Source organism: Sminthopsis crassicaudata, chromosome 2 (assembly GCF_048593235.1).
Source record: "Sminthopsis crassicaudata isolate SCR6 chromosome 2, ASM4859323v1, whole genome shotgun sequence".
NCBI classification, from domain to species: Eukaryota; Metazoa; Chordata; class Mammalia; order Dasyuromorphia; family Dasyuridae; genus Sminthopsis; species Sminthopsis crassicaudata.
The window spans coordinates 632,639,472-632,783,650 of NC_133618.1; the positions used below are offsets into that span (position 1 = coordinate 632,639,472).

Genomic DNA, 144,179 nt, shown 5'->3' on the forward strand with positions numbered 1-144,179 from the left:
TAGATGGTCTCCTGCTTAGCAGGCCTGCTTTTTTAGCTGAACAAGCCAATAATTAAGCTTATTTGGTGAACAAAAGAGCAACAGATGGACCCAGTGGCCCAGAAATGGCATTCTCCTCCCTGTATACCCCATAATATTGTATTGAAGCTGGGGACTGGAGGTACTTGGTTCCAGATTCTTAGAAATATGGTGAATTGAATGATTGTTCTAGATCTATAAAGGAAGTTGGAGGCCTTCTAGTGTGAATTCTTTCATTTTATAGATAAACTGATGCTCAGGGAGATTAAGCAGCTGGCCGTCAGTACCATGGATAGTAAAATGAAAAATCACTGGATTTGGAAGCCTGGGATCATAGACTTTTGGATTTGGAAGGCACATTATGGACAATTTAGTCCAATTTTCTTATTTTACAAATGAGGAAAATGGGTCCATAAATGTTCCATAAGTAACAAACAGCAGAGCCAAGATTTAAATTTAGGTCATATGGCTTCAAGTTTAGAGAACTTTCTATTGCATCATGGGTTTTTCTTGGGTTTTCTTATACACAATCTCACATACATCAGACTAGATAAACAGGGCAGTTGGAGAGCTGGACTTTGAGGAAGGACTGCTGTGGACTAATAAATTTCAAGGTCCCATCTCTGATATTTATTTATCTTGTACCACTGGAAACTACAGCCAATGGAAATGATGCCCAAAGACTATCTGGTATAGAGGGGTTGCCATATAGGTCATTCCTACAACCATAAGGACACAGGAATTTCACCTATTGACCAACTGTAATATAAACTGTGTGATCCCTTCCAAATTTAAATTCTGTGATCCTTCAGCCTTAGGAGACCCTTTGCTTCAATTGCCATCCCAGAGACACAAGGGCCAGCCTTAGCCATAGGATTTAAGGCATCACCATCATTAGAAATTGAGTTATCCTAGAATGGAAGAATGAGACACATTTGCTGCTCCTCTGTAACTTGAAGTCTGAGACATTTGCCTAGAAGGACATTGAGAGGGCAAGTAACTCATTCTTGGTCACACAACTAATATATATCAGAGGCAGAATCAAATCCTTTTTTTTCTGACTCTGAGGTCAGCCCTCTATCCATCACAGCAGGTTGCCTCTATTTCTGATGATAACAGCTCATATCTCCGTCATAGAATCATAGACCCAAAGTCGTAAGGCAGGGATGGGGAACCTTTGCTCTGCCCAGGGCCATTTGGATATTTATAACATCATTCATGGATCACACAAAATTATCAGCTTAAAAACTCAAGCAGTGGGAGGTCTGTATACCTAGCTTTCAGCTCGTTGTTGCCTGCAGTTGCCTTGGCAAGGCCAGACCAAATGATTTCATGGATCTTATGTGGCCTGTGGGCCAGATATTCCCCACCTGTGCTGTAAGAGAACTTAGAAGGCATGTAGTCCAAAATTCTCATTTTATAGATGAGGAAACTGAATCAGAACTCAAATCCAGGTCTCTTAGCCAAGATGTTGTTGATGATGATGATGGAAGGTAGCTTTATATATAGTGCTTACTCTGTGCCAGATACTGTGCTAAAAACTTAATATCTTAGTTGATGCTAGGAGGTAGGTAGTATTATTATCCCCATTTTGGAGATGGGAAAATTGAATCAAATAGAAGTTAAATTACTTGCCCAGGATCATACAATATCCGTGACTGAGGCTAGATTTGAATCCAGATCTTCTCAACTTCAGGTCCAGCCCTTTCTGTACTACCCTACCTAGCTGTTCCTTTTTATCTCACCATACCGTAGTCTTTAAGAGAGGAGGATTACAGGAATTAAACCAACATATGGCTTGAGAGACTTTTATGATATATATATATATTTTTTTTAATTTTTTTTTCTGATGCAAAATGGCAGCTGGATATATGGTAGATTAAGACCTAGATATGAGAAGCATTGAAGTAAGACATCTATTTTTTTATTATCCATTTTTATAATGCTTATGTGTAGGGGGAGAGGAGTTTGCCTCTGACCAATTGATTGCCTCACCCAACTGATTAAATCACAGAAAAAAGAGACAGATAATGAAGTATGAGGTTTTTAAAAAAAGATATTTTATTGTATGTATAAAATTTTTTTCTATCTGTGCCAATGAATTGAACAAAAAGAAAAGAAAGGGAAAAAAAGGAAAAGGAGAAAATCTTCCTCTTAAACATGCATAGAAAAACAATTCCCCATATTTCCATGCCTGAGAATGCATCTCTCTTTGCATTCTAACTTGTCTCTTCTTTAGCAGGAGATAAATGGCACCGCTTCATCTTCCATCTCCTATACTTGTCATTTATATCATCCTTGCCTGGATCAGAATTCTAAAGCTGTTCAAAGTTGTTTTCTTTATAATGTTATCATCCTTGTATTAATTGTTCTAGTTCTAGTCATTTCACTTTGGATCAGTTCAAAGAGATTTTTCCAGTTTTCTCTGAAACTGTTCATTTTATCACTTAAATGAACTGTTTAACCTCCATCCCTCTATAAAGTATGAACAAAACATCATAGAATCTGTGTATTAAGTATATGAGTCATTTTCTTGATTTTTAAACATTTTTCTTATTATAAATTAAATTATCAAGATACAGAAATATTTTAGTACATAAAAACCTCAAAAAAGGGAGAATTATATATGAAGCCATGGATTTCTTTTATGCTAAAACTTTTTTTAAAAGTGTATCTGGGGGCAGCTAGGTGGCACAGTGGTTAGAACACCAGCCCTGAAGTCAGGAGCACCTGAGTTCAAATCTTCTCTTAGACCCTTAACACTATCTAGCTGTGTGACCCTGGGCAAGTCACTTAATCCCAATTTCCTCAGGGAAAAAAGTGTGTCTGGCAACCTTAGTATGACCTTTGGCTCTTCACCTACATTCAACCTACATATTAAATCTATTGCTAACTCTTGGTAGACATAACATCTCCCATACCCAGACCTTCTCTCTATTTATGCTCTACCTCAGGCTCTCCCTACCTCTTACTTGGACTCACTCAGTAGCCTCCTAATTAGACTCTTGACTTCTAGTACCTCCCAACTTCAAGGCCTCTCTGGCTTAGTTACCCAAGAGAGTTTTCTAAAGCACAGATCTGCCCAGATCACTTCCCTCCTCAAGAATCTTCAGAGGTTCCCTATTGCCTCTAGGAAAAATTACTAACTACTCAGCTTGCCATTTAAAATCCTCTGAGTCTGCCTCAATTTACTTTTTCAGTTTATTGAACATTCTTCCCCTTTAGGCACATGTGCTTCCAGTCCAAATAATCTGTGTTCTGCTCCCCCAGTCTCCATATTCTATCTTCTACTTCTATAACTTTGTATAGACTGTATCTCCTGATTCTAAAACGCTTCCCCTCTTCATTTTTGTGTCTTAAAGTTCCTAATTTCCTTCAAGGATCAGAGCATGTAGCATCTTCTCTAGGAAGCCCTTAATGTTTTCTCCCTCTTCAAATTATTGCTACATAGATATGGATATGTTTATATTTACACTTATGTATATATACATATAGAACGCATATGCACTAATATATACATATATATACACACATATATACAAATGATCACACACATATATGTAAATAATATATATAATATAGATTCAGAGGACTTTAAATGGCAAGTTGTTAGTAAGGGAAGTGACCTGGGAAGATCTCTCTATATATATTTTAGCCAAAGTGGAATTTGTTTTGCTTGACTATGTATATATTATTACAAGAATTTTGTTTTTATTTTCCTTTTCATTTTAATTTGGAGAGGTGGGAGGTAGAGAAAAAGGATTTTTGATCAATAAAATTTAATTTAATTTTTTAAATTTATATATACATACATATGTGTGTATATGTATGAACACCCACATTATATAGTGTGTATATAATATAACATATATATATGTGTAATATAATATATACATATTATAGGACACACACACACACACACACACACACACACACTTAAGCTTGCAAGCTATATTCTCTCAAATAGATTGTAAATTCCTTGAGATAAGAAATGGCTTTGCATCCCTAACCTTCTAGCACATAGTAAGTTCTCAGTCATTTCTTTTTGCTTTGCATTAAATGGATTCATTAGCCAGGAACGTGACTCCCAGGCTCAGTTCTATTTTCTATCAGTCTGTTTTGGTTTTCCTTCCTTCTGTTGATACAAAGACCTCCCGGAGACCCCTATGTCTGTCTCTGGGGGAAGGGGCCAACCAGGATGCCCAGGTGAACACTGGTGGCAGTAGCGGAGAGCTGACATGGGGGCCAGCCTCACCCCCAACCCTACAAGGAGGAGAAGGGGCGGCAAATGCTGAGCTGGAAGGATCTGGCTGCTTGCTCCCCCCTCCCCCCCCTGTCTGGGCTCTTCTTTCCTCCCAGTTGGTTACAGCTTGCAAGACAGGCCTGAAGTTGTCTCCTCCTGCTTAGAAAGGTTCAGAAAGAGCAGGGGCTGTACTGGGGGGAGAGATAAGGAGCTGGTCCAGAAATCATCACAGGCTCCTACCGACAGATGTTCGAGTCCATGAAAACACCCAGCCTTCTACCCCAGCTCACAGGGCCCTCTGAAATGTGGCAAGAAGAGATTTGCAGCTTCCCTGCTCTTCCCCCGCCTCCTTCCTTCCCCTACTCTTCCCTTCCTCCTCTCTTTATGATTTATTAAAATGGATCGAAATTGTGTGGCTTTAATTAAAAGAAGGAAAAATACATACAACAAAATGATTTGGAGACTGGCAAGGGCTGGGGTGGACGGGCCTGGTGGGACTGGATTGAGGCTGCTTCAGTACTCGGGCTAACAGGCTTCTGGGGAGAGAGGATGTTTGGGAAACAGGGTGGGGGAGGAGAGGGGAGACTGTGAGTCACTCAGTGATGAGTCTTGGAAACCTTATCCACCGAAAAACCACCTGTGGGATCACCAGAGAGCTGACTCTGAGTCGGAGGATCTGGATTCAAATTTTGCCTTGGATATTACCTGTTGTAGGTGGGATTAGTTGCCTCTGGTCCTTGTGATCTGAATTGGGGAGGTGGGTGTGGGGTGGGGTGGGCAAGAGAGCAGAGATACAAACTAGAATCATTAAATCATGCAATATTAGACAAAATGACTTCCAAAATTATCTCCAGACCCTTCATCTTTCACATGAGCAGAAGATCTAGCCCTAGAAGGGACCTCAAAGATCAGTTCAACCCTCTCCTTTCACAGAGAAGGAAACTGAGTCCCATCAAGGAAGAAGTTTGTATGTGGGGGGGAGGGAGGTTTCACAGCTAATTTTTAACCAAAGAGGCAGAATTTGAATTCAGCTCTTCCTTACTTCCAGTTCAGGGCGCCATGTACTGGACTTTACTGATTATTTAGAGCCATGATTTTCAGGTTCTTTGACAAATTGAAATATGAGCCATTGGATTCTTTCTGCTTGGCCCCATCCAGCAATGAGAGGGAGGGATGGAGGGGTTCAGATAAAGATGGAATTCTTGAAAACTAGAATTGTCATGGGATGGATTGTGGGTAGTGATCTCTCTGTCGCCTTTCAAGCAGTATCTGGATGGTCTTCAGTCAGGGATGGTAGAGTGGGCATTCCTTCATGGGCTAGCACTGTGGATAGAGGACCTCTCCCTCTCTATGTTTCTAGAGCCATCTCTGGAAATTGCCAAGGCTGGATGCCCTAGAAGAGGAACATCAAATGTCCGACACGCTTTCCTGGTTCAGCCCCATGAAGCTTCTTGGAATATAGACTGTTGAACAGACAGGGACATAGGAGATCCTGTCCTGGGTTCTGGTTTTAATGGAATGCTGCAGTGATGGTCTGGGGAAACTGTGGCCATTCTCCATAATTGTATTCACTGGGCAGGAATGAATTCCCTATCCCATCCTTGGGAATCCAATCGTGGAATCTGGGAGTCTATTTCTCTTTCGGCTCAGTATCAGCTCCATGGGAGTCAATCCCATGTTTACTTGTAGCTGGGCCCCCTGGAGAATCCCACTGCTCTTCCCCACAAAGTTTTTAGGCTTCCAGATCCAAAGTTGGATGAACCTCCTCATGACAGACAGGTTCCAAGGCTTTTTCTGAGGGGCCCCTCCAGCCCCCGACCCCCATTGCAGGACTGGGGCTGGGTGTGGGGGAGGACTGGTCCAGAAGGTAGCAAGGGTCAGTTTTAGTTCAGAAGCCAGGAGGGGCTCCCCAAACCAGCTGCTTTCTTCCAGACTCCTACTACCTTCCTGGCTCCACAGAGCCAGTTGGAAGGAGGCCAGGGAGAGGAGGCCATCCCTTTGGCCTCGGGCTGGGAGGAGGGGCAAGGCACTTTCCCAGCTGGGCAGCCTCTGAATCCAAGTCCCCCAGACAAGGCCTGTTGGGGACTGTGGGGCTGTCTCACCACTAGGAGAGCCGAGGGAAAAGGGGCTCAGGCTGCAGAGCTGCTCCTGGGATGGGGTAAGTCAGGGGCAGGAGCAGAGACAGGGGTGGGGGTTGGGGGAAAGGAGGGTAGAGCGGGCTCTGTGCCCAGGCCTGACAAGCCAGCAGGCCAATGCCTGGGTCTGTCTGAAATGCCGCTTCAGCTGGGGCTATAATAAGAACACTACATGCATATGCATGAAAGTCTGATGAATATGCATGACTGAGGCCCTGTTAGAGCAAGGGGAGGCCCAGGAGTCTCTCTGAGCCAGGGCAGCCCAAGGAACCTCTGAAAGGCCCGATCAGCATTGATATTACTCCCATTTCTAGAACATCTCAAAGTTTGAAGAGCATTTTTCTCATAATAGCCCTCAGAGGTCAATCAAACAAGATCATTACTCCCATTTTACAGATGAGAAACTGAGGCTCAGAAAGGCAGTTATGGGGTGCGTTACACTGCTAGGAAGGGGGCAGAATCTATTGGGATCACAGATTTAGGATGGGAAGGGATATTTGAGGTCATCTAATTCATTTTGCAGAAGAGGACACTAAAATAGAGAGAGAGGGACGGACTTGTCCAAAGTCACCCAAGAGAGGAGCGGCTGAGACCAAGTTTTAACTCATTAATAGTTACCCAACTCCATTTGATTGTTCTCCCATATACCCGGCCATGCTTTCCCTGGTCTCGATGAGCTCTGTTCTCCCAGAAGGAGCGCGCTCGGTGACATGACCTTGTGTCACAAAGATATGGCTGCTCGGCAGCTCCCGGATGGAGTGGTCCCGCCCTGACCATGCCTCTAGCTTTCCCACTCAAACACAAGGAAAGGAAGTAAAACAAGTCACAGTCACTCACCCTGTCCCCAGAGCCTTCTTCCGTTCCAGGGACATCTGGGAGGCAGGGGAGGAGGAAGGTTGTCTCCGGGGCAACGGGCTTCTTCCTCCTAGTGGAGTCTCCCTTCCAAGTTCTATTATCTGTCACTTAAAAGGGAGTTTCAGGCCCACTTGGGCTCCTGTCTTTACATGGGAGCTAGCGCTGGCCTGAGCGTCTGAAACTGACAAGACATGTTGGCGGGAGTGTGGAACCTGTCAGCGGGGCAGCCGCCTGTGAAATTAACATGATATCGAAAGCGTCAATGTTTATTTACTGGAAATATCTGGACAGGATGCTGAGCTCGGGAGGGCTGCTGCTGTGCATTGTGGGGGGGGATGGGGAGGGGGCGGGGCTTTCTTCTCCCTCCCTCCCCCCCCCCAGCCTCCTCTGGTAGATCACATGGACATCATCCACGAACCCCAAGACGGTCTCTCGGTCTTGATCCCCGAGCAGCATTTGGAGGTCGCCATTCTCAAAAAGGCAATCAACATTTATATTAAGTGCATGCTTTTAATCTCCATCCATGAATGATAATATGGGAGACATACAAAGTTTAGATAAAACATGATTCGATTCAACTATATTCAATTCCAATCAAGCATTTATTAAGCACTGCGGCAGGCGAGGGGGATACAAAGGTAAAATAAAATGGCGTAGTGGAAACAGAGTTACTGTCAAAGCCAAAAAGAGTTGGGTGAAAGTCTTACCTCTACTTAGAAGGAATAGTGGATACAAAGTTACCGTCATTTGGATGAAAGTCTCACCTCAGCCGTGGGGATACAATGTTAAAATAGAAAGGCCTAGTGGATACAAAGTTACCGTCAAAGCCAGAAAGACTTGGGTGAAAGCTAATTCTGGGACCACCATTTAACCTCAATTAAAGAATTAGGCAATTTTGTAAGACTTGCCCAGAAGATGACAACTTGAAATGATAGGAATTTCCTCACCAGGGTACTCCCTGTAGTGATATCATAGGTCTTCTCTCTATTCCTGTCCTTATCCCCTCCCTGAAGAAGCTCATGTTCTCCATAAGGATTACAAGTACACCGATAAATAAATATATACAAAGTATTAGTTTTTGGAAGCAGGGGATGAGAACACCCATAAATGGGAAGAGCAAGAAAGGTTTTGTGGCTCTTGAACTTTGAAGGAAGTAAGTCCAGGCCTTGGGAAGATGCCCAGTACTTGAACCCAAAGTGGAGAAAACACTTTTCAAGGTAAACACCACCTGGACTGTACCAAATTGAACCAAGTTCCCTTCAGAACACAATCCTCTGTCTAGAATTCCTGTGTAACCCACAGAAGGTCGGTTCCTTAGGTGTTAGAACAGTTCCTGGAAGGAAGGTTTCAGAACATTCTTGGGGACAATGGAACCTGCTGAGACTGGTTAGCACCAGCTAACTTTTATCTCTACCTATCCTTCCCTAAAGTCTATGGCACCAAACTAACTATGAATCTGTTCAATTAGTCCATCAATAAGCATTTATTAAGCACTTCCCATTGCCAGATATTATATTAAGCACTGTATACATAAAAATAAAAATACAAACCCTGTTTTCAGGGAGCTCATTTTATCAGGAGAGAGACAAGAAGTAAATGACCAGGTACATATAATATATAGGGAGAATTAGATGAAAGGTAACCTTAGAGATGAAAATTCTGAAGCATTTGACCTGAGTCTTGAAGGTCTTTTAAGCTCATCACTTCTAAGACAATGAGCTCATGGGAGGAAGTCATGGAAATGCATAAAGGAAGAAGAGAGTTATGGGTGACTAACTCATAGTATATATAAAGAGGAGTAAAGCAGAAGAAGATTGAAAAGAAAAAGGGTCTGGGTTGTGAAGTATTTCCTTAACAGAAGATTATATATTTGATCCCAGAAATAATAGGGACCTGTTGGAATTTATTGAATGAGGATGGTCACACAAAGTTGTGCTTGAGGAACATGACTTTGGCAGCTGAGTGGAGGATGGAATGAGACAGGAAAACATAAGGCAGGTAGACCAAATTAGAAGGTTATTGCTATAGCTCAGATAAGGGATGATGACTTAGGGTATGAATGAAAAGAAGGGATGGCAAAAATGTCAAAATGTGACAAAGAATTGGTTAGAGGGGGTACATGAGAGTAAGGAGCTGAGGATGACCCTGAGATTTGAATCCCCGATGCCCCCGGAGAAGACAATGAATTCTATTCTGGATGTGTTAAAGACATCTTTAGGATATCCAGGTTGAAATGTTCAATAGTGATTCAGAGCTAGAATTTGGGAAAGATTCAAGAGCTGGAAATAGACATCTGGAAAACTTTTGCAGAGAGATGCTAGATGAACCATTTTGTCAGACAATTAGGAACTCTTTGAAACCAAGGCATTGCAATAGGGATTATAAAAATGATACCTGAGGAGGGAGCCAATTCTGAGTTTGTAGTCTGGTAATGGGATAAAACAAAAGTATATATAACAAATAAGGTCATAGAATGAAGTCACAGAGTAACAGTTCAACAGCCACTTCCTTAGGCAGTTTACAAATATTTGTTGATTGGTTGATGAATTGAAAGAAAGTGTTATATAAAGTCTAAATTCTATGCAAGCAGGTGTGGATTGGAGATTGGGATGGAGGTCAAGGAAGGTTTTCAGGAGCAGGAAGGGAAAAGACATTTATATAGCATTTACTATGTGCTAGACACTGCACTAAGTACTTTCCGAATATTATCTCATTTAAGGAAAAGAAGGCATCTGAGAAGGACTTTAAAGGAGACTTTAAAGGGAGTCCTATAGCTGAGTGGAATAACTAATAGTTGGGGCAAAAGTAGCTATAGTAGTGGGAGAGGAAAGGACATGTTTGGCGGACAAACAGCAGCTTGATTTGATTGTAACAACATGAGGTGTAGCCAGGTGAAGGGAGAGGCATTCTAGCTGTGAGGATAGTTCATGTAGGATGTAGAATTAAGGTAGAATTTAAACCTGAGTTCTCTGATTCCAGCCACTGCTCTTTCTACTTTATCATACTGCCTTGGTCAGAGGTGCGTTTCCCAAAAGTAGGGAACAATCTCCCCATTTAGGCAGTGGATTAGCCTGGAGACAGTCACTCATCAATAGAGACAGCTAGGTGGCGCAGTGGATAAAGTACTGAAACTGGAGTCAACAAGATCTGAATTAAAATCCAGCCTCAGACATTTACTAATTGTGTGATCCTGGGCAAGTCATTCATCCCTATTTTCCTCATCTGTCAAATGAGCTGGAGGAGAAAATGGCAAACTATTCTAGTATCTTTACTGAGAAAATCCTAATATTAAAATAAAGATTCAAACATGATTGAAAAATAATTATGTAAACAAAGAACAAAGGCACACATAGAGTGATAGGAAATAACTTTATATAGGATCCAAGGACATAGCATGGCTGCTCTCTGGACTCTGTGCTCTGTACCTTCTTTTGAGAATACCCCAAGTTCCATGCTGAGTCTGGCAGTGGTGCTTGGAAAACCCCAGAAGTGATGGCAAGCTCTGACAGAAGATGGTCCCTACCTTTAATCTCACTGTCTTCCTGGAAATCACATCTTAGGCAGTTCCAGCCTTTGGAAAGATTGACAGGTGAGCAGGTCAAGAGGTGAAGATCATAGGACCATTAGAATCTTTAAGGGAGACGTGAAATAGATGGATTCATGGGTAATATGGTCTGGGAAGACTAGCCAACAGCCGAAGCTGTGATGTTAAAATATGTTTATAAATAAGTTTATAGGACATTTACTTTCTAGTTTATAGGAATTCACATCCATTATCAGGATCAAAAGTGAATCAGGCAATAATAGTCCTGTTCTCCTGTCTTGTGAATTCATCAATCAATAGGCATTTATTAGGCACCTATTAGATGCTAGGCAGTGTGGTAATTGAAGCAATCTCTGCTCACAAGGATCTTACATTCTAGTAGAGGAGACAATATATGCTTCTATAAGCATATATATATATATATATATATATATTATACATAAAATAAGTGGAAGGTAGTTTTGTGAAGGAGGATGATAGCAACTGGTGGGGGACAGGATCAGAAAAGACATCACATCTGACATGTTGGAAAGACACTGTCCCTCAATTCATCAACGAATGAGCATTTACTAATCACCCACGGACCAGGCACTGTGCTGAGTGCCAGACCACCAAGGGGTCATGATGACGTACAAACATAAAAATGAAACAGTTCCTGCCTTCAAAGAATTATATTGGAGGATGCCCCCAAGGGGGACAATCAAGGCTGTGAAGGGATTGGCCAATGTCATACCAGGTCTGGTTAAAAGGAACTGGGGCTATTTTGCCTGGAGAAGAAAAGGCTCAGGAAGACATGATTATTCTGTTAAATATTCCAGGAGCTGTCATGTGTTATAAAGATTAGAATTCTTCTGCTAAGCCCTAGAGGACTGAACTAAGTGCAATGGCTAGAAAGTGCAGGGAAGCAGATCAGGCCCTTGATAGGAGGGAACATTCCTACCAATTAGCTTTGTCTAAAAGTAGAATGGGGGATTTTGAGGGGAGGGAGATCCCAGTTTCTGGACATGTTCAGGTGGAAATGGAGGAGCCACTGGTCCAGATTGGTGAAGATATCTGCTTATGTACACCTTGGGCAAGATGAGCTTTGAGTCCCTTCTAGCTCTGGATTTCTGCAATTCTCATTCAATGTTTAGGAGAGTCATAGGAATTCATAAAGCTATTGCTTATGCTTCCCTTTTGTCTAATGGGGAAACTGAGATCCTCCACCCCAAAGGAATGGGATATGCCCCATTCATGCAATAAATTAGTTCTGGAAGCTGGATTGGGTTCTTCTCCAGTGACCTCATCCCTGGCACCCATCCTCATGAGGGCATGTGGCTCAGCACTTTGGAGAGTTCCTAAATAGCCTACCAGGCTTCCTACTTCAAAAAAGCTTAATGGAACTACTACCCAAAGGATGTGTATGCAGAAACTCCCAGTGCTCCCCCTCCCTGGCCAAGGGATTCTCTGCCTTGCCTTCTGGGAACATGGCTTAACAATTCAAAGAGAAATGGACTTATTTAGAGTTAATTTTTTGGGCTATTTCCTGTCTTCTTTTCTCTAACTCCTTTTCCCCAACCCCCATTTTCCCTCCTCTTTCCTTCAGGTTTGCAGAAGCTGGTCCCCAGTAGCTCCGTACTGGTCGCCTAGGAAACACAGTTCAGGGAGAGGACCTCCATTGGCCAAGCTGCCAGCCGGCTCTGCTCCACACATATGGGAACAGAGCTGTACTGTGGGGCTGTTCAGCTAGCTATGTGCTGTGTGTGTGTGTGTGTGTGTGTATGTGTGTATGTGTGTGTGTGTGTGCATGTACGTGCAACTATACAGATGTGAAAAGACTGATGTCTTCAGAGACAGCAGCTTGAGGGTCAAGGAAGGGATACTTAGTAAGGGGGCTTCTCTGACGTCTTATACCTAGCAGGCTTTTGTGTGTGTGTGTGTGTGTGTGTGTGTGTGTGTGTGTGTGTGTGTGTAGGAGTACTGGAGTGGAAGGAGAGAAGACTAATACCTCTGACTAAATTCAGTTTCAAAGGAAATCTAAATGGCAAATATTATACCTATAGTACATGACATGAATTTTTCAGCTTGTGGATTTCCATATAGTAACCTATAGTACAGTGGAGTTAGAGGAACTTGGTTCGGATCTTGCTATCTACGTATCTTTAGACCACCTTGAACCTCAGTCTTCTCATCTATAGAATGGGAGTGGCAGTGGTGGGCTAGTAGCCTCCAAGGCCCTTTTTAACTGTAGATGTAACTCTAATCTACAAATTGCATGTGAGCAAGTTCCAACATAGAATAAACAAGGAACTTCAAAGAACTGTAGTAAAGGGTGTCATCAAAGAAATGTCTGAGCAAAAATTATGGTCTGTTTATATGCCAAGAGGGAAGAAAAACAGATGGATTGTCAAATTTTCTTCTCAATGTGAAAAGAAACTGAGGAAGACCTCAAGCATATTGGGTGGGCTTCCTTTGTGAGCTTATGGAAGGACGTGGATGAGGGTTGCCTAGAATGGACAAGCATGGATGGAAGATGGTGTGCATTGGTGGAGAGAATATTCACATCTGTGAAGGTCCATTTTAGTGTCAGGTGATATCACAATGTCTGGAGAACAGAGGAACTTCTTGGAGGAATTAGGACAGAAATGAATTTATGCTTGAAAGGATTCTGCCCTATGAGCCTTTGGGGGCTTGGGAGGAGGGTGAGCTCTTGGATTGGAGCACTAGGATTGGCTGCTAGGTAAAGGATCCGGCTCACTTGGCTATGTTTCTATGTCCCCATCACACTCCTGGATCATAGAATCGGAATCAAAGAATTCAGTGTGGAAACTATTTCATCAAGTCTAATTCTCTCATTTTCCAGGATGGGGGAAACTGAAGTCCAGAAACAGAGATAGGGTGATCTTGATCAATGTCATAGATTAAGAGAGCTGGGGATGGTGGCCAAGTCTGGTGCTCTGTCCACTTCCTCAGGGTGTCTGGAACGGGTGTTCTTCTGAAGTGGGGCAGGACAAGGAGTAAGTCTCACCCTCACCGTTCCCCCTGGAGACTCTGACATGAATTTTTCAGCTTGTGGATTTCCACATCTTAGTCTGAAGCAGCAGCAAGCAGATATAGGGAGCTTTTCCTGAGGACCTTGGGTCCTAGATTGAAAGCCAAGGACCTGGCTTTGATCCCTTGTCCTTCCCTAGGGCAGGCCCTTTCCTCAGTTCCCTGGTCTCTGTCCAGTGAGGCTGGAGCTGGGAGAGGTCCTAGAAAGTCAAGAATCTGACCTTCCTGTTGGGTAATGTTCCTCTAGGTCCCCTTTCCCAAGGGATCTCTTTTCTCCTTAAATGCCCCCTTGTACTCCTCCTTAATCACATTCTCCAGAAGAGCTCCCTAGGAAATAATCTTTAGGTAATCTTTTTGAAGAAGCTGGATTAAAAGATCTTGAGAGTTCCTTTAAGCTATTAACATCATGATCTTGTGCTTATTCACTGCTCCTTGGTGGTGACTCAGGCCCTGGGTTTTCCCTCCTGTAGAGAGGGCTAAGGTGGTGCTGTGATGGAGACTTCTCTTTCTCAGTAGCGGAGGGAAAGGCTGCCTTTTCCAGGCCCAGATCACTTTATATGGTTTTAATAATAGGATCATAGAACATCAGAGTAGGGAAGGACCTGAGACATCAAATCTCTCATTTTGCAGATGGAAAAAGTTCAGCCCACAAAGGAAAAGTACCTTGCAACAAAAGCAGGTCAGGACTTGAATCCAGAGCTAATCCTTGGTCTAATCTAACCATAGGCAACCTGTCCTAGGCACAATTTCAGCTCTGCTATTTTATCTTTCATCGAAGTCCTGTCTCTGGTACTGTTGGACTGCCAGTGGGTGTATCCCAGCATCCCAGATCTAATCCAAGGCTTTCTCCACTATTTTAGGGGTGGGAAATGATCACATTGAGTTTAGCCCAAGGAAGGACTTTGGGGCAGAGATCATTCCCTGCATGAGTCTGCCAGCTCTGACATTTATTATCTCTGTAGATTTGGATAAGACACTATCTCCTACTTTCTCCTCTCTACAATGAGAGAATTTGCCATTCTCTTTTGAGGGTCCCTTCCATCTCTGTATGACCTCTTTCTTGACTCTTCCAAGCCAAGGGTGCTTCTCTTTCCTAGGTAGGAACCCATTATCTTCAGGATACTGAGGAGGAAGGAGTACATTCAGTACATTTTTATTTTAATTAACCACTCTCATAACCACTCAGTATAATCACCCTAATCTCTGTTGTTCTTACAAACATCAGCTGCCCTCTCTAAATCTGGTGTCCTGAGACAAAACCCTAGGCACCCTTCCCTAGTTGTTGCACAGTTTTAGCCCTGTTCTTTAAACATCACACTGTCTCTCGGGCAGCTGGGCTGGGAACAGAGGTCTTCAGACATCCTATCAGTTACCATTCCCCTCATTTTACAGATGCAAAATGGAGTCCCAGTTTGGTTAAGTGACTTATTCATTGACACGGTAGCTGTGGAGTCTTGTACTCCATTTTATCTCCTTCTATAGCCCTTATTTACACACCTATTTTCTACGCTGCTCTCCTTGCACACTTTCAAGCAGGTGGAACACTCTCTGGTTGTCTCCAGGGGCCTAGGCTGAAAATCTCAGGAGTCAGAGGCTCAGATTTTGCTCTTCAAGGGCATGCAGGGCAAGAGTGAAAGCTAAGGGGTTGCTCCTAGATTGGGGGTGGCAGATTGGTGTGAACCCAAGCTCCTCCCCTTCTCTCCACCAATCACCTTCCTTTCTGTCCCCTCTACTATGCTTCTGATCACAGCTGGCTCAGACAACCTTCAGCAGCTTCCAGGACTTTTTCTTTCTCATTGTATCCTTATCGATTGACCTAGAACTGGTTGGGAAAGTTCCATCCTTCTGCCAATCATGAGATGGAGCAGGGGGGATTGGCAGGTAGCCAATCAAAACTGCCTACTAGTGAAGAGTCCTGCTATGAAATGTTCCCATTGGCTAAGTGAGAAAAAATTGGGCATCCATTCAAGACTCTTTCTTTTCAAAAGGAAGTGGAAAGTACAATATCTCTTGTACCCCTGTTCTCCTCACTAGATATACTTTAAATCTTCTCTTTCAGAGGAAGAGGTAATAGACTTTGAAGTCAAAGGTTGTATTAAGAATCTCACCTCAGAAGCTCCCAGAATATTTCACATTCATCCCCTGTCTCAATTTCCTCATCTGTAAAAAGAGGGGGATGGCCTCTGAGATCTCTTCCAGCTTCAGATTTAGGATTTTATAATTAAGATCATATAAACATCTGTTTCCTTATCTACAAAATAAAAGGATTGCCCTTGTTCCTTAAATTGGACCCAGCAGGGATCTTAGGGAATTCTGGGTCCACACCCCTCATTTTATAGAGTTCCAGAGAAATTTAGCGACTTGTATTCCTATTGACTGACACAGTACTAGCATCTAGTAGATACTAAATAAATGCTTGTTGAAGATTATATGATGATCAGTTCTGATGGGCATGGCTCTCTTCAACAATGAGATGAATTCAAACCAGTTACAATTGTTCAGTGGTGAAGAGAGTCATCTACCCCTAGAGAGAGGATCATGGGAATTGAATGAGGTTCACAACATAGCATTTTCACATTTTTCATTGTTGCTTGCTTACATTTTCTCCTCCTCCTCCTCCTCCTTCTTCAGTTTCTCCTTTTCCTTCTTCTCCTCCTTCTTTTCTTTACTGATTTGATTTGATTTTTCTTGTGTAGCACAATAATTGTATAACTATGTATGCATGTATTGGATTTAACATATATTTCTACCATGTTTAATATTAAATAAACAAATAAGTAAATAAATAAATACTTGTTGATCGATGATTAGCAATAAGTGACAGAATTCCGAGTTCTTTGATTTCTTTGACTCTATCTAAACTCTATGATGTCTCCTTCCTGCTGTCCAACTCCTCTCTCCTCTTCCTGTAATTTCATTGGGAACAAGCAGCATGAAGTCAGTCAAGGGGATTCCCTTCCCCATGGTAGGAGCCCATTATCCTGAAGGCCTTGAGGGGGAAAAAAGAGCATCCAGTAGATTCTTATTTTAACTAACCACCCTAAACTCTGTTATTCTTACAAACATGAGCCTGTCCCCTCTAAATCTAGTGTCCTGAGGGAAAACTGCAGACACCCTTGTTGTTGCCTTAGTTGTTGCACAGTTCTGGCGCTGTTCTTTCAGCACCATACTGTCTCCCGGGCAGCTGGGCTGGGAACAGAGGTCTCCAGACATCCCAGACCTATACAGCCCATGTGGGCAATAGCCACAATAACAATGATGATGATGATGTGCAGATCACCATAACCATTAAGAAGACTTCCAATGTGTCCCTTGGCCTCTCTAATGAAGGGGCTCCAGGTGCTGCCCACACATGCTCTGAGTCCCTTTGTTTTTTTCTTTTTTTGAGTGTGTGTGAAGGACAATGGAAAGAATAATAGATTGGGAGTGGGGAGATTTGGGCTTAAATTTTGGCTTACCACCTGCCACCTCTGTGACCTTGGACAAATACCTTGACCTCTTAGCCTTGAGTTCTTTAGCTCTATAAGGATGGTCTCAGCTCAAATTTCTGTGATCTTCCTTTCTTTTGATCTGAGTTTTAGCATCTATAAAATGAGTGTGAGAGTCCCTCAGGTTCTTTCTAGTCCTAAATCTCCATGTTTTTTATGTTTTTTCTTCCCTCTTTCTCTTGATTCCAAGGAATCTTGGGGGTCTGAAACAAAGGTTTTTTTTTGGGGAAAAATAGACCCATCTTGGGTCTCTGCCAGTACCAGGACTCTTTCTGTTATCTCTACTGCTGTGGAAGCATTCTGACACAGCTCAGCCTCTTCGTTTGTTCTGTCTTCCCATCCTGCCCAATCCTGGTCTGCATTCTCCTGGAGTGACCCCAGCCCATAGGAGCAGATGAGCTGCCCTGTGCCAGTGGGCTGGGGGCACATCTGCCAGGGTTGGGGAATGTGCAAAGAGACCTAGAGCATCTGCCGGGAAAGCCCAACCATCCTCCACCCCCTAAACAAAGCAATTAGACAGAGTGTAGAATGCAGACAGGAGCTCAGAGTTTCCCCCAAACAAGACTTTACTCAGCCAAATTCCAGGCCCCATGCCTGCCAACCAAGCCCCCATTCCTCACCTTAGAGGGATTTGGCCCTGCATCCCAATGAGATGCTTAAATGTCTCATTCATCATTTCTCCCTCCCCTTCCTCCTCCACTCAGCCCAGCTTGGGGGCCGATCAACCTTGCAGTGTCCCCTTCAAGCAGCCTCCCGGGGAAAGAGGGAACAGCTGCTCTCATCCTCTCTTAACGAAGGGCCCAGGTATCCCTGCTCAGCCTGTCTGTGCCATCAGCGAGGCACCTCCTTCTCCCCCCTCAGTGCCCCAGCAAAAGCCTGAGTCAAAAGATTCTTTCCTGTCGTAGGTCTAGAAGAAAAGTCTGGTAGCTTCCCACTTCTAGAGCAATAAGCAAATGGAATGTGAATGAAATGGGGTAGATTGAGGGAAAGGACAATTAATTATATTCATTTACTGTATGCTAAATACTGAGAGGTCTAAGGAAATAAAACATGTCACAATGCATCCAGTGCTGGTGGGTTTCCCTCTTCCCAGCATCCAGTGCTGGGAGAAGCCGTGACCTTCCAGGGAAGGGCACCCTAGGGAAGGGAGCTGCTGCCAAACCATGTTTGAGATGACAACACGAATGGCAGGTGGAGATGCAGGGAAGAAATGTGTCTGGAATCTTGGAGCTAAACAGGGTGCTCATCAGTCAATTAGCCAATCACCAAGGACTTTATTAAGGACCATGTGCCAAATACTGGGCTAGACCCTGAGGGCTTCCTCCTCCATGTCTTCACTGTAGCTGGTGATCTGACCTGCTCACTAGAGGCAAGGCCCTGTTGAGAAAAGGTGGAGGCTTCTGTCGAGGCGCACCTGCAGGACCATACAAAGCCACACTGGGCATCTGGCCCCTATTGTCCTCCAGTGTGAGTCATGGCAGATCCCTTAGAGCATGCTCACTGAGATCTTGGAAGAGGGGAAGAGACATCGGGCCAGGGCTCTATTTGTCTGTGACTCCTCATGGATAATGGGAGAACACTAGGCAGTTAGCCACAGTCGGGCAGATGGGGAGGGGAGGTTGTTACTAATGAGAGGTGACCATGCAGGATTTGTGACAGATCTTGCAAAGTCCAGGTTCCATGCTCCAGCTCCCGTGGCATCTTTCTTGACCCAGGATCACAGATGTCCATCTGGAAAGGACCACCTTGCAGTCAGCCTGTCTAGGAGGAGGAGCATAGCTCCCTAGCATTGTGCAAGTAGCAAGTGTAGGACCCAGGATTGCAACTCTGCCCTGCGACTCTAGGTTCTGCATTCTTACTATGACACCACAATTGTGACTGAGCACCAGAATGAATCTAATAGGATCATCAATTCAGAGCTGATACTTAAGATCCAGCTTTATCCTTTTGCAGACAAGAAAACAGTCCTGGAGAGGTTGTGGCTTGCTTTCCATTGTTAGCTTATATTTATTATATATGTATCCAAATTAAGAAGATATTGGAAACTTGGGCCCGGTGGTGGATAAAAATTATGCTCCTGAGACTGTTTCTTTTGTTTGTTTGTATACTAAACCTTGATATATCAATTATACAGCAAGTGTTTAATAAATGTTGATTGATTGACTGCTACACTGCCTCTAACATAGTTGGTAAACCTTTATTTACTTCCTTTGGTTTAAACCCAGAAAGATTCAAAATCTAGCTATTTCTTGTTTTTGCTATTTCACCTCACAAAGCAACTTTTCTATTGGGTAAAGGGGTAATTGGGAGTCCTGGGTTAGGCACTACAAGAAGCAGAGAGGGAAGAAATGACAGCATCCCTTGTCCTTGGGGATTCTGCAATCTGACGGAAGAACATGGTGGTCCATGTATTATTATCTTCATTTTACAGGAAATTGAAGTGCCCAGAGATTGAGGAAGTTGGTCAAAGTCAGAGGCCTACTAAGTGCTTTGGAGTCCCAGTGTTCTTTTCATTCTATGATGCTGTTTCTCAGGAACTTACCTCCTGGGCTGATGGAAAATTTATGGCCTCCTGCAGGGAGCCTCCTAACCTGATAAGAGACATAGTCCTTAACTCCCACTTCACCCCTATATTTTAGCTCATTTTGTGTGCTGTGTCTTTATCAGACTGTAAGCACCTTAGGAGGCAGGGACTTTTTTGGTAGTTTCATCACCATGTGCCTGGCACATAGTAGATATTTAATATATATTTATTGACTGCTAGCCTCAGGGAGCCCCAATTCTGCTGGGAGTGACACTGTTGACCAACTTGGAGACTTCTTGCCACAATGATAGAGATATAGGGTCCACCCTCAGAAAATCTTCACTCTGATGGGCAGCCTGTGCCTTCAGGGAATTCCTGGTCAGAAACATTGCACCCCTGAGAGAGTCCCTGGCATGTTAACCCAAAATATAGACCTTGGCCTCAAGGACGCCTAGTCTGAAGTCATGCCCATTGCTCTCAGGGAGCCGCTGAGCTGATACAAGCCAGGTCAAGACCACAGACTTTGGGGAGAGTCACCCTCCAAACTCCCCCAATGTGAAGACCAAGTCACCACCTTAGAATCAGCCGGAGTCAGGATAAGCAAAAGTCCTTGGTCTTTATTCTTGGTCTTTAGGGGTAGAAGTGAATTGGATGGACATAGGATCTCCACGACCTCCCTTTTCCTCCTCTACCAGTGATTCTGGTTTGTCTTACTCCACCCCCAATCCCTCCTACAATTCTCCGTATACACCAAAAGATCTGAGCCAGCACAGAATAGTGGGAAGGGCCATTTTCTAAGCATAAGCTAATAGAATATTGTCCAATGGGTAATTAGTCTTAAGGGCTCAGTTGTCTGACCCCAGTGCATCAACTCAGAGTTTCAGCATTTTACCCCCCAAGATTTGACTCCAGAGTCTCAGGACTCTAGGAGGTTGTCTATTTTCAGTAAAGAAGAAGCTGATTGCCTTCCCTTTCCTTCTCCCTTTGCCTTCCTGTCTCCCTTGACTTCCCTTCCCTTCTCCCTTCCCCTTCCTTATCTCTTGCCTTTCCTTCCTTCTCCCTTGCATTCCCTAGTTCCAAGCTCAGGGGATCTCTCTGCTCCAGGGGAGCTCACCACTAGCTGCTCTCACGTTCATTCAGTGCTAAGTGAATGTGTTTTCTCTGCCTCACACCCAATTTTCCTCTCTTTTCCCTGCCACGGAGAACAGACACCACTTAGATAACTCCCAGCTGAGGGACAGGCACGTGTGTGGGAGATGTGCCAAAGTGTTCCCACGTCTGAACTCAGATTGCCTTTTGAACTCCTGGGCCCCGGGGGCAGGGGCTGCTCTAGGCTCTGGGTGGCTCCCGGGGAGGTGGAGGGGTCCGAAAGAATGCCATCCCGGACACAAGAAGAACAGTGAGCAGGAGAACTCGGGCAAGGGAAAGGGTGGGAAAGCTTTGCTTTGGGCCATCTGGTCTGAGTCCCTTGTTTCACAGAGAGGGAACCTGAGGTCCAGAGTGCTGCCAGTCACACAGTTCTGATTAGATATCCATATACTTTTCCTGCCCTTTATTGTGTGTGTGAGTGTGTGTGTGTGTGTGTGTGTGTGTGTGTGTGTGTGTGTGTGTTTGTGTACAGTTTTCACAATGAATCGATGCCTTGGCTGACGCCTGGACTCCATGTCCTGACCTCTTCAGCCCTGGCAGGTGGCAGTGGGCATCAGCCAGCAGACCCCCTCTGACACTGCTGGCCCTTGCGGGAGGAGGGCTTTTCTCTCTTCTGCCGCTCACCCACGGGGGTCAGATTCCATTGTGTCTAGGACCACAGGGCCTGCTCAGTCCATCTCCTCCCTGTTCCTATGTGTGAGGCTCAGACTCCCCGCCAGGGCCTGAGGGAGGCAGCAGCGGTGGCATGGATGCCCTGTCTGCCACCCACTCAGACAGAGGGGATGCCACTTGGGGGTGGGGATCAGGGAAGGCAGTCTCTCTGGTAAATAGGATGGAGAATGGCATCGGGTCACAGGGAGGGCACCGGCTAGGCAGCTGGCCCTTTATTGAAGAGGAGATGGCCTACTTTTCCCATTGAATGGCTGCCTTAATCATCCCCACTCTGTATGTTTTGTGGTTGGCTAATTGGTTTTGTGGTTGTCAGGGGAGCCAGGCAGGGGTGGGGGAGGGAGAAAGGGGGAGCCCAGCAAGAGTTGGGATACAGGAGAAAGGAGTGAAGGGGAGGAGCAATGGCAGAGATTTAAGGAAGTGGGACACAGAGAGTGTTGCGGGGGTAGAGGGAAAAGAAATGGGGTGGGGACAGACAGAGGGACTTATAGCTAATAGGGGACAGATGGGGCTTTGCTCCAAGGCACTGACATGGATAGGAGCTTTCCCTCAGAGTGGGAGGCTCACCCCTAAAATGACCACCATTCTTCAATTTTGCCTTTTGTTTCTTCTGTTGGCCCAGGTCCTAACATTGGGAATCCTATCTGGTCCGTTTTACCCCCTCAAGGATGAGGGTTGACTCACACCCTGTCCCCGGCCTGACTAAACTTGTGGTTGAACCATCCTTTGGACTCTTCTTCTCCCCCCAAAGTTTTCGCCCCAGGTGAAAAAGCTTCTAGTTGTAAGGAAGAATGAGCAGTGATGATGTAGGATGGAGGAGGCAGTCTCTTAATGTTGAGAGCTGGAAGACACTGGGAATAAGTCCTGGGACTAGTTCCATCATCCTGAGTGGATGGGGATGCTGAGAGCAGGATGCTGGGCTTCCCCATCCCTCAGGCCACTTGAGCTTGGAGCTGATCAGGAGCTAGGAGGAAGCGTGAGAGAAAGCTATGGGTTCGCCTTTCTGCCATGACCCTGGACTGTCCTTCAATGCCATCAGAGCAATGCTGTCACTAAAAGAAGGTCTGCCTTCTGCTTGAATATTTTCTCCTTTCCTTCCTCAGGTACACAGACACATATGAACGCACATACACACACAGCAATTAGATTTGGGGAAAATTTAGGGCAAAAATACCTTTGGTGACATAATATTTCTTTAGTGGCCCAGGTAATGGTGATGGATGGCTCACTGCCTCAGGCTCATTACCTGGGACACTAAAAACACATCTCACACTTTCTGCTGAGGGTTTCACAGCTCCTGATTTCCAATGTAAAGGAAATCAGAAAATGTCCCTGAGAAATTTATAGGTTTTAATCATGAAACTATGGAATCACAGTAAATCGACCATAACTACCCAGATGACTCCCCCCACCTCATAGCCTCTGGGAGACGGACATCACAGGGCCAAGGGTGGGACTGGGGGGACTTCCTTCCTGGGGTGGGAGCAGGGAAAAGAACCTTGTGATTGTCTGGTTTCAGTTTTGCCGAACTTCTCATGAGCCCAGTTGGGGTTTTCTTGGCCGAGATACTGGAGAGGTTCGCCATTTCCTTCTTTGTCTCATTTTACAGGTGAGGAAATCGAGGCAAACTGAGTAAAGTGACTTGCCCAGGATCCCACTAGTAGTGTAGAGTCAGCCTTAGAGGATTTATAATGATATACAATTATGGAAATATTTTAAAAGACCTTAATGACGAATTCGTTTGACTCCCTGATCTTACACAAGAGGAAACAGACCCAGCAAGGGAAGTGACAAGTAGCAGATTGAGGATTTGGACCCCAAATTGTGATTACAGATATTGTGTTCTTTCCTTAAAAACTGACTTTAATGGAAAACTTTGTGTGAACATACTTAAGAGGCAACTAGGTGGTTCAGTGGATAGAGAATCAGATTTTGGGGATAGAAAAACCTGAGTTCAAATCCAGCCTCAGACACTCATTAATTGTGTGATCCTGGCCAAGTCACTTAACCCTGTTTACCTTATTCTACTGGAAAAGGAAATGGCAAACCACTCCAGTATCTTTGCCAAGCAAACCCCATGGACAGTATTGATGATGATCCATAAGGTCATGAAGAGTCAAACACAATGTAAAAATGAAAACCAATGTGTGAATTAAGTGCTAAATAAATCGTGTTTTGAGGAGTTAGAAAAGGGAGAGCAGACAACAATAATCAGGGAAGGCTTCCCGGGAATGGCTGGGTTGGAGATTTGAATGGGGCTTTGAAGGATAGTTAGGGTTTGGAGAAACAATTCAATGGGTCAAGAAGATGGGGTTAAGGAAGACAGAAACAAGAGGCCTCATTAAATAAGAAACCGCCTGACAATCGGAGGTACCACAAGTGGACTAGGGTGGTTTGTGTCCAGAAATGGTGGGACCTCCTCTACAGCAGGGGCTAGATGACTTCTTGTTGGGGTCTCAGAGTGGGTTAGGGTTCAGCTATAGGTGATTGGGGGAAACATGAAGCATAAAGATGAGGAGACATGGCTGGAGAGGAGAATATATTGGGGAAGCAGATTAACAAGATGGAGGTGCTTAGATAGATACGGAAAGGGAGGAGGGGGTTAAAGCCTGGACTGAGACATTAGTCCTGTGTTCTGGCTCCATCACTGACTTCTGCATGACTGAGGAGAGGCCATCTCCCTCCCCCAAGCTTCAGTTTCCTTCTCTGTTTGGGCTAGATCAGAGATTCTTAACCTTATGTGTGTCATGGTGCCCTCTGGCAGTCTGCAGAAGTCCATAGACTTTCATTTTAAGATGCATAAAATAAAATACAAAGGAAACTTATTCTTAATGATATACAATTATGGAAATATTTTAAAAGTAAATTCACAGATATTAGGTTAAGAACCTCTGCTCTAAAATCCCTCTTAACTTTGATATCCTGTGGCTCTATGCAAATAAATTTAAGTGGAAGGCAGAGAAAGCAATGGTAGACAGAGAGAAAAGGATGAGAGAGGAAGGGAAGAAGAAATAAAGGGAGGGGGATGGAAAGGCAAAGAAGCAAAAGGAGGAGGAGATGGGGAAAGAGGGAAATGGGAGAAGGAAAACAGGAAGCAGAGAGGAGAGAGGGAGGTATCATCTCATGGGAATTATAGAGGATGAGGCAGAGAATTTCAGAAGAGGAGCAGAGATGAGAGAATAGATGGAGAAAAAGCCAAGCAGTGGAGTGGAGAGAAGGATGATGGAGGAGGAGCGAGAGGAATGTGAGCCCAAAGTCCTGGAGCTCTCTTTACCAGCCCCTTGTGGAGTTGGGATGCAGGTTAAGGAACTCTGAGCTGGAGCAAGGAGGGACTGTGTTAGGGGTCAGTAGACCCGGATTTTGCCTAGCGAGGCCGATAGCTTAGTGGCTAAAGTGCTGGTGTTGAAGTCAGGAAGCCCCGATTTTGACTCTTTCTATAGAAACCAGCTTCCCCCACAACCCCAAGCTAATCACTTCACCTCTTTCAATCTCACTAGTATTTTTTAATCTCTTAAAATGGGAATAATCATTGGCCCTACCTCCCAGGATTGTTGTGAGGCTAAAATGAGATATTCTTTGGAAAATGCTGCCATGACTTCTTGTATTATAGGAGCCCAAGTCTGGACCAGAGGCCCGTGGCATCCAACCATCTCATTTTACAGAAGAGGAAAATGCACCCAGAAAGATTTGCCCAATTTCACCCAACTAATAAAGCAGAAGAGTCAGTTCTCACTGTGCTTTGCTGCCTCCTTGATGCCTCCAGGTAAGAACTTTCCTAGTCATGGAACCCACTTGCCTTCTGGTTTCCAAAACCTGCAGCATCCCCACCCAACCATTCGTCTCCCTTCCTCTGCCCCCATCTCTTGCCATTTTCTTCTGTCTCCTGGAGTCCATTTCCAGCATCTGCTTCAGCTATCTTGGGTTTCAGGAACATATTTATTTTATAAGAGGAAAGAAAATATTCAGAAAGAATCCACCATGGGAAGGGGATGGGGAAATACTTTGAAAAGATTCCATCCAGCCCAGCTGACCATTCTCATTAAGTCCTCTATCTGCCTGTAGCTCATCAGTCCTGAAATGGCCCTTATAATCCTTTCTATCTCTGGGTCCCTCACCAGCTGCTGAGAAAGAAAGGTAACTTTTCACAGATCACCATGTGTGAAGTTCCTGCACCTGAGCATTTTGGCCCCAGATTTCCCTGCAGCCATCCATCCTACACAAACTACCAAAATGATTTTTCTACACTGAGGATCTATTTCAATTCTTTACTGCCTGTAGGACCATTTATAAGCTTCTTTCCAACTGGATTCCAACTTATCTTTTTGACTTGCTTATACATAATTTCCCAATCAGAATGGGCCCCATGATTTCTCCCCCAACCCCAGCAGATCACTCCAAGTCCCATAAGGGACACCTGGAGGGTCCTGCAAACACCCAACAGGAGAATTTGGTTTGCAGAGCCTGGATAGACAAAGGGGCTTCCTTATTTCTCTCCTCCTACCAGTGAGTGAGTGTCCCAAACAGTCCATGCTCTACCCTTTTACTGCCCTTTTCCCTCCTCTCCACCTAGGCCATTTCTAAGCCACTCTTCCTGGTCTAGATAAAGTCTTATCTCCTTCAAGAAGCCTTCCCACACTGCCTCCTAACAGATCTGTCCCATCATAGATAGATATCACAAATATTTTTTGTTGTTCACTCATTTTTCAGTTGTGCCTGTTTCTTCATGTCCCCATTTGGGTTTTTTTTTTTCAGGAGATGCTGGAATAATTTGTTATTTCCTTCCCCAGCTCACTTTACAGATAAGGAAACTGAGACAAACAGGGTAAAGTGACTCATTCACGGTCAAATAGCTAAGAAGTACTTGAGAGGAGATTTGAATCCAGGAAGATGAGCCTTCTTGACCCTAAGTCCAGTGCTCTATCCATTGTACCATCTAACTGCCTCATCACAGAATAGATAATATCAGAAATTTATAGAAAATTATATAAGGAGAGTAGTAAAGGCTAATCCCAATTCAGAGCACTAAACAAACACCAGCCAGAGGGGGGGAAAATCACTGTGCAAGTATGTATAAAAAAGACAGGGCTAAGGAGATGGCCACAGGCCCTTTTAATTGTGCCTCTTTAATTGTGTGTGTTGAATAACAACCCAGAGTATTATGGGAGCCTGAGAGGAGCCTTATCACCCCAGCATCACACAAGGTGATGCTTTTGTTGGATGGGATTCCCAAAATCTTCTGAGGGATTGTAGAATGGCAATCAGGGATTTGACAGAAGTCAAAAGGAATCTTCCAACACTAAGTTGGCTAGTTGGCCAGGATCGGTGGTTGGGAGTGAGGAAAAAGGACCAAAAGAAGAGATTTGATCCCGGCCTGAGGGCTTCTAATGGCCTCCGCTGCCAGCCCAGCTGGGCACAGCTGTTATGGCCTTGGGCCATCCATACTGAAAGAACTCTAGCCCTCCCTGCTAAAAGAGAGTGTATCCCCAGCAGATAGCTTCAGAGAAGAAGAGATGTAGTCTATGGAACAGAACACCAGCGTATGGTAGCGGAAAACAACTAATGCAAATAGGAGCAGCAGAGATATGATGGGGGGAGAACAGAGCAGAGGAAATGATAATGTAGTGATGTCACTGAGAACATTGGCAGCTGGCAGTTTCAAAGGTGTGAACTGTATGGGCCATGCATTGGCCCAGGAGGCAGATGTCTCCTGCACATGTGCTGCTTCCCTTGTGTTTCCTGGTTCCATGTGTTTTCATGCATGTGTTGACTATCTCCACTCCTGATGTGGTAATCTGTTATGGGAGCCACCTGCTAGTGGCTGCTGGGAATCTAATTCTGTCCAGCAGAATAGATTTCTTCCTGGGAGAGATTGATATCGATATAAGGAGACTGAGAGGCCGTAGCATTCTGTGGCCTCCCTCCTCTTCCCTCTTGTCTCCAAAGTATTTCATTCCCAATTCACAAGCAACATCTAGGTCAGTAAAGGCTGATTTTTAATTCCTTCAAGTATGTTATAATTCCCAGATGCAGAGGCTGTTGTAGAACCGACTCACCCCTTACTGGTACAGAACCCTTTAACCCTTTACAGGCTGTTGCACTTAGGCATGGTCCTTAACAGTAATCTGTGGGAGAATGCTGAATGCTTGTTGAATGAAGGAAAGACTGTCCTTTCAGGGAGAAGAATCTGTCACTTAATTCATTAGCTTAGAAGAAACATCTTTTGTTTAGAATTCAAGTGAATTCTGTATGTAGGTAAACCATAGATGGGGTTTTTATGTGCTAGTTTTTTTTTTTAAGTGGCAGGAGGTCTTTGTGAAGAATGTAGCCAAAGTTCAGTGTGTGTGTGTGTGTGTGTGTGTGTGTGTGTGTGTGTGTGTGCCCCAGAGTGCCAACATGAAAGACTGGGCTTCCTCCCAAAGCAGCCCTCCTCTAGTAATCTGCTTTATTACACAATGGAACCTCTCCTTAACGCCCTTCTTCTGGGCTGGGGTTTACATTGTGTCTTCATGACCCCACACCCCCATCTCTCACCACCCCCCTACTCTCACAGTCACTTAGCTGACTTTGCCCCAGAGAGGAGAAATCCTGGTTTGGGCTCTGTAGACAATGCCTGGCATCTAAAGTCCTTTCCTTGAGAAAAAGTCTTGTCTACTTTCCCTTCCTTTCAAAGCCAAGCACAGCAGAGAACCCACAAAGATGGGGAGCTCTGGAACGCTTTATTGAATAACTGAGGGAGGGGAAGAAAAGCTTGTGTTACATCTGTACTCCTGTGTCTGGCCCTTGGTAAGTGATTGATAAATGCTTTGTGACTTGACTTTAGGATTGCTGAGGGAGCGTGGGAAAGAAGATGGCAAGGGGAGGGGAAGGGATTGATGCTTGATTTTGGAGATCCTTTCTGACAACATTCAAGGATCCCAGCATTCCCATGGGAATACCTCCTTATTGGGTAGAGGTGATCCCAGGCTCTTAAAAGTTCTAGCCCCAAAGCCCTAACTCTGACTGGTCCTAACAAGCTAGAAAATCTAGAAGGAGCTCAGAGATAGACTGTGGGTTAGTTGTCTGAGGACTAGACTAAGTTAGCTTGGAAAGGCTCCCAACCAGGAGGTAGGGGATGGATATTTTTGACTAAAGTTACTCATAAAGATATTGGCTTAAGGCATGGAGGGGCTGTGATCAGCATTGGGAAAGGGAGCACCCAACCAAATGAGAGCCTGACTCTTCTGGGGCATCACAGTACCATGGGCAGAGGCCTGGACTTCATTTCAAACCCACTTCTGACACTTACTAACCGATCAGGACCAAACTCCTGAGCGTCTCTGAGCGTTGGCCGCCTCATCTCTAAAATGGGAGTAACGAAGCATCTCCTGCACAGCAGAGTGCCAGACACATTTGGTAAATGTGCTCTAGAAATGTCAATTACTATTATTTTGAAAGATTATCTCTGCGGCTAGTTGCTCAAGGTCACACCAGGAGGCAGTGTGGACACAGGGGCCTGTTTCTAATCACACTCTCCTTGGGTGAACTTGGGCAAGTCACAAGCTCCCTGGAGCTCAGTTTCCTCATCTGTAAAATGAAACATTTGGCCTCTACCTAGGCCTGATAACAAAGAGCACAGTCCGATGGAATGAGCCCTGGATCCTGAAATCAACCAGGTGGCAGTGGTTTCCATCTGTGTGGTGTTGGGAATTCACAGTATCTGCATCTGTGAAATGGGTGCCCCAAAAGTCGCATTGCTTTCTTCGTAGGCCAGGGTCACTGGATTGGAGTGTTCGTATTGGGGAGTAAAGTGTAAGAAGATTAGAAAAACAGGCCAAGGTGAGGTCATGAAGGGCTTTGAACGCCAAACAGAGCATTTACTGTTTGATCCTGGAGACAACAGGGAGCCACTGGAGTGTATTGTGTAGGGGGCCTGACATGATCAGACCCACAATTTAGGAAGATCACTTAGGTGGCTGATTGGAGGATGGACTGGAGTTTGGATAGCCCTGAGACTGGCAGACCCCCCCACAGTCCAGGCATGGGGTAACAAGGGCTTGCACTGGGGAGAAGGGGGTGCATTAGGGGCAGAGGAGCTAGTGTTCTTTCCACTGGATCAGCTGCCTCCTTTCCATACATAAGGGGTAGGGGAGGGACATGGGGAATGCGTGCGGCTGCAGGATTGGGGGTTCTCCTTTGACTTGTCCTCCCCAGAGTGCACGGGGATGATTTTTCTGCCTTCCTGGGGCAGCCCTGGGGGTTCCTGTGACCTTGGAGTGGAACAGTCCTGACTGAGGCTCCTGGAGACAATGTGCCTGGAGGTGACAAGCTTTATAGCTCTTTCCTATTTACGATCCTATTTTTTTTAACGAGGTATGTAAATGTCTCCTCCATGGAGAGCAAAGTCAGATCTCCCTTTAGATAGATCTTTCCCAGCAGTATTAGGAAGGAGAGAGAGAGAGAAAGAGAGGGAGAGAGAGAAAGAGACAGAGACACACAGACACACAGAGACAGAGACATAGAAAGCCAGAGATATCCAGAGACAGAGATTCAGAAAGACAGAGAGACAGAGACAGAGATACAGAAAGGCATGCAGAGAGACAGAGTCACAGACAGAGACAGAGACACAGAAAGCTGGAGATATCCAGAGACAGACAGAGATTCAGAAAGACAAAGACAGACAAAGACAGAGACACAGAAAGAGACAGAGAGAAACAGAAACAAAGACCTACACACAGACAAAAACACATACACACAGACAGGAGACAGAGACATACAAAGAGACAGAAAGAGAAGAGATACAGAAAAAGGACAGAGGCAGAGCCGTGCAGAGAGAGAGACACATACAGAAAGACATACAAAATGAGAGAGAAGGAGACAGAGAGAGATAAAAGGAGACAGAAAGAGAAACAAATACAGAGAATGACAGAGAGATAGACACACACACAGACAGAAGAAGACAGAAACAGAGATAGAAAGACACACAGAGACAAACAGAGACACAAAGACTGACAGAGACAGAAAGACAAATACAGAGACATAGAGTTAGAGAGAGAGGCAGAGACAGAGACAGAGAGACAGAGAGACAGACAGAGATACACATGGAGACAGAGAGACCCAGAGAGACAGTGTGTGTGTGTGTGTGTGTCTGTGTGTGTGTGTGTGTGTGTGTGTCTGTGTGTGTATGCTCATGAAGAGACTGGACCAGGGCCAAGGTAGAGCCTTCAGGCAGGGCCTGGGCTTCTAAATGCTGACTGTGCATTAACCAATCCCCATTGGGGATCTGCTTTCCCTGTACTAGAGAGTGACCAGCTGGTCCTTAGAAGGTAACCAGAGCAGGACACTGGGTGTGGTGGCCAGGGGCTGAGGGCTCATTTCTTGTACCTTATTATAGCCTCTGAGGGCAGAGATGTAGCCCCAGCCCCTATGCAACATCCATAGGCTCAGGAAAGTTCACATGGTAAAACAGGAGGGACAAGGGCCTTGGAGCCACAGAAACTGACTTGGAATTCTGGGTGCAACGTTTGCTTGCTGTGTGACCTTCTTCCTCTGTCTGGGCCTCACTGTAATCAGGATAATAATACAGCACTGCCTCCTCGAGAGGCACATGTTATGCCCTAACAGAGAAATGATCTATGGACTGGAAAGGATCTGGATTCAAGTTCTGACTCTGGCATGTGCTGGCTATGTGTGTGAGATCCTGGACTAATCCTTTACCTCACTTGCAAGCTGGAGATAAGAATAGCAGCGACCTCAGAGGAGTGTTGTGAAGATCAAATGAGATAATATGGGTAAAGCTTTTCAGAGTTGAAACTGTTTTATAAATGCTAGCTATTATTATATTTAACATTTCGCTGCTCTAGGCAGCCCTCGAAGACTGTTCATGTTCTAGAATGTGCCAGACTTCTGTGGCAGAGGGAGTTTCTTCTTCATTCAGGTATGGTATGTCCCAGAGAAATCCTGAGTCCAACCTGTGTCCTTCTCCCCAATACCCATCTTAGCATATTAGTAGGAGAAGAGTCTCCTAAGCTGCTCGCAGAGCCAAAACTGGGGATTGTTCTTCATGGGGACTCACAAACTGCAAATGACTAACCTGTAGGAAACCAGAACTTCCGCTGAATTAAGACCAAAGATGGGTCCCTGGGGGTAGAGGCCATTGCTGGGGGAGCCATCCAAGATGGCGGGCACTGTGGTGGGGAGGATCTTATTTGGGTGCAGCCGCTGAGAAGCGAGCCACCTGGTGCTGGGCCCTGTCCTTTCTAGATTACAAATGCTATGAGTGCCCTCTAAGTTTCAGAATCCCAAGCAAAGTCTCATTTGTCCTGTTATTACATTCCTAGGTGATGCAGTAGTTGTGGGCTGTTATAGTGAATAGTACTGGTAGTTCCCAGCATCCCAACTGTGGCTTGCTTCTCCACAGAAAAGAAACCATGGGGCCATTTTTAAATCTCAAAATACTTCCCTATCCCCAACCAAATCTTTTTTTTTTCCCTACGTGTTCACTGATTCATGAAATGTGGTAGACAGTCATTACTTTGGTTGGTCTAGTCCATTGGCCTTCTTCATTTTTCCTCTGATGTTTTCTCTTTTGTCCAAATATGACTGTTTCTCCCTCTTTTCTATCTCAGTCATTGCTCTAAAGAATAGAGCATCTGCCAAGAGATCCATCTCAGCGCTAGCATGTCCCAGAGAGCTGAAGATGGGAGAAGACCAGATCCTTTGGGCAGCCAAGGGGGCTCAGAGAGTAGAAGACTGGCTTTAGAGTCAAAACCTGAGTTCAAATTGTTTCAGACATTTACTGTCAGACTCCAAAAAAGTCACTTAAGATCTGTTTGCCTCAGTTTCCTCAATTATAAAATAAGGATAATAACAGCACCCATCTCTGAGGAGTGTTGTGAGAATAAATGAGATAATTGTTATAAAGCATTTGGTATAATGTCTAGTACATAATAGGTGGCATATAGTAGGTACTTAATTGATATTTCTTCCCTTCTCCTTTTGTGCCCTAAGCTAAGGGAAGACTGTTCATTACATCTCAAATATCAAAACAATTCAATTGGATCTGTGGGTTATCCCAGCCCTTCTCCTAATAATCAGGAATCACTTCTGCTAAGAATGTGCCAGATGTGAAAACCATGGTGGGGAGAAGTTGTGGAAGGATGAAGGGTCTTTGGATTCTGGCATATCTTGTTTGGAGGGAAAGGAGGAAGGAGAGAGAAGAGTGCTGCAGCTTAGATCAAGGAGGGCCCAGGCCTCTAGTGGGATCCAACTCTTCTAATCTACTCCCACAGCAGGTGCAGAAATTATACCATGAAGCCATCCAGCACAGGTGAGAAAGCAGCATAGAGACCCAAGGGCCAGGAGATGGATGATGGTAATGGGGCTTCTGATGAAGCTGCTGCTACTGTGGGAGTCACTCAGTAGGTGGCAGCCATTCCCCTTGTTTGAGCCTCAGTTTACTTTTCAGTAAATGAGGAAATTGATCAGGATGATCCCAGGTCCTTTATAGTTCCGACATTCTTTCATTTTGATTGAGCAATTCTCATAAGCATCCACTATGGATGCTGGGGTTTCAAAGCAAACTCAAATGAAAGACTTGGTGGTCACAGGGTTGATGAGAGCTTGTTGGCTATTTCTGTTCTCCCTTTCACTCCTAACATAAGGCATTATTCTCTTACTGGTTTTATAGGCTTGGCATTCAATGCCCTCTACAACATCGCCTGAGTCTACTTCCTTGGCTCCATCTGAGAGAGAAGATGATGGTGAGAAAGAAAGAATGGGGAAGTAAAAGGAGAAGGTGACTTTTTGTAGTGGCTAGAAACTGGAAGATGAATGGATGTCCATCAATTGGAGAATGGTTGGGTAAATGATGGTATATGAATGTTATGGAATATTATTGCTCTGTAAGAAATGACCAGCAGGAGGAATACAGAGAGGCTTGGAGAGACTTACATCAACTGATGCTGAGTGAAACGAGCAGAACTAGGAGATCGTTGTATACTTCAACAATGATACTGTATGAGGATGTATTCTGATGGAAGTGGATATCTTCAACATAGAGAAGAGCTAATCCAATTCCAATTGATCAAAGATGGACAGAATCAGCTACACTCAGAAAAGGAACACTGGGAAATGAGTGTAAACTGTGAGCATTTCTTTTTTTTTTTGTTTTTCTTCCCAGATTATTTTTACCTTCCGAATACAAGTCTTCCTTTGCAACAACAACAACAACAACAAAATTCGATTCTGCACATATATATTGTACCTAGGATATACTATAAGATACTTAAATATATATGGGAATGCCTGCCATCCAGGGGAGGGAGTGGAGGGAAGGAGGGGAAAAACAAGGAACAGAAGGGAGTACAAGGGATAATGTTGTAAAAAAAATTACCCATGCATATGTACTATCAAAAAAAGTTATAATTATAAAATTAATTTTAAAAAAAGAAATAAAAAAGGAGAAGGTGAAGAAGGAATAAGAGAAAAAAGTAATTAGAACAATTTAATCTATTTGAATGAACTTCCTCCAGTGCCAGACATTGTAGAATACTCAAAAGAAATGTTTGTTCTTCTCTCTCATCCTCATCTCTAACAAAATTTGTTTACCTATCTACATAAGGTTCCTTCCTGCTCCATGATTGGTCAAGCTTCCCTTTCTGTGGGGATCCCCTTCACTTTCCAAATTCTTTCCATTCTTCAAGGCTCCCCAGGAAACCTTCCTCTCTTGCCTAAAATACTGATGACCCTGCTTCTCAGACTCCAGGATTGTGGAAAAGTCCTTTCTCTTTTCGATTCCATTTTTCTCAGCTATAGAATGTAAGAGTTGTATTATATGATTCCAGCTCTAGAATTCTTTGTTCCAACTCCCTAATTCTGACTTTTTATGTTCTAAAATCCCTTTTAGTGGTGACATTCTACATTTTATGGACTTTCCCACCTCTGCCATTTTATAGGCTAAGGCAGGAGTTCTCAAGCTGGGGTCCATTGACTTAAAATTTTTTTGGCTAATACTATTTTAGCATAATTGGTTTCTTTTGTAATCTTTGCCTTATACTTTTCTCCTTTATCCCATAATCCTTTATCTTATGCCTTTAAGAACATGGTTCTAAGAAATGACCCACAGATTTGATTAGATTACCCAAGGGATCTATGGCATAAAAAGGGACTTTTTACTCTAAGGTTCCCTTCCAGATATGACATATTATGTTCCATAGTCTAAGGCTTTTTTTTTTTTTTAGCTCACTCAAAGATCCTACAATTTAAAATTTCCTCAAGTTCACTTCAATTGACCTGAGTATAGGTAGTTGAGTATGACCAACTGAGGAAGTGGATGGAGTGGAGAGGAAGAGGCAGACAGGACTCAAAAGAGCTCTAGCCCAGGACCATTTGTGTCCCAAAGCTGGAGTCTTGTCTTCTTCCCCTTGGGAGGACACCAAAAATTACAAAACATTAATAAACCTCCTTTGATTTGCAATAAAGAGAGAATCCTATGGGGTGACAGATGCCAGTAGAGATGAGGGAATTTATCCAAAGTCATATGATATTATATATCAGAACTAGTACTTGAACCTCTGTCCCCAGACTCCAAGGCCAGGACTTATTCCATTCTGGTAGAAGGCAGAAGCAGCTTTCTGCTGAGACTGAAGGCCATCACTGGTCTATCCTTTCTGTACACTATAATAGCAGGGCATGAGGAGAGGCCACCTCTGGCCTCAGCCTGGGCAGGGAGCCAGCCAGCTGCTCGCTGTCAAATGGAGATGACTCCTTCCCGGCAATTCCCAAAGGGTCTTTGGAAAGCTACTGAGATAATGAAGGCAAAAATCCTTTGGAGAGTGTTAAGTACTGGGCAGGAAATGTGTGACCTTGGGCTTATATGTATGTGTGTGTGTGTGTGTGTGTGTATACATATATGTATGTATGCATATCCCTCCAGTCCAATTGTCCAAAGAAGAAAAATAATACAAAGTCAAGTGTTCTGTGAAATTTAGCCAATATTATTGAATATTTGACAAAGTAAGTGCATGTGTGTGTGTGTGTGTGTGTGTGTGTGTGTGTGTGTGTGTATGTGGGGGAATTAATGAATTCACAAATGTACATGTTGCCTCTTCCAAAGAATGGAAGCACTTCAAGGGCTTCTAATCTTTGTATCCCAATTGGCTAGCATAGAGCCTGGCACATAGTAGGTGTTTTAAAAATGTCAAGTCCCAACTAAAATTTCATCTTTTATGAGAAACCTTCCCATATTCCCCTTAAAGTTTTTCTCTATTGATTATCTCCAATTTATCCTGGCTATAGTTTGTACAAAGTTGTTTGTATATCATCTCTTCATTAGACTATAAACTCTTTGAGGGCAAGCCTTGTCTTTTGCATTGCTTTGCATTCCTAGTGCTTAGCACAGAACCTGGAATACAGTAAGAATTCAATAAATATTTATTGATTAATTGACTTTTGATTGGTTGGTGGATCTTTGAGTTGATTGATTGCTGATTAGTTTGTTGATCTTTGAGTCAAAATGTCTTGGTTTGAAGTTTCTGACTCTAAGAAATATTCACTGACTCTGATCAAATATCTTCATTTCTCAGTCCTCCAACAATTATTTATGTCTATATGTTGCAGAATAGGTATACTCATCTGCTAAGGCAGAGGAAGTTTACTAAGCTGGGAGATCCCTAAGTAGGTTTGAAGAAACGAAAAACAAAACAAAACAAAACACCCAGACCCATAAAGTCCAACCTTGACATAAGATGAAAACTTTTTATTCTAGTAGAATGGAAACTCTTTGAAGGCAAGAAATGTTTTAATTTTTTCTCTTTGTACTCTCAGCATTTAGAACAATGCCTAGATCAGAGTAATCACTTAATAAATGCTTCATGAGATCAATTATTGAATATTATGCACCAATGGGGACTTGGAGATGTGAAGACTTATCTCTTTCTGTTTTTGTTGCTTGAATTGATGGATCCAAAATCACCAATTCACCCCACCTCCATCATATTGAGAAGATAATAGGATACATAGAGCTGGAAAGGACCTTAAAGATCATCTAATTTATCCCTATCACATTTTATAAATGAGGAAACAAAGGTACAGAGATAGTGCCATAGCTGGAAATTCTGGTGTTCGGGTAAAGAGCAAAAGACAAGTCTTTGAGAAAGAACAGCAAAAAGATATCCTCAAGTCACCTTTTTTTGAACTCTAGTTGCCTTACTAGAGAAGAAAGTATTCTGGTCAACTACTAGTCATTGCTAAAGATGCTGAAGTCAGGAAGAGGAGCGAGATAGACCAAAATTGGGTTACATGGTACCTAATGTACCTCCAGCTCTAGATTTATGATCTGATTCTGTCTCCTCTCTTTATCCTGTTGGAAATAGTGGATGGCAGTGGGGGTAGGGGAGGCCCCAGGCTTTCCAGACAGATGGGAGTCCTCCTCTCCCTAATTATTTGTAATTGGTTTACAGGGCCATCATAAAATTCTGCCTGAGCTAAAGAAATCAGCTTGCTTAGTGGAGCCCATCACCCTAACTGCCCGGGATTCACAGAGGGCTCTGCTTAAATTAGCTGTAAGGACCTTTTTCTACCCAAAGAAAGGGAGAGGCTTAGGTCCTCATCATTGAGGTGGGAGTAAGGAAAAGAAGGAGAATGTCCAGAACATGTTCTAAAAGCTGTAAGAAGGATGTAGTCTTCATTTCCTCCTAGAATTCCCTGGAACCAATAATACCTTTCAGGACATATCTTCCACTAAGACCTACCTGGAAGTAGGAGAATTAGACTAAGGCATAGCATCATTTAATTAAAACATCCAAGAATCCTAGAAAACATGGATTTGGAGTTCAACTTTTTCATTTGACTGATAGAAGAATTTGCTTGTTAGTTTTCTTGTCTATAAAATGTCCTTTTTCTCTTTTATTGGTTCCTTTGGCCTTGAAGTAGGAGCCCTGTGTGAAGGGATAAGTACTATTTGATAATTTTTTAGCATAATTTCAAATGGCTTTGCAGAATCACTGAAGCAATTCCCAGTTCCACCAATGGTTCATCAATGTGCCTGTTTTCCCACATCCTCTCCAACATTTATTATTTTCCTTTTTTTGTTAAATTTGTTATTCCCATGGATGTGAGATGGAATCTTAGAATTGCTTTCATCTTCATTTCTTTAATTATTAGTGGCTGGAGAAGGAAATTGCAAACCACTCCAGTATCTTTGCCAAGAAAACTCCAAATGGGGTCATGAAGAGCTGGATGTGACTGAAAACAATTTAACAACAACAAATTGTTAATGACTTGGGGCATTTTTTCCTATGGAAATTGTTAGTTTAGATTTCTTCCCTTGAGCACTGATGGTTCATATTCTCTGATTCATATCCATTTATCAATTAGAGGACGGAATTACTTTTATAATTTTGAATTAGTTCCTCACATATCTTGGAAGAATATCTTTAACAGAGTAATGTGCTACAAATATTTTCTTTCCAAGTTAACTATTTCCTTTCTAATATTAGCTGCATTCATTTTGTTTGTGCAAAAACTTTTCATTTTATCAAAACTGTTCATTTTATCTTCTTTGATCTTTTCTGTCCTTTGGTCACAAATGAATTCTTTTCCTCTCCATAGATCCAAAAATGTTTGGGAATTTTAAAAACAAAAAATAAAATAAAAAAAGATCAAATAAAATGTCAGAAAGAGTCATTTGGACTAAAGGAGAAAGAAAGAATAGACAGCTTTTGAATGATCCAGTTTCTTTTCTCTGCCCATCTAGGGACAGTGTAACAAAAAAAATTATAATTACAATTCTAATAAATCAGAGTTCTAGAATTTTTTTTGAGATTCAAAAAGTGCTTTCTTCATATTGGCCCTGGGAAGTAGTTAGCATGATTCATTTTTACAGGTGAGCTTCCTGAGAATTGGAGAAAGAAGTGACTTTGCTCAAGGTAATTCAACTACACCTTTCCAAAACCACAACTACCAGTCTCCTGTACCTCCTATCCATCCCAACGGGTGAGAAGATGGACATAGTCAGGATATGTTTCTTTAATTTCTTTTCAGTTAAATGTAAGCAAAGATGAAATGGATAGGAAGTGTGAAGACCCCTTGAAAGCACATGAAAAGGAGGCAAGGAGTAGACTTTGTACTTCATAGACTAGAAGGGCCTTAGAAATTAACTAGTCCATGATGTTCACTGAATATATGAGAAACCAAATGCTGAGCTCCCCTCTCTCGCAGTGATTTAGTGGCAGATGTGGGATTATAGCATGACTCCTAGCTGCCAATCTAAGGCTTTAAAAACAAAACATCAGAGCCAGTTGAACTCAGTTCTTCTGACTCCCAAAGCAATATGCTTTTCATTATCTCTCTATGCCCCCTCATTGGAACCTCACCAGAACCCTGGGAGATAGATGCTATTATTACCACTCCCACCCCCATTTTTCAGATGAAGAAACTGAGGCTGGGAACAAGTGATTTATCTAGTAGTCACACATCTAGTCAGTTTCTGAAGTAGATTAGAACTCAGGTCATCCTGGCTGCAAATTTAACACTCTATCTCAGTAGTTCTCAAACTTTTAAAATAGGGGCCAGTTCACTGTCCCTCAGACTGTAGGAGGGCTGGAGTATAGTAAAAACAAAAGCTCACACTCTGTCTCCGCCCCTCAGCCCATTTGCCATAACCTGGCAGGCCTCATAAACGTCCTCAGTGAGCCGTATCTGGCCTGCGGGTTGTAGTTTGAGAACCCCTGCTCTATCCAATGCATCACCACCATTTTGTAAATGTGAAGACAAGGGTCACGGTGACATAGCTATTAAGTGTCAGAAGTGGGATCTGTAGCCAGGTTTTCTTGAATGCCAAGGACAAATCTCTATTGACTGTGCTCCATTGCCCTTAAATGGCCAGAAGTTGTCTGACTGTCTTACAGAGTTTTCTTTCATGATGTTTATTAATATCTTTCCCCAAGAGCCTCCAACTGCCTTTGGGGCCTTCAGGGCTAACAACATGGGATAGGATCAGGACGCTGGACAGGTACAGAAATGTCTCCCTCTTTCCTTGGATATCCTCAGCTGCTACAGTAGCCATGTCATTGCAATCCAGCCCACAGTTGGTCTCTTGCCAGGTCATTGTCCGAAGGGTCTCTGGTGAGCTGGCAGGCAGAATGGAACTAAGGGAAACTCAGAAAGGGAACTAAGAAAGAGAAAAGAACACAGCAAGGCAGCTTACATCTCAAAGAAAGCCACCTGGGTGAACCTGCCTCCTCTCCCTCCCGATAGTGCCCTCAGATCCCCTCCCCTCCAGCACAAATTATAAAAACAATAAGGTCTCATGTGTCTAACATGTCTTTATCAATTATTTCATTTGACCCTCACGAGTGAGATTTATTGTCTCTACTGAACAAATGACCACAAGGACCAGAGAAGTGATTTGCCCCAAATCACACAATTAATTGGTGGCAGAGTCTGGACTAATCCAATTGAATAATGTTTATTAAATACCTACTCAGTGTAAGGCACTGACTGGAACAACAAGAAAAACAACATAGTTCCTATCCTCAAGGAGCTTACAGTCTCCTAAAGAGTGTGTGGTGTGTATAATAATAAATAAACACATTGCAAGATCGAGTGGTGATGAAGACAAAGGAAAGGAGGTCCCAACAAAATCTTCCAAGAAAATTTGAGGAGGGAGAGATCATTTTTAGGTGGAAGCGATTGGGGAAGGGCTTGTGGAAAAAACGAGACACTTGATTTGGACCTTGGAGGGACAGAATGGCATGCCCTGTAATAGATGCATCAAGCCAGGAAAGGGTGTGACAAAGTGGAGTTATTCTGTGTCATTCAAGTTACCTGGAATTTAGAGTACTCGTGTGGAAATAGAATGAACAGGCTTTTCCTAGATTTAGATTATTGAGATTTCTCTGAATAGTCACTTCTGAGGACTGGTGGCAAAACACTTTTCTCAACTCTGGCCCACCTGTGTGGAAGAGGATATCTGTTATCCAATATGACCAAAGTGATGATTTGGTTTGCTTACCTATGTTGTTACCAAGGAGGGATCTGCAGGGGATTGGGGAGAGGGTTGTCGGGAAATAACAGTAACATTTGAAAAGAGAGTATAAATAAAACAAAGGAGATAGGATGGAGACCAGGTATGGAGTGCCTTCCCTGCCACTGTTATAAAGGATTTCTATTTTATCCTAAGGGTAATAGGAAGACATGGAAGGTTTTTGAGGAGGGAAGCATAACAATTGGCTTTGTCCATTTGGTATTGCATTCTGGCTACTGAGTGCAGGATAGATTGGTGGCAAGGTGACAATAATCCAGATGAGAGATGATGAGTGCCTCAGCTAATTGTTTAAGATGGATGTTTTCTGATAGTCATCTATAGCATCTTTTGCTATAAGAGCATTTTGATGACTCCTAACTTGGCAATTAATTCTTCTCTAAAAACCCTGGGGGGAACTAAATTTTGCCCAAAAGGACATCCTAAATGGTACCTAGATGGTACAAGCTGTAGAAAGAGTGAAGATCTAAAGACACAAAAACAGAAGAGGAAGGGAGAGGGATGACTAATTTATCTAGTCAAGTATTTTGGATTCTGAGAGAGATATATGTGTCATCCTTTCTTCTGATAGAGGAAAAATGAAGCGGCCATCAGGAGATCTGGGTTTCAATCTTGGCTCTGCCACTTCCACTAACTCTGTTTCACTTTAGAGAAGTCACTTCCCTTCTTTGGGACTCAGTTTCTCTATCAAGAAAAAATTAGGATTGGACTAAAAGGCCAATCAAATAGTTCTAGAACTATAAGCAATGGTCTTGCTTCCAATGTGGTGATGGTTTATGATGGAGTTAAGTTCTTTTCCTTGTTCCTTCCTATGGGAAGGACAAAATGATTGCAGTTCCTAGCTGGAAAGTAATTGAATGGAAGTAATTGAGCTCAATCTCAACACTGATCAAATAAGGTAACATACATAAGGCACTTTGCAAATGTTCAAACACTATATAAATGCTGGTTTATCATCACTATCATTATCCTCATCATCACCACTACCATCACCACCACTATCACCGTCACCACTTCTACTACAACTCTTGTCATCAACATTTTACAGATAAGAAAACTGAGACTTAGAAAGTATCTAGTCCAAGGTCATTCACATAATAAGTGGTAGAATTGAGATTCAAATCCAGGTCCTTTGGCTCCAAATCTAGAATTCTTTTCAATGGACCACACTGATATGAAGTCCTGCCTTTGGTTATCCAGAAGAGAATCCAGTCCTCCATTTTCCTTCCCAACTCTCAGTGGCTGTGAATCTTTGATTGGAAGAAGAAGGAATAGAAAAGCAAAGGTTAGAAGTGAGATTTCAGACCACAAAGTGAACATGAGTTTAGGTTGCATTGGGAAATGAAAACCATGGAATGAAAGGGATGAGTGTCCACTGCCACCCCTGGAATAATGTGTTTGGTTTTAGTGCCACGCTTTGGAAGGCCATGGACAGGCTGCAAAGGAGGAGGGGACTAGAATGATAAGGAGACTGGAAACTGGGCCTTATGTAAATATGATGAAGAAAGTGCAGATGTTTACCCTGGAGAAGTGAAGACTCGGGTGAGACATGACAGCTGTCGCCAAGTATTTGAAGGGCTGTCATGAAGAAGAGGGATTCTACATGTCCTGCCTGGCCCCAGGGAACAGAACTTGGAGCTTGAGGTTGCAGAGTAGAAAGGTTTCAGCTTAATACAAGGGAAAACTTCCCAACAATTAGAGTGCACGGGCCTGCCTCAGGAGGCAGTGAGCTCTGTGTTTATGGAGATCTAGCCCATTTGTGGGCTTGATGGAGGCTGAGTGAAAATAAGATCACTGAATTTAGAATAGGAAGAGACCTTAGATCTTCCTCATATTATAAATAAAGATGCTGAGGTTCAGGGATTGCACATGTAATAAGTAACAGAGCCAGGCCTTGAGTCTAAATCCTTTGACTATAAACATAATTCTCTTTCCACTACATGATGTAAATGTCCATGAGACTGTAGAGTCAATCTTAGGTTTTGGGAGGGGTTGGGCAGACTAGCCTCTGAGTCCCTTCCAACGGTGAGATTCAGTGAGTCTATGTCTCTCAGAGCTGTTTATGTTGACAGGGAACATAGGGAACATGTATGGTTTAAGCCAATGGTTTGCCAACCTGGGATCATGTTGTCAATAGACTTCCTTGAGGACCCAACTGAAGAGATCTTCATATAATCACACCAAAGCAGATTGGGGAGTCTGGAACTGGGAGCCTGGATTCTTAGCCTGGCTTTATGACTAATTCAATGCATGACCTTGGTCGGTAACTTCTCTCTGTTAGACCTTATTTTCATTTTCTATAAGATAATATGGTTGGACTAAATAGTGTCTAAGAGTCTTCCTGTCTCTTATAGCCTTTATCCTATTTAGTTAGATCTCCTTCAGCTCTAACATCCCATGTCCTGTATCTCCTCAAGCTCTTCTAATTTCTATTTCTTTATACTCCAGCTTTTCTCAGTAGCCATCTATAACTCCGCCATTCATCATTGTGTCCAAATCTGTTTGGAATCCATTTATATTTTCTGCCTGTACCTCCTCTTGGGAGTGATGAGTTCTCTAAGTTTATTATCCTCTGTGTGATGTTGAATGCTCTGTTGTTTGTCCTAAACTTACCTTAGAGAGGGGTCCCTCAGATGAATATTTAGGGATTTGGCCAATAAGCCTCAGCCTCAGTCTTTTTTCTATTGAAGAACCACAGTATCTTTCCCCTCATGGAACGTCCTTCAAAGCTTCATGGTTCAAAGAGAAAGGCAATGAGGCTGACACAATCTCCATTCTCTTGAAATAGGGAAAACAAACTGTCCAAGTTCCTCTATCACTGCAGGTCTTCCAGTGGAGTCTGGATGACCCTGTGTTAGCCATGTCATAGAGGAGATTCCAAGTCAGACAGGGTTTGGACTGGATGAACTCTGAGGACAAAGTTTTAACTCTTAGTGACAATGAGTATATGGGGGAAAGTGGTATTTTCCAACTGCCATCCCATGATGGCAGTTACATCAGTCACAAAAAGTATCTTCCAGGTAGGAGCTGACCCAGAATTCCTTTTGGGTTGAAGCAGCTGGTTCTCAAGGCTTGGAGATAATGGAGTAACTGTGATACTCTATATACCTCAATACACTAATAAGGCAGCTAGCCTAATATGATCATAGGCTGAACTAAAAGAGGAATAATTACAATCCCACTGCCCACTGCCCTGACCAGCCTAGGAAGACACAAAGAGAAACAATATCAAGGAAGAGGAATAAGGGAGATTGTCTAAAGAGGTTGGGACTACTGAACCTAGATTTTACAAGGAAATATACAATATAGAGGCAAGGCTCCATAATGGAAAATAAAGTTAGAACCGTGGAAGAATTCTACAGAATTCTACAGAAACATCAGGAGGCCTGATGCTCAGAATGAGTTAAGGCTGGTATGAGGAGATTAAGATAAAAAAGCCTATTTTAAAAATCTCTATTGGGAAGAAGAGAGTCAAAGAAGTGATGGAATCGCAACTCTAGATGAATGGCATGATCATAACAGATGATGGAGAGAAAAAAGAGTTGCTCAATTCCTTTTTGCTTCTGTTTTCTTTGCCAAGGAGAGAAGAGGTAGGCAAATATGACTAATGAGGAGTTGATAAATGGGATGTCAGGAGGTGGCAAGAGAGCATTGAATTACCCTTGATTAGTTCATTAGATCACTAGACCCAGACAACCTTCATCCTTAGGTGCTGAAATTGCTGAACCATTATCGGTGATTATTGCAAGATTGTAGAGAATGGGAAACATAGTACATGACTGGGGAAGGCAAATATTCCAGTTTTATTTAAAGGGAAAAGAATGGAGTGTGCAGACAATAAGCCAGTCAACTTGATTTTGATTTTTGCCAAAATTCTAGATGGTACCGTTAAAGGGTTGAAGAGTAAACATTTAGAAGGGGAAGTGGTTACAAAGTACCAGCATTGCTTCATCAAGAATGAATGGGTCATGCTGAACTCATCTTATTTACTAGAACAGGAGAATATTATTGTTATAGTTTACCTCAAATTCTAGCAAAATATATTTTAAAGTATCTCATCCTGTTCTTTTGGTAAAAATGGAAAGCAAATATTGCCTTAGAAGTACAATTAGATGAATGAATGATTCGATGGCTAGATACAAAGAGAAATCAATAACATTTCAATGATAGCTCGGAAGGAGGTATTCAGTGGAATGCTCCAGGGATCTGTGTTTAACATTTTTATCAATGACTTGAATAAAATGACAAGTCTGTTCAATTTTCAGAAGACATAAAGTTGGATTCTTAGCATACTAAGTCACATTAGAACCTGAGATTAATCTAGTAACATAAAACTTAGTAGGGACAAAGGTAGTCTTACCTTTGGGTCTACAAAATATAAGATGGATGAGATATATTAAACTGCATTTGTTCTGAGGATGGTCTGATGGTATTAGAGAACTGCAAGCTCAGTTCAAGTCAACCATGTGATATGTTATTCTTTTCCCACTTCAAAAAAGAAAAAAAAAACCTAATGCAATCATTACTTAACAGTCTTACATAATTGTTCCCTGTCCTGGTCACACCGTATCACAAGTATTATGTTCAGGTCTGGGCATTGCATTTTGAGAATGCTATTGTTAAGCTAGTGGAGGTCCAAGGAAGTGAGATTAGTTGGTGAAGGATCCCAAGATCATGCCATGTGAAGATGGGCTGAAGGATGTGGTCATAATTATCTTGAAGAAAAGTAGATGGAAGGGGAATATGTTATCTGTCTTTGAGTATCTGAAGAGTTCAACGCCTGTGGGAAAAAAGGATTAGATATATCCTTCTTCAGGTGCTAGAGCTATGGGCAAAAAGTATAGAATTCGAGGAGGTAAGTTGAGGCTTGATACAAAGGAAAGTCATCTTCATGAACGGATGCTGAGTGAAATGAGCAGAACCAGGAGATCGTTGTACACTTCAGCAATGATACTGTTTGAGGATGTATTCTGATGGAAGTGGAGATCTTCAACAAAGAGAAGATCTGATTCAGTTCCAATTGATGGACGGAATCAGCTACACCCAGAGAAGGAACACTGGGAGATGAGTGTAAATTGTTTGCATTTTTGTTTTTTTCCCAGGTTATTTTTAACCTTCTGAATCCAATTCTTCCTGTGCAATAAGAAACTCGGTTCTGCACACATAGATTGTATCTAGGATATACTATAACACATTTAACATGTATGGGACTGCCTGCCATCTAGGGAGGGGGTGGAGGGAAGGAGGGAAAATTCGGAATAGATGTGAGTTCAAGAGATAATGTAAAAATTACCCATGCATATGTACTGCCAAAAAAGTTATAATTATAAAATTAATTTTAAAAATGTAAAATAAAAAAAATAAAACTGAAAGTTCCTTGGAAAAAAAACGCAAAGGAAAGTCATCCAGCAACTGGAGCTGTCCAAAATGGAACTGGCTGATGAGAGATAGGTGAAGTTGCCCTTCACTTTATATTTTACAGTAGATACTGGATGGATAGTTGTTGGATTTGTTATAGAGGGATGATTCTCATTCAAGTATAAGCTAGGGAAAATAACTTTTGAGGTCCCTTTGAGATCCTGTAATTCTGAGAAACAAGAAAGCATCTTGGATCTTTTTTACATCATCAACCTTACTAGCTACTTGGTAAAACATATGGATCCCTTCTGCAAATATTATTTTGTTGTCTATATTCATAATTGGAGAAATGTTAAATTTCAGGCAGGATTTGGTGAAAATAAGGATATATTTTTTTCCCATATGAACTCATGGATCCCCTGAAATTCATCCATGGATCAAAGGTTAATAATCCTTAGTCCAGAGGATGGTGACAAGGCTTGTAAGGAGTCTTGAAACCAAGCTACAGGAGGATCTCTTGAGTGAAGTGGACATGTCTGGATTAAATAAGAGAAGATTTAGGAAAGACATGATTACTGTCTTCAAGTATTTTATGGGCTGTCACATGAGAGAGCAATTAGTTTCGTTTGATTTGGTCCCAGAAGGCAGGACTAGGTACAGAGAATGGAAAAGGAGGCAGATTTCAAGCTTAATAAAAGAAAAAAAAAGTCCTTTACAAAGAGAGCCTGGCAGTAATGGGGTTCTCCCTCTTTGAAGATCTTCTGGAAAAGGCTATATGGGGTTCACTGCATGTGATTCTTGTTTAGGATTGGATTTGACTAGATGGCCAAGGTCCCTGTCAACTCTGACATTTTGTGAATCTGGAGTTCTCTGAGAAATGCTTTGTCCAGTTCCATGGCCACTTTCTAGTTGTAGGGTCCTATGGGCAAAAGGTGGACAAACAAATTTTCCGTCTCTTCCTCTTTTTGCTCCCCCTTTCTTTTCTCTCATTTTATCTCCCTGAAAGAAGCTCCTTTCAGCCTTGTCTTTTCTGGACCTTGACCCAAGTCATCCCATGGTTATTCCACACCCAGAACTTAGCTCTGGGTTTCATCTTTAGTTCTCTCTGATCCTTAATTCAGCCTTCCTGGGGGCCTCCAGGCCTCCTGAGTCTGGAAGAAGCTGAGCTAGAGGGACCCAAGACAATAGCAGCAATGAATTGTTTCTCTGCTACTTCCCTGATCTGACCTGAATCTTTTACAGAGATGGGAATCAGAGTATCTTTGTGCAGAAGCTTCAGATCCCATCCCAACAGCGTGTGGAAATGGGAACATTAGTGACACCGTGGGAGTGCAAAGAGCTGAGAGGAGGGAGCCGGGCACTGTGCTGGCTGAGTCTCTGTTGGCTTTTCAGATCTTTTCTAAAAATGTTATCTTTTCTCCCTTGTTTATGCCTCTTAATTTTCCAAGTCCCTATGCCTGTCCAGATGCCTGAAGATATTCAGTCTTACTCAGCCTGTGTTCTCCCTACCACTGTTCTCTGTAATTCACCCCACAGAGCAGTCTCTATTCTTCAAATGGTGAACAATGTTTCAGGACCCAGTTGGGTCCTTAACACAGAAAAGTGGCATCTTAATGCAGAGATCCCAGTTTGGCTTCTGTGAAATTGTGTAGGGGAAGGGGGAGGATGGGAAGCATTGAGCCAGCAGGGGCTGGTGCTTGGCTTGGTAAAGCCTTTTGGAGAAGATATGCCATAGTGAGATGACATTGCTGAAGGGCTTAGCACAGTGATAGGCACACCGTAAGTGCTGGAGTAATCCTTGTACCCTTCCTATTTCACCCTCTGCAATGGAAAGATTGGTGGATTCCGAGTGTTCCCAATGCTGCTAATTATTAGCTGTGTGACCTTGGGCAAGTCACTTAAACTTACTAGATTTTTCTTTCTTCCTCCATAAAAAGAGGGAGTTGGGGTAGAGGACCTTTCAGTTTTGAATCTGTGATCCTATAGTTCAGAGCATCACTCCTGGCTTGGCCCTTTATAGGCTATGTAGCCTTGGACAACTCATATCATAGAAAGAAAAAAGAATAACACTGAAAGGACCTTACAAAGGATCATATTAAGAGGGGGAGGAATGATAGAATTCATCAAATTCAGCACCTCATGTCCCAGATGAGGGACACGAAGAAAAAGAACTTCTTCAAAGACATAGAATGGTAATTAGAAAAAAACTAGGATTTTAGAACCCAGAATTTTACCACTATTTCCAGTATTTGTACTTGCTCATAGTTTAACCCTTTCCCAAGTTGATACCTCTTTTATAATATGTCTGGTCTCACTTCACTTTTCTATGTACAAAATGGTAGTGATTATATTTGTTAATATCACAAGAACAGTCAAAATAAATAATTGAAGTGAGAGGTAGAGGCATAAGTAGGATGGAGCAAGCAGAGGATCCTAGAATAAAGAGGGTGCAAGAGTGCACTGCAAAAGTAGAACCAACCGAACTTAGCAGTTAGTTAGCAAGAATAATTAATATAAGAAGCTACCAATTGGCTGCTTACTTCCTCTGGAAGGGGTCTCATCACAAATGAAATCCTTCTTTATTTTGGGCAATGGCATTCTCAACAAGAGCCTTGTGCTATCATCTCTGACCCAATTGGTGTCCCAAGGACTCTGTCTCCCTATAGGTACTTATGTTCTTCTCTCAACTGTTGTGACCCAGAATCACAAAGTGCTATTCATATACATCAGTGGTCCTCAAACTTTTTAAATAGAGGGCCAGTTCACTGTCCCTCAGACAGTGGGAGGGCTGGACTACAGTAAAAACAAAAGCTCACACTCTCTCTCCGCCCCTCAGCCCATTTGCCAAAACTGGCGGATCACATAAATGTCCTCAGTGGGCCGCATGTGGCCCGTGGACCATAGTTTGAGAACCTTTGACACGGTTGAGGAAAATAGAGTACTGGACTTGGAATCAGGAAAACCTGGATTCAAATCCAGTATCTGACATTTACTAACAGTGTGACTATGGATGAACCACAAAAACTCCACTCAGTTTTCTTATTTATAAAATGAGGAGATGAGCCTTGGTGAATTCAAGGATCCCCTTCCAGCTTGGACTTTATGATACTATGAACCCATCAATATGGCTCCTCATTCTGTCCCCAATTAGTCATTTCTTGAGCAGCCCAAATATTAATCCAATTGACCATGGATATTGTTCCCTAAAGCAAAGTTCTGGGAAATTATTAATCCATATGAGTCATGGAATAACTTGGGATGGGGTGGAGTAGGCAGAGGAAGAACCAAGGAAGAGAATGCCTAGTCAAAATCAAATTGCTACAGTGACAAGATTATGTGATGATCAACAATGATTGACTTAGCTCTTCTCAGCAATACACTGAGCTAAGACAAATCAATAGACTTGGGACAGAAAATGCCATCTGCATCCTGAGAAAGAACTATGGAAACTGAATATGGATTGAAGCATACTATTGTCACATCTTTCTTGTCATTTGGTTGCTTTTTTTATACTCATGCTTTTTCCCTCTTGTTCTGATTTTTCTTTTACAACATGACTAATAGGAAAATATGTTTTAAATGATTGTACATGTATAACCTATATTAGATTGCTTGCTGTCTTGAGTGGGGAAAGGTAAGGGAGGGATGTAGAAAATAAACTAACTCAAAATCTAACAAAAATGAAGGTTGAACACTATCTTTACATGTAACTGGAAAAACAAATCATTATTAAGATTAAAGAAACAAAGCAAATGTGTTAGAGATGAATCTGGGGTGAGCCTTTCTCATCAAGGAGGTGGTTGTGAAATTCTTAAAAGATAAGCTCTTGACCCCATTAAAAAGATATGACCAAGCTCACAAAAAGATAGGGGTCTGGAGTCTTAGAGAAGGGGAAACTGGAGAGTGAGACTGTCAGACAGAGAACCTATAACATAACAAGGAATTCTAGAAATATAGCCTTGAACTCTCAGGGGGTTGGGGGAAGTGAGACTGTGAAGCGATTGCAAGGGGCTTTTTAATCCATATTTGGATCTGGAAATAAGCAAGCATATCTTCAGAAAGCTGAATAAATAATGTCTCACATATATGTATAATGACTTTTCAAGTGAATATAGATGCTGTAGGGATTAATAAAATTAAAATTCATTTTAAAATGCCACTGAATTCACAGCAGCTTTTTGTTTAATCCTGTATTTTCTTAGTAAATTAGGCTTGATGTAATGAATGCTAATAGGGCTTACACTATCGTGGTGTAGGGGGACCATGAAATTTTTGAGAATAAAAAAAATGTTTCCCATTCTCAGATATTGGAATTCATTGTTATAAATGCAGTAGACCTAGATTTTAGCATCAAAGAACTTGGCAGTTAGAAGGGACATCGTCCCACTGGTCTCTGAATTCTACTACACCATATCTGATGAGGGGGTCAGTCATCCATCCTTTACTCAAAGATCTCTACTGGGGAAGAGGAGCTCATACCTCCCAAGACAGCTGATTCTACTTTTGTTCAATACTGTTAGTGTATTTTTCTATATATCTAGCCAAAATTTGCCTCTAAGTCACTGTTGATGGAATGTATGCCCAGAAACCCCCTCTAACCCTAAATTCTCCATTTTGCAGAAAAAGAAATGGATCTAAAGTGATGAACTGACTTTAAATCAGAGCTTTTTGAATCATTCTATAGCAAGGCATTTGATGTTGGCATTTTCTCATACTAGCCTTGTATATAAGAAGGAAGACAGGTGAAATTAAGGTTGATTGAATAAATGGATGTAGGTTATGTGATCAACCTGGAGGGAAGTCTCTACTGGAGGGCATATGGTCCTATCTACTGCCATGTTCTGTTCAACGTTTTCATCAGTAGCCAAGATGAAGACAGAATGAATCAGTTATCATATTTATAAGTCCCAAATTCCTAAGAGAAAAGGAAGATAATGATTCCCACACTCAGGCTCCAAATAGATCTTGGTCAGCTGTAGAGATCAGCTGAGTCTTAGAGATGGAAGTTAGCAAGAATCAATGTAAAGTCTTCTAGGTAGGCCAAAAAAATCAATTGTACAAGTGCACACTTTGGGAAGCATGTCATATTCTTTTGAAAATGATTTGAAAAAAATATCTTGGGAATTTAAGTGGACACAGTTCAGTATGAATCAATGGTGTGATGCAGCAGAGAGAAAAATTAAGACATGAATAATTTGCATTCATAGAAGCCTATAGAAGAAACCTGGAGAACTTAGAGGGAGGCATATTGGAGAATAAGCCATTACAGCCATCTTTGAGTATTTTAAGGTCATCACATGGAAGAGGAATTGGTCTTGGCTCCAGAACCAGGAACAAAGGAATCGCTGTCATGGCCCCACATGTGCTTTATTTGGTATTTCTCCAGAACAGGTATCACACATTATAGTAGTATAGATGTCTTGTTTTCCTCCTGGGCTATAAACTCCCTAAGGGAATGAATCATGTTTAGTATAGTGCTCTGTATATAGTATACGTTTAATAAATATTTTTTGAAAAAGCAAAAATTGCCAGGAGGCATATTTCATGATATCATAACTAATAGACTCATAACGCTTGAGCTTGAAGGGACCTCGAAAGCCTTGGCCTGGAACTGAGGACAAAGGTGGGATTTGAACTCAGGTTGGCTGATTCATAATCCAATGCTCTTTTTTTTGGCTTTGCTGATGTTAGCACAATGTAAGGAATGGCTTCCTAACATTTAGGGCTATTCAAAAGTAGAAAGGGATCCCTTGGGAGGTAGTGAGTCTCCTGGCAAATGGAAAGTAGAAGGCTACTCTTCAGGGATATTTTAGAGAGAATCCTAGAGCTAGAACAGGGGTTCTGAACCTAGGGTCCATGAATACACACACACACACACACACACACACACACACACACACACACACACACACACACACACACACACACACCTGTTGTTGACTTTTACCTGCACAGATAAGAGTTGCACAAGATGACCATGGATCCTTTCCAACTCTCATGCTAGGGCTTTTGCTTTTTTGACTGTATAAGTGAGTTAGCCCAAAGGAAGCTGATTTGTAGACTTGGGGCAAAGCACTCAAGCTCCTGGATCCACAGCTTCTCTATCTGTAGAAAAGGGGTTTCTCCCAGTTTTGAGATTCTAGGAATCTGTGGTAGCCCCAAGGACTCCCAAACTTAGAAAGTGACCTGATGTTTTATAGAAGAAATAATCAATAACATTTTAAGCTTCTCCACTTCCCTCAGCTTCTCAAACAACACTTTAAGCTTTAATTCTGTTCCATTGAGTCCTTGCTGGGGGGAACCCAGCGAGGGGATTTCCAGTTCCTGCCAAAGTATACCTACCTCCCCAGCCCCATTAGGGTCATGGATCAAGAGACCTGAGAAGCTTTCTAGTCCGACTTCCTCATTTACACATGTGGAAACTGAGGCCCAGGCCAGTGAAGTAATTTTCTCAAAATCTATAAAGTGAAGTGTCCTGAGTCTCCTCAGGATGTTTCGTCACCTTCAAGAAAATGTGCTTCGTTGGGGCCTGGCCCCTAGACTGCAGTTATAGAAAACTATACCGTATTATGCAAAGAATGCTGAGTTTGGAGATTGAATCCTGACTCTGTCCCTTGCTACCTGAGTTAGAACATTTACATTAGGCCTTTGTTTTCCCATTTCTAAAAGGTGGGGGTTGGACCAGAGAGCCTTTGAGATGGCTTCTGGTCCTAGGCCTATGATTGCAAAGAGCAGACACCTGTCTCCCCTTTAGTCTTTCTATAGAGACAGACACCACAGTGTCTCCTTGGTGAGGTGGCTGAGAAGGCGAGGGCCCTAAGGTTAATTGGGGAGAAGATGGGGAAAAGGGATGGTTCAGGGACAGCTAGAGTGAGCAGCTGCTTGGACTCTCCCCACATCCTGACCTTCCCTTCCTCCCACTGCAGCCTTTCTCCAGGCTGCCACCACCAGACCCCTCATCATTCTCAGCTCAGGGAGACAGCACCGCTTTCATTCCTCGTTGCTCTCAAGGCCCCTAGGGCCAGCCTCCAGCCCCAGCTTCTCTCCATGTCTCTGCCTTTCTCCCCATCACCCCTCACCCCAAGCCAGGGAAGCTGCTATGAGAGGCCCAGGTTTCAGCCTTCTACCTTTTGTGCCCTCCCCATCCCCTCCTCCTCTCTCCACCTCCATTCTGTATCCTATGTGTAATCTAGCAAGGTTTCCCTTCCCTGTTACTCCCTTAGGGGAGATGGTAAACCAGCCTGCTAGGATTCAGTCTGAGCGGCTTCAAGGTGGCAAAGCTGGGATCCCAGAGGGAAAGGGGATTGAAGACCTCAACTAGGTCTGAGTGCATCTGCCTCATTGTGAAGACAAGGAAACTGAGGTCCAGAGAAAGAAAGCCCTTGCTCAGTGTGACAGATAGTCATGATTTGGACCCAGGCATTTGGATTCCAAGGCCAGCATTCTTCTCATTCTCCTCACACCTTTCCATGGGAAGTTTCAGAGACCAATTTTGGTCCATCCCAGGGTAGGGCATAAGTTCTGTTTCTGGGACAGTGGAATGGCCTGCCTCCACAAGTACTGAGCTCCCCTTCTCTGAAAATATTCAAGCAGAGGCTGGAAGATTGAGATGGGAATTGGAGGCTATTCCTTTAGGGGAGGGGTTCTCAAACTACGGCCCTCAGGCCAGATGTGATGCTGAGGACATTTATGTGGCCCACTGGGTTATGGCAAATGGGCTGAGGGGCGGAGACAGAGTGTTGTTTTTACTATAGCCCGGCCCTCCCACAGTCTGAGGGACAGTGAACTGGCCCCCTATTTAAAAAGTTTGAGGACCACTGCTTTAGGGGGTTTGAGGAACCTTGAGGGAATGTTGAGGATGATGGCCTTAAGGGCCTTTTGCTATGGAGACCCACAAAACTACCAACTGCTTTGATGATTTAAGACCACTCTAACTTTTGGCCTCTCGGGAAGGTACGGAGCCACAGGAAGCCTTTCTGAATCAAGAACTATTTGGTGCAATTCTGAACATACCCCCTCCTCCCTGGTAACTCGTGATCCATCCCCAGGTACCATCATCCTTTAGATGGAATCATATAGAGAAACCATGGTTCTTAGCTCCTTCCACTGGTCCCACATGGGGCAACCTCAGAACAGGAGCCACTCAGGACCAGGTGATGATGATAATGAACATAACAACAATATAACAATAACAACAGCAACATCCATGATAATAGCTCCCACAGACCTAGCTCTCTATAATTTATAGAAAGCATTTCCATCTGTTATCTCATGTAAACCTCACAACAGCCCTGTGAGGTAGGCCGGACAGATTTCATTACACCCAATTTATAAATGTCTAAACAGAGGCTCGGAGAGGAGAATCAACTTCCCCAAGTTTACACAGCCAGTCAGTGGCAGAACTGGGGCTTTAACCCAGGGCCACGTCCCCGCTACCCAGACTTATGATTTTCCCATGGATCCTTGGCTTTGGGGAAACCACAGGGCAACCACTCATCCCTGGCACTGAATGGTCAGCTGCTTTCCCCCCTTAGGCCATCCCGCCTCCACAGCAGGTAACACGGAAACCCCAAGCTGGAATCCAACCAGTTGACCCCTAGACTTCACACCAGCCTTTAGGCCAGGACCTGACTAGAGAAGTATTTTCTGAGTGGAAGGTCTGACAGACCTGGAGGCTGCAGTAGGGATTGGGAGAAACAATACCACTGTGACCTCTTTTCCAGGGGAGGCCCTCTTCACAGGCTAAGAAGATGAAAGAGGAGGACACAAAAGAGGAGGAAGAGGGGAGATCTGATTGGGCATGAGCTCTAGACAGATCAGGAAGTCAAAAGTTTGCATTCCAACTATCTATAGGAAATAGTTTTTTTTTTATTATTTCAAGTTTTCATAAAAATCCATAATTATTGAAACCCAAGTTACAGAGGAAGTTCTTAACTTTTTTATTGATTTATTGAATTTTTTGTGTTTCTCGGTTCGTTGTTTGTTTTGTTCTGCAGTGGCCTCTGACTCCAGTCCGTCAGAGCATGTCCCTACAAACACTGAGTCCAAATACCTGGCCAGATGTTGTCCTTGTATAAAGAGAGCAGGTGTTGAGGGCCGGGGCCGGGCCAGGGCTGTGTACCACAGGGGGCGAGGGCAGTAGGGGTGAGATGGGGTGGTAAGGATGGGAGGAGTGGAATTGTGAGAGAGACAGAGAGAAAGAGAGAGAAAAAAGAGAGAAAGAGAGAAGGAAAAAGAGAGGGAGCAAGGGGGTGGGAAAAGAGAGAGATTGCCATGTTAAGTCTCAAAGTTTCACGTCCGTGGGCCTGGGGTGGTCGCTTCCTGCACCCCTGGGCACCCTTGCCCCCTGCCCGGCCTCAGATCATTTTCATATTAAACTTGCGGGGTGCATCGGCAGAGCTGATGCCAGCGTCCGACTTGCGGGGGACATATTCGATCTCAATGTTGTGCTTTGTGTTGCCTTTTCCTCGGCTCCAGAGAAACAGGAGGACAAGGCAGAAGAGGACCACGCCCAGGAAGGAGATGAAGCCCATGGTGGTGGCGATGATGAGAGTCTTGATGTCGAAAGGGAAAGGCACGGTGGTGCGCGTGCTGTTGGCGTCGCTCTCGTTGGGCAAGTTGGAGATGAAGGCGAAGGTCTTATTGGGCTGATGGGGCCAGTCCGGCGAGTAGCTCCGTACATGCAGATGGGCCAGCATGGAGTCGTTCCCGCCGGCGTTGGCAGCGATGCACAGGTAGGTGCCGTTGTCCTGGATCTGGGCGTAGCGCACCTCCAGGGTGCCGTCGGGGAAGACGGTCAGCCGTCCGTTGCTCTTGGCAGAGATGAGGTGCTTGCGGGGCGAGAGCCAGAGGATCATGGGCGGGGGGTCCCCATCGGCCCGGCAGACAAACTGCACCGTGTGGCCTTCGTCCACAAAGACCTGCTGCGGCTTGCGGTCCCGGATCCGGGCACGGCGGCAGGTGAAGTAATTAGGCAAGAGGACATCGGGGAAGTCCTTGAACTCCTTGCCCTGGACGAACTCTGGCGTGGCGCATGTCGGCTGCTGCTTGTTGAAGTTGAGCCGCCAGCGGCGCCGGAAGACCCAGAGCAGGCGGCAGTCACAGGCCAGCGGGTTGTTGTCCAGGATCAGCGTCTCCAGGTTGCCCACGGAGTGGAAAGCGGACTCCTCCAGGGTGGTCAGCTGGTTCCCGGACACGTTCAGGATACGTAGGTAGTTGAGTCCTCGGAAGGCGTAGGGCTCCACCATCATGAGCTGACCCCCCACCAGCTGGATCTCCTGCAACCGGAGCAGGTCGTGGAGCATGGACCCCTCGATGGTGAGGATGGGGTTGTAGGACAGGTTGAGGAAGCGGAGATAGACCAGGTGGCGCACCGAGACATAGGGGATGGCGGTCAGGTTGCAGTGAGTGATGGACAGCGAGGTCAGGTTGAGGCCGTAGAGGCAGTTGGATGTCATGGTGTCCAGGTACGGCCAGTGGAGATCTCCAGGACCTTGAGGCGGTACAGCCTCTTGAACGAGTAATCGCGGATGGCATTGATGTTGAGATGGCGCAGCCGCAGCACGATCAGCCCGTGCAGGTGGGAGAGCGCCTCGGTGGGATGGAGGTCAGGTTGCACTTCTCCAGCGTGAGCTGCTCCAGGCTGTTGAGGCCGCTGAAGGCTCGGTGGGAGATGTAGACGAGGTCATTGTCTCCGACCTCCAGGGACTTGAGGTTATACAGGTCCTGGAACATGTAGTCCAGGAGAATGACGATCTTGTTCTCGCTGATGTCCAGCTTGGTCAGGTTGCTGAGGCCCGTGAAGACACCCAGGGGATGAGTTTGAGCCGATTGCTGCGCAGCCCCAGAGTCCTGAGGTTGAAGAGATTGTTGAAGGCTCCGGGCTCAACAGCACTGACAATGTTCTCATTGAGTTCCAGCTCTTCCAAGTGTGGGTAGCTGGCGAACTCGTCCTGGTTGAGAGTCTTAATGCGGTTCTTACCCAGGTCCAGGAGCCGGGTCTCCGTGGGGATGCCCTCGGGCACGGCGATGAACCGCTTGCGGTGGCAGAGGACGGAGCGTTCCTGGGGCAAGCATTCGCAGCGGGGCGGGCAGCCCGTGGCCGAGCCCGACAGCACAGAGCCCAGCACCAGCAGGAGGATCGGCTGCCAGCAGGCCAGGATGGGGGTGTGCATGCTAGCGTCCCAGGAGATCATCCTCTCTCTCACCTGCAGCCGAGACAAACACAAGAGGGAGGAACGGCGTTAGACAGACTCTAGCAAGGGATCGGAGCGATGGATGTTAGAGCACAAGGGGCTTAGAGACCCCCGAGCTACCCGGCTCGTTTGACAAAGAAGGAAACTGAGGTCTAAAAAAAGGTGAGATGATGTATTCGGAGTCCTTGGGCGCCAAACCCAATGTTCTTTCTACTGCTCAAAGGGAGCAGGACGGAACAATAATAACACTAGTAAAGGATATCCTGTTTTCAGAATTACATGTAAACCACTATTTTGTCCAGTTTTCCTAAGCCCTGAGACAGAGGTCAAGCAGGTCTGAGAATCCCTATTTTATGGCTGAGGAAGTAGAAACCCAGCAAAGTTGAAGGCAGAACGTGTCGTCTTCCTCAGGAGAATGAATGTCAGCTCCCTGAAGATAAAGGCCTTGGATTTTTCTCTCTGTACCCCCAGAGCCCAGGCCTGGCACACAGTAGGTATTTTAATAGATGTCCATTGACTGGTTACTGTTCAGGGGCCCCGAGGCAGGGATGGAGGGACAGAGGGAGGAAAGCAGAGATTTTAAGACCCTGGGATTGGGATTGTAGACACAATTCAGCTCCCACTGACACAATGTTGTGATGTGACTTCCCCTTCAGCAAGCATTTGCTACAAGGTGTCAGGGGAAGGAAATGGGTCCTGATCTCAAGAGGCTTCTTGAGGGGAATGTGAAGGTGTAGGTGTATATGTATATGTATATGTATATACTGTGTGTATATGTGTCTATATATACATTTATATGTACATGTATGCATGCTTGTATATGTGTATCTGTATTGTGTGTGTGTGTGTGTGTGTGTGTGTGTGTGTACATATAGTGTATATGTACACAGACATACACATCGATATTTTCAAAGTAAATATAAAGGGAATCAGGCTGGGTCTTGTGGAGGAGGCAGAGGAACCAAACCTTGAAGGTGAAAGGTCCTGTGTGGCAGTGGGGGTAGGGAAAGAATATCTTCCATCCCTGGGGCATCCCGTGCAAGGGTATGGAAGCAGGGAAGTTGTGTATGGTAAACAGCCCAAATAAGAGAATCCTCACTCAACAGACAAGGAGGCAGGGGGGGGGGGAGGGGGAGATTAAATCTAAAGAGATCCCGCCACCTCTCTGGTTTCCATCCATTCTGCACATCTGAATGGCGTTCCTAGAGGCAGGGCTCCCCAGCTCATGGACCAGCGACATGTCCCCACAGTTCCGAGGCAGAATCAGCCCTCTGTCTGTCCAGGAGGAGCTCCCCAGATTGTAGAAAAGCAGCCATAACTGCAGGTGTAAGTCACTTAGCTCTTCCTTACCCACTCACTTCCTTCTCCTGCTGGGCATCTCCTTCTTAGCTCAGGATCTCCTCCTTCTATGTCTAACCCCACAGGATAGCCCTGCAGAAGCCCATGTCCTTCCCTGTACACAATGAGATGGTCCTGAATCCGTGTGGATCCTTAGAAAGAACCATGGCCATGAAGGGAAACCCTCTCTTCTCCCCAGACAATCAGCCTGGACTAATGAAAAGGCACCACTTGGGTTAACTAATCTGGGTCTGAATCCTGGTTCTGCCATTTCCTAAATCTGTCACCTTGGGCAAGCTTCCCCTTCCCTTTCTCTCCCTCCCCCTTTTCTTCTCCCTCTCTCTGCTCTCCTCTCCCTCCTCTCTCTTAATAGTAATAGCTTTGTATTTTTCAAAATACATGCAAAGATAGTTTTCAACATTCACCCTCGAAAAACCTTGCATTCCAATTTTTTCTCCCTTCTTCCCCATCTCCCCCTCCCCTCGACAGCAAGTAATCCAATATATGTCAAACACGTACAATTCTTCTATACCTATTTCCATATTTATCGAGCTGCACAAGAAAATCAGATCAAAAAGGGAAAAGAAAATGAGAAAGAAAAAAAAACAAGCAAACAACAGCAAGCAAAAAAGGTGAAAATACTATGTTGTGATCCACATTAAGTCTCTATAGTTCTCTCTGTGATTACAAATGGCTCTCTCCATTACAAGACCATTGGAATTGCCGTGAATCACCTCATGTTGAAAAGAGCCAAGTCCATCATATCACACAATCTTGCTGTTCTCATGAACAATGATCTCCTGGTCCTGCTCACTTCACTCAGCATCGGTTCTTGTAAGTCTCTCCAGGCCTTTCTGTATTCATCCTGCTGGTTGTTTCTTATAGAACAATAATATTCCATAACCTTCATATGCCATAACTTACTCAGTCATTCCTCAACTGACAGGCATCCCCCCAATTTCCAGCTCTTTGCCAATACAAAAAGAACTGCTACAAACATTTTTGCACATGTGGGTCCTTTCCCCTTTTTCGTGATCTCTTTGGGAGACAGGCCCAGTATAGACACCGCTGAATCAAAGGGTATGCACAGTTTGATAGCACTTTGGACACAGTTCCATGTTGCTCTCCAGAAAGGTTGGATCAGTTTTCCAATTCCAGCAACAATGTATTAGTGTCCCAGTTGTCCCACAAACCCTCTAACATTTTTTTATTATCTTTTTCTCTCATTTTAGCCAATCTCAGAGGTGAGGTGGTACCTCAGAATTGTCTTAATTTGCATTTTTCTAATCAATAGTGATTTAGAACATTTTTATACATCTAGAAATAGCTTTAATCTTTTCATCTGAAAATTGGCTGTTCATTATCCATTGACAATTTATCAGATGGGGAAAGGCCATTCTCTTCTCAGGCCCTGGGTTTCCTCATCAGCAAAGTGCCAAGATTGGACTGGATGGCTCTTAATTTTCCTTCCAATTCTGGATCTAAGATTGAGGGCTATTATTCCTATAGTTCAGATGAGAAAACCTTCCTGGAGAAGGTGACCAACTTGCCCAGACTTAGATCTGTAGCTCTAGTATGGAAGAAAAAAAAATGGGATTAGGAGATAGAAGGGTTCAGGCCAGCTAAGTAGTGCAGTGGTTAGAGCACTGAGTTTGGAGTCAGGAAGATTCATCTTCCCAACCTGAAATCTGGCCTCACTTACTAGTGTGTGTGTGACTGTGGGTAAATCAATTAACTTCTGTCAGTTTTCCTCAGCTATAAAATGGGAATCATAATAACATCTACTTCCTACTGTAAGGATCAAATGAGATAATATGGTAAAGTGCTTAGTTCATAGTGGAAACTTAAATGCTTGTTCTCTTTCCTTCCTATTAGGAACGTATTAACTTTCTATGTTCCTGGTCAAATCACTCAATGCCTCTGAACCTCAGGTTCTCCCAACCATAACACGGTCCCGATAATCAGAGGATCAAAAATTTAGAGCCAGAAGGAACCCAAAAGATGATCCTAGCCCCCTTTAGTTGTTGCTGGATTTCTAAATATTCAGAACTCTGTCGATGGACTTAACAGCAGGTGCCCTCTAACTCCTCGAGAAAGAGTGACTTGGTCCCTATGTCTCCAGTGTTTCAGAGTCCCAGTGAGAAGGCTCACAGGGACAATGACTGTGCTAAGTTGTCTCCATTGCAAGTTTGCTGAGGAACCTTAGTCAAGTCCACCTTTCTCTCTCAGCTCCTCAGTCTCCCAGAGTGCCACGAGTGGCTTGGCCTATATGGCTTCTGAGCCCCTTTTCCAGGCCTGACACTTTCCCATTTCATTTCTTGCTGTCATGGAGAAGTGAAAATCAGGCTGCTGGAGGAGGCCAAAATGGGCTCCTGGACAAGCTCCACTCTCTCCTCAGGATAAATACTAGTTACTGTTACTGATTGTAGTCTATAAAGTACTGCTATTCTCATAGGGCTGGTAGCACCTTAGATTTGAAATTTGGACTTCCAGCTCATCTCGTCCCACCCTTTGGTTCAGAGAGCTGAGGGCCCAGAGGAGGGTGATTTCTAGGTCCCACCAGTGGCACTTGACAGGCCTAGGATTAGATCTGAAGTTCCGACCTCTAACTAGCTCTCTTGTGGTCTATATTTGTATTCCCAGTACGCAGCATGGTGGCAAGACATTGTAAATGATTGTAATAAATGCCTGTTCATTTACTGATTAATAGTTATTCCATTTCCCCCCCATCGTTTTAGAGTAGGGATGAACCTGAGAGAGCATCTCATCCAACTCTCTTATTGACAGATGAGAAAATGGAGGGCAGAGGAGGAGAAGATTTGGCCAGATTGTTAGTAAGTATCAAGGGCCGCTTGAGTGAGAATCTGGTGGCTTCTCATCGTCCTTCCATGTCTCTCCGTCTTGGTTCCTTCTCCCTTCCCACCTGACCCCAATCCTCAGGGACCCTTTACTCTCCCTTTCGTCAGACACGCTCTAGTGACCCACCAGCAAAGAAAACATCCTGACAGGTGATCAATAAGTAATTGGGAAAGCAGCTGGGGCCATGTCTGGTGTGAATCCTGGAAATGGTGAGAGATAAATGGGCCTTTTAGCAGCGGGTAGGCTGGCACGTCATGCCCGGCCCCAATGAAATGGACCTGGACATGAGAATTCCAGAGCTGGACAAGCCCTCCAAGGCCATTTTGTCTTATCCTCTCCTTGTACAGAGAAGGAAACCGAGGCTGGAACTGAATTGTCCAAGATTGCCCAGGAACAATGTACTTCAGGATTCCAAACAAGACTTTTCTGCAGGGAAACCCAAGGTTTGAGGTGCTCTGCCATACTGACTGTGGCAAAGTCCCACACCTGTCCTCAGGGCCAGGCTTCCTTTGAGCCTTCCTTAGGCCTTCTGGGTAAAAGTGTCTGACTTGGCTCTGCCTCAACCACCCAAGTATGGCGTGTAGATCACTTCAATACCGTGAGCTACTCCCTGGCTCAAACACTCACTTATGTTCCCCATCATCTGCCAAATCTGATGAAGATGCAAATCCTGGCATCAGGGCCTCCCAGTCTGACTCTCCTATACCTACTCTCCCTTCTGGCTGGATCAAGCTCCTCACACTCCCATCTACTTCCTCGTGTGGGTAATGAGAACAGGAAGGAGACTTGAGTAAGTTCAATTTGTTCACAGATAAAGAGGCTTGGGGAGGTCACATGGGTAGGATGGGGTCTATGGTGGGGCTGAGATTTGACTCTCTCTGCTCAAAATCTAGAGGCAGGAAGCAAAAAAAGACAGATTGCTGACCCAAGAGTCAGGAAAGCCCCTGGCTCAGGTCCTCTCTCTGACATATACTGGCCACGGGATGTCGGGTGAATCACTCGCCCTCCTGCCCCAGGCAACTCCCAGTGACCATAAGCTACCAGAAAATGGGGCTGCTCTCCACTGGCGGAGGGAGATTCCTCACCTGGAAATTTCCCAGAGATCTAGAAACTCACTTTATCCTTCTGACCCTAAAACCATTACTTAGCCAAGATTATCCCATTAAATAGATATTTTAATATATAATAATAGTGACCTTTTATCAATGTGGAGATATGTTATAACATAATGATATATTCCAGATGTGTATTCCACATATAAAGTGCTATTCACGTTTCATCTACAGGAAACCTGTATGTAATTACACACACACACACACACACACACACACACACACACACACACACACACATATATTACATAAATGTACATGGAATTTTATGTGTTCCTGGTCAAATTTCAAACAGGAAACATATATATAGATATACATACATACATACATATATATATATATATATATATATATATATATATATAAAACTATATAGTATATTAATATATGAAGTTACATAGGTATATATAATAATTTTTATGCTTTAAATACGTGTAACATATATAGAACTATATACATATGACATATAAATATAGAGAATTATATTCCTTTTCAAATTCCATATATGAAACCCATATGTAAATATATGTGATTATACGTGCCTATTGTTAGTGTTTTCCCTTTGTTCCTGAGGATGACCATGACATGAGTATGGTGACGACATGACAAGCAAGTGAATTGGATTTGAATGGGGAGATCCGTGCAAGGTCAACTGCTTTGCTTTGTCTCCCGGAGCCATCTGGATCCTCCGGCCAGATATAGATCAGGACGACTGGAGATGCATATGGAGATCGATTCCATACATATGAAACTGTGTATTTATCATGCAAATAGATGCAACTATATATTCCCATTCAAATTTCACACATGAAAAAATGTGTAACTACATGTAGTATAAAATGTGTATGCATGTATGTATACATACATGAAGACAGAGAAATAGAGATAATTCTGTTTATATTGTATATTATATATATGCATATACATTATAAGTATTATATACACACAATATTACATACATATATTCTCTATGCAGATGTGATTGAAAACCATCTTTTCCTGTGCTTTACCCCTCCTAAATAGTTTTCCCTCTCAGTAGAGCTGTCATTCTCTAAAATCTCTTTTTCATCCTTTATCTGATTTTAGTTTCTTCCCTATTAAATACCAAATTAACTACAAGTATATTATATGTATATACACATATATAATATGTATATATATCATTTTATTGTATATCATGTTATATATATGTATAATGGATATGTCACAAAATATGCATGTAACTATATATATTCCTCTACACATTTCATACATTAATATATATACATATATATATGTAACTTTGTAATCTCTAAATATATGAAACCATATATGGCTACATAAAATCCTATTCATATTCCATACATATGAAACACATGCAACTAGATACAAAGATATAAATAGAACTATACATTCCTGTTCACATTTCATATGCAAAATATATGTGATAACTATATATACACATATGTATACATGTGTGTGTATTTATATTCTGTTCATATTTTGCATATTGGAAACATGAATGTACCTCTCTACCTGTATAACCATTCTCTGCAGTAGTCCTCCAGCTCTGGGTAACCACTAGGTTATTCTAGGTATTCCAGGCTTTAGAATTCAGAAATATTGCAGCATTGCTAAGAGAGAGCTAGGCTTAATTCAGAAAGAACTGAGTTTAAATTCCACCTCAGGCACTTACTAGCTATATGACCTTGGCCAAGTCACTTGACTTCTGTGCCTCAAGTTTCTCATCTATAAACTGGGGCTTACTATTTTGTTATGGGGTGTCATTTAAGTATAACACAGAAAGTTCTTGACGAACCTGAGGTTATTTCCCTTTTCAGTGCCTAAGAGCTCTAGATCCCTTGGCACTGGATGGAGAGTATCCAGGCTCTTGACTTAAGAGCCCACAAAACAGGACATGTTCTACGTGACTCCAGAGTGCACCACCAACACTTGGAAGTCAGAGGGTGCAATTTTAAGCTTGTCTCACAGACTGACCACAAGAGGGTGAATTATTTTCCTGTGGGTTGTGGGAGCTGCAAGGTCCTCAGGACAAAGACTATCTAAACTGGGGAGTCACAGGCTCATAGCTTTAGAGGCTGCTGGATATTAGATGCCATCAAATCCAAGCCCTTCATTTTATAGAAGAGGATCTGGGGTCCAAAGTGGCGTGACTTGCCCAAGATTATCAGGTAGATCTAGAATCTGAACCCAGATCCTAGATTTCAAATCCTTCTATTTCAAATCCAGTCCCCTTTCCACTGACTTATGCTGCTTCTCATGTGAGTCAACATTGCCCGATAGATCGAGAGACATGGGCCTGGCTTCAGAAACATCTGGGTTCAAGACCTGTCTCTGACATGTACTAACCCTGTGACCCTGGACAGCTCTCTAAAGGGGAAGGGAAGGGAAGAAGCATTTATGGAACAAGCACTATGCTCAGCACTTTACAAATATTACATCATTTGATCTTCACAAGGAACTTGGAGGTAGGTGCTGTTATTATGCTCACTTTATAGCTGGGGAAACTGAGACAACATAAGTTAAGTGACTTGCCCAAGGTACCATTAATCTTCATTGGAAGAGGATATTGAATCATTTGGGTTGAGATCTTCTCTCTGTCTCTGTGTCTGTGTCTGTCTCTCTGTCTTTGTTTCTTTCTCTGTCTCTTTCTCTCTCTCTCTGTCTCTGTCTCTCTGTCTCTCTCTGTCTCTGTCTCTCTGTCTCTCTCTCTCTGTCTCTCTGTCTCTCTCTCTCATTCTCTATCTCTGTCTCTGTCTCTGTCTCTCTCTGTCTCTGTCTCTCTATCTCTGTGTCTCTCTCTCATTCTCTGTCTCTGTCTCTGTCTCTCTCTCTCTGTCTCTGACTCTCTGTCTCTGACTCTCTGTCTCTGACTCTCTCTCTCTCTCTCTCAATATATTAGGCCACAGAACAGGAAGCTGGTTGGAATATGAGAACCTTGAATTTCAGAACTAGAAGAGAGCCCAAGAGTTCTTGCCACCCAACTTTCTGATTTGACGGATTAGGAAACTGAGGTTCAGAGAGATCGAGCTGACTTCCCCAAGGTTATATAGGAAGGTGGTTCTAAGCCAAATGTAGAAACCAGGTGTACTGGCTCCTGGCCCAGGGCCTTTCTTTCTGCTGCTCCATTGTGGTGGTTCCATGGCTCCTGCAAACACAGGAGCGGGGCTGTCTTGTGTCCATTCAGTCAGCTCCATATCTCCCATCCAAACTGGCCTGGTCTCTCAGCGGGGCTTAAACAGCCTGGCATTGTTTATAACATTGGTTACTCTCCTAATTGCTGCTGCTCTGGAGGCTGCTTTCTGCATTTAAATCAGAGTTTTATTTTGGATACTTGCCCCCCTGAAGGGGTTCATTTGAGGGCACAGGTTTTCAAAATTGGACCAATAAATACAAAAGCAGTAAAAATCTCAGGCTTGGAGGGGGGAGTCTGATCCTGGGAGGGACGCCCTGGCGTTAAGGATGGCGTTTTCTCCTGGTCTGGATGGAAGAAGGATGCTGCTTACTCACTAGCAGCAGATTGGGTCTTTGGGGCCGTTTTCTGGGAGTCTAAACGAGAGCCATAGCGCCATCCGGGTTTTCCTGTCTGCTGCCCCCGAGGTGGAGCAGTGTGATATAGTGGAAAAGCACAAACTCCGGGCTCAGTAGATATGGGAGTCCTGGAGCTTCCATTTATCAACTGGGCAACCTTGGAAAAAACTTTGGATTTGACCTTTTTGAGTCGTAGTGCCCACATATTAAAAACCTCTGAGAACCTTTCAGCCTAGGATCCTAGAGCAATCTTCATGCCCAATTAGTTACCAAGTTCCCCTCCCACATCTCTCACATCTGTCAGTCTCTGTCTGTTTCCTCTGTCACCACCAATGCAGCCCTCAGGAGCACCCGCCTGGACTGTCGAGGATGCAGGTGGCCCAGAGGATGGAGCATACCAAACAGCAGGTCCAGGATTCAGTCAACATCTATGAAGCACCTAATATATGCAGAGCTGGGGACTGGAAAGGGTACAAAGTTTGCAAGAGACACACAAGTAAATAGAAGGTAAAACTGAAGTTTAAACCTAGGCCAGAGGATCCTAAATCTAAAACTGGAAGATCTAAGGCCATTTTACAAAGGAGGAAACTGAGGTCTAGAGAGACGAAACCAGGCAGTAGTGTGCTCAAGGTCACAGATAATAAATAGCCAAAGTGAGATTTGCACTCAGGGCCCTCTGTCTCCATGTCCTGTGCTCCTTCCACAGCAGCAGCTTTACACTCCGTCCTTCCTTCCCTCTGCTCAGCCATTCCAAGAAAGCTAATCTCAGCCCTGAGATTAAGAGGCAAGGACTTGGAAAAGGGAGAGAAGGTCATCCGAGATGATGAAGAAGAAGGGAGGAGGAGTGACAGAGAGGAGGAGAGGATGCCGACTCCTTGTCTTCCCCTATTTGTGTCGCCTGCCCATACCTAATTTCCCTTTCTTTCCTCATCCCTCGCTTGTCTGATTTCACATTATTTGCACCCTGGCTCCAGGGCATGAATCTGCCATTATTGTTTCATGGAATAATGCAGCAAGTTCATTTGGGAAAAACCTGAGCTCAGGGGCAGAGAGAGACCAGGTGCCCTTGGGGGGAGGTGAGAAAAGAGAGGGACTTTTGCCAAGAGGACAGGATGGCCTGAGACTCCTACCCCAACCTCGTGTATTTATGTATGTGTGTGTGTACATGTGCATGCAGCTGTGCATGAGTACACGCACATGTATATGTGAGTGTGTGACCATGTGTGTATGCACGCATGTATATATGAGCATGTGAGCGTGTGTCCGTATGTGTATGAGTGTGTCCATGTGTGTGTACACATGTACACACTTGAGGGTAGCAAGACCTTGACCAGGGAATTATCTCTGAGGCATTCAGTATGTATGAAATTCAACTTAATTCAACAAGCATTTATTAGGAACCAATTATATGTCAGGCATCCCAGTCAGACTTTGGGGATTCAAAGACCCAAACCTCTTGCCAGAGTGAGCAGCGTGACTGGGCCAAGCCTCTGCCTTTCCATCTATAAGCTGGAGTATAATACTTGCCCCCATATTATACTTACCCCACCCTAAAGGTCCCTTCCAGCTCTGATCTTGTGATCTTTCCTCACAGAATCTTTAAGTGCTAAAGAAACGAGAGACCATTTTATCTTCAGACCTTAGGGGACCATAGGGTTAGGAGCTCTAAAGCTAGAAGGGACTTTTGAGGTTGCCACGTCCAAACTTCCCATTTTACAGATGAGCAAACTGAAGCCAGCACCTTGCCCAGGAATAGCACTGAAGTTTGAATTAAGAATTTCAGACTCCAAAGCCAAGAATCTTTGTCTCTAATTACTGACTGGGATGGAGGAGAAGCAGAGGAACGAGATGACTATTAAACAAATGTAATTCTCAAGTCTCAAGTCCATTTCAATGTTGGGTGACCTTGAGGAAGCCATCTAACCTCCATGGCCTGCATTTCCTCACCTATAAGATGAGATGGTTGAACGAGACGACCTCAAAGGTCCCTCTAACTCTAAATCTATGATTGCCATGACCTAATTTCTCCCATGGACGATGCATATAGAAACTATCCCTATATCCCAATATCTACCTCACGTCTCTCAGGGAAGAAGAGAGAGACCATCTCAGTACCTTATTTCTCCCAAAGAAATGAAACATGGACCATCCTGTCACTTTACTTCTCCCATGAAAATAATACAACAAATTCATCTGCTGCCTTATTTCTCTAATGGGAGACCTTTTGCTGCCTTGTTTCTCTCAGTGAAGTAAAAGATATTTGAACCATCTCACTTTTGTCTTTTGTCCCTTTCCCATGAATCCTGGAAAAATTTCCAGGTTTGAAAAAGGTCCCAAGAAATAGGAGAGCAGCAAAAGAAGGAGCCAGGCCTTTGGCCTGGTTGTGCGGAAAAGGAACATGATGATGATAAAGCAAAAAGTGAATTTCACTTCATCTTTGGGAATAATCTGTGGAAGGTGTTGGGAAAGCCGGCCTTTTCTGCAGTGAACACACTACCATCCCCCTGGCATTTGGCCACCACTGAGGAAGGCCAAGGGCTAAAAATACTGTGAAGCTGGTAAGATGGTTGGCCAGCCCTGCTTTATTGTGGGCAATACCTTCTCTGGGCCTCTAAATCTGGTCCTCCCTAGACCACCGAGAACAAAGTCTGGCCACAGTGGATGGAGTGGGGGAGACAAGGTGGGAGGGTTGGGGATGAGTTAGAGATAGCAAAAGCCAGAGTCAGCTGACTAGGGGGGTTATGGGAATTTAGACTTAAGTGAAACCAGTAGGGATGGGAAGCTAGTATGGATGGAGTCAGGGCAAGTTTTCGAGAGGGCTAAATTGGGATGGAAGCCAGTATAGGGATGAGTTTGGGGAAAACTGGGGGGGGGACCAAAATAGAGACAGGGTTGAGAGCAGGGTTAAGTTTGGTGGCCAAGGTAGAGATAGATGTCAATGTCGGGATGAGGGTAGGGTAAATTTAGAAGGAAATGTAGGGATGGCAGGGGTAGGAGAGGGTATCAGTTTATGATGAAAAAAGTTAGAAGCTTGGGGTGAATGTAGGGATGAGCCATAGTGCAGCGATGGCAAGAATTGTAGAGACAGGAGGTCTATGGAGGGATGGGGGGAGTACAGAGATAAAGCATTATGGGAATGGGAAGGAGTCCTTCACATAGGGATGAAGCATTGTAGGGAACAGAAGGGGAGGTGTAAAGGCAGAAAGGTCAATGGGCAGATGGGCTCAGTGTAGGAACAGAGACAACATAGCACTATAGAGTCACTGTAGAGACAAGCAGTGTAGGGATGGCGTGGAGATAAGTAGAAGAGTCAGGGCTGGGATGGGAATCAGGGCAAGAATGGAAACAGGGCAGTAATGGGAAGTTAGGATCAGGACAGGAAATAGGGCCAATATGGGCATTTGTCATAGAACAGTCACGTCTGATACTTCATGATCTTATTTGGGGTTTTCTTTAGCCAAAATACTGGACTAGTTTGCTATGTCCTTTTCTAGCTCACTTTACAGAGAAGGAAACAAGACAGAATCTTAACTGTAAGTGACTTAAGTCACTTATGACTTGTCCAGAGTCACACAGATGGGGTCTTTAGAGATGACTGGGCAGTAACAAATGCCCACAACTATTCTGTCTCCTGTCCCAATTCTAACTTCTCATCCTGCTGTATCCCCATCCTTACCATTGCTCTAGTACCTATCTAGTATCTAGGCCCACCTGAACTCAGGTTTTCCAGACTCTAGACCCAGTGTTTCTACAGGCCTGGAATCAGGTACGCTCATTTTTGTGAGCTCAAATTTAGCCTCAACACTTATTAGAAGTTACCCTAAGCAAGTCACTTAACTCAATTTGCTTCAGTTTCCCTATTTGTAAAATGAGCTAGAAAAGAAAATGATAAATCATTCTAGTATTGTTGCCAAGAAAGTCCAAACGAGGTCATAAAGAGTCAGACAAAGCTGAAATAATGCAACAATAACAAAAATAAATGAGGCATGGGTAGTCGAGGTAAGAATAGGGAGGATAGGGATTGGGGCACAATACAATTATATTAGTGATGCAGGTAAAAATCTGTTTCGTGGACCTTCTAGAACACCTGGATAACACCTGGACTGAGTGCTATTATTCCTTCCCCTCTCAGATATGAATTCAACTTCTCCTATACTATACACACACACAGTCTCTACCTAACACAATGGGGCTGGGAAAGATCACGTCAAAATATTTCTGCTCTGTCTCCTTGCAAGAATTTCCCCATCAGACCCAGCCAATTAAGGTGCTGGTTATGAAATTAACCATAATTATGAAAGAGATATTTAATAGTTTGCATATTGAGGAAGAAACAGAAAGTGAATTCTCTTGAGACTTCAAATCCATCTTTCCCAAGAAAAAAAGATGTCAAGAGGGTTTTGCTGTGGGTGGCCTGGGGGCAGGGGGAATAGAGAGAAAGTGTGGGTGGTTGTGTGGGTCTGAGAGAGAGGGCCCAAATTGTAGGGACATGGGAGGAAAAGGAGGAGACAGGAAGATCAGAGAGATGAGAAACAGAAGGGGAAAGCTAAGAAACTATGAAAGGATTGAATAAGTCCATAGAGCACCTGAGCTTTGAAAGAGAAAAAAGACAGAGACAGAGAGACAAAGACAAAGAGAGACAGAGATACAGAAAGAAAGAGAAGAATAATGGGCAGATATAGTGACATAGAAGACAGATCTAAGTCCAAATATGGATGATACATAGGAAATGCCATTTGCTAAATTCCTCCTTTCCTTCTTCCTCACAGAATGGAGATGAGCTTGGCTTCTTAAATGCTTCATGGCCTATGTCTGCCCTCAGAGGACCACCCTAGTAAATGTGAATATCATCAGAAGGCTAGCTACCTGTACGTGCAGGAATGTTTGTGGCAGCCCTCTTTGTAGTGGCCAGAAACTGGAAACTGAGGGGATGCCCTGGAATGGCTGAATAAATTGTGGTATATGAATGTTATGGAATATTACTGTTCTGTAAGAAAGGCCTGGAGAGACTTGCATGAACTGATGCTGAATGAATGAGCAGGACCAGGAGATCGTTGTACACTTCAACAGCAGTACTATATGAGGATCAATTCTGATGGACGTGGCCCTCTCCAACAATGTGATGAACCAAATCAGCTCCATTTGTTCAATAATGAAGAGAATCAGCTACACCCAGCGAAAGGACTCTGGGAAATGAGTGTGAACCACTACAGAGAATTCCCAAACCCTCTAATTTTGTCCGCCTGTAGTTTTTATTTCCTTCTCAGATTAATTTTACATTATTTCAAAGTCCGATTCCTTTTGTACAGCAAAACAATTGTATATATATATATATATATATATATATATATATATATATATATATATATATATATATATATATATACATATAAGTGTGTATGTATGTGTGTGTGTGTGTATATGTGTATATATATATATATATATATATATATATATATATATATATATATATTGTATTTAACAAAAACTTATTGGTGTATCTGCCATCTGGGGGAGGGGGTGGGGGGAAGGAGAGGAAAAGTTGGAACAGAAGGATCAATGCTGAAAAATTACCCATGAATATATCTTGTAAATAAAAAGATATAATAAAATTATATTGTGGCATTTCATCATCACATGAAGTGACTTAAGAGTTCATAAAAGTTATGCCCAGAAGAGAACAAATAATGGCATGTTTTAATAAATTGTCTATAGTTTGAAGATCAAGGACAGTCAACAAGCATTTATTAAGCACCTACTATATACCAGGCATTGTGCGAAAATCTGGACTAGCCTCAAGTTTATTGTAAGTCTGGCCACAAGGCAATGAATTTTTCAACAACTCTTGAAAACCATTTATTAACTGGGAGAGGGATGATGGTTATATGTCAAGAAAGGAAGTACCCACACCAACAAAATAAAATGTCCTTGATTTATCAATAAAAAAAAAAGGCTAGCTATCAAGGGGTGATTTCCTTTCTTCCTTCCTTCCTTCCTTCCTTCCTTCCTTCCTTCATCCTTCTTTCCTTCCTTCCTTCCTTCCTTCCTTCCTTCCTTCCTTCCTTCCTTCCTTCCTTCCTTCCTTCCTTCCTTCCTTCCTTCCTTCCTTCCTTCCTTCCTTCCTTCCTTCCTTCATCCTTCCTTCCTTCCTTCCTTCCATCCTTCATCCTTCCTTCCTTCCTTCCTTCCTTCCTTCCTTCCTTCCTTCCTTCCTTCCTTCCTTCCTTCCTTCCTTCCATCCTTCCTTCCTTCCTTCTCTCCCTCTGTCGTGTCTCTCTTTTAGGTGGGATGACATAGCAATTAAATTAATCATTAAATTAACTATTGACTAAATTAACCATTAACTAAGCCATCTCATTATTTTACAGGAAACTGAAGTCCAGATAAAGTAAATAGCTTGTCTAAGGTAGCTTGAGGAGCAGGTGTCAGTGATACTTTAAAGGGATCTGAGCCAGGTGCTCTGACCCCAGAGGAAGGGTTCTTGCCCTTGTCCTTTCCACCAGCTTTGCTTAGATAGTAGGATCTTTGCATCTTAATATCTGGGCTTAGATCCTGATCTAATTAGAATTGGGTCATCTTAGCTTGGATTCTTAGACTTCTCTACTAAGTCATGTGAGTTAAGATTTGTCTTCATGGGGTGTTGTTTGTCCTTCACTGTGAAAGAGGACCATGACATCGGGGAGGTGACACCATGGCATGCAAATGAACAGGGTGCCTGCAGGGATCCCCCACATCTGAAAGTCATGAAGCATGTCTGTGATAGAGAAAAGACATAGCAAGACACCCAGAAGCAAAGGGCAGAAATATGGACTTAGAGCCTCAGGGAAGGAAAGGGAAAGACCTACTCTATAAACTTCAGTGGCTCCTAATTACTTCTGGGATCAAATATCAACATTTCAAGCTCTTCACAGCCTGGCCTTATTAGCCCTGACTCCCTTCCATTCACTCCACTGGCTTTCTTCCCATCGGACAAACCGCCTCCCATCTCCCTGCCTAGAATGCTCTCCTTCCCCATCTCTGTGTCTGGGGATCCCTGGCTTTTTGTCTCCCTCCCCAGGTTCCCTTGAGTGTGCTCTGTATGCATCCGGCTGTCTAGCCCCAGCTTCTTAAACTGTGGTTTGGGTCTTGGAACTGAATGCAGATGTCGCAAAATTAGAATTTATCATCAGTAAATATTTGTTTTGCATACCTATATGCCCAAGGCCATATCAAAATTACTTGGGTGAAAAGGGACAAAGTTTAAGAAGCCCTGGTCTGAGGTCCTTGAAGGCAGAGGCAACTTGCCTTTCATTGTTGAATTCCCTCATCCCTAGCACTTAGTCAGCCCTTAATGAATGGTTGTCAATTGCATTTGGAGGCAAAAGAAATTGAGCCAAAGGTCTGTCACTCACTGTGTGCTCTATCATGGGCACAGTTTTCTATGGTCCTCAGTTTCCTCCCCTGTAAAAGAGTTTGGACCAGATGACCTTTGAGATCCTTTCCAGTTCTTCTGGATCATAGGATGAGTACTGGGAGACTCGAACAATTTAGATTACGTCCTCCCAGGGAAACCAGGAGAGAGAGGAAGAAATGAACACAAAGACACAAAGGGGTGACTTGGAACAAATCCTCCCCTCATCCCAGGCCTCAGTTTCCTCCCCTATAAAATGAGGTACTTGAACTCTCTACTGATTGAAAGTCCTTTTCAGCTCCAACATCTTATACATACAGAAACCCACACACAGGAAACTGGAAAGAGACAAACAGAGAATGGGAGACAGAGGGAGGGGGAAGGGAGGGAGCTGGGGATAGGGAGCCTGAAGGAACAGCTTCCCTGGCATCAGTATACGAACCTTGGTGTTCATGTCAGGGGAAGATTAAGAGGGGATTTCCAGGGGATAGTTATAATTACCGAGGCTTGCTCCGACACTTTCAGGCAGGGCAGCACATGATGAGAAGGAAATCCTTAAAGGACTGGGAGGAAAAAATAGAAAGAGCCTGATCCAGGAGCCTAAGAGAGAGCCACAAGGGGATGGGGACTGTTAGAGAGGAAGAGACACTTCAGTGAGCGGAGATGTTGGAGGCAGAAGACGTGGGTTCATGTCTCATCTCTTACACAAACTTGGCAAGTCATTTATTCAGGTGTCCCCAGCCAGTTCTTTAAAACTATAAATTGCAAATCAGTTCTATCACCTGTCAATCTATCTTATGTACCCATCCTTTTGTCTACTTATTCTATCTATCTACTCATTTTTACCTATCCACTCATTCTATCTATCCTTGCTTCTATCATCTATGTTTCTCTCATCTATTTATCTACTCATTCTCTCTCTACCTATTCCTTCATTCTCTAACTATCTACCTATATACTCTATCTATATTTCTATCACTTTTCATCCATCTCTATTTCTATCTATCCATTCATTATCTATTTCACTTTCTATTTATCCATCATCTATTTATCTCTGTTTCAATCTCTATTTCTCTCTAGCCATCCATTCTCTTTCTCTCTCCCCTCCTCTCCCCTCCCCTCCCCTTCCCTCCCCCTCCCTCCCTCCCTCCCTCTCTCCTCTCCCTCCTTCTCTCTCTCTCTCTGTCTCTCCCTCCCTCCCTCTCTCCTTCTCTCTCTCTCTCTCTCTCTCTCTCTCTCTCTCTCTCTCTCTCTCTCTCTCTCTCTCTCTCTCTCTCTCTCTCTCTCTCTCTCTCTCTCTCTCTCTCTCTGTTTCTGTCTCTCTCTTCATTCATCTAGGCTAAGATCAGCCTGAGGAACAATAGCCAGGTGTATGTCAGATTATTTCTGAAGCTGTATAATCTTTCTCCTTACTCTCATATATAGAAAAGCCAGGACTGTGCGGGTACAGTTGTGCTCTGTCTCCCAGCCTCTTAACTTCATGGATTACTTTTAGGAGCCTCTGGGGTCAAAGGATGAAAGCCTTGTGGAGAGGGCTTGGAGCTGTCCCTCAGCACTTACACAGGTGAGTCCTCAGGCTGCAGGCTGGTAATCCTTGGCCTTGCCAGCTCCACAGGTACTCAGAGAACTGCTGCCACAACCTTTGAGCTAAGGGGAGACTGTACAGTACAAAAGTTTCCAGGCTTTGCAGCCTAAAGACCTTGAGTTCGAATCTTAACTTTGCCACTTTCTACCTCTATGGATTTGGGCAAGTCACTTCTTTCTGGGGATGCTTCTCTCCCTATAAAATGAGGGGATAGACTAGATTATTCTCCCTGCTTCCTTCCAACTCAAAGCTCAAGATCTCCTTGTATACAGAACCTGTTTCATTGTGAAATAATACTAGGAATATACTATTTTTTGTTTATTTTTTGTGAGGCAAATGGAGTTAAGTGACTCCCCCAGGGTCATACAGCTAGGAAATGTTAAGTGTCTGAGGCTGGATTTGAACTCACAGGTCCTTCTGACTGCAGGGCCAGTACTCTCACCATTGTACTATCCAGTTATCCATGAATACACTCTTAATAACTGACATTTATATAGCACCTTAAAAGACCTGACATTCTTATTCTTTACAAGTTCTTATTGTCCTTCATGAACGGTCTAGTCAGACACACTGTTCCTCAGACTTCTCCCACCTCCATGACATTGTACAAGCAGTGCCTCATGCCTGGCTTGGTCTTTTGAAATCTCTGGTTTCCTTCAAGATTCAGTTCAACCTCCCACTCCTACATGATGAGGCCTTTCCAGGTAGGCACCAGCTGCTCCCTGAAATCACCTTGTACCCATTTAGCACAAGAACTGCTAAGAGTCGTATCTGAAACCAGGTCTTCTGATTCCGGAACCTGCCCTCCTGCCCGCCATCCCTGTGCTTCGGCATCCATCACATAAAAAGGGGGAAGCATATGGGATGTGGCAGACTCTGATTGCAGGGAAGCAATCGTGGAACAGGAAGCTTAGGGGTCATTCCAAGGAAAGGTGACAGCTCCAGGTGGGAACGGGCTGGGGAGAAGAGGGATGCAGGTAGCAGGCCTCCTCAAGCAGCTCTGAGTGGAGAAGTCCATGACTTAGGAGAGAGAGAGAGAGAGAGAGAGAGAGAGAGAGAGAGAGAGAGAGAGAGAGAGAGAGAGAGAGAGAGAGAGAGAGAGAGAGAAGAAACAGACACAGAGAGACAGAGAAGCAGAGACACAAAGAGACAGACACAGAAAGAGACAAAAAGAGAGTCAAAGAAAGAGGGAGACAAAGGAAGAGACAGAGAGACAGAGAAAAAGAGACAAAGAAAGAAATAGACACACACACAGAGACAGAGAGAAGGAGGGAGAGAGGGAAGAAAGAAGGGAAGGAAGGAGGAAAGAGTATAAATCGAGGGGGATAAGGCTCAGAAAGGAAAGGAGGGAAGCCCCTGAAAATCTAGTGATTAGAAATTGGACTCAGGGCTGCTCTTGGTTCTGGACTCAGTTCCACTCCCGAGGCCACAACATTTTTCATCACAGCCATCCTGGATTCTTGGGACTTATTGGATTTGAAGTGAGGAAGCTTCAGGTTCAAATTCTGCCTTAGGCACTTTCTGCGCAGTGTGACCTTGGGCAGGTTCTGTAGCTCACCTAAGGCTCAGTTTCTGACTCTAAAATACCTACAATGGCAGCTCCACCTTCTCGGGGTTGTTGTGAGAATGACATGAGATCCAATGAGGGGGTTGGGCTCCATGACTCCCGAGGTCCCTTCCAGTTCCAAATGAGTGATTCTGGATTAATTCCCCAGAGTAACCATTCAGACAGCAGCCGGATCCCATGGTGATAGGTTCCAGGCAAATTTGGCAGCTCCCCTCATGCTAACCAGGTGCCAGGCCCGAGCAGGAGGGCATTGATTAGTCTCTGCTCCATCACCATTGTCAAGTGGACAATTAATGCAGCTGCTTGGCTTGCTGTGGCTGCCCTGCTCCCATTCATCTTTCAAAAGAGGGAGGATAAGGGTGAGGAAGAGAAATCTGGCGCAGCTAGATCCGCTCAGTAGCCCCAGTCTCTCCCCCTGAACCTCAAAGCTATAACCTGAATGTAATGTTGGAGGAAGGATGCTTGGCCAGGTAGAGGGACAGGACTGCTTAGTGGGTAGAGCATTAGCCTTTCAGTGAGGAAGGTCTGGGTTTGACTCCCACGTCAGGCAGTTAATAGTTGTGGGACCCCAGGAAAATCCCATAACTTTTATGAGCTGGTCTTCTCAACTGAAAAATGAGGAGGGAAAGAAATAGTAAATACTTTCATCACTGGGTTCGAAAGAGATGAAATAGGTGACATCCCAGCCATTGGAGCCTCTGACGCCAGGGCCTCCTGAGTTTGGGGGGACCTGACAGAAGAAGGAAGCACAGGAAGAAATCAGGAATCTGGGAGGGACATTGGAAGCTACTGCACCAACTTGTTCATTTTACTGAGAAGGAAACTGAGGCCCAGAGAGGAGAATAATTTGCCCAAGGTCCAGAGTTTTTGGGCTAAGTCTAGAACCTAGGTAGGCAAAGTCTAGAGCTTATTCTATCTATTCCATGCCTTTAGGACACCATGCTTGAATAAGACAGAGGTAAAATGGGCCCTGCCCTCAAGGAGTTTATGTTTCCCTGGAGGATATGGTTCAAGAAAAAGAAGGCAAAGAGGGAGGATGACAAGGGAGTGATTGGACACCAGACTCCAGATCAGGTTGGTCTAAAACACTGACTTCAATTCTCCCAAGTACTGGGAAAATTGGGAAAATTTTGGCAAAATAAATAAAAACAATAGAAAATTGATGAGTTAATATGAGGTTTTCTTAAGTCCATACACAGCCAGCAGAGATCTCATGTCTGTGTTAGTGACCCCCATTTTTGTTTGAATTTGATAGCACTGGTCTAGACCAACTGGTTTTGACCAGCAGTGGTCTACACTGACTGAAACAGTTTATTTCTAATGCTCTCAGTGCTCAGGGATTTTCCTAATTGAAGTGTGGCATCTTAGAGAGTCTCTGAGTTGCTCTGTGTTCAGCTTCAAGTGCACAGCTGCTCTGCCTCCTAGTCACTCCTTGTCCTAAAGTGGGCAAGAGAGAGCTCCTCAGCATACTGTAAGTACTTAATAAATGCTTGTTGATAGGCTGACTGACCAATGGGGAGGATGGGCTGAGAATCAGCAGGAATATAAAGAAAAAAAATGAGAGGGAAGGAAAGATAAAGGAGAAGGAAAAAAAAGAGAAGAGAAGAGAAGACAGAGAGAGAGAGAGAGAGACAGAGACAGAGACAGAGACAGAGAGACAGAGACAGAGAGAAAGAGAAAGAGACAGAGAGACAGAGAGAGAGAGAAAGAGACAGATAGAGACAGAGAGGAAGGAGAGAGAGAAGAGGAGAGGAGAAGAGAGAAGAGGAGAGGAGAGAAAGGCAAGAAAGAAAAAATGATTAAGAAAGAGAGCTGGGTAGAGATAGTGGAAGAATTAGGGAAAGAAGGTGAGATAGATTGAAAAAGGCTTTAGAGATGGAAAATGGGAGAAAGAAAAAGACAGAAAAATAGAAAGGACCACGTTCAAATGTTGGCTCAGCCTCTTGTGAATACTGAGCTTATTCCATTGTGAACAAACTCTTCAAGTGTATTCTTAAAAACACCAGACATTTACACCCTGAGAGACAGAGAAAGAAAAATACTCTTATAGATGCGGAGAGAGAGAAAAGCATGGATTCAGAATAGGAGAAAGAAAAAGCAAAAACGGACTGAATGGGCTCTTCAAAGAATGAGATCCTAACGTAGAGAAAAAGATAGACACAGACGGCGACAGAGGAAATAAGCAGGACAAGGAAGGAAGAAGAGAGAAGCAATGGATAAAACAATGAAAGACAGAGTGGAAGGAGGAAAGTAGAGGGAGAAGGGATGAAGGACAGGGAAGGGAAAAAGCTAGGGGGAGCCGGTTTTAAGATGAGAGGAGAGGCAGGACAAGTAGAGGAGGAGGGAAAAGGACACATACGTACATGATGAGTCTACAAAGCTCCACACAGCCCCTCTCCTCACACCTGAACCCACAACCTTCATCCTCTCTTCTCCTTCCACCTGGCAACCATCTCACCCAAAGCCCTCCCTTTGCTCTCCAGAAAAGTCAAAGGGAGGGATCTCGTCCTTTTTTAAGTTTGCCCCAAGAATCCAGCTGACTACCAGCTCCGGAATCTGACCAACCTCATTCTCGGAAGGTTCTTCTCCAAATCTAACTTAAGTCCTTCCTGCTGCTCTGGGCCTGTTTCTAGAAAAGGGGGTTTGGAAACTGGAAGACTCTGGTTGGCTTTTTCTTCGGAACCCAGGAACATTTTCCTAGAGGGCAGTTTTCCCAGAAGTGAGTGAGGATGCTTGTCTGCAAGCTGCCTCAGTGGCCCACAATGCATCTTACTACAGCTGTTACTGGGGCGAGGGATGGCCTTGCTTTGCCTGGCCCCATAGGACAGAGTGAGGAACAGGAGGAGAAGGCTCGGCAAGGCAGGTTTTATTCCTGATCATGGTGAGAGCCCTCTGTAGCTAGCCCGGGCTGCTTGGAGAGGCAGCAGGCTTCCCCTCCCCGGGGAATCATTCGGACACGGACTGGATTGCACAGTCCCTTCTGAGATTTTAGGATTCTGTGAAAAAAAGAAAACACTCTCCTGGCCCAGAGCACAAGGACCAGGGCGGACAGCAGGCATATGTGCCCACTCAGGCCGGCCAGCTCTCTAGCCCAGCCTCTCTCTCCTCCATGAGATCTCCGTTCTACCTCCCCCCTCCTTCTCCCTGATGGAGAGAAAAATCAACCTGGAAGAAAATTGAGGTTATGCTCCTTGTTGTACATATATCTATGTTTTCATCCTTCTCTTTGGATGGAATTAAGATTTCCCAAGTCCTCAAGGGACTTTCTCCCTTCCTCAACTCCCCTCTCTCCTTCCTCTTTTTATTTCTCTCCTCTTTCTTTTCTCTTTCTCCTTTCTTTCTCTTCCCTCTTTCTTTTTCTCCTCTGTCTTTCTCTCCTTTCTTTTTCTCTTCTCTTTCCTCCCTTTTCTCTTTTTTCCTCTCCTCTCTCCCTCACTTTTTCTCTCATCTCTCTGTTTCTCTTTTTTTTTCTCTTCTCTGTCTTTGTCTCCTCCTCTACTCTCAGTCTTTTTCTTTAGCTCCATCCATTCCCTTTTTTTTTTTTAATTATAGCATTTTATATACAAAACATATGCATGGGTAATTTTTCAACATTGATCCTTGCAAAAACTCCTGTTTCAACTTTTCCCTTCCTTTCCTCCCACCCCCTCCCCTAGATGTCAGGTAGTACCATACATGTTAAATATGTTATATGTTAAACACAATATATGTATAATATTTATACAGTTATCTTGTTGCACAAGAAAGATCAGATTTTGAAAAAAAGATAAAAATAACCTGAGAAGAAAAAATGCATGCAAACAATAACAGAAAGAGTGTAAATGCTATGTCGTGGTCCACACTCATTTCCCATAGTTCTTTCCCTGGGTATAGCTGGTTCTGTTCATCACTGATCAATTGGAACTGATTTGGTTCATCTCATTGTTGAAGAGGGCCACGTCCATCAGAATTGATCATCGTATAGTATTGTTGTTGAAGTATTTAATGATCTCCTGGTCCTGCTCACTTCATTCAGCATCAGTTGATGTAAGTCTCTCCAGGCCTCTCTGAAATCATCCTGCTGGTCATTTGTTATAGAATAATAATATTCCATAACATTCATATCCTCCATTCTCTTTTAATCTTTCTTTCCTTTTATTGGGAGAGGGAGCTCTTTGTCTGTCTGTCTGTCTCTGTCTCTGTGTTTCTTTCTGTATCTCTCTCTTTCTGTCTCTTTCTCTCCCTTTCTCTCTCCCTCTGTCTCTCCTCCTCTTATCTCAGTCTCCTTATCAGCTTCCTTCATTCTCTTTCAATATTTCTTCGCTTTTATTGGGAGAGGGAACCTTTCCCTTTCTGCTTCCCCCATCTCTCTCCTCTCTACCATTGTTCTCCACTTCTGTTTCTCTTCCTTTGTGTGCCATTCTTTCTTTCATTTCTCATCTCTGCTTCTGTCTTTGTCACAGTGTCTATCTGCCCAAGTATGTGTCAGGCTGTCTCTCTGTCCTTCCCTCTCTGCTGTTCTCTGTCTCCTTTCCCTCAGTTTCCCTCCCTTTCTTTTGAACTAGCTCTGCTGATGGCTTTCCTCTGGAGCCTCTGCCCGCCCGCCCTTCCACTCTGCTCCTGCTCCTCTCCCTGAGGTGCCCTGCTTATCAGATCAGGATGGGGGAGGGAGTGCTGACTCTGCAGTTCTGAAAGGCCCTTCAGGTAAAGCTGACAGCAGCCTGCTCTCCTCCACAGGCAGCCAGCCAGCCAGCCAGTGCTCTCTCCCTCCCCCAACCTTCTACAGCCTCTCTCCCATCCCGATGGGTCTTAGAATAGCTGATCTCAGAGATCCAATCTAGCTTGGGTTGTTCCTAATTGTGAAGTTAGCTGGGGAAGGAAAATGGAAGTGGTGCTGGTGGAGGGGCTCCGGGTCTTGGGGATCTGAAACTCCTAGGGAAGTGAGCTCCCTCCTAGATTAAATATGGAATAAGGCTTTGGTAAGCCATACCAGCAGGAGATAGTGAGGTGTAGGGGCCCAGGACAGCCTGACATTAGCCCTAGGATCTGTCACTAATTGATAGGGCAAACTTCAGCAAATCTCTTTTCTTTCTCAGCCTCAGTTTCCACGTCTGTCAAGTGAGCCAGTTTAACTAGGTGGTTGCTAAAATATTTTCCAATTTTAACATTCTAGGGGTGTGTGTGTGTGTGTGTGTGTGTGTGTGTGTGTGTGTGTGTGTGTGTTGGAAATGGGAATACTTAGGAACCACAAGTCAGTTTGGCCCAGGGGACACAAGAGGCTAGGAATAGGGAGGGAACTTGGGGCAGACCTCCTCTTCACATACATTAGTCCCTTTCTTACCCAGCTATGCTTTATACATTATGAGCTGGCAGTCTGACCCAGTCCAACCATCACCCCTATGCCATTTGTGGGATAAATTATGAATTTTAATTGTCTAAACATTTTAGTGTTTAAACCATTCTAAATATAGCTAAGGCAGAGGGAGGGGAGGGGAGGGGAGGGGAGGGGAGGGGAGGGGAGGGGAGGGGAGGGGAGGGGAGGGGAGAGAGAGAGAGAGAGAGAGAGAGAGAGAGAGAGAGAGAGAGAGAGAGAGAGAGAGAGAGAGAGAGAGAAGAGAGAGAGAGAAAGAGAGAGAGAAGGAGAGAGAGAAGGAGAGAGAGAGAAAGGAGAGAGAGAGAGAAAGAGAGAGAGAGAAAGAGAGAGAGAGAAAGAGAGAGAGAGAAAGAGAAAGGAGAGAGAGAGAGAGAGAGAGAAGAGAGAGAGAGAGAGAGAGAGAGAGAGAGAGAGAGAGAGAGAGAGAGAGAGAGAGAGAGAGAGAGCTGCCTGGCCCTCAATCCTTTCTATCTCCCTCTCTCTCTCTTATCCTTCTAGAACCTCCTTGAATCTACTCAGTTGTTCTTTCATTTATTCATTCAGAATAAAGTTCCCCATTTCTTGCTATGTTCTGGTTCCTATACTAGGCACCTTTGGAGCAAGGTAGGAGTTTGGAGCCAACCTAACCTGAATTACAATCCCCTGCTCTAGAGGGATATTGGTCTAATATTGATAACATGAGACATTGTGGGAAAAATGCATAAGAAAGGAAAGAGTGCTCTTGGTTAGAAAGGCTCTGGGCTAGAATTCAGGAAACCCTGATTTCTTCACCAATTAACTATATCACTCTGGTCAAGTCAACTGCCCTTTAGTTTGCCCAGCCCTCTAGTTTCCTGGTAGATTAAATGAGAAGTTAACTAAGTTATACCCAAGGCCTCTCAGCCTCTAAATCTTAACTGAGTCAGAGGTGACCTGGGATTACCTGCAAGCTCAGCCCCAGCCCAGCAGGTGACTGGCCAAGGTACTTATTCTCTCTGAGTATTGTCTTCCTCATCTGTACAACAAAAGGCCTTGCTCTAGAAAAAGAGGGCCTTAACTCAAGGTGTGGCTAGATTTTCAGGGTAATTGGTTTTCCTTTGTAACACTACATGTTTTCATTTTTATGCCTTTAGAAGCATGATTTTTGAGAAAGATGTCCACTGGCTTCACCAAATTGAAACAAGGAGGCCCATGATGCTCAAAAGATTGAAAGTCCTGTTTGAGACAATCTAGGGATCTTCCAATTCAAATTCCCATGAAAGTCAGTTCTCAAATGAGAGAGACCTAAGCTCAAGTATCATCTCTGGCACACACTGCCAGTATGACATTGGGCAGGTCACTTAACTTTTCACTTCTCAAGCAAATCTTGAAGATTAAGGATCTCCTTACCTTTATCCCAATGAATTAAACAGGTTTTGTTTTTTTTTAAAGACCAGAAAGTTTGAGTTGCAATCATGGAACAGAGAGCATTTCTAAGTTATCTCCTCCAGCGAGATGGGACACAAATTCCCTGCTTTCAATTATGGAACAGATCATGTGGTTTCTATGGGTAGCCCCTCCAAAGTCAGCCCTGCCCCTACTTCTCATTACTTTCTGATGACTTTTCCCCTGTTCCCAGAGGCCTCCCTTCTTCTTCTTTCTTTTCTGTATCATTTCTCATCTAGATGTTCTTCTCATTGATCAGCATTCAACAAGAAATCTGATTGATGCCAGCTACCCTGCTCCTAGACTAGTGGCTGTGAGGGAGATGGGGGAAGGAAAAGATAAGGCTCCTGCCCTCAAAGAGCTTCCAGTTCTGTTGGGAAGCCAAGATTCCCTCTCATGCCATACATGGAAACCAACCGTAACATTTGGAGAAATGAGAGGTATTTATGGGAAACTATATATACCAGTACAATCTCAGGCTGGTCTAGTGGGCTTGAGGGTAATTGGGGCAAACTTCTAGGAGAGGAGAGTTGGGAGTAAGTGACATCAGTGAGGTAGAAGAGGATGAAGAAAAGGAGGGGAAAATTTTAGGAGTAGAAAGCGTATGCTGGGGGCAGAAAGGATTACAGCTGAGGAGAAAGCATGATGGGGAAGAAAGCAAATTCAAAGCATTCAGAGCTGGTAAAAACTTAAGAGCTTATCTACTTCAACCCACTTTACAGATGAGGAAAAATAAGATGCACAGAAGGAAATCGATGTGCCCAAAATCACATAGATCAGATTTGGGACACATACCCAATAGCTTTTGAGTAATCAAATCACCTGAAGAGCAATGGAGAAATGTATAGAGAGTATAAACACCCTTCAGAACACCAATGGTGAAGTAAGTGAAAACAAAAAATACAATATAATCAAATAAAACTAATGATAGAATCAAAGAGATGTATGACCAGAAAAGGAAGAAGCTAAGTCATGAAGGGAGGGTAAAGATAATCAATGGACAGTCCATGTCCTCCATTGGCATCCTTAGTAGAGTTGGGAAGCCAAAGGAAGATGCAGAAATGTGTTGGGGGAAAGACTTGTGGAAGGACATGAACCTCAAGATATCTTGTGTGATGTGATGGCGGATTTCCATCTACCCTGTCCTTGAATGATATCACAGAGCCAACAAAACATCAATAATAGTGCCCACGGAATCATGGCCTTGAGGTGGCCACCCATTATACAGATGTAAGGCTGGAGTGTGTACAGAGGAGGGTGACCAGCATGGTGAAGGGCCAGGAAACAGAGTCAGATGAGGACAGTTAAAAGACTGAGAGTAATTAGGTTAGACAATTACTTTCCCCAGAGTTCCTTACTAAGGCTACTTCAGTTGTACAGAACTTATTTGAACTTGACTCCTTCCCTAATATGAGCCTGTCAGTCTGGAAGATGGCAGGACGCCAATCAGGCAATGGATCACTGTGGGCTTGTAGCACAATGTCCTTGGAGACCATAGCTTTTAGCAGGCTCATTTGAGTTCTGTATCATCCCTGATCTAAGCCTGAGGAGATCCCTAAGCCTCTACCTTGAACCTCCCACTAGCCTGACCCCTTCAGAGAAAAGCGCCTCCAGCTTCTCCTCCATCTTCTCTCCATCCTCTTAGGGATCCGGGAAAGGTGGTAAACACTTCCATGTCACTATGGGTCTTATGGATTAGGGAGGACTAGAGATTTCTAGGATGATTGGAACATGCGATTTAGACCTCATTAGGGATTTTGAGATCAAGTCCAATTGTTTCATTTTACAGAGTAGGAGACTGAGGTTCTCATATGAGAAATAACTTGTCCAAGGTCATAAGCCAGTCTTCCACACCCACCCAAACCCATAGATCCAATTCTCTGTCTACTAAAAGAGGGATGGGGGTGGGGAGAAACCTTAATAAAAAAGAAGCCCTGCATTTTTATTTATATCTATGTACATGGCATACTATAAATAAAATAAACACTTTGCACTTTCCTAGGCACTGACTACTAAAACCACTTACTGCTAGTAAATAATTAATCCCTGCCAACAGAACTCCGTGGCCCATTTCTCCAACTTGGTAAACCTGGAACAGCGTTTAGCATGAGGGCCCAACCAGGCTTATTATACCCTCACTTTGCCACAGCTTATTTGGAGGCCTGGAGGGCCATGTTTCAGAAGGGACTCAGCAAGCTGGAGAGCAGGCCCAAGAGAACACAACCAGGTCAGAGGGTTGGAGACCATGCCATAGGAGGACTGGTTGAAAACCTGTTCATTCTGCAGAAGCCGGGGCTGGAGAGGAAGGGATTATGGCTGATAATTGTCCCTGAGACTCAAAGGGCCATCAAGTGCAATCAGTCCATCAACAGGAACTATTTATTAAAAACTTATTTTGTAGCAGACACTGACTTAGGTCCTGCAGATACAATGGTAAAAAAAGGAAATAGGCCCAGCCTTCAAAGCCTGTATTCTGTTATGTAGACATGCTCTGCTTGGTTACAGCTATAAGAAGTGTGGGGAAATGAAAGGGGAAGAACAAAGACTTGGGCTCAATGCAATGTCATGATGTGTTAGAAGTGGCCATCAAGGCTATTAAGACCATAAGTGATCATGAAGCCAGAGTATGAGCCAAGCAAGCATCGTAGAGGCTGGTTCAGTGGCTACTATGTTGGGCTTGTGATAATTAAGATCCGAGTTCAAATCCAGTCTCAGAAAACTTGCTAGTTGTGTGACCTTTAGCAAGTCACTTCACCATGTTTGTCTCAGTTTCCTTATCTGTAAAATAAACTGGAGAAAGAAATGGCAAACCACTCCAGTATCTCTGTCAAGGAAACCCCAAATGAAGAGTTGGACATGACTAAAACAACTGAACAGCAATCATAACAAAAACCCTAGGACAACACCTGACACATAGTATGTGCTTTATAAATGCCCAGTTCCTTCCTGAAAAAGACACATAGTAGGTGCTTTATAACCTGTTTCCTTCCTGAGAAATGAGTGCCTCATTTTTACCACTCCAGTATCTGTCAAGAAAACCCCAAATGAAGAGTTGGACGTGACTAAAACAACTGAGCAGCAATCATAACAAAAACCCTAGGACAGTGCCTGACACATAGTAGGTGCTTTCTAAGTGTCTGTTTCCTTCCTGAGAAATGAGTGCCTCATTTTTACTGGGGTACTCGGTGTCTATAGAGTGTCAAAGGAGGCTAGAGGTTACATAATTTTTTTCAAGGTCAGAGAGCTGCCACTAAGTCAGAATCTGAATCTGAGTCCACTGATCCCCCCCACCATGGTACCTCCTGCACGGCCCCCAAGGGCAGGAAGAGAAGTGTAGAGGGAAGCTGCAAGCAGTAAATTTAAGAGAAAAATTCCCACTGAATGGATTTTTCCAGGAGCACTAATAGTCTATTTTGGTAACTGAGAATTCAAATTTCACCTCTGACATTTTCTACCTAATGCCTGTAAACAAATCATTTATCATCTCTGAACCTCAGTTTCCATATCTGTAAAATGTAAATTATAACATGGCTAATAGTACTGTAGGCAGCTAGGTGTTCCGGTGGACTCGGACCCAGGAAGAAGTGCTTGGATCGTGCCCCTGACACAAAAGCTATAGGCCTGGGAAAATCACTTCACCTTTCTGAGTTTGTACTTCTGCATCCATAAAATGGGGATGACAGTAATAGTACCTACTTTGTAGGATTGTTGTGAGAATCAAATGAATTAACATAAATGACCTTAAAAGCAATATAAATGGCAGCTCTGACTTATTATCTCTGGATTAGCTCTGTCTGGTGTTGGAATAGATTGCTTCATGAAGGAGGAAGCCTCCTGCAGTGCTCAAGCCGAGGGTGATGACCTCATGTCTCAGAGAAATTCCTCTCCCTGCAGAAGGAATGCTGTATTGGGACAACTGACTCGGACTCTGAAAGAACCTGGTCTGACCTCCCTCTCTGGCCACCAGACCTCTAAAGGACTCCATTGAGGACCCTCCTTAGCTCCTCAGACTTGTCAGTCTGGTGTTTGGGGCGATGCCCTTCCTGCATTCTAGGCTTAGAATAGTGGGTGGAAAGGGCACTAGGTTCTGAATGCAAGCTGAGTGACCTTAGGTATGTCCCTTCTTTTTCTATTCCTCTGTGCCCCATCTGTAAAATGAGGGGATTGAACAAGATGATCGCCAATGCTCCTTCGAGCTCAGAATCTATGAAGCAATGATTCTGTTAAACTCAAGCTTCTGATCCAGCCACAGAATAAATCTCTCCTCCTCCAGGTTGTAATTCTTGGGCCAAGCAGAGAACCCTTTTATCCCCCCTCCCCCTCTCCCTCCCCCTCCCAGAGCCAGCTGATCAGGTTCACTGCTGAAGGAAGCAGAGGAGGCAGCAAAGAGATTAATTCCCTGAAAAGAGGAAAAAATAGAAGGGGAAAAAAACCCCACACCCTAATAACATGTAATAAGAGGTTGGAGGCAGTGAACAATGCTCTGGTAATGTAACCCTGGTGGTAATCAATTTTGGTGTCATATAAAATAGGTATAATTATTACACCAGTGAGGAGCTAAAGTCAATAACCTGCTTCGGGGACTGGGGCCGCTGGCCCTGGAGTAGAAAAACAGCCAAAGCAACCGCAGCCTTGGCTGGGACAGAAGGCACGTCTTGGGATTGCAATTCTGGCCAATGCTGGCTTTTAGCACCTCGTCTCTTCATGCTGCATCTTTATCAAGAGTGCAGGGAAGACATCAAAGAAGACTTCATTGAGAGAGGGGAGAGAGAAGGCCAGAGAGAGCCAGAGAGCCAGAGCCAGCCCCAGAGATAGAGGGAGAGGAAAGAAGAAGGGAGAAATAGAGACAGAGAGAAAAAAAGACAGACAGATGTGAGGGCCAGAGAGCCAGAGCCAGACAGAGGGAGAGAAAAGAAGGAGGGAGAAAGAGAGACAGAGAAAAAAAGACAGAGAGTCAGAGACAGACAAATGTGAGGGCCAGAGAGCCAGAGCCAGACAGAGGGAGAGAAAAGGAGGGAGAAAGAGAGACAGAGAAAAAAAGAGACAGAGAGTCAGAGACAGAGAGATGTGAGGTCAAGAGAGCCAGAGCCAGCCCCAGAGATAGAGGGAGAGGAAAGAAGGAGGGAGAAAGAGAGACAGAGAAAAAAAGACAGAGTCAGAGACAGACAAATGTGAGGGCCAGAGAGCCAGAGCCAGCCCAAGAGATAGAGGGAGAGGAAAGAAGGAGGGAGAAAGAGACAGAGAGAAAAAGAGACAGAGAGTCAGAGACAGACAAATGTGAGGGCCAGAGAGCCAAAGCCAGAGAGATATAGAGATGGAGAGGAAAGAAGGAAGAAGAAAAAAGTAGACAGAGAGTCAGAGAGCCAAATAGGCCCAGAGTTAGAGACAGATAGAGGGAGAGAAAAGAAGGGAGAGAGAGAGACAGAGACAAAGAGACAGAGACAGAGATCAACAGATAGAGATAGATTAAAAAAGGAGATGGGAGGAAGAGAGGAGAAAATGGAGTGGGAAGAGGGAGAGAGACACAGACACAGACATAGATAGAGAGAGGGAGAGAAAAGATCAAAATGATAAAACAGGTCCTTGAAATGTTGAACCTATAATTTGACTGTCAATGGAAGGCTGGTGTGTGTGTGTGTGTGTGTGTGTGTAATAACAAGACTATGACAACTGGGAATTATTTCCAACTTTCCAAATGGATACTTCCTTTCTCCCATCTGTTTTGAGTAAATTATCTATGGAAGATTTATGGAATCTGAGAATTTTGAGAGGTCTTGGATGGCTAGAATTGGAAAACACCTTCGAGATTATCAAGTAATATAGATTTAAATTTGGATTTTAGAGATCATTGAGTCCAATACCTTCATTTGACAGATAAGGAAACTGAGGCTTAGAAAAGAGAGTAAGGGTATTTGGTGACAAGAAGAGGAGCCTAGACTTTATTTCCTGTATGTTGGCAGCGCAGATCAGGAGTAGAGCTCTATCCATCCTTTAGTATTGCTTCTCCCTCCCACACTGCAATGGGGGATTCTGTCTTGGGATCTTAGGTCAGGAGATAAGAACATCAAAGGTTCTTGGAGATTCATGCTTCTCCCTCACCCCCTATTTTACAGAGGAGGCAGTGAAGGCTTAGAGACAGCATACACAAATACTTTGGGGCTATGACTAGGAGCTTTCTCTGTCTCTAGTTATTGCTACAGCTCTAAGACTTCTGGGGAGAACTGAGGCTTGGAGAGATGTACAGAGTCATCTAGACTAAAGCTCGCTTTGCACCTAGGTCTCCTGGCCAGAACTTTAATAAGATTTATATTAAACTATCCCCCTCTCTATTTTTCCTTTCATTGCCCCAAATCCTCCCTCTTAATATGCAGCTTCAAGAGCCCCCTTCTCCAAGAAGACTTCTGGATTGTTTCAGTGCACACTGATCTCTCCATAAATCTCCACAGAGTCCCTTTTTATATGACCTTTTATATAACCCTTTCATATAACCTGTATACACAATTCTGTGACCTCTCTTACATTGTTAACTAACTTTTCACAGGGGATACTGTCCTCTCAGAAACCAGACAGTGAAAGCCATATAGAGAAAGTCCATGTTTTAGACTTTTTTGTCACACTGTTATACTATGCCCCAACAATGCCTGTTTAGCACAGTGTCCTACACGTAATTCCACATAGATTTTATAAAAGTCTTATTTTCACTCCCAAATTAGGGCTACAATCAAGGTTTTTTTTTAGTGTATAGCTCAATTTGTTTCCTTTCATAGAGATCTAAATTTAGAAGCATGAGCTATATTTTGAGACAGCCTATATTCCAATAACACAGTAGATCTGAACAAGACCTAATTTCTCTGAGCCTCAGTTTATGTGTCTATAAAATGGGAATAATATTGACAGAACCTATCTCACAGTGATTCTGCAAGATTTAAATGAAGTCATGTGGTTTATATTTGGAGTCAAAAGAAAAATTAATGCAATTTTTGGTGAACAACATGATTTAACCACATGGGAAACTCTCTAGTATGGAAACTCCCTTCATCAATACAGACTGGTAGCTAGTACCAGTTAGTCTTAAGGAGTTTCCTAGCTACTACAAAGTTAAGTGACTTGTTTAGGGTCATACAGTCAGAGACAGAACTTGAATTGAGGAATTCCTAACTTTAAAGTTGGCCCTCTATCTACCACTGCATACAGTTCCCATAATTAAATATAGATCAGGATGAGTATGATAGAGCTCTAGATTTTTAGTCAGAGAACTCTCTGGTATTGGATAAAGCACTCAACACCTCTGGGTCTCCATTTTTTTTCATCTGGAACATGATTGGTTTGGACTGGGTCAAAGGCTCTGAATTTTTGGTGTCATGGATTCCTTTGGGGGAAGCTAACGGACTCTTCAGAATGCTCCAAAATGAATATCATAAGATACGTGAAACTATGAAGGAAATTGAATTACCATTATCAAAACATATTAAAAAAATTCACAGATCATCAAGTTAATGACCTCAAGATTCAACGACATTCCATGATTTCTAACATCCCATGATTCAGCTCTAACACTCCTTAATTCAGCTTGAACATCCCATGATTCAGCTCTAATATCCCAAGAATAAGTTCTAACACTCCATGACTTAGCTCTAACATCCCATGAATCAATTCTAACATCCCATGATTCAGCTCTAACACTTCATGATTTAGCTCCAACATCCCATGAATCAGCTCGAGCACTCCATGATTTGGCTCTAATATCCCAGGATTCTGCTCTAATATTCCATGATTTCTTCTATGATTTGAACGAGTGAATAAAGAAATAATTGGAAAAAAAAACATCTGAGAAGACACCAATGTCCTAGCCACTATAGTAGCAATATGAGAGCAGATGAGGATATCATGGTATAAAGAATAATTTCGGCAGGAGCCCTCCCAGCCAACACACGGTATCCTTCCAGCCATGTAAGGGTCCCTGCCCGCCAATGGCCACTTTTGGCCCTGGCGTCTTTCTAACTGAACTTTACTTCCAAATTCCTACAATAAACCTTTTATTTATCAATCTAAAAAAAAAAAAGAATAATTTCTGGGAGCTGCGGAGAGTGGCTCACCAAGGCTGTCTATTTCATGACCTATGGCTAAAATACCTAGCTTCTTCTTGCAAAGTACCAATGCAACAGTATAAGAAAACCAAAAGTGGTTTAAAATGTATAAAAGTTAATACTGTACACACATAAGATACATATGTATTATTATGATGAGGAAGTTAAGGACCTTAGTGGATGGACTGTGTGCTGGAGTAAGGAAGACCTGAATCTAAATCCTGCCTGAGATACTTGCTAGCTGTGTGACTCCGGGCAAGTTAGTTTGTATCTCTGCTCCTCATCCACAAAATGAAACCCAAAGATCTCCAAGGATCCTTTCCACTTCTAAATCTTTACTTCTATGATTAATATTATTATAAATTTCAAATAATAATATGCAAATTACATAATTATTATATTTCTATATAATTACTATATAATATTATTCAATTCCTGTATAACATATAGTATATTATATAATATGTAATACTATAATCGCTTCTTGACCTTCTCTTTTCACCCTCCAGTTGAACTTCCAACACAACTGTAACTCATTCAGTCCATCAACATTAAGCACTTATTATATATTAGACACCATGCTAAGTACTGGGGATACAAAGAAAGGCAAAAGACAGTCTCTTCTCTCAAAGAGCTCAATTTAATGGAAAACCAACATGCAAACTGTGTTTACAGAAAAGCTACATACAGGGAAAATTGGAGGTAATCAGTCTAGGGAAGGAACATATCTTGCCTTTACTCAACTTCTCTGGAGATCGGGGAAATTCAGTAGAAATAATATGCTATATATTTTATTTAATTTATACTTAAACATATTTAACATGTATTGGTCAACCTGCCATTTGGAGGGAGGGAAGGAGGGGAAAAATTAGAACAAAAGGTTTGGCAATTGTCAATGATGTAAAGAATTGTAAATAAAAACTATTAAAATAAAAAAAAGAAATAATATGCTAAAGCAACCTATTTCATATAGTCACTCAGGATAACCTGGGCAAGATGGAGAGTTGTGGACTAGATGATAATTTAACTTGGTGGATTTGAAAGTGGTTGAACATTCAGTGAAGTGGAAGAGAACAGGATTGGGTGTGTGTGTGTGTGTGTGTGTGTGTGTGTGTGTGTGTGTGTGTGTGTGTGTGTGTGAGAGAGAGAGAGAGAGAGAGAGAGAGAGAGAGAGAGAGAGAGAGAGAGAGAGAGAGAATGAGTTCTAAATTTGCCTCTGGAATTTAATACTTATGTGATCTTGGGCAAGTCACTTAACTGTTCTAAGTCTCAGTTTCCTCATATGTAGAAAAGGGGGATTTGAATTAAGTGATCTTTAAGGTAAAGTTCAGAACTAAATGTATGAGCCTATGTCTCAAATGATTAACTGAGGGGTATTAACTTGGAGAGAAGTGTGTGGTAGAATGCTCCAAGGATCTGTCCTTGGTTCTATCATCTTCAGTATCTCCAGCAATGGCAATGGATGAAACCACAAACGATATGTCTCTGAAATTTGTGTAACATAAAACAAACAGAGTTAGTTGGCTCATTGGATTGAAGAAGAATCTAAAAGATCTCAGGCAGCAAGAACAGTGAACTGAAGTTAATATGGCAAAAATGAGTGGAGATAAATGCAAAGACTTGCAGTTGGGTTCAAGAAATCAACCACCCAAGGAAAGTATGGAAGAATTTTAACAAGACAGCAGTTCATGTAAAAAAATGTCTAGGAATTGTGGTGGATTAAAACTGAATCCAGCAAAAGCATAGTATCATGGCCAAAAGAGCAAAAGTGATCTCTGGTTGCATAAGGAGAATATAATATATAGAATTAGGAAGTTGACAGTACTGTCGTATGACCCTAGCCAGAAGATCGCGCTTGGTTCTAGATATCCCATTTTAGGAAAAACATTTATAAACTGAAAAGCGTCCAGAGGACAGCAGCCAGAGTAATAAGGGCACTAGAAATCATGCCATACAAGGATTAGTTGAGTGAACCAGGCATATTTAGGCTAGAGAAGATTTATAGGGAACATGAAAACTGTCTTCAAATATTTGAAGGATTGTCTTGGGGACAAGAGATTAGCCTTGTTTTATTTGGACTCCAAGGGGAAAAATGGGAGCAATGGATGGAAGGAAAAAGGAGACAAAATTCACTTCCATTTAAGGAAAAACATTTTTATAATTAGGGCAGTCCAGCAATAGAATATTCCACTTCTAGAAGGTCCTGAGTTGCCCATCATTGGAGGTCTTTATATAGATGCCAGAAGGCCACTTAGAATGTTATAGAAGAAACTGCCATGGGACTTGGTGACCTCTGAAGATCTCTTCCTACTAAATTCTGAGAGTCAATCAAAATATATTTCTATATTTTGATCTTCTTTTCTAATCATTCTAGTTTTTCCCCTGATCCTAAGGTCTCCTCTCCTGCTGAAGGGGCTATAAGTTTTTATTGAACAGAGGCCATTCTCAATTCTTTTGGCTCATGACTCAGTAGCTCTATTCTGTCCACAGGATGAAATCCAACTTCTTTATCATGTGGTACTATGGGAATTCTGTTGACTTTGGAGTCAGAGGACCTGATACCAAATAGCACCTTAGCTGTTTACTATTGGTTGTGATAAATTAAATGACCCTTAGGGTTCTTCTGGCTCTGGGGCTATGCTATGATTTCTACATGCCCAAATCCTACCCAACCTTCCTAGCCAACATCAAATGTACATCTTTCAAGAAGTCTTCTTTGACCTTCCCATTCCACATTGGTTTATAAATTTATATTTCTTATGATTCTTAGCCACTCACCCCAATCCACCAAGTCAATAAGATGGGCAAAGCAACAATATAAGGGCCCCCTGGTGGCTAAAGACACTTCTTACAAGTCTAGGGGATTAAAATGGTATTAGCCCTATTAACTATCTTCTATGTAACAGGCAATAGTTGGAGAATTTTCCTCTTGATGGTCCAGCAAGCTTAAGGAAAATTAAAATAGTGCCTCCACCTTATCCTTCTTGATCTACTGATGGCAACCTAACTACTGAGGAACAGTGTGGTGGGATTGGGAGATAGAATTGAGGCTAGGATGAAAATGGGGAAAAAAGGCAAACTGAACTCCCTCCTTTTCTTTTCCTGATTCCCATGAGACACTTCTGCTCACTTTTATATCTTAAAGTATAAGTTTGGAGCAGCTAGGTGGTGCAGTGGTTAGAGCACCAGCCCTGAAGTCAGGAGGACCGGAGTTCAAATCTGGCCTCAGACACTTAACACTACCTAGCTGTGTGACCCTGGGCAAGTCACTTAACCCCAATTGCCTCAGCAAAAATAAAACAGAACAAAATATAAGTTCAAACTTAAAACAAAAACTCTATTAACTTGCAACTAAAATAATAATAAGCCCATTCTCTATTTCCTAGGAAAACAAAAATTCCTTGAGGGATTACTTGTTTTCTTGGTTCTTGTTGTTCCTGATACCTATGACATATAATGGGAAAGCTATATGTTGCAGTGGATAGAGTGCCAGGACCAGAGCTAGGACCCGAGTTCAAATTCAGCCTCCCACACTTACTAGCTATGTACTCCTGACCAAGTCATTTAACATTAATTACCTCAATTTCCTAATACATAAATTCCATCTTCTTAAGCTGAAACTAAATTTTTAAAAGTTTTATACTTTGAGACAGAACAAACACATTTTTAGTGCTAGTCTTAGGAAGGCAGAGTAGAAGAAAAACAGCATGTGGAATCATCAGACCTGATTTGTGATCTCAACAAGTCACCATCCTTTTTGAACTTCAGTTTTTTCATCAGTAAAGAGGCTGTTGGACTTGGCAAGTTGTTGATCCTATGAAAAGTCACCTTGGTGGTGGCAGGGGTAAATAAAGAAGGGGGAGAATCTGAATCTGCTACTGGGAGGGCTGGAGCTGGAGATCTGCTGCTGACCCATTCAGAAGGCAGCTTGGGTGGATCAGGAGTACTTCCCAAACTTGCTTGAGGCTGTAGAGGTCTGGGCTAGGACTGGAGTTGAAGTATTCTAACTTCCAACCCCATGGAGGCTCAGCCTCTTTCCTCAAATTGATAAGAGCTTATCAAATGGAGTCATTTTCCAATTTTTCCTTCCTTTGGGTCATGTCTTACTCTCCCATGCACTCAAAATTCCCTTCTAAACAATGTGATTTCATAATCCTTTCTCCTTAGACTTTATCATTCAATGAAAGAAGAGGATTTTCTTTATTAATTTTCTTTGGTTCTTTCTCCTATATATCATCAGTGACCCCTCTGTCTGTACCTGCACTTGACCTCCGCAACTAGTTGACTGCAGAGAATTGTTGGTGAGTCTGAGGATTCCTTATCCATCATTGGAGTCCAAGTGAGCTGCCATATATCCAATGACTCGGTTCAATAGTCTTGTGGAATTGAAATCAATAGCAGCTAAGGAGCACCATAGTGCATAGAGCACTGGACTTGGAGTCAGGCAGACTCATCTTGCTGAGTTCAAATCTGGCCTCAGACATCTGCTAGCTGTGTGACTCTGGGCAAGTCACTTAACCTGTGTACCTCAGTTTCCTCATCTGTAAAATGAACTGGAGAAAGAAATGACAAACTACTCCAATATCTTTCCCAAGAAAACTCCCAGCAGAGTCAGAGCTGGACATGACTGGAAACTGAACAACAAGATGCCTACTTGATGTGTTGACTTGAATAATAATATTTAATGAGTATTTTACTGGTAGCTTAGGACAAGCTTTGTCAACTTTCCCCATGGACTCTGATGACACTCATAAGAAGGAACAAGGAGGGTTAATAAAGAGCTTTTGTCCATTAAAAGAGAGCCACTATGGGAGAGCCCACTGATGAGACATCATTGTATTTTGTAGACCCATGATTGTTAGATTCTTCCTTACTTTCATACAGTTAAATTCTAAATAGTTTGAATGAAGTTTTTTTTAAGGATTAGCTTTGGCTAATCTAGAATTTAACTGTATGAAATTTTATTCAAAATTAATTTAATATTAATATTCTGGATCTGGATTGGAATAGCTATTTTGCTACTTACTATCTTTGTGATCTTGGACAAATTCTCTTCATTTTTTTGGGTATCTGTTTCCTTTTTGTTAATCATTCAATCAATGAGCTTTAATTAAGGCTTCCTACTAAGTATAAAGCACATTATGTCTACTATGTGCTGGCTACTGTGCTAAGCAGTATGGGTGCAAATGAAAAAAATATGAGACAGTCCCTGCCCTCAAGGAGTTGACATTCTATACAAAATGGAGACTGGAATCAGAAGACCTCTGAGCTCCCTTTAAGCTCTAATTCCTAGAAATGTGTGAATTAACGTTATTATACCAGTAGTAGGAAATAGTAATTGAGCATCCTGTGTTTTAGGATGGAGGTTTTTGGGGAGGCAGAAAGAAAAAAACTTTGTCTGTGCTTTCTTTGGAGTGTATAGTCTGGGGGTGGGATGCACCAATTACAGGGAACAGTGAACATTCAGCGGCAGACAGTATTTGACAGTAATCACAAAGAGACAAAGTATCCCATAGAAAGTGGTAGACCACCTTCTTCAATTCATGAAGCCTGGACTCAAGTCCTGACAAAATAGCTACATGACCTTGGAACAATCATTCTACTCCCCCAGTTCCTCCAGGGAACTTTCTAGGACTTAAATATGTGGAAGGAATTTCCAACACGAATTAATCTGAAAAAAACCCAAACACCTGTTAACCCAATAGCGTTGGAGGGCATAGCACTGGCTTCCAATATTAAGGAAGTCAGAGCAAATGGGAAGTTCCTTATGAGCTAGACTAGTTGGAGAAGACTTCCTGGAGGAGGTGGAATTGGAGCTGGACTTTGCAGAACAAAAACCGTTTGGTTGGGGTGGAAGATAGGGAAGGAGGAGGAGAGAGGACTTTTCAGGTCAGAGGGATTTTATGACTAAATGTGTCAATGTGCGCGTATATATGGGGGTAGGATGGGGAACGGTGTGAGAATATTCTAATTTGAGAGAGAGGTGAGATGGAGAGAGCCTGTGTGGAGAGAAAGGGAAAGTAGGGTAAGTTGTAGAGAGCCAGATTTCGGCGGCCCCTAAGGCAAGGCCCATAAGGGAAGACTTGATTTTATTGGCAAGAGAGTATAAGTTACCGAATTTAGAAGTGGGATGGAGACTAAGTGTTAATTAAAGACTTGCTGTGTGTCAAGAACTGAGCTCATTTGGGGGCCTCAGAGTCAAGAGGAATGAGACAATTCCTGCCCTCAAGAGGCTTACCTTCTAAATAGGAAAGACAAAATGGTAAGAAGAGCAGGAGAAGAGGGAGGAGAGACACTTGGCAGTGTGGATCTGGGCAGCATAAACTCAGTTAATTGTCAGGGAGTCAGGGAGGTTCCAGGGGTGGAACCCAAGTTTCTAGTGGGGAAAGAGGCCTTGCTTTATAGAGGAGGACACCACTATTGAAAGAGATAGTATGACTTTTCCAGGACCATTCAGCTGCATAAACTGTCATTTTACTTCTCTGGGATGGAGAGAGGAAGGGAACTGAACCCATCTCCTACCTTAATTTTTTTTTTTGCTTGGGAGAGGCCTTTTATTTCAAAAGGACATGATACTCTCCATCTTAGACTGGAAAAATGATGAGTGGACCCTCCCACTCCCTCATTCCACCAATGGAAAGACTACAGACCATCCTGTCACTGCATTTCTGCAATGGAAACTTGCAGAGCCATCGCAGAGCCAGAATCTTGTATCCAAAACTTACTATTTGTGTGAGAGAGGCAAATCACTCCCCATATACCTTTGCATCTCTGTTTCCTTAGCTCTAAAATGGGCACAATGATACTTTTAAAAATGATTGTGGCGAAAGTGCTCTGAAAACTTTAAAACAATATATAAATATAAATATCATTATTACTATTACTGTTCTTACTATTTCCCTCCTGAGAATGCTGATCATTTCATTCCCACAATTCTCAGACCATCTCACTACCTCATTTCTCCCATAGAAACATCAGAGATCACATCCCACTTTCTATTTTTCTCTGCTGGAAACTTTCATGCCATTCCACTGCCCTATTTATCCAATGGAAATAAAGCGAATCCTCCCTTTTGCTCAATTATCTGCCCCAATTACACAGGCCCCAAGGCCAGTTCCTCCATTTAATCCCTCCATTAGAAACAGCAAACCATCCCACAACCTATTTCTTTGCTGGAAAAGAAGGCCATCCCACTGACTTGTTTTCCTGCCTAGAAGCAATACTCCCCAGGAAGGCCCCTAGAGGGCAGTAGTAGACTGGATGCAGCTGCCACGCTCACAGGTGCTAGGGGCTGGATAGCGAGGGGCTGCTTGGAAATAAGGGTTTGTGGGATCTCACACGTAGAGGGAGAGCGAATTGTCCTTTTCGGAAGAGCTGTATTTGGGGATGACATCTAGTGTCAGAGAAGAAAAGAGGAGTTAGGGCTGGCGGGAGAGAGTCTGGCCTTTGCTGTCTGAAATATTTTCCCTTCAGCCCTGTCCTTAAGAAGGGGACAGAGATCTCCCTGGCCGGGGGTGCCAAATACTAGTTTAGACTCCAGATTTATTCAGCTGTCATTCTCACTGAGCCAGTGGGGGTCCCTCCCCTGGAAGACTGTTCCCCTTCTCTGAACATGTCCTTTAAAAAAGGTCCTAAGAGCAGGCCTTGACCAGAAGTGATTTCCCCTTCCCCAAGTCCCTGGACATTGTGTGTGACGTGTGTGTGTGTGTGTGTGTGTGTGTGTGTGTGTGTGCAGCTTGTTGGCAGGGGGTAGGATGTGTTTCCCTCAGCCCTGCCCCTGAGGAGGGAGCAGCGTGCCATCCTAAGCCTTTCCTTCTTCCCCAGCAAGGACTGAGAAATCTCCCTCATTGCCCCATGCCCTTATTCTTACTCCCTGAGGAGAGTCCCACATTTCTGGGAGAGTCCCACATTTCTGGCCCTGGCTTACAGGGGAAGGACCTGCCCAGGAGGGAGACGGGGCCAGCCTCTCCTAGCACTGGCAGGGGGAAGGGTCCGTGCTGCTGACTCCTGCCCAACCATCCTTAATAGTATGTCAAGAGCACATTCACACGTCTCTGAATGCCTGACTTCCTCCAGCTCCTTGCCCCCCCAAACAAACAAGTACATAAATACATCCCCCCCTTTCACCAGGCAGCAAGGACAAAGCCGGCCAGGAAAGGTCTAGCTTACCCACCCTGTTCCCCACCCTTGAGGAGTCAGGGGAGAGTGAAGCTTCCACACTGCCCCCATTGCACTCTGGGCCCAGAGGAGGTCCCCTCAAGGACCAGGTGGACAGAACTACTCTGATCTCTCCATTGCTATTAGTGAAAGGAGTCCGAGGAAATGTAGGAAAGACATAGAGGTCGGGGCTGGCAGAGGGGGATGAAAAGGGGGAGAGTCGGGGCCCTGATGAACTACAGGCAGAATTAATGGCTCTGGATGGGGCCTGAGGAATGGGAAAGATTAGGTAGCTGCGGAGTGTGGGTGTGTGCCCAGAACGAGGAGCTTGCTGGAGCTGACATTTGCAGTCTTCCAGTGGCAGGGAGCTTGTGGCTGTGGGCAGCCCCAGGGAACCCCCATTTCCTTTCCTCCCGCCCATTTAGGGTCAGGAGGTTTAATCTCAGTCCCTCATGGTCTTATTCTGGTTTCTGGAAGATGAGAAAGGGGAACTGAGGAAACCTGAAGCACCCCAAAGCTCAAGGCATCTCTTTCTGTCTCTAACAGAGGGACTGACTAGATTAAAATGAGTGGATGGGGAAAGAGGGACTGGCAAGGGAGAGGCACCTCCTGGTCATGGCAGAGAAGGCTCCCTCCCTCCCCCAGCGGTGGACTGAGGGACTGGGGAGAACAATGAGAAGAATCCCGCAGCCTCAAAGCCCCCAGAGACTAGGCTCGGGACCGCCCTGAGTGGGGAAAGCCAGCTTCTTCCCCCTGATCCTGACTGGGATCCCCCTAACTTTCCCCACTGTTGAAGCTGGGATTTAGGGAGCCCACGGTCACTCAGTCCTGAATGGTCCCAGAATCAATCATGCTGTGAGGAGGTAGAATGATGGAAGAAGGGGGTGATCCCAGTGCCCAGCTCACACAACCTATGTATGGGGGGAAGGAGGAAATGAACCAGGAAAATGGGGGAACAGACAGCAGCTTCCTGGGGGTAGGGGAAGAAGATATTGCGATAGGGAGCTGTCTCACCCCCACTTCTTTTGCCTCCAGCATGGAAACTGGGGCAGACAGATGTTGGGACAAGGAGAAGTCATTACCAGAAGGACAAAAGCTCCAGGGAGAACAATTGCTCTTTCCCTAACATGGGTTGAGGTAGCTCCCAGGAGTCCTCTCTTCATTCTTTTCTTCCCGGCCTCTTTCCCCCTTCCCTGTCTCATTTCCTCTTTCCTCCCTTCTCACCTAGCCCTTCATTCTCAGACATCTTTCCCAAACTTCTAGATTGGAGCGGGCAGGGGCGAGGTCCAGAAAGCAGGAGCTTGCAAGGGGCCAGGGAGTAGCTACCTGGGCAGGGCAGGCTTCTCTTCCCAGGAGGATGCTGTCTGAGGAGGAGGCAGCCCTTTAGGCTGGGGAGAGAGGGACATTAAGGCAGAGGGCTCGTTTAATTCCGTTTTTGGTTGTGTGTCTGCTCCACGCCACGGGCTCTCAGCACACGCTAACTGACAGGCGCAGGAACCCGGGAAGGGAAGGGAGCGTTGGCTCGGGAATGGGTGGGTGGGAGGAACGGCTGCCGCTGGCCTTGGAAACCTTTGTGGAGAGGGAGGAAGTGTCCCGATCCCCCCCTGGGAAGCTCTGTGCCTGGGGCCGGCCCTCAAAAATCCCCGGCTGGCAGAGGGGGACAGTGAGGGCCGAGGCCAGGGCTGCAGGAAGGGAAGGAGGCAGAGGTTGGCTTAATGATGGGGGGAGGGAGGAAACAACTTCAGAGCAGACAAGAGGAGGCTCTCCGGGGGAGGGAGGTACCTTAAAGGGGAGTAGGCTGAAGGTAGGCTCGAGACTAGAAATTCGGGTGATCCGGCACTCGGCGCAGCGAGTCTCAGAGACGAGGGTTGGGTTGGGAAGGGAAAGGTGCACGGGGACAGAAGCGGTTCGGCTCCTCCGCTCCAAGTGTCTCGCTGCGATTTTCCCCCCTTATTTTTGGAGGGTGTGGGAGGGAGAGGATGGAAGGGAAAGGAGGGCAGGACAGCCCTGAATTCCCAAGGAGAGCTCAGGGCCTTTCGCCGCTCTCGGCTCCCCAGCTCCCGCCTGTGCCCACCGCCCTCAGCAGCGAGGTCTTTCGCTTGGCGGCACTGCCAGTCCCCACCCCGTTTAGCCAAAGCAGCCTCTGAGACATCGGGGCCGGTGCCTCCACCATCCTGTGCCCAGGTACCGTCCCCTCCTCAGTGTGCGGGGAATGTGCCCTCCCCTTCTGCCGTGCCCCCGGCTCCCAACTCCCAGCAGCGGGCCCGGGGGGAGCTGAGGCGGGCGAGCCCGGGGGGGAGCTGAGGCGGGCGAGCCCCTCCTGAGCAGGGCTAGGAGCCGAGTCCACCTTGTGGGGAGAAGAGGAAGAAGGGGAAGGCGCTGGGGGCGCAGCCCTGTTCTGCCCAGCAAGCTCTGGGGGAGCAGGAGGGGGGCGCTGCCAACCGAGCTTGGGGTATTGGGGGGGCTGGTGAGGGGGTGAAGGGGACGGCAGCCCGGGGCCTTGGCAAAGGTCCGCGGCGGGCAGGAGGGGAGCGCCCCGGCCCCCCGGGCGGAGCCTGCCTTGCTTGCGGGCTGCCCTCCAGGAGGGCCGGCCCCTCAGGAGCTCCCCGCTCTCTCCTGCTTTGCTCTCGCTAGCTCGCTCGCTCTCTCTCCCGGCGCCCGCCCGTCCTCCATCCCGGGGCTGGGCTGGAACCCGTGGCCGGCCGCCGCTCACCTGCATCTCTTGCTCGCCGTCCGTCCGCCAGCCTCGGTCACCAATCGCATGTCTCCCCCCAGCCCCAGCCCCCTCCTCCTCCTCCTCCTCTTTCGCCTCCTCCTCCTCCTTCGCCTCCTCCTCCTCCTCCTCCTCCTCCTTCTTCTCCGCCGCCGCCTCTTCCCGCGAGTCCCCCCTCAGCGGGGCCGCCTGCGGCCAGCACGAAGCGGAGCGGGCGCGGGGCCGTGCCCGGGGTGGCCCGCGGGGCTGCTGCGCCCGGGCCGGGCGGCCGCTTCAGCCGCGCCCCGGCGCTCCGGCTCGGGCTCCGGGGACTCCTCGGGCTCCGGCTCCGAAGGCTCTGGGGGGCTCGGGCTCAGAAGGACGAGGGGCGGCGGGCCCCGCGGCGGCGGCGGTGGCGGCTCGGGCTTCAGCGAGCCCTGCGGGGCCGTCCCTGCTTCTGCAGCCGCCGACGTCGCCCCCGCTCGGGCTCCTGCTCGGGCGCTGGCCGCCGCTCCTGCTCCCGCTCCCGCTGGGCGCGCCCGAGGCCGCGCGCTCCGCCGATCCCGAACCGGGCTGGGGCGGCCGCCGGCGGGCAGCGGGGACGCATCCTGCCCGGCCCGGAGCCGGCCCCCGCGGCCCGACGGAGCGCCCCGGGAGGGGCCCTCGGGGAGCGTCCGGAGCTCCGCTCCTGCTGCCGCGGCGCCCGCCCTGCCTCCGGCTCCGGCTCCGGCTCCGGCTCCGGCTCCGCCTCGGGCTCGGCTGCAGTCGCAGCCTAGCGCCCCGCAGTTCCCGCGGCCGCCGCCGCCGCTCGCCGAGCTCCGGCTGTCCGCGCTCTGCCGACACTCAGCCAGCCAGCGAGGGCTCTAGTGGAGAGCGGGAGGGAGGAGAGGAGGGAGCTGGAGGGACGCGAGGGAGGGGGCTGGGCGGGGGAGGGGGGGCGCGGCTGCAAAGCCACGGGGAGGGTGGGGGGAGAGCAGAGGCTCCGAGTCCCTCCCGGCCCCCTCCCCCCTTGGCCTGGGTATCCTCAGCTGGAGGGTGGGTGAGGGCTAGCGGGCTCCGCCACTCCCCCCGCCCCCACCCCGGCGGCGAGAGATGGCGAAGGGATCGGATCCCAGGATCGGAGAATTCCCGGCTAGAAGGCACCCTAATTAAGGCTTATCTAGTCCAGGTCGCGGATATTTACAGCTGAGGAAACTTAGACTCAGGGGAAAGGACTTATTTCTAAAATCGGGGTCAGAGTCGGGATTAGAATCCAGGGCCCCCGGATTCCATATCCAGGATTCTTTCCACTACATCAGGGAACCCTCAAAATTTTCTAAGTCCCAGGGGGTGACGGGAGTGTGTGTGTGTGTGTGTGTGTGTGTGTGTGTGTGTGTGTGTGTGTGTGTGTGTGTGTGTGTGTGTGTGATGATGAGGTTGGGGAAGAGGTCAGATCAAGAAATCAAATTTCTATCTCCTCCTCCTCCTCCTCCTCCTCTAAACCCTTGGCCAGCTCCTGGCCTTTGCTCCTCCCAGCTTCTCCAGGTACTTGTGGGGATACAGCCCCAGACCCTGAGGTACCCCTGGGCCCATCTCCCTTCCAATGTGTTTTTGCATCAGTTGAGTACGTGTGAGACAAGAGTTCCTTATTAGACCCAGGTTTGGCAGGGAGTGTGTGTGTGTGTGTGTGTGTGTGTGTGTGTGTGTGTGAGAGAGAGAGAGAGAGAGAGAGAGAGAGAGAGAGAGAGAGAGAGAGAGAGAGAGAGAGAGAGAGAGAGAGAGAGAGAGAGAGAGACAGAGAGAGAGACAGAGAGAGAGACAGAGAGAGAGACAGAGACAGAGAGAGACAGAGACAGAGACAGAGACAGAGAGAGAGAAAGAGGAGAGAAAGAGACAGAGAGACAGAGAGAGAGACAGAGAGAGAGAGAGAGAGAGAGACAGAGAGAGAGAGAGACAGAGAGAGAGAGAGAGAGACAGAGAGAGAGAGACAGAGAGAGAGACAGAGAGAGAGAGAGAGAGACAGAGAGACAGAGACAGAGACAGAGAGAGACAGACAGAGAGAGAGACAGAGACAGAGAGAGACAGAGACAGAGAGAGAGACAGAGACAGAGAGAGAGAAAGAGGAGAGAAAGAGACAGAGAGACAGAGAGAGAGACAGAGAGAGAGAGAGAGACAGAGAGAGAGAGAGACAGAGAGAGAGACAGAGAGAGAGAGAGAGAGAGAGAGAGAGAGAGAGAGAGAGAGAGAGAGAGAGAGAGAGAGAGAGAGAGAGGAGAGAAAGAAACGAGAGAAAGAGAGACAGAGAGAGACAAAGACAGTCAGCGAGAGAGAGAGAGAGAGAGAGAGAGAGAGAGAGAGAGAGAGAGAGAGAGAGAGAGAGAGAGAGAGAGAGAGAGAGAGACAGAGAGAGACAGAGACAGAGAGACAGAGAGAGATGCTTCTCCTGCTGGTGGTGAGGCAGGGAGGTTAAACTCCTAAGAGGCTCTGTCCACTCAGTGGCTCTATTTTACTGAATCTCCCATTCCCTCTCTCTCCTCCTCTCTCCATGGAAAGGTTTCTGCTTGATTTTTAATACATTATACAACAGCTGGGAAAACAGAGGCCCAAAGAATCCTTGGGAGACTTTTCTCCTCCCTTCCTCAAACCCTCTTTAGGGACCCCCTTCCTGTCCTCTAGACTTTGGGCTCGCCATTCCCCTTTAAGGAAATTGCTAGTGAAGAAAACACTTGTAAGGAAAGAACAGAGGGAGATTGTGGTGTTTGGGAAGCCCTGGTTGGATGGCTGGAGGTAGTGCTCTGCCATCCCCCAGTACTTCAGCTTCCTGCTCATGGCATACCTCAAACCCCAATAGTGGATAGGATGCCTGACCCCCCAGCCTACCAAGCCCTGAAGAGGGCAGTACAGAGCCTCTCTGGGTGACCGTAGTCTCACATTTCTACCTGGAGGCCAGCAGAGGGACTCAGTGAACCTGGAAAAAACTGGCAACTTGAGGTGGGGAGCTGCTAGAATCCCAGAGGTGGCTCCCCTAGTCCATCTCCCTCAGTGGCCCACAAGGAGACAGGACCAGGCCTTAGAATGAGATAGCCTAGACTGCCTGAAGTGAAAGACAATTTAAAATTCCCTCTGCCTCTTTCTCCTGGGTGCAATGAAGCTGAGCTGATTCACCCAAAGCCCCACCCAGAATGTCGGCACAGCTGAGTGTCAAACGCACTTTGGGGGGCCCCTCTTTGACATCACACCCGGTGCTTTCAGACCATGGCACCACCTTCAGGTACCCCTGGGCCCATCTCCCTTCCAATGTGTTTTTGCATCAGTGAGTATCTGTGTGTGAGACAAGAGTTCCTTATTAGACCCAGGTTTGGCAGGGAGTGTGTGTATGTGCGTGCGTGCGTGTGTGTGTGTGTGTGTGTGTGTGTGTGAGAGAGAGAGAGAGAGAGAGAGAGAGAGAGAGAGAGAGAGAGAGAGAGACAGAGAGAGAGACAGAGACAGAGAGAGAAAGAGAGAGAGAGACACACACACACCCACAGAGACAGAGAGAGAGAGACAGAGAGAGTGGATATGCACCCAGAGGAGTCCAGACCCAGACTTCCCACTGTGGAGCTGTCCAATGCCAAGTACTGACTGACCTCAAAGATCGCTCCAAAATGATCTGGCCCACACATTATCAAGTGCTTGGAGAGATTCTAGTCCCTCTCCTATGTGGGGTGTTTCTCAATGTGGCAATCCCTTCAAGGGAGGGGTCTTATCCTTCAGAACCCACCCAGGTTCCCATGGGTAGCCAGATCCACAACTTGCTAACATCAGACAATTTAGTCTCTACTATGTCCTTCTTCCTGATTCTTTCGACCTTCGGCTGAAACTTCTAGGCTGTGTGGGCTGGGGGCTCCTTTAGAAGCTACCTGATGGCCTGAGGTGGAAGCCCCATCTTACAAGCTGAGTTGGAAGCCCCTTGCTGTATCATCTTGAGCACTTTCCCTTTCCAGCTCTCACTTTTCATTTTTGCAAAATGAGAGGGTTGGAATAAATGATCTTTAAGCCCCTGCCGACTTTGAATTCCCATGATCCCTTGGTCCTTCTTTTCTCCCTTATAGTTTCTTTATCTTAAAGTACGGATAGTCTCTCAGCCCACTCCATCTTTTTTTTTTTTTTTCTTCCCTCCTTGCTGGGAAAAGGAAAGATGCTGCTTATCTCCTTGAAACCAGATGTACTAAGAACATCTGGATTGATGGAACATCTGGAATCCATTAACACTGCACTCTGGACCTCTCAAGGGACAGCTCCTCACCCACCTTACGCTGAGCTTGTTTTTTAAATAATAGGGTATCTGCCCAAATGTAATTTTCTACTTTTTAAAGCACCTTTGCATCATTTCTCATATTTGAGAAACGGGAATAAGAGAGCCTCACGTTCCATGGGCATTTGCAGATTCACTAAGAATTTTTCTACCAATTGTCTTGTGAAATAAGCAACGGAAGAGCTATTACCCATTATTTGTTGATGAGGAAACTGAGGCACAAAGAAGAAAAATTGCTGAACTGGAACTTGAAGCCAGTTCCTGAGCAATGTTTTTCCTGATAACATTGTGCCCTCTTGCTCATTTATAGTAGCCTTTTAAGATAAGCAGGGCTTAGAGTAGCTATTGTCCCATTTTAAGGAGGAGGAAGCTAAGGCTCAATTAAGTGAAATGTATAAGTCATATAATTAGAAAGGAAGCAAGGACTCTGTCCTAGGACTCTACCTCACCAATCCATGACTCATTATACTACAGGGGTTAAAGAATCATAGTAAGGCATACAGAATCAGGTGGTTCAGTGGAAAGAGTGCTAGATTTGGAATCAGAACTGGGTTCAAATACATTTACAGATGTATGACCCTAGGCAAGCCATGTGAATTGCTTACCTTAATTTATTCATCTGTGAAATGGGGATAATAACATCTACCTCCTAAGGTTGTATGAGAATCACATGAGATATTTGTAAAATACTTCACAAACTATGTGAATGCTATGTAAATGCTGCTGTTATTATTTGATTTTTATCTGAAAGAGACTGTAGAGATCATTTAATTTAGTCTCTTTGGGTTGCAAATGTGTAAACATCTAAGGCCCATAGAAGGGAAGGAATTTATTTAAACTTACAGAGATAATAAATGGCAGTCAGAATTTGAATCCACATCCCCTGACTCCAAATCCAGCATTCTTTTCCAGTAGACCCAATTTCCCCATCTCTGCAATTCTAAGAGAATGAATAGAAGATAGACTTTATTTTTCTGCTACTCTAATATCTATGAGTGATGGGGTGAGTTGGAAACCCATTGGCAAACAGTTTTGGTAGATGAAAAATGTTCTGTACTGGACTGGCCATATGCAGTGTGTGTGCATGTATGTGTGTACATGTATACACACACACACACACACACACACACAGCCGGCTACCCTCCTGCAAAGTCATAATAGGTCCAGCAGGGGGTGATAGAATAGTCTGTATGAGGTGATGGACGACAAGGAAGAATAAACCCTTTACACACACACACACACACACACATTCTTCTTTAAGAGTGAAAGAACACTTCCCTTCTAGCTCACCCAGCTTCAGCCTGCTCTGATCTCCCTGACCAGGGTCCCCCAGCTGTGGAACCTGTTCTTAAGCAGAACCCAGCAAGCTCTGGGCCTAACTCATTTGCTCTGAATACTAAGACATTAATTTCTCAGCCCTTCCAGTTCCTCGGCACCTCTGCTCCCGTGCCAAGACGTGAGGCCGCATGGTGCTGTTTGTGAGTTTGTTCCCAAGTCTCCCCTCCCCCACTCCTCCCACCACCCAAGACAGGAATAGACATGGGTTCTGCGTAACTCCACTCAGCCAGAAACCCTAGGCTGCCCAGCCTGGCTCTTAAGGAGAGGAAGGGTGTGTGGGGAGCTGCTATTCCCAGTGCCAGGACTGACGCACGATGTGGCCATGGGCGTCTCTCCACCCCCAAGTCGCCCTTTCCCTGTTCTATACCTCAGTTTCCCATCTGTGCAATGGGGGTGACTATGGTGTGTCCTTTACAAAGAGCTGGGGGAGATGAGAACTGTGTGTGTGTGTGTGTGTGTGTGTGTGTGTGTGTGTGTGTATGAGAGAGAGAAAGAGAGACAGAGAAACAGTGAGAGGGAGAGAGAAAGAGACACAGAGAGACAAAGAGACAGAGAGAAAAACAGGGAGAAAGGGAGATAGGGAGAGAGAGAGACAGAAGAAGAAAGGGAGGGAGGGAGAGAACTGGGGAGCTACTCTTTCTTTTCAGGAAGACCTAGAACCAGCCCATTATCTTTTAGTTAGGATTAGAGGCAGAACTGTGTCTACATATAAACCATCCTGCTGCCTTATTTCTCCAACTGAGTTGATGCATAAGCCACCCCACTGTCCTACTTTTCTGATGGAAACAATACACAGACCACTCTGTTGACTTGTTTCTCCAATGAAAACAATATGCAGACAAATGTGCTTCTCTGTCCCTGTGCACCTCGGTTCAATTCAATTCCACAAGCATTTACCTACTTGCTGCCAGGCTCAGTGCTAAAACCCTGGGAATACAAGTTCAAGAGTGGGGAAGTCAGCCGCTCACTTTGCCCCACTTAGCCCCATTCCTTTATCATGTGAAAGCACACCTCTGCCGAATCAATCAGAAGTGTGAACTAGGTGTGAACAAGCCCAAACACCTCCCTTGAATCAATCAAAAGGGTTTCAACTAGGTTTGGCAGGAAATCTGTTCAGATTAGTTGAGGGATTTAGTCATCCCCCGTGGGGTATAAAACCAGTAAACCACTTTGAAAGCCTTGGACCTGGCCTTTGAGAAAGAACTGTTGGGGGAGAGAACACCCGCCTCCTTTCCTCTCCCCTGCCTCTTGCTTGGAGAAGGACCTTGCAAACTTCAAAAAGTTGACTTATCATCAACATCCTGATACTAGTATCATCCCAGAAATACTCGACCTGATGGCTGTCTTGGGATCCGAGGACAAATTACTGAGAAAAAGCTGCTTTAAAATTCTACAAGGAGAGCAGCAGAGAAGCTATATCATGCCTAGGGTGAAATTCATGGGAACCCCATACAGGGGAAAAAAAGGACTTCCATTCATTCCTTTACCTCATAGGCTTTAAACTTAAACCTATTGCCCTCTGGATTCTGGGTATCACATTGTGTGTGTGTGCATGTGTGCACGTGCTGTATCAATTATTTGCACTAGGCCACCTTAATAGATACCATTTCTAAAAGTTAATTAAATGAATAATTAATATTATCTGATAAGGGTTTATAAGCTATAGGTTTAGAAAAGTCACTACCCTCTTAAACCCTTTGGGTTAACTCTAGCGCTAAGATGGAGATAAGAGGCAGCTATGTGTTGGGGATCCAGTCTGTTCGTAGCAGTCGGATTTGGGAGAGTACTTCCAGAGCATGCTCTTAACAAGGCATAAATTAAACTGTGTCACTTTAAAGGAGTTTATATCCTCCAGTGGAAACAATACATAACCAACCCAACTATCTTATCTCTTCAACTGAAAAAATACACAGATCACTCTACTATCTTATTTCTCTAGTGAAAACAACATACAGCTAGATAATTTTATTGCTTTTTTCTGTAATGGAAACAATATACATATAGTCTTGTTGCTTAACTTTTCCCAAAGAAAACAATTCATAGACTTATCTTTTTGTCTTTTCCCTCCTCTCAGTTCATGTACCAAGGATGAATAAATCCTGAACATTTTGTTCTCCAGTTCCGTTCAGGGTTCAACCTTGTGTATTTTACTTGACTTGTAGGTTTGGGCAGTTTATAGCTAGATAGTTGACCTATACCCATCCAGGAGCCCAGTACCTAGGGTTCCATGTCTAGGGTCTAACGGTACATGCTTTCTTTCCTTCCCAGGCTTTGGAAGCTCACATGACTGTCCTAAGATTTCACGTGGACATTCTTAGACGCTCTCCTTTCATTCTTGCTTCCAGCAGATTCAACAGTAGTCCCTGAGCATTTTGGATTCTGTGAGGGAAATAGAAGTGGAAGGTCCCCTGCCTTTAGAAAGCTTCCAGTCCAGCTGGGGAGAAAATACTAACATACATGTAAAGATAACTCACGAGACTGGCTTTGTGTGCTAAGGCCAGATAAGGGAAGACCTTCATAAGAGGAAGAGATTCTAGATTGAGTTGGGTCAACCAAGGAAGATTTCATGGAAAAGGTGAGACTTAATATGAACTTTGAAGACATGGAGAAGGGACAATCATAAGATTTAGAATTAAATTGAATTGAATTGAATTGAAAAGTACTTTACAAACTATCTATTTTGAAGTCATCAATTTACAGGTGTGGAAGTCGAGTCCTGGGAATAGAAAGGACTTGGTCAATATACCACAATTAGCAAGGAGCTGAACGAGGATTTGAGTCTGTCATTCTGTGGTCTTATTTCTTTGGGAAAGAAGGATAGAAAACTTTTTTAAATTGGGATATTTTTAAAATTCCCAATGCCCCACTGACTATTTCCATACTTGTTACTATCTCAATAGGAACAACAACAACAACAACAACAACAACAACAACAACAACAACAACAACAACAACAACAATACAAGATATAAGCAAAACTATTTAGCACATTGACCATGCTGGTAATGCATATTTCATTCCATCCCTATAATCTTCCGAAGAAGAGCTTTCTCATAGAGGAGAATGAGTTGAGTAAGGCATCAAGGCAAGAATTGCTGGGAGAAGAAATTAAGGCAAGGAACAGTGAGAAGGTCAGCCTGGCTGTGAGGAGGGTTTATATAGGGAGGTGGTAGGCAATAAAGTTGGAGAGCCCAGTGTCTGAGATTCCAAATCTGCCCCTTTTTTTCTGGGCTGCCATATCGCTTCCTTACACTGGAAGGCACCAATGAAGTCTAAAACAAGATCCCAATAGTCTAGGACACTTATCTAAGAAGATAAAACCAAACTGGGATAATGAACACCTTATATTTAGGCTAAAATAAGGAGGGGTGATACACAGTTAGGCAACAGTTCATTTGAAAATACGGGAAGGGGTGTTTGGTGCTCTGTAAATTCAATAATAGATATCAATGTGATGTGGTGACCAGAAGGACTCATTTGACCTGAGGTTGTATGAATAAAGTCACAATGTTCAAAATAATAAAAAAAAAAAAAAGCATGTCTGGCCTCTGGCTTCTAGCTGGATCAGACCTCATGCATGTAGAATATAGTTCCCTGTGACCAATTCTGCTGCCATATTTTAGAAAGGACATAAACTGGAGGATATCTAGGAAGATATGGATGGGAATGTAAAACCATGCAACATAGCATGAAGAACAGGCAGTGTCTTTTTTCCATAGAAGAAAAGACTTCTAGGGGAAGACTTGATATCTGTCTTTAAGTCTTGGTGCAGTTTTAAGCATCGTATAACATAGTTAAGCTTAGAACTATACCAAGACTTTTAAAATGCCAGTATTTGAAGGGCTGTCCCATGAAAAAGGGGGTCAGCTTGCTTTTCTTTGGCCCCAGATGGCATAATAAGAAACAACTGAGGGGGAGAGTGCTTCACAAAGGGAGGGAATGTCTCCTTTTGTTTCTTTTATCCCTGGCACATAAGCGGTGCTCAATAAATGCTTATTAAATTAAATTGAAAGTTATAGGGAAACAAATTTCAGCTTCATATATGAAAAACCACTCAATTTACTAATTTATTATATATAATATAAGCCTAACTGAATCAAATTGAATGGAATTGTTTTCTAATTGTTCAGTATGTATGTTTCTGGCTTCCCCAACCAGATTGAGAGGTCATCAAGGGCAAAGACTGTCTTGTTTCTCCCACAGTGACTAGAACAAGGCTGAACACACAGTAGGTACTTTTTTAGACCTGAAATAATTGGTAAAAGTAAACAGATTGGATTGGAGATATCGAGGAGAATGTAGTTTAGTTTTTCTTGCCCAACAAAAAAAGCTTCCCCAAAAGCTGAGAGCCATTATTGGCGAATGGATGGATCCGGTCAGATAAGGTCTTTAGGCCTTCCCTTGGAAGGGATTTAGAATGGATTGGGAGCATAGGAGAAAGACAGAGTGGGGTTTGAATGGCTGGTGCAGGCCAGCTTAAGAGAGAAAGCCATAGGCTAGGAATGGGAGAGAGGGGTCCGAGGGAATCTGGGCAATGGGTAAGGGAAGCGGGCACAGCAGTTAGAATAGCTACTGCCTGCTTTATTCCCTGTCAGCCAATCACCAGTCCATTGGGTTTCTTTAAACAATTTTTCTTTTAATGATTATCTCTGAAGACACTTGAAATGAACAATAGCTTAAGAATGTCTGGGACAGTGAATTGTCCTGGATAGTAAGAGGCTATTGGTATAGCCTCTCACTAGAAAGAAAAATGGAAAGAGGGAGCTGAGCTCAAAGGGAGAGAGACAAGAGGAGTTGGGGGAAATGAGTAGAAGACCCTAGAGACTGGCAGTGGTGAGATTTGAGGATACTGGGAGTGGGGCAGCAGGCACATGACTGAGTTCCTGTGGCGGCTGAGAAGGACTTTTGTGCTAACACAGAATAAAGTCAAGAAGCTGAGGCATGGTGTGAAGGGAGGGCTTACTTTATGCAGCAGGAATGGCCCTGGTTTCTTTGTGACCTTCTTTCCCCTAAGACTGTTTCTATATATGAAGGGGATCTCAGCCATGTGTCAGTGTAGCTCAGTGGAAAGAACAGTGCACATGGAGTCGGAGACAGTTTAAATTCTAACTTGGCCATCCACAGTAGTGTCTGTGAGACTTTGGGGCTCAGTTTTTTCATCTGTAAAATGGAGCTCTAACTTTCTTTCACTTATAAATATCTGGCTAGATTTTCTAAGGTCATGTCTGGTAATAGTGTTCTAAGCAAAGCTGAATTTTTGTAAATTGAAATAGTGTAAACTGAATCTCATTCAGAGCTTGAATCATTTCATAATACAAACAATTCCTTTAACAATTTATATTTGGTTTATATCTGGACTTGGTCATTTATCAAGTTTGCTTAAAACAGGGGCAGACCCGCTACATTTGACAAATAATAATGATGGCTAATATTTATCTAGTGCTTTAAAGTTTGCTTATATTATCTTATTTGATCTTCAATTTGATTGAAGAAAGGAGGGAGGGAAAGCATTTCCAAAGAGGGAGTTTCTTTTCTGAGAAGTACAGAAGAATGACCTTGAGAAGAATGCCTATGTGAAGATGACCAAAGAGTGAAAGGCAGAAAGCTCTAGTGAGTTGCTCTGAGGGCCAGAAGTCAGAAGACTTAAGGAAGAATCTTGGCTCTGTATTTAGTTCTTGGAACTTTTGTTTTGAGTTCCTACCCTCTTTGGGCTTCATCTATAAACTGAAAATTCTGAGTTAGATTTTCTTTAAAGTTCTTTCAGCTCAAAATCTTATGAAGATCTTTCCTCTGGGCCTCAGTTTGCTGTAAAATAAAGGTCAGATGACCTCTAATGATCCACCCATCACTGCTATTCTATAGATCTCTTTGAATCCATTAACTTTGCAGGTTTATGACCTAAGGGCTCATGACCTTGAGAAAACACAGGAGGGGTTTTGAAAATTTAAGGGGTTTTGAAAGATTCCACAGGTAACGGCTTGATTTTCTTTCACTATCTCTAGTATTTAGTGGAGGAGAGAACGCTGGCCTCATGAAGTCAAACCAACTCTAGTCAGATTAGAGTGGAAGGGGAAGTGGAAGAGAAGCCAAGCCAAAGTGGGATCAGGAAGCTACTAAAAAGAGAGGAAGGGGAGGAAGCCCTCAGGCAGTCCAGACTGTCCATATATGTTATGGAGAGATAGAAACAGAGAAGGAGTGAGAGACAGAAAAAGAAGAGAGGAGAGGAGGAAGAAAAGAGAGAGGAGAGAATGAGCAGGAATAGGTGAGAGAATGAGAGGGAGAAAGAGGAAGGAAAAGGGAGAGACAGAGACATAGAGAGACAGACACACATACAGAGAGACAGACAGAGGGAAGAGAGAGAAGAAGAAGAAGAAGAAGAAGAAGAAGAAGAAGAAGAAGAAGAAGAAGAAGAAGAAGAAGAAGAAGAAGAAGAAGAAGAAGAAGAAGAAGAAGAAGAAGAAGAAGAAGAAGAAGAAGAAGAAGGAGAAGAAGAAGAAGAAGAAGGAGGAGGAGGAGGAGGAGGAGGAGGAGGAGGAGGAGGAGGAGGAGGAGGAGGAGGAGGAGGTGGTGGAGGAGGAGGAGGAGGTGGAGGAGGTGGAGGAAGAGGAGGGAGGGAGGGAAGGAGGGAAGAAGAGGGGGGATTAGAGGGAGGGAAGAAGGGAGAATGACAATGAAGATCACCTCACAGGACACTACAGTTGTTTTCCCAGGAGGATGTTGAAGTGACACCCTCGTTCTTGGTGGGTTAAATGTAACTGATCAGATTATCAAGGAGGGAGAGAGATTTGTATGGACTGAGAGAGGCCCCTTGGGAGCAAGCTGTCTATCTTAGCACCTGGTCCAAGTTTAATCTTTATTTCAGCGTTACACTGAATCATAGCATTTCCAGATGGGTATCATAGTCTTAGAGCTAGAAGAGACTTTGGAACATATTTCGTTAACTGCCCTTATTTTGTGGATGACCAGACTAAGGCACAGGAGTCCTGTCTAAAAGAGGCAAGATTTGAATCCAGGTGATCTGATTCCAAAGCAAATATTCTTTGCACTGGAAGGGCCTTTATACTCTAGAACACAGAATGTCAAAACTGAAAGACAACCTAAAACATATATTCTCTAGAGCTAGAAGAAAAGGATCTTAGAAATGATCTAGTCCAAGTTCTTCCATTTTCTAGATGAGGAAACTGAAGCTTACAGAAGCTACATGTCAAAGTTAAAAGAGAGGAGTTCCAAAAGGAAACCTCCTGGTTTCAAACACAGGATGTTTGAAATGTCTCTTTTCTCACTGTCTATGCTTGGCCCTCAGGGGCACCAGTGGGTTGGTCCCAACATGGATAAGAACAGGAAGAAGGCTGTTCATCTCATAGATCTGATCATTTCATACTTTTTAAACTTCAGTAGCTCGCTATTACCTCCAGGATTAAATATAAAATCCTCTGGCATCCTTAAACAACTTGCCCCTTCCTACATCTTCTTACACGTTCTTCCCCTCCCTGAACTCCAGCTTTTTAGCCTATCTGCTGGCCCTTGCACAGGACACTTCATTTCTTAACCTCATGTCTTTGCGATGGCTAGAGTACCCTCTTTCTTCACCTCCATCTGATAGAGTCCTTGGCTTCCTTTAATGCTTGACTCAAAGGTCTTTCCTGATGATCCTAAATTAGACTAGAGTCTTCTCCTCCAAGGTTCCATTTGTCTCTTCTGTGTTTCTCTTGTTTGTATTTAGCATTTATACATGGTAGAGTCCCCTCCATGCCAAAAGGTGTCGCATTGGACTGGGAGTCCTTGGAGGTTAGGGACTGGTTCTGCCTTTCTTTGTTTCACGATGCTTAGCACATAGTAAGTGCTTGATATATGCTTGCTGATTGATTGACTTCTTCTCCACTCCTCCCCCAATCTTTTCAAGTCCTTCCATTCTCTTTCAGAGACTCTGGTCTCTTCCTTTTATGGGAAGAAAGCTCATTTCCTCTCAGGAATGTAAAATTGAATGGGTCCCTTGGGTGGGGAGGGGAGAGAGGTTGGTGTGGATAAATAATTACCCATAAGCATGCAGGTGGGATTCCAGAGACTGTGATGGGTCATTGGGGAAGAAGTTTCTTGGCAGGGGGAGGCTTTCCTGGTCTTCCTGAAACCCCTCGGGTAGGTGGTCGCCCAACCTTCCTGTACATGAGAAGGGCTTTACCATAAAGGCTTCATGGGGCATCTCCTGTGTCCCTGACTCATTTCACTGTGTCAGAGACCACCCTAGGCTTTCCCTTTGCTGAGCCTTAGTCTCTAAGTAGCCCCCCAGGTCTCAATCCTCCTTTTATTCCCCTTCCCCACACTCACTGCACTCTAAACTCCCAGTTGTTCAGCTGATCTTAGAGAAAATAATAATGAGCAAATTGTTCTCTCTGCCTTTTGCTTTTTAGCAAAACATCAAAGAATCATGAAGAAGATAGGAGGCCACAGGGAAGAGTGCTGGGAATTAGTGATTGCAGGGGCCTTTGTGAGAGGGGAGAAGACTAGAATCATTGAATTAATGCTGCTTGCAACTCTCAGATTTGGGAGGAGCCTCAAAAGCAATCACATCCAATATGGATCTAAGCATACAGCTCCTCTCTTAATCTATTTCTCACTTGAAGACTCAGTGACTGGTAATTCATTACCTCCCAAAGCTGCCCGGCCCATTTTGTGGACGGCTCCCACTGTTAAGACACTTTCCCTGACATCAGGCAGAAATGTTCTTCCCTACAACTTCACCCATAGTTGCCATTTCTGCTTTCTGGGGCTAACTAAAAGATATGTCTTCCCCATATTTAAAGAGAGTCATCATCTTTCCTCCTCCCTGCTCAGCGCTTCTTTTTTCCCCAATTATTTCAACTGATTCTCACATGACATGGTCTAGAGCCCTTTCAACACTGTAGCTGCCTTCTTTGGTAATGATTTAGTTTGTCAAAATTCTTCCCAAATTGTAGTGCCAGAATTGAACACATGGTTTAAGTAGGGCAGAGTACCAAGAGTCCTTGTTCTGTATACTGTTCTTCTTCGTTCACCCTATGACCATGGCAGATTGCTGCCATCTTTGATTTGGCTGCCATATTGACTTAGATTGAGATTTGGTCTGCTAATTGCCCACTCTGCGGGGACAGCTCCTACCACCAAGATTTTTTCAAACAAACTCTTGAGTCATCACAATTCTTTCAATCTCTTCTTGTGTAGTTGAAATTTTGAACCCAAGGGTAGAACTTGGGAATTATTCTTATTCAGTTTTACTTTGTTAATTCTGGCCCTCCCGGATACATTTGGGCTTGATGAAGCCCTTCCAAAAATGCAAAAGCCAAATCTACCCACAAAATTCCAGCTGTCTCTGTCCAGGGTACTGGGTGGGAGGATTATCACACACCTCACTACAGCTCAAGATACTCCTTAGTTTTTTTTTTAAGAGACCAGGTCAAATTGCTGGTTCTGAATGAGCTTACAGTCCAGGGCCAAGAAGTTTGGACCCTTGGGCAATTAGAAAGGAATCCTGCTCCATGGGGTCTTCTAAAGAGGAAGAGGAGGAGTCTCACTTTGTCTCAAGGCTTCCTTATCTGTTATCTGTTTTGTCCTGGGGTGCAATGGTTGGAGGGTAGGTAGAATGAAAGGAAAGACATCCACTGAGAAGGATCTTTCTTTGCTTTCATAGACAGATGGCACCCATGGACTGTATTGGCCAAAAACCATTGATAATGAGAATCCTCCTTAGGACAACACCCAGACCATTCGATTTCCTAAAACTACTGTTAATGATAATGTTATTACAAGGAAACCTCATTATAAGATCACTCAGCAGCTCACCTATTTTAAATAATTCTAGGAAGTTACCTGGGAAACTGGGTACTTCTTGGAATGGCATTTTGCCATTTTTTAAAAGTAAAAATTAATGACCATTGGTAGGATGTCCTTGTAAGGAGAAGAGATCTAGGTCTCTCTCCAGCAGAGACTGATGCAGTGGGGGCCAGCATGAAATCTCAGCGTGTCATAGGGTATGTATGTATAGTTCCCTCCCAGGAGTTAGCTCCGGGCTGGGAGACCGACCTTATCTCTAGTCCCGACTCTGGTAGAAAATTGATAAATAGCCTTGCACAAATTACTCCCCTTTTTCTAACCCCTAGTTTCTTTACCTATAAGAGGTTGGGTTTATACTACATGCTTTCTCAAGTCCTTTCCAAGTATAATAGCTTTGTTCTAAGGCTCCTCATAGCTCAGATTTACCACAATTTTATACTCTAAAGTTCTTTCCAGTTCTGGCATTCTATGTTCAAAGGTCTCTTCTAGAACATCCCATATTCTAAGAGCTTTTTCAGCATTAAATTTCCACATTCTATGTACTAAAGCCCTTTCCAGATCCAATATTCTATATTCTAAATTTTCTTTTAGGTCTAATATTTTTATGTTCTAAAGCCCTTCTAGCGCTGACATTCTATGTTTAAAGATTTTTTCCCAGCTGACATTTTATGTTTTATGTTCTTTCTAAGGTCCCTTACAGCTCTAACATTCTATGTTCAAAGATCTTTCTTAGTTCTGTCTTTTTATGTTCTAAAGTCTCTTCTAGCTCTGACCTTTTATGTTCTATGTATGTTCTAAGGCCTCATCCAGCTCTGACTTTCTATGTTCTATGTATATTTGTTCTAAGACCTTTTCCAGCTTTGACTTTCTATGTTCTACTATGCTCTAAGGTCTCTTCTAGCTATAATTTTCTATGTTCTAAGGTCCCTTCTAGCTCTGACTTATCATGTCGTATATCCTAAGGTCCTTTTTGATTCTATTTGAGGGGGATTTGCCCCAGATTCATAGCACATCACAGTTAGTTGATTGGGTTAAGTCTAGAGCCAAAGTCTTCTCATTCGTTTCCCATTTCCCTTTTCTCTGTTTTATGTGGATTTCATCATTTAACTCTGGCACTTAATTAGCTTAATAAAGGGGAAAGTTCATCCCTCCATACCCTCTGCTGACCAGGAGAAGGAAAAGCACTGAGTCTCACTTGGGAGGCCAGGCTCAACTTTTCAGCTTTACTCTTTGAAACCTCCAGATAGCCACCTGTGGAATGGAAGAATTTGGGAGTCTTTGACCTTGGGGTGAGAGTTAGGGGGGATTTAGTCTCCAAAAGTCAGAAGGGATCTGGGTCAAACAACTGCTTCCTTTCCCTCCCAATAGATTCAGGTCTACTTTCACCAAATGCTTTCCTTTTCCAGTGAGTCTCATTCTCTGGGAATCCAAGAGGCTCAGCTGTGGCCTCCCCCTCAGCAGAAGCTATGCCAATTCTCAGATGACTAACAGATCCTCTGGAGGCTCCTAGCCTTTCTCCCCTTACTCACTTGCCTCCTCCTCCTCCTAACTAGTCCTGGAATGGAGTACCCAATGCACACACCCACCCTTGCTCACTTTTCCCCTTGATCTTGCCATCAGACTGCCTCCAGACCTCCTTCAGTACCCCACTCCTGAGTCATGAATCATGATTTTCCCCACTACAAGCCCCACTCCCTTTGTAGGTCCACTTTGGGTACATTAAAAGAAATATGAGCAAGAGAAGGAGTGAGAAGACCATTTTAGAGGCTACCATTACCTCCCACCTGCTATACGGTTTCAAACCAATGTTTCTTCTCTCAGGGACTCAGTTTCCTCATCTGTCAATCCTATGATTGTGGGGGAGCATAGAGGTGTAATGCCTTCCCTGCTGCCCTCACAGGACTGTTGTGAAGATCCAATCAGAATTAAAATGAATGGTAAAAGATTTTGAAAAGCAGACATACTAAAAAAAATTAGGGTTATAGTTTAGAGTTATACATCATTTCTACAAATGAAGAAACAGAGCCTCAGAGAGATTGAGCTTGACTGTCCCAGAGCTGGAAGGCGTCTGAGCCAAGATTTGCCTCCTGATTCCAGTTCTGGGACTCCATTCACTACCCAACTTATTTATCATTTCCCAAAAGAGCCTCATTTTCATTGCTTTAATTCTGAAAGGAAAGTCAATATCATCTATTTCACCCTTTCCATGTTACAGATTAGGAAACTGAGACCCGTTCAGGAGAACTGGTTTACCGATAACAGCAGCTCGCAGAGTGGGGATTCAAACCCTCGTCTCCAGTTTGGAATTCAGCTTTGGTTTCGGCCCTCTTCCCTCCTCCATTTCTGCCAACTGAAGTGTTGCAAACAGGGAAGGAGAAGCAATATTTTCCGAACTTTGTGGCCTGAATCTGTTTGCCTTCAGTGCAAAACCATCTCCGAGCATCCCAGGCACATCTGTCTGCGGCCTTCCAGATGGCAGCCCCCAGGAGCAGGGACTTCAAGCCCTCCCATATGGACAGCTTTGCACCCCTGGGGATCCTCAGCTGTGTTTCCTGCCTCCTCAGTGGGCACCGGGGGAAAGGAGATTAGAGAAGAAGATACCATAGTCCTAGCTTCAGGGAGGATCCAGTCTGACAGAGGAATCACACTCATCCTTCTGCAAAATGTTACATCCATCCAGGTCCCTCCTCCCCCCAACTATCCTCTCTCATTCAAGTGACCTTCCTAATGAATAGATACAACCATGTCACCCTCTACTCAGTAACCTCTAGTGGCTCCCTATTGCCTCCAGGAGCAAATACCAAATGCCTTTTTGGCATTCAAAGCTCTCCGATACCTATCCCTTCATTTCCCTTCCATCCTTTCAATCCATCACTCTCCTCACTGTCCCATGCTGCTTCAATATACACTTGATCACTTGGAGAGAATTAAATTTACTTGAAGATAAAGAATGGGGAGGGAAGAGAATACTATTATGAACAGTGTCCAGCACTTCACAAATATTACCTCATTGGATCTTCATGACAATTCTCCCAAGTAGCTCCCATTATGAACCCCATTTTACAGTTGAAGAAACTGAGGCAGGCAGCGTTTAAGTGACTTACACAGGGTCACCCAGTTAAGACATATATGAGGCTGGATTTGAACTCAGTTTTCCTGCCTCCAAGCTTAGCTCTCTTTAACAGTACAAAGTCATAGGCTTAACAGATCTGAGAGATGGAGGTAGAGGAAGAAATTAAGCTGAGAGTGGTCAAGTGGCTTGGTCAGGTGCACAAATTGATGATGATGGTGATCATGATGACTTTACCTGTCATGTGAACGCTGCAATGTGCTTTGCAAATGATGTCTCCTTTTATTCTTACAGCTTCCCAGGGAGGCACATACTATTATTTTCCTTATTTTAGAGATAAACTGAGGCTGCAAGACAATAAATGATGTGCCCGGGCCTACACTAGTATGTGGCTAAGGCAGAATTTGAATCCTGAGCTTTCTCATTCTAAGCCCAATGCTGTCCACTCTACCACCAAAAAGCCTACTATGTGTCAGAGTCAGGGTCTGAACTCAGCTTTTGTGAGGGGAAGGCCAGGGATCCTTCCTCCACACCATGGTATGGACAGTAAACATCTGAGGAGTGAGAGAAACCAGCAAAGTCTAGGACAGTTGCCCAGAGGAGATCAAGTCCAATTTGGGTTTTGAAACTTTAAAGAGGGACAGCTAGGTAGTGCGGTGGATAGAGCACCAGCCCTGAAGTCAGGAGGACCTGAGTTTAAATTAGCCCTCAAACACTTAACACTGCCTGGCTGTGTGACCCTGGGCAAGTCATTTAACCCCAATTGCCTCAGGGGGAGGCCCTTCCCCGGGTGGAAGGGGAGAGCATTCCAGGGCAGGGGCAAAGGCTCAGTGGTGGGAATGAGTTTACTGTGTGATATCCTTGGCAAAGGGAGCTCCCAGGTGAGGGAATTCCCTCTTTCAATGCAAGCATCCCCTCTCTCTCCCAAATGCCTAATTCAAATTCTGCCCCAGAGTCACATGGTAGTTTGTGATGGTAGTGAGGGACAGTGGCCCCGCTCTCACTCTGAGGCACCATCCCTCTCCATTGTAGGGGGACAAACCGAGGCTTGGGGACATCACCGTGACTTGCTTAGGGTCACAGGGCTGGGAAGCTTGGCTAAGGGGGAGGAAGCTCTCCTGCTTGGCTCCCCTCCCCCCACTCCAAGATCTCCCTCTAAGCCAAGGTCAGCCTTGCCAGGGACTGGCATGGCCTCCCCCCGGAAGTAGTTGTGACCTGGCTCTGCTCAGGGCTGTCAGAAGTGACTGGCACCCATCCAAAAGGGATTAAGATCAGGGGAGTGAAAAACATAAAAGCTGGTGTAATTACAAGCCAAAAAAACCCCCAAAGATTCCCTTAATAATTGATGGTGGGAGAGAGTCAGTATCTCCACACGCTCGCCCAGTGTGACGCATTGTCCCGTTTGGCGAGGACCCAGGGTGCCGGGTATCGCCAGCTCCACTTGGGCGGCTTCTCTGCCTCTAATTCCGTTCATAAATTATGGGATTTATAAAGAGGAAAGCAGGTGTCATGTCACTCCTATAAACAGCTCGTTAGTGAAAAGTAACGAAGGTGGAGATGGGCAGCTTTCGGCACGGATTCCTAGCTCTGCACCCCCGCTTGTCCCCCTCCACGCCCAACTGCCCCCGCCTTTCTCTCGCTGGCTGGTTAGGAAGCAAGATGGATAGATAACAGGTGGGAGGGAGCTTGGGCACGGCTGGCAGAGTCTCGCAGGCCCCAGGCCGCCATTTTGTGGTGGAACAGAAGGAATATCGGCGGCACAGGCTCTGGGCTCAAATCCTGTGTGACCCTGGCAAAGTCCTCGGCCTTCTCTTGTAAAATGAGGAGTTTGGTTGTGATCTCTAGGGTCCCTGTGAGCTTGGGATCCGATGGTTTGCTATGCCCTTGTATTTGGGGGGATACCATGGTGGGGGGGAAGGCTGAGTCTTTCTTCTCTCTTTGTGAATTGCATTTTCTCTGGAGGCCTCATGTAAGGATGTTAATTAGCCTTAGAGTTCAAAGTTCTGGTCCAGGGCATTATTGGAACTGGAGGGAGGGGGTCTTGGAAGCCCTCAGCTGATTTCTCTCATAGTACCCAGGCCAGGGAGATGTGTTTGCCCCAGGCGATGCAGTCATGGGGCCAGGATGCAAACCCAGGCTTCCCACCCAGTCCCGATATCGTCCAGGCTTTATTAGTAACTCACTGGGTAAGTTTAGGTGAATCACTGCCCCTCTGTGCCTTGGTTTCCCTACATGGAAAATGGAGGTGACAGCCTTTGCCCTCCCATCCTCAAAGGGCTGTTATAAGCATTCAGTGAGATGATATAGGAGAAAGTTTGAGTGGGAGACCAGTCCTGGCTGCTGCAGGCAGGGAAAGAGCCCTGGGATGAGAATTAGAAATCCTGTTTTGCTATTTGCTCACTGTGTGACCTTGACTATATAGGTTCCTTTTGGAACCTCAGTTGTCTTCTCTGTAAAATGGACCAATGATACACTCCCTGACTTAGAAAGTTCTTTGGGAACTATAAATTCCTCTCAAAAGGGAGCTTCCATGATTATTGTCTTCACTGTTACGGATCAGGTGCTGATGGTGGAATGTTGGTTGTTAATGGCCGGGCTCAGTTTTCCTCACCTAAAACTCCTGACCTCCCCCTCCTTCCCATCCCATTCTATCATTGCAAGGCCTTCTCTGCTCATCATGGAGGACCCCTTTGTCTCAGGGAAGAAGCTTTGCTCTGCTGTGGAAGGGCATCAGTCCCAACTCTACACAAACACACTTGACATGGACCTCGGTTTCTTCAGGCCATGGACATACAACACCATGTCCGCAATGTGCCCATATAAGACACTCCCACCCAGGAGATGCAAGGGAGCTCTTAATTAAATCGTACCTAATGAAGCATCCATTGCCCAAACTCATATTTTACAGTCCATTAATGAATTACTCCAGAATATTAGCACAGGCTAGAGAGAGGAGCGGAGGGAAATACCTAGGAAAGCCAGGGGGAGGTCCCAAGCTGGCAGGTGCTGGCGTGTCTCCTGCCTGAGGTATTTATTTTTAAATAGAGATGATGATGGTGGCGGAGGTGGCGATGGTGGATGACCGAATGGTGGTTCTGCTGCTGCTGCTGCTGATCTGGATAATGGGCATGATAAAGAAGAACTGAGGCACATGGAAAGCGTCGTCCCTCGTTCACTTGCCATGTGACCTTCAGTAATTAATTTCTTTTCCTTTGGACTTCTGCTGATTCATCATGGCAGGAAGTCACCAAACTAGATCTTCTCAAAGGTCCCTTCTCACTAAGAATAATCTAGGAGGGTAATTCTAGGTCATAGAGAAGCCATATAGGCTAGCTTGTCCGATCCTTTCATTTTATAGATGAGGAAATCAAGGCTTGGATTGTAGAGTGACTTTGCAAGATCATATAGGTAGTAAGTAGCAGAATTGAGTTTTGAAGTCAGGGATTTTAACTCCAGATCTAATATTCTTTCCATTGTACTGTACTTCCTCTAAGGAAAGATGGCTATGGTGGTGTATATGGTGATTTTGGTGATGATACAAATGGAAAGTGTTGGAGGGATGATCATGATGGTTCATGATAATGAGACCCTTAGTAGTGCAATGGATAGAGCGCTGGACTTGGGTCAAGAATACCTGAATTCAGATCCAGCCTTAGATACTTAAGACTAGGTGCATGACTTTGGGCAAGTCAAATTCTGCTTTGCTCAATTTCCTTAACTGTTAAATTGGGGATAACAGCACCTACCTTCCAGAGTTGTTGTGAAGATCGAATGAAATAATCTTTGCAAAATGCTTAGTATAGTGTCTGGCTCATACTAGATACTATATAAATATTTGTTTTCTTCCCATTTTCTTTCTCCTTCTTTTTCCATGGTAGTGAGAAAAATTTAGAGATAATGAAGTCTTTGATAGTGATGGAAATGATGATGGTTGTCATAGAGATGATGGTGATAGTGATGATAATGGTTGTCATAGAGATGATGTGGATTTTAGTGATGGGGACAGAGAGGTTATGGGGATGACAGTGATGGAGATGATGATGGTTGTCACAGGGATGATGGTGATGAAGATCATGGTTGCCATAGAGATGATGGTAATGGAGGTGATGTGGATTTTAGTGAGAGGAATAGAGAGGTTATAGGGATATTGGGGATGATTCTGACATTGATGGAGATGATGATGTTTGTCACAGAGATGATGGTAATGGAGATGATATTTGTCATAGGGATGATGAAATTGTTATGATGACTGTAGTTATAAGGATGATGATGGACATGTTAATGATTTTAGTGATGAGAATAGAGAGATTAGAGATCATGATAGGGATGATGATGATGATACTGATGGTGATGGAGATGATAATAGAGATGATGGTGATTGTGATGATGATGATTGTAATGGAGATGATGGTGATGGAGATGATGAGGACTTTAGCAATGGGGATAGAGAAAGTAGTGATTACAAGTGGAACGTTGGTAATACAGGCAATGATCTTGATGATGATATGATAGTGATAAATATGGACAAGAAAGCAATGGTACTGTTAATGATGATGGTGATACAGATGATGATGGTCATGATGATAAGAAGACAATCATGACCATGATTAGAGTTAAGGAGATGTCAATGATTGTGTTGGTGATGATGATCATTCTTATATTATTGATGATGATGATGGTAGTGGTATTGACAATGGATAATAATGATGAAGGCAGTGATGAGATTATAACAAGAATACAGAGAAGGTGACAACAAGAAAACAGAGAAGGGTCCCTTATTTGGAGAGTCAGATGAAGAGACAAAAATGATGAATCAGTTAGGACTCACCCAGCCTGGCTCCATAAGACTGGAGGGACCCAATGGGGGAGATTCAGTGTCAATGAGGCTACCTTGTAGACCAAGTCAAGCATGGTCAGGGCTTGTAATCCTGCGTGTGTCGATGGTGACAAAGATAAAAATGACAAAGTTATTCCCCTCAAGGAGCACACTAGGGATCATTTCTAATCCTTAAACTGATTGGAGCAAACTATAGGCATAGGTATTGAGCCCTGCCTGTTTCCCCAGCTTGTGCTAGGTGGACTGGGGGATAAAGGAGAAAGGGAAGATAGACTATTTGTCCTCAAGTCTCAGAAGCAGTTTTTGCACATTTGAAAAAGAATAGATAAAGAAGAATTTGAAAAGAAAAGAAAAAGAATAAAGAACAGAAGATATTTCGTCCTTGTTCTGGAAAGGACTCTGCTTTGGGGTGAGCCTGAGCCAACATCCCTTAGGAGGAGACCAGGAGGAGAACCTGAAGCCCAGGCTGAAGGACAGAGGCCCTAGGAGTTATTGTTAATCAATATGTCTCCCATCGAGCAGCCTTAATGAGCTGGTGCAGAGCTCTTCTTAATGAACCAAGGATTAACTAATGGGAGGGCCTTCTCTCTGCTCAGCCAATCTATCTTCTTGGGGAAGGCTGAAGGTGGTAGAGTGGGTAGGCCCTTTTCTCCCTGGCTGAGGCTGCCTGGTTACTCCTGCTCCCTGGAGACAAGATGTGTGAGGAGGGGTCCTCATCTCAAAGCAGTCCCTTCCCACCCTCTCACCCTACAGAGCCTCTCCACCTGCCCTCAGTGTTTATAACCCCTTAAACTCTCCTCTTGGACCTCACGCTCCCATGCCCACATTCCTGGGCATTGTCTCTGGGTATCAGTGGGTAGAAGAGCATGAACACTGGACCATCTCTGGTGCTTTGTCTCTTGGACAAGTGACTTATTATCCCTCTGGGTCTCAGTAGCCTCATCTGTCAAAAGAAGAGGTTGGATTATGTGGCTTCATCTGTGGCATACTGTAGGTGCTTAATAATTGCTTGTGGATGGATGGATCTATGTGATTCTATGTCAGTTGTGAGAAGGCCTTTCTGTAGTGCTCAGGCACAGTGCCTGACATTTCCCCATTACTGCTCACAAGATGCCTGGATCCCTAGAGCAGGGGCTCTCAAACTACGGCCCGAGGGTCAGATGCCTCGGGCTGACGACGTTTATGGGCCCTCCAGGTTATGGCAAATGGGTTGAGGGATGGAGGCAGTGTGAGTTTTTGTCTTTACTATAGTCCAGCCCTCCAGACTATAGTCTGAGGGACAGTGAACTGGCCCCCTATTTAAAAAGTTTGAGGACCACTGCTCTAGAGCATTAAAGGTTGTCTGATCTAACCCTCTATTTTTTCAGGTCGGGAAACTAAGGCCCAGAAAAGGAAAGGTGGCGAAATGAAATGTGTTTAGAGGATTGTTACAGGTAGGGGGCTGACTTTTCCTAGAGCTCACCACTGCTAGGGCCTTCCTTCTGAGATCACTTCCCATATGCATACATACACATATTTACACTTATATATGTAACACAATAATATACATATGTAAATATGCACACATTTATTTATGTGTATATGTAGCATATATAATATAACATGCATAATTGTTTGCACATTCTTTTCTCTATTGGAATATAAGCTGCTTGTGGGCAAGAACCCTGTTTCTTTGTATACTCCGGACTTAACACAGTGCCTGGCACATAGTAGGTGCTTCATAAATACTTGTTGTCAGATTGGTCTACATTGCAGGTCTTCAGACAGAGTCTGAATGAGTCCTCATCCAAGATCATAGAATTACAGGGTAAGTCACTTGGCCGCTGTGCCTCAGTTTCCCTAAGTATAAAATGAATGGGTTAGACTTGATGAGCTCTGAGGATCCAATTCTAGGATTGATCTGGAAATGGTAGTGATGTGGAGGTAAGAAATGGAGGTCTAGAAATGGAAGGAAATGGTTTTCTGCTGCCAAAGCCAGTGACTTTCCCCATTCAGCTACAGTTGGGGTCTCTTCCAACTCTGATACTGGATGATTCCAAAAAGCAGCTGCCGGTCACAGGATCACCACTCCTGGGACGAGTGTGTCCCAGTTTCTGCCCTATGCAGCTTCCTATCCGGACCCCTGACACAATTCCCTATGGCCTCCCTGTCCCTCCCTGCCCTGTCACCTTCCAGACTCCTGGACCCCCAGGAAAATCCAGGCTCAAATTTGAACTTTGAAAGCAGCTGCTTCAGAGGTGAGGAAAGGGAGGATGTCTCGTGGGGAGCAGCAACGGGGGAGGTGGAGAGAGTGCGCACACACACACACCTTGTTATGACTATTAAGATGAAAAAATATGACAGCTGCGACATCCAGTCATTCTTAAAAAGCACCGTCTCTGATGCTCGGCAGAGCACTCTAAACACAGAGAAATCTCCTCTGCCATTGCCCGTCCATCAACGCCGGGCGCTGTTCCCTCTCTCCGATCCCCATAGCCCAGGGAAAGAGCAGGAGGATGGACTCCCGGAGACAGCAGGGGCAACAGAAGCCCCAAACTGGACCCGCCTGAGAAGAACAGAAATGACTTCTGCTTCCCCAGTATCCTTAGGCTTCCAAAGTACTTTCCCTGTCATAACCTTGGAAAAGAAGTCGTCTGAGGATTGTCATCATCCCCATTTCACAGATGGGGAAACTGAGATTGAGAGATTCAGTGACACATCCTTCATCACAGAGCTAGAAAGTGTCAGGGCTGGGATTTGAACCAACCTAGGATTTGACTGAGCCTACCATTCTGCCCATAGGACTTAGCTAAGAAATAATCCTATGTGGAGGTGGGGTTTGGGGAAATGGAAGGAAAGATAGGATACCTCAAGGGACTGCTGACAAGTCTATTAATCTCAAAGTGTGTCATTATATTCCCCCTCCCTGCTCCCCCCAATTCTTCCACTAGGAGCATCTTTTTCCCCTGAGGGCGAGAAAGAACCTAGTCCAAGGATGTACAAAGAGTTCTTATTTCTCTCTTTCTCAAAAAAAAAAAAAAGCATGTTCTAAGATTTCCTTCTCCCCTTTTCCCCTGACCTATATTTCCTAAGTTTAGAATATTCTTCCATCTTTTTCCTTGCCTATTGGATTCTTACTCATTCTCCAACTCAACCCCAATGTCATCTCTTTCAGGCAGCCTTCTTGGATTATCTCTTCTCCTATCTCTGCTCCACACAGCTGGCAAAAAGTACCCAATGCCCTTTCCATTAACTTACCATGTCCCTTGCTCAAATATCTCCCATGGCTTCCTATTATTGCCCAGAGACAAACTCTTCAGCTTGAAATTTAAACCTTTCATAATCTGGCTACAGACTAGTCTTTCCAGCTTGATTCCACTTTGCTTGCCTCCTCATACTGCTCTCCATCCAAATTGGAAAGCACAGTGCCAGAGGGTCCTCTCCTGCAGTGGTCCAGGTACCAAGCTGCCTCTGCACATCACAAAAGACGCTGCCTCGTCTGCAAAATCTTTGTTCCTATGAGGCACAACATAGGGCCTAGGACTCCCCCAGAGTTTTTCCTGAGCCTCCTCCCAGCTGAAAGTGAGCTCTGCCTCCTCAAATGTTCACAGAGATCCACAGTCTGGGTAGAGAACCACAATCTCCTTTCTTTTGTCACTTAGCAAGTTAACTTGCATCATATAGGAATCCAGCAATTAGTGCAATGTCTGGCACATAATAGACCCTTCATGAAAGTATTTATTAAGAAAAGATCTAAAAACACCCATCAATTGTTGGACTTTCCATTCAATAACCCCCTTATATGTATTAATCAATGTATTTAACACCTTTGTTTTCATCAAATTAGGATATAAGCTCCATGAAAGTAGAGCTTGTTTTATTGGCTTGTATCATATGCCCAGGGCTTAGCACAGTATCTGACAAATTATCTATTTCTCGCTTTTCTCTTTTTCTCTGTCTCTCTGTGTCTCTCTGTCTGTGTCAGTCTCTTTTTCTGTCTCTGCTTCTGTCTGTCTCTGTCTCTGAATCTCTATCTATCTACTTCTATCTATCCATCTATATCCATCTATCTATCTATCTATCTATCTATCTATCTATCTATCTATCTATATCCATGTAATGATCTATTTGTCCATCTATATCCATCTATCTATCCATTTATCTATCCATCTATCTATCCATTTATCCATCCATCTATCCATCTATCTATCCATTTATCCATCCATCTATCTATCTATCTATCCATCTATATCCATATATCTATCTATCTATCTATCTATCTATATCCATGTAATGATCTATTTGTCCATCTATATCCATCTATCTATCCATTTATCCATCCATCTATCTATCTATCCATCTATGTATTCCGTATCTATATATGAACTTACTTATTCTTCCAAGCTCCTTGAGAGGAGGAATTGCATTCATTCTTTACCTTTGTTCAACAGCACTTAGTATTTGGCACATAGTGGGGTGATTATTGGTTGATTTATTGATGAAATGACTAGACCCAAAGAATAGTCATTAGTAGATCAAGGTCAGCTTGGAGGGAGATGCTGAGTGAACTCATCCTTTGATCTAGAGCTGTTCAGCATTTTTGCCCATTACTTGGAAGAAGGTTTAGATATCATTACTTACAAATTACAGAGAAAAGGAAGCTGAGGGAAAATGCGCTGAATGGCAGAGTAAGTTGTTATGAAGTCATTTTCAGTTGTGTACAACTTTTTGTAAGCCCCCGTTGAGGATTCCCTGGCAAAGACATTGGACTGATTTGCCATTTCCTTCTCCAACTCATTTTACAGATGAGGAAGCTGAGGCAAATAGGGCAAAGTGATTTGCTCAGAGTCACAGAGCTGATAAGTGTCTGAGGCCAGGTTTGAACTCAAGGAGATGAGTTACCCCGACTCCAGGCCCAGCACTTTATGCACTGTACCACCAAGCTACTCAGTATTTCCCCACATCTCAACAGGATAGAATGGTAGGCTGTGTAACAGAGTAAGGTTTAGAGAGAGGAACAATGGGAAATCAATATAAAATCTAAAGTCCTATATTTATGTCCAAAGAATCAACCTCATAAACATAGGTTTGAGGAAGTGTAGCTAGACAATAAATAGCTCATTTGAAGAAGATCTGAGGGTTTTAGTGGACCACAAACTTAACATAAGATATCATCAGGCCTCTTTGAAAACAAACTATAACCGCAACAATAAGTCAATAGTGCAATATGGTGAATTTAAAACAAAAAAGCTAAGGCGATCTCAGGCTGCATTGAGAATGTTGAAATGTCCAAAATATTGTATTCAGTCCCAGGTGCCACATTTTTAAGAGTATTAACAAGTGGGAACTCATTCAGACTAGGATGACTGTAAGGGGGAGGGGACTAAAGCTCCCTCCAGGCTAAATGACCTTGAAGGTCCCTTCCAGTACAGACATTCTAAGATTACTATGATTATTGTTTTTGAGTTTAGAAAAAGGTCTCAGTTTTTAGGAATGAAAAACAATCTTTTTCCAACAAAGTAAGATGCCCATTCCTTGTAAACCCACAAATGCTATGGCAAGGTGAGTTATTATTCTTACAAAAAACATTGAAAGGCAAACTGAATTTTCTTTTTCTCTCAGATGATGTGGATTTCAATTCTATGAACCCTAGGACATAGTTTGTCTTCTCATCTAAGGAAGCATTTTCTATTTGTCACAGGCTCTGAAATAGGAATTGTGTAAATGAGGCACAATTGAGTGACAAGATTGGACCCATCAGAATCAGACAGCCCTGGGATGCCCTTTTAAAGTTGCTTGGTAGCCATCTCAGCCAGGAGTGATTAAAGTGAGGATACCCCCTAAGGCTTGAGAAATAAAAGCCCCAGTATCTAGTGCGTGTACCGGTCACATTAGCATGAAGGAGATTATGGCACGATCCAGCAGCCACCCATTAAGTGCCTAGTGTGTACCAAGCATGTGCTGGACACCGGGATACAAAGCTGGCTCCTGCCCTTAAGAAGTTTACCTTCTATGAAGGAGGGGAACAATTTGGGAAGGAGCAATAATAAGGGCAGGGCAGGGTGGGGAAGGAAGGTTAAGAAAGCCTTCTCAATGGAGATAGTGCAAAAGCTGAGTCTTGAATGAAATTAGGATTTCTGGGAGATGGAGGGGAGGCAAGGAAGGAGTGCATTCCCAGTATGGGGGACCATCTTTGCAAAGGTGTATCATCTGGAGATGGAACGCCAAGCTTAAGGAAGGACAAGGAGACCAATTTTACCAGTAGGTGGAGTAAGTGAAGGGGAGCAGCAGCAAGAAAATCAATATGGAAAGCTAAGTTGGGTTTTGACTATAAAGGATTTTCAGTGAGAAACTGAAGAATCTATGTTTGATCCCAGAGAAAATGGGGGTTCCCAAACTGGGATGTATGTCCAACCAAGGGATATGAATTTATCAAGAGGATACAAGAAATATTTGACAAATAATAACCATAGTATCCTATTGAAATCTAGAAAATCTGCACTGATTTTCAACCAATGTTAAGTTTTAGTATGTCCTTGAGGAAAAAAATAATCAATCACTTACTTTTATTTCTTCAAGGCATATGGGTGGACTTTCAAATTTATTTCCTTTCATGCTAAATGGGGGATATGGGAAAGTTTACTGAAAAACCAGGATGTATAGGGACCCCAAAAGGTTGGAACCTCTAGACTTTGGGTGCTTAAGTGGGAGGGAAATAAATGCTTTAGGAATATGGGAGTCTAGAACCCATAGATCAGGGTTGGAAAGATACCTCAGAGATTGCCTAGACCAACCCTCTCATTCTACAGATGAGGAAACTGAAGCTTTGGAAGGGACTTGTTTAAGATTGTACAGGTAGTGGGATATGAATCTAAGGATAAGGATGAGAATGAGGAAAATGAGGATGAGGAGGATGGGGATGAGGAAGAAGAAGATGAGCAGGGGGAAAGTGAGGATGAAGATGATGACATTTTTCATTTCTAGAATGCTTGAAAATTTACAAGATAGTTTTTTCTCCTGACAATTCCAAGTATGGTTCCTCCCACTTTGTAGAAGGGAAAATTGAGGCACACAGAAAAGAATCAGAGGGATATTGTGAGAAAATATCAACGACCATAATGTTCTACATTGATATTACTGTTCTACAACTTGCCTCAGCCATACAGCCAGAAAATGTTAGATCTCTGAACTTCAATCCCTAAACCAGAGCTTTTTGGGACTAGCCCTTTCACCTCTGAGAGGGTCAATTTCTTCATCTGTAGACCTGGTTTAACCACTTATATTATTTATCTCCACACATTGTTAATTTTGGAGTCAAAGGTCTGGAGTTTGAAATCCATCTTCCCCTCACTTGAGTGATCTTAGGTATATCATGTAACCCCCTTGTTTCTTTATCTAAAAAATTAAATTCTGCCTTCTAAATTGCTTTTTAGCTCTGAATCCAGGATTTTAAACAAATCTCAGGAATCTTAAGCCACAAAAGAAATGGAAATCACTATTTGTAAAACTATATACTTCCATGTGTTGATAACATCTCATGAAAACCAGGCTAGAAAGCTACTCACTCCATAGGGGAAGGTGAGTGGCCATCAAGTCTCCTAGCAGGGAAGATTTTCAATTAAGCCTCATTACTCTATTTCCTTCCCAGAATCCTCTGCATCAAAGCTCCATACTCTCTCATGCCCATCCTACATATGGACACCTTTCCGCCATCTCTCTGGTCCAAAACTCAGTGACCAATGTAGGGTCCTGGCAGATGCACGATGTTAGGATATATGGGTCCTGAGTTCTAGTTCTGTTTACTATTACTATGACCTTGAGAAAGCTAATTCCTCTCTTTGAGCCCCAGTTTTTCCATCTACCAGTGAGGGACTTGGACTAGAAAACCCTTAAAGTTCTTTTCATTTCTGACACCTTAAAGTTTCCTATTTGTTGTTGACTTATTTTTCAGTCACGTCCAACTCTTTGTGACCCCATTTGAGGTTTTCTTGGCAAAGTTACTGAAGTGGGTCACCATTTCCTTCTCATTCCTTCATTCTACAGATGAGGAAACTGAGGAAAATAGAGTTAAGTGACTTGCCCAAAATCATACAGCTAGTCTGAGGCAGGATTCAAACTCAGGAAGAGGAGTTTTCCTGCTTTCAAGCCCAGTATCTTAACCACTGCACCATCTAGATGCCCAGGTATGGTTTCCTACCTTTTGACAAAAAAAAGGTAAAAAAGGAGGAAAAGAAAATAGAGATTTTTAAAAATGAGAACTTGATGAACCAAGCACACAGCTCAGCATGCCACCTGAGAGAAGAAAGAAGGATGAATCACACCCATGGATTAGATTCAAGGATAGCTTAGAAACTGTCAAGTCTAAACCTATTTTACAGAAGAAGAAACTGAAGTTCAGAGAAGAGTCAGGAGCTGCATGTCACATAATAAATCAGTGGCAGATGTGAAGCTAAAGAGGTAGCTAAGGGGCATGGTGAGTAGAGCACTGGCTCTAGAGTCAGGAGGAGCTGAATTCAAATTCAGCCTCAAACACTTAACACTGGGCAAGTCACTTAACTTAGCCCCAAATGCCTTGCAAAATAAAGAAATTGTTTTTCTTAAAAATATATTTGAAATTAGAATCTAGGTCTTCTGTCCCTGCAGTGCAAGGCTTTTGATAGCACACCAGCATGTGAGACAAGAGCATTAGGGTGAAAAACTCTTGTTATCTTTGAGTTTTGACTTCTCTCCAATATTTCCTGGCAGCCTCATGTCTGAGTCAAGGCAAGGGAGGAAGAGAGAAGAGAAACAGAGAGAGAAAGCAAGCAAGCAAGAAAGAAAGAAAGAAAGAAAGAAAGAAAGAGAGAGAGAAAGAGAAAGATAGAGAAAGAGAGAGAGAAAGAAAGAGAGAGAGAAAGAAAGAGAGAGAGAAAGAAAGAGAGAGAGAAAGAGAGAAAGAAAGAGAGAGAGAAGAGAGAAAGGAGAGAGCCAGAGAGCCAGAGAGAGAGACAGAGAGAGACAGAGAGAGAGACAGAGAGAGAGAGAGAGAGAGAGAGAGAGAGAGAGAGAGAGAGAGAGAGAGAGAGAGAGAGAGAGAGAGAGAACTGTGCTCTAAAGGCAACAGTTGGGTAAGTTTTCACATTTAATTGGTGTGACTGAATTAAAGAGGCATATGTGAATGTGTGAGTGTGTGTGCTCATGTATGTGTGCATGTGTGTGTGTAGGTATATGTATATGTGTGTGTGTGTGTGTGTGTGTGTGTGATGGGCTATGTGCAGAGATCACTGCTCAAGACTGACTGAGCTCAAGTGGATGTCTGAAGGTCATGAAGAAAAATGAACAAACTCAAAACTTGCTTCCTTTCAGACTCCCACTCCCAAAGCTAATTGTTCCTGGTTAAGTAAGGCCTTCTGCTGCTCTCCTAGCCATTGGTAAGTGATAATATGTTTGCATTTCCATAAGTGGATTTGAACTTCACAAGTTCCTGCATTTTCCACTGGAGAGTGGGGCTGAGCAAATATACTTAGACCGTGTTAGCAGCTTTCTTGTAAACAGGTGGCTTTAGGAAAAGAAGGGTACGTGGAAATAAAAAGGATGGACTTGGTAATTGTTCTTCCCTCATCATGGACATTAGCAGGACAATATTTAGCACACGCCCATAAGGTAAAACTTCAAAACAGAAAGTGCGAGTGGATGTTGCAGATCTGGGGAGTTGGGAGAGAACTCAGAGGTCGTGTTGTTCCTTCCGTACATAAAAGATGCCATTTGTCGTAATAAGCTTCACAAATGGTCCTTGGTTTGTTTGAAAACCTCCCAGCAAGGGGACACCACAACTCTTCAAGAAAGGCATTCCTTGAATTGGCTACAAAGATTTTGCGAAGCCTCTTTGCAGCTTCCCCCATAATTCCCAGATCTGTGACCTGAAGCCAATCTTTATTCTGATGAATAAGTCTAATCTTTCTTTCTCATGGCATCCCTTCATGTACTTGAGCACAGCTCTCATTACCCACTTTGGTCTAAAAACAGGCTTGGTTGCTACAACCAGTCCTTATATGACGTGACCTCAAGACCCTTTGCCATTCTTAATACAGAGCCCAACAGAACTGAATGCAGTTCTCCCACTGAGGTTGAGGACAGAGCATGTTGGAACGATCATTTCCCTCTTCCCTGATATTGAGCCCTTCTAAATGCAGCCCAAGATGGCATTATCACTGAAGCTGTCCCATCACACTCTTAACTCACTGTGAGCTTGCCCTCTGTTAAAACCTCTGGATCCCTTTCTGAAAGGCAGTCTGCCCGGGCCTCCCTCATATATTTATGGCATTGATTTTTTGGATCCAAGCAGAAATTTTTACATTGATTCCTGTTGAATTTTACATTGTATTCAATTAAAAGCTCTAATTCAGCCCTGATTATTTTGTATCCATTTCTAATTCCCGCCCCCTTGAGCAGACTCTGTCCTTGTGGTCTCATTTCAAGGATGCTGAATCCTCAATATCTCCTGCCCAATACTGGCCCAAATTGCTCCCTGATGTCTGAATTTCACTATTAGATTTTCATCCATTTTTGCTAAAGGCTTAATCCCTGTTAAGTGACAAACATTCCATTTTAATTATTGATACCTCATGTGGGAAGGAAAGATCTGAAAACAGACAGCTTGTGGGGAGGGAGGAATGAACTCCTGGTGAGCAGTTGGAACCTGGAGACAGGGGTTGCAATGAGCTTAGAAAGGAGACCTAGATGGCGGTGACTGGGAAACAGCGGGTGGTGACTGGAATAGCTTTCTGGACCTGGGTTCAAATGCCACCTATGACAACTCTAGTCACATGTCTGCCAACTTCACAACGTGGCCTTGAGCTCCCGCAGTGCGTATGCACACACTTAAACATTCTTCCTCCTATACCGACCGTGTGCACAATGTCCGTGTGGGTAGAACTAAGGGGTCATCTCTCAGTCCACTGATTCACTAATAATAACTACTTCCAGCATAAGGCACCATAAGGTTTTCAAAGCAGTTTCCTGCCCACCACGGCGCTGCTAGTCCAAGGAGCATCATTCCCATTTTACAGATGAGTGGGGCTCAGCCAAAGGGTGCTGACCCCTTCAAAGTCACACAGCTGAGAAGTGGGAGAGCTGGGATGCCCGTGTCCCCAGACTTGTCTGCGCCCTCTCTCTGAGCTCCTGCTTCTAGCCACGATGTCTCTCTTCCAGCAAACTCCCACCAACCCACGTGGATGCGTGAGCTCTCTTGCAGCCTTCCAGGGATGGCGTGCCATTCTCCATATTGGTGCACAGCAGTGTGGGCACACACACACCCATCCTGTGCCACCACAGGTACGGCTGCCACTAGCACGGTATTGCCATAGCAACCAGCATGCTCAGAAAGGGAGGAGGGAGCTGGAGGCCAGACTTTCTGAAGATGAGAAAACACAGCTTGTTTGGCCAGATGTGAAGTGCTCAGGAAGCTCCAGAAGGGAGTCCAAAGAATGGTCAACTTGGGTTCAGATCCTAGCTCTGACCCCAATGAACTGTGGGTCTGTGACCAAGTCACTCTCATCTGGGTTTCAGCTTCCTCCTCTGAAAAAGGGAAAGGTTTGGGGAGTGAGATCTGGACGGTCCTTGTTCCCCAAGATCCTCAAATGACTAATGAGTGACAGCTGACCTCCAGCCTGGGGAGGAAAGTGCGTTTGAAGTTGGTGTTGGGAGGGGCCTGATCGTCTGCAGCCTAACCATCCAGGTCATGAGTCAGGGACAGGAGCACCGGGGGAACGTGGCCATAGAGTCTGTTCCAAGCCAATTCTAACATGCTGTATTCTATGACGTGGGGACAGGCCATGAAGGAGAAGAAAGGAGAAGGGGCATTGGGAGAATAACCATTATGAACATCCTGACTGCCCTAGGCTGACCTTGCCAACAGGTGAAATCATCCTTTTGCTGGGGATGGGGGATTCTGGTGCAGCATCCAATACAGTTTCCCTCAAGAATATTTCCACTTCCGATTAGGAAGGGCCGCCCATAGACCGCTCGGCACGGGCTGTGGCTCTGCAGATAAAATAGTCTCTCAGGTGATCTGGAAACACAATGCACGAATCTACAGCCCTCAAAATCACTAGTCAAGCAGCAACATTCATAAATACACAGCGAGGTGGAACTGGAGACATCAGCACATTTGCAGGCAGAAAGACCCGATTTCAGATCTGACCTCAGATACTTGCTAGCTGGATAGGACTTTTACCTTTTTTAAAATTTCTCCTGATTTTTCCACTTTTGATGTGATTTTTCTTGTACAACATGACAAATATGGAAATATGTTTAAAAGCATTGCACATATTTAATCTAGATTAGATTGCTTATTGTCTTAGGAAGGGGGAAAGTAAGGGAGGGGAGGAGGAAGAAAAATTTGAAATACAAAGTCTTATAAAAATGAATGATGAGAACTATCTTTACATGTATTTGGAAAAATAAAATACTAGTGAGAAAAACTAAAGTATGAATGCTGTAACTTTTAAAACAAAAGATGAAGTCTTAACATTTGTATAATTAAAAGGATGACCTGGGTGATCCCTTTCAATTATAATTCTTAGGATCTTAAGATCCTCCTGGTATATGGAAAAAGAATAACGATAAGATGGGCACTTGAAAAAAAAGAAAAAGATATTCGCTAGCTGGGTGACTTGGGAAAGCCAGACTCATTCAGCCTCAGTTTCTTCACCTAATAAAAAGGTGGTAAAAATAACATCTACCTTCCCAGTGATTGTGAGGATTAAGTGAGATTATAGATTCACTATATAAATGCTAATGATGTTGATGAAGAGAAGGAGGATTCCATCCTCTGGGCCGTCCATGGAGAAGGAGGTGAATGGAGAAGGGCAGGCAAGAAGCGATAGAGAATTAACCAGTTATGAAAACCCTTGGAAAAAAAGCAGGTGATATAGATGGCTATGAAGTCCAAGTCAGTAAGCATTTATTAGATGCCTGCTGTATACCAGACACTATTTTAAGCACTTGGGATATAAATAAAGACAACAAAACCAAGCAGAGGTCTCAAGGAACTCAATCCATGGAGGGAGACAACATGCAAATAATGACACACAGACAAGTTTCTTCAGGTTACCTTGAAGGAAATTTCAGACAAAAGATCCCAGAATTAAGAAGGATTAGATAAAGCTTCTTGCATAAGGTGGGGTTTTTAACTGAAGCCAGAAGATAAACATGAAGAAGGAAAACATTTCAGACTTGGGAGATAGCCCATGAAAATGCTTGAGTCAGAAATGGAGGGTCTTGTGCAAGAAATGGCAAGGATGATAGTGTCACAGGATCCCAGACTGTGGAAGGGAGTAGAGTAAGAAGGCTGGAAAGGTAGGAAGGCGCTAGGTAATCATAGACTTTGGAAGTAAACAAAGGACTTTATAAATTAAAGCTACTGAAGTTGGGTGGCAAGATGACAGTCAGATCTGCCCTTCAGGAAGACCAGCTTGACAACTGAATAGAGGATTGTTTGGAGTGAGAAGAGACCCGAAGCAGGTGGAACCCTCAGCAGCTCCTGCAGCACTCCAGGTGTGAGGGGAGGAGGGCTGCGTCAGGGCGGGACAGTGTCTGAGAAGAGAAGGGGGGGCATCTGACAGATGCTGGAAAGGTAAAATTGACAGACCTTGGCAACAAATTGGATTTGGGGTGGGGATGCAAAGAGTATAGAATGATGTCTAGAGGATGAGCCTGGGGGACTGGAAGGAAGATGGTACTCTTGACAACAACAGGGAAGTTGGGAAAAGGGAAGGATTTGGGGAAAAGATAGCCAATTAAGTTTGGGCTACTTAGATTAAGATGTATATAAATCATCCAATTTGAAAAATCTAATAGGCAATTGGAGATTTGAGACAGGTTAGGAAAGAGGTTAGAGCTGGGTAAATAGATTTGAGAATCATCTTCATCAAGATGATAATTGAATTCATGAGAGCTGATGAGATCAGCAAGTGAAATACTATAAAGGGAGAAGAGAAGAAGACTCAGGACTAAGCTCTGGAGGACTCCCATTGTTAGTGCATAGGAAGATCAAGTGGAAAACAAGGAGGAGGAGGAAGAAGAGATGGAGGAGAAGGAAAAAGAAGAAGAGGAGGAGGTGGAGAAGGAAAAAGAGGAGGAGGAAGAAGAAGAGAAGGAGGAAGAGGAGGAAAAGAAAAAGAAGAAGAAGAAGAGAAGGAGGAGAGAAAAAGGAAGTCTGGGGTCGGGGAGGACCCTCAGGAAGCAGGGCCATCAAAACCTAGGAAGGGGTTATAAAGTCAGTAAGGGACATAGGCAGAACTCAAGAGGTCTCCCACTTAAGCTCCTGATACTCTCATCAGGGCAGGGTTGTGGAGCAGGAAGGACAAGTGACTACTGGGAAGAATTCAAAAGACATTTAGTCAAGGGAAATAGGGGAATGGAGACTAGGCCAAGTGAAAAAATGCTGAATTTATACTCAGGAAGACTTGAGTTCAAATCCTGAGACACATGCCATGTCACTATGATCAGGTCAGTTCCCCTTTCTGTACCTCTGTTTCCTCATCTATAAAATGAAAAGATTTTATTCAATGATCCTTTCAACAAGAAATACGTGATACTTTCCAAGCCTAGTTCAACGGAACTATATTTTTGCCAGTGTCTGTCAGTCAGTCACAATAGCTAACACTTTCTCCCTCCTGAAATGACTTTTCTTTTTCCTTATTTGGGTTCATGTTGTTCCCCACTCACATCTGCCATAGATTGCAAACTCCTTGAAGACAGGAATTGTTTAAATTTTGTCTTGGTTTTATACTCAGTGCCCATCAAAATGACTTACATGTAAATAAATGTTATTATTGTTTGTTGAATAAATGAAGGAGTGAACGAGATCTCAAGCGTGGATGGCTCCATGCAGCAGGTCTCCACTCCTGAGAAAAGAACACACACACACACACACACACACACACACACACACACACACACACACACACACACTCCTTGAGTGTGTGAGAGACAATGCATCACAGAGTTGAGTTTGGAAGTTTCTTGCAGCAAATGACTATATATTATTCACCTCTAGTAAATAGAACTGTGCTAAGTATATAGCTCCTTGTAGACTGTATCTGACCAACCTGATTGACTCTCTGTCTGTCTCTCTGATTGACCGACTTGCTGTCTGACTATCTGTCTGTCTCTTTGATTGACCTGCTGTCCGTCTGACTGTCTGTCTCTTTGATCGACTGACTTACTGTCTCTCTGGTTGACTGGTGCTGTTTGTCTATCTGTCTCTCTAATTGCTGTCTGACCATCTGACTGCTGGACTCTCTGTCTGACTGCCACCTAGAATTTAGAGCTCCCCCAAGCACATTCATATACCCTGCTTCCTTACGGCCTCTCAAGTTTTTCTGTTATCCAGTGTATTTATGTAGAACAGGTATAATTATAATTCTTTCCCCACCACCAAATGAACCCCAAACGAATTATCACAGCCATGCAATTAATCCCATTTCCATTTATTTTATACACAATCAAATCAAAGGTCCATTCTCTTCCCTTCCTGCGTTTCCGAGGAAGATCGAAAACATACCTAGCCAACCATGAGATCAAAAAGCCTCATCTTCTAACCGCCAACCCAGCCAGGCACCACAACCCGGGAAGGAAGCGGGGCAGGCTCAGAATAATTACTATCATTTAATGAGATAATGTATATGTAAAGTGCTTTTGCAAATCTTAAAGCTTGAAAACGTTCCCTTTAAATGCTCCCCTATTTTGAGACGAGGTAAACTAAGGCCTAATAGTGTATGTAACTTGGTCAAGGTCACATTGGGAGTCACAGTCAGAGGTGGATATAACCCTTTGCTAGGGCTCTTTGCTTTATACCGATCTGAAGGGCCCACAGAGTCAGGGGAGCATAAGCCAGGCTTATTGAGTGCAGAAGAACTGAACAAAAGGGATGCGGGAATGAGGAGAGAGGCTGTTGGGGGAGGACTCACAGAAAACACTTTCCTGACACTTAGGGAATTTCCTCCTAAATGCGTGGACAGGTCAGGAACCCAAGAATCAAAGAGCAACACGAAATTCATTGATTGGTGCCCATTGGGATCAAGGAAGAAAGACTTGAGGAACGTGGGAAATGACGAAGAGATTGTCATGATCTGTGGAGTGCTCTGGGAGGACAGACCTGAAAGGCCATGCTTTTGGACTTGTTCTTAATTCTATGGTCCATCAGAGTTGCTGGACTTGAAGCCATTAGTCTTGGGTTCAGATTCTTCCACTGACAACCAATAGTAAGTATGTAAATCCCATGAGCAGGTCACTCACCTTATCAAAGTTTAGTTCCCTTCTCTATAAAATGGGGATAATGACCTTATACTTCCTAGCCCACAGGGGTGTTGTCAGGAAAGTGATTGTGAGCCTTTAGATGCTGAGAGAGGTGTCTGACTTATTGGAAGGGTTCTTAATCTGAAGTCCACGGCCCCCCAAGGGACTTCAGGGAACTTAGATGGGAAAATTCCGTCTTTATTTTCACTCCCCTTTGGTTTTCCTTGTAAGGCCTAGGTACTTTATGCATTTAAAAATAGGATTCTGAGAAGAACTTTATATGTTTCATCAGATCACCAAAGGGATCTGTCACATACAACACCATCACACAACACCCATTGCCTAATATATAAAGATCTGGTCTCAGGGCCTAGAAGACCCCGGCCACATATTGATGGGTAATCCCGGCTTATTCACTAAAACTCTCAGTGCCCCTGCCAGTTCTTCATTTGGATTGCAGAGGATGCTGATCTGCACTGAGGAAGGAGTTTCTAATACCATTAAAATTACAGGTCAGGTCTTAAAGGTGCCTTAAAAAAGTGAGTTAGTGCTAGGATTATAGATGGGGAAATAGAGGCCCCAAGAAGGGGACTTACTTCCACATTGGTGCAGGGGTTGCTGGCTTCCCAGCCCCTGCTCATCCCCATGAATTAGCCAAGATGGAGTCAGTGGGCAGAGAGCCCTGATGTCAGGTCGAAATAATGAAGCAGTCACATATGCTGGGGAGCTTTGGGGGCAAAGTAGGCTAAGAGAAGGAACAGGCTTCCAGAGTTCATGGCTACGGACACTTTGCCAAAGGAAACCAAAGCTTAAAGTCGAGGGAACCTTGGTAATGATCCAGTCCAACTTCTGGGTTTTATTTACAGAGAAACAAAGGAAAGAGCATCTTGCCTAGGATCAAAAGGACTGGGGACGAACAGTGCTGGGACTCACACCCAGGTCATCCAATTCCTGATCTTTCCATCCCAAACTGTCCCCTCCCAGCTAAATGGCTGGACTCAAGCGCTGGGTTTGGGGACAAGATGAAAAAGAAGTTCTTTTGGATTTGGGCTGTCACAGCTGCCCATAGAAGAAGGCCTTTTGAAGGTTGGGCCAGAGACAGACCTAGACCCTCTTAGGGATCCAGACAATGGAAGGGCTTGCTTTAGTCATTGAAATGGTGTCTGGAATCCTACTAAAAGATGTTTGGTTGAAAAAAAATTGCCGACAGCCCTTTTCATGGAAAGCACGATCATTGTTCTTTTTCTTTTCTTTACAAAATAACGTCTTAATTTATATTTTAAGATTAAATGTAAAAATAATCCACTAACACGGCTTCCTTTATTTTAGAACCTAACTAGGGTTTGTAACGTTATGAAAGAAAAATGAGATTCAGAAAAATTCCGCAATGTTGTCCTTTGTTAAGCATGGGGCTCAGAATCAGGCAAATCGAGACCCGAGTTCTGAGTCCACTCTCCCCATGATCCTGGGCAAATTGTTTGCTCTTACTGAAATACAGAAAGGGAGACATTTGGAAGGGGGCAGTTTGCTATCCCTTGACAGTGACCCCATTTGGCTTAGCCTGATGCCATCTCCTCCCTGAGACCTGTGATCCCTACCCTGACCCCCAACCCAGCACTGATGACCCCCTCATGGCACCTGTACCCCTCTTATGTCCCTGTCTTATTGTAGGTGGTACTGTATGATCTTAATTATAAGGGGCAACGTGCCACAGTGGCTAGAGTACTGGACTGATGAGACAGGCCCTTAATTGGGTGCGTCACCCTGGCCAGGTCACCTAATTTCTCTGAGTCTTTGTTTGCTTATCTCTAAAACATGAAGGGGTCGGAATGGCTGGCGGGTGGCTCCCAGTCCTCTGGCAGGATCTTCTGGAGAGAAGCTTACATCCTCCCCCCACCCCATACTCCCCCAGGGTCAGGCCCAGGAGAGGCTTAACAGGGATTTGTGGAATAAATAAATGGATCATGGTAGGGATAATAAAGGGAGGGTCAGTTATGAAGGTGAAGAGCAAAATGGTGCTGGTGACTGAGATGGTGGAGACTTGCCAATAGTCTGGGAGAAATGATGGGCCAGTTCAAGGGGGTCGTGTGTCAGAGCGGGCTGGAGACTAGAGAGAGAGGGAGGCGCCAAGGCTCCCCCCTCTCCTGCCTCAGTTTCCTTGACTTAAAAAAGCGGGGGTTGGGGAGAGCTGACTTTTAGGGTCCCTCCCAGGCCAAATGCTGTGATCCCATGAGCCAGCCCCCAGCTTTTTCCTGCTCTGCATCTGCCTATCAGCTTCCCAACCTTGACT

General features: G+C 44.2%; 1 protein-coding gene across 1 annotated transcript; it reads right to left on the reverse strand.

Moving 5' to 3' along the window:
• Window positions 1-54,949: 54,949 nt before the first annotated feature.
• Window positions 54,950-102,395, reverse strand: LINGO1 (leucine rich repeat and Ig domain containing 1). Its single transcript, XM_074296522.1, is given in 5 exon segments — window positions 54,950-56,514; window positions 56,517-56,636; window positions 56,639-56,851; window positions 56,854-57,241; window positions 102,326-102,395. Coding segments are annotated over 5 exon segments (1,851 nt in total). The 5' UTR covers window positions 102,332-102,395; the 3' UTR covers window positions 54,950-55,390.
• Between the last annotated feature and the right edge of the window lie 41,784 nt (window positions 102,396-144,179).